The following is a 108,973-nucleotide window of genomic DNA, read 5'->3' as shown; positions in this document are numbered from 1 at the left end:
AACAGTAACTGTAAAAGTGTACACCCATGCTCTGCCCACCTCTGTGTAGACACCATGCTGTCTGAATAAGCAAGGTCACTAGGTGGCATCTTATGAATCTGACTCTAATGACCAACTTGCATGGCTACTTATGAACTATGGAGCCGCTTACAAGTAAGAATGAACAGTGATTTTTTTCTCTGTAGTACTATAAGGTGGAGCAAAAAGACATATATGGTGACAAGCTAAAACCTAATAGTTTTAAAATTGGTTCAGTTTGTGTGACCATGTATTTGTGATATTTTTCATTTCATATTTTTTTTCAGTGCTTCTAATTTTCTATTTGAATTTGTAGATGTTCAAAACCAATTTCAGGAAATTAAAGCTTTATGCAATTATTTCCCCACTCTACAGTTCATTAAGAGGTACAGTACAAATACTTTCGAATGTATTGTGGAACAATAGGTATTGAATATGTCAAACATTTTCTCTGTAAATACAGCTCAGATGGAAGTCACTAATGATGTTCTCATGGCCTCAGATAACAGACTGGTGTCTGTATTTGTACTGTTAGATCTCAGTGCTGCATTTGATGTAGTCGATCACAATATTCTCGTATAAAGAGTTGAAAAGAAGGATTAAGGGGCAAGTATTAGGCTGGTTTAAATATTTTGTTGGACAGATTCCAGTTTGTTCATGTAAATAATAAATGTTCTTCAAACTCCAGGGTTCCTTGTGGAGTACCACAGGGTTTGGTGCTTGGACCAAATGTCTTTAATATAAATCTGTCTGTCTGCCTGTCTGTCGGTCCGTCCGTCCGTCCGTCCGTCCGTCCGTCCGTCCGTCCGTCCGTCCGTCCTTCTGTCTAACGTAAGATAAAACATGGCTAGATGTGATTCTTTACCTGCAACTTTATGTTTTACATTTGGTGCAGACATGTTAGGTGTTGAACTCTGGGCTACTTAGAGACCTCTAGTATTCCAAGTTGTAATAGCAACTGCATGGGGAGACTTCAATGGACAAATTGAAAGCACCACAGCACTCATGAAGTCTAAAGTGTTTTTGTTGCATATTGAGATACCAAGGAGGCATCAAATGCCTCAACTGACTCCCTGCATAAATCCCAGTCACCCTACAGAGGAAACAAATTTTGTCAGCTTGTATCTCATTATTTTAATCAAGTCATATTTGACATGGAAATTAGCAAATATCCCAGAATTTTAACCACACATGTTAATGGAGGTCATTTTAGGAGAGTTCAAGACGCATGACAAAGGGGTTTCACTTTGAGAGAATTACACAAAATTGAAAAGCATCAGAGAGTAAAACTGACCATGGTAATAACAAATAAGATATTTTATTCATAGTGGACACCGTACTTCATCCTCTATTTGTTGTTATCAGAATTATCAGAGTTCACCACAGCTCATTGGCACAAACTAATGTTTGCTTAATTATTATATAAGACATGTCTCAGTTTTTTCCATCTGTAGTATAGACAAAGAAAAGGGGATTTAAATATATTTCCCAGCTCTACTGGTTTGTACATTATCCAATAAATATTTATCATGGCTCTCTGAATGGTATAGTTATCATTACAATTGTCTTCATTCAGAGGATTGTTATTTGAAGCTTTTATGTCTCAAGATTATTGATAGAGTTTTACTTTCAGGATTTCTTCATTCTTAATCATGAATGTGATAGATATAAATATCTTATTATAATGTTTACCCTGTACCCTAAACTTTCTTAGCAGGTTAAGCTTACGTTATCAACAAGGGCACCAAATGCCAGACCATACTGGGGATCAAGACATAGAGACATTAAAGCCTCAGAAAAGAATACTGTGAATGTAGAAAATTGGCTCCTATACTGGAAAACTGCTGCCGTTAAAACATAAGAGGATGAACTCTTTGAACCAATTTTGATCAAATGACACAGTGTCAAAAAGGAAGCGTTGCAATCCAGACAAAATGTTGCATATATTATAAGAGTATGTGGTGTATGTGATATAATGATTATAATTGAACTAATGAGCACTACAAAAACATTGAATGCTCAAAACATTTATTTATCCAGCCATTACAGATTTCAAAAATGATTGTGCAAGCACAGCCCTGCTGTTCTAAACAAAAGATGAGACATCATTACACATGATCAAATGTCATGCTTAACTAAATTTGTGGAAAATGCATTTACCCCTAAATAAAATATTCCAAAGTAAAGATTAGCATATTTGAAATATTGTGCATTCTCAGATCACTTAAAGCAAACTGGAAATCAAAGACTAAGTATTAAGCCTTTATCACCAAGGATGTATAAAAGTCATTACATTTCTCTTTGGTTGTAACAATCATTTTGCTGCTCCCTTCCCCATCATATGTTTTTTTGTATTTCTCTCTGGTTTCAGAAGCATGACATAGCATTTTGGAATGAAGATGCAAATTAACAATCCAAACGTAGAGGCAAGAATTGCAAAGATCTCTACAGCAACACTGAACTTCCCCGGAGAACTGACATATGCTGGTATAAAGGTGATCCAAACAGCGCAGAATATCAACATACTGAAAGTAATAAATTTGGCTTCATTGAAATTGTCGGGCAGTTTACGAGCCAGAAAAGCACAAATGAAACATAGCATAGCAAGAAGTCCAATATAACCAAGCACAGACCAAAAACCCACTGCTGAGCCCAAAGAACACTCCAATATGATTTTATCCTTATACTCTTTAAAGTTCGTGGATGGAAAGGGAGGAGAGATCGTTAACCAGAGAGTACATATGATCACTTGTACAAGAGTGAAGCTCAGAACACTGAGTCTTTGCTGTGTAGGCCCAAACCACTTCATCACATTTCTCCCAGGAAGTGTGGCTTTAAATGCCATCAAAACCACCATAGTTTTCCCCAGAACACAGGAGATGCAGAGGACAAAAGTGATGCCAAATGCTGTGTGACGAAGCATGCAGGACCACTCAGAGGGCCGTCCAATGAAGGTCAGAGAACAGAGGAAACACAGGGTCAAGGAAAAAAGGAGGAGGAAGCTAAGCTCAGAGTTGTTTGCCCTGACAAGAGGAGTTTTTCTGTGTCTGTAGAAGATGAACGCTACAAAAAAAGTTATGAATGTTCCAAATAAAGAGGCGGTGGAGAGCAATATTCCCATAATTTCATCATAAGATAGAAACTCAGCCTTCTTCTTTATACAAGCATCTCTTCTGTCATTTGACCAGGATTCAGGGGGGCATCTCACACAGGTGATAGCATCTGAAAATTAATAGCAAAGAGAATGTTAAACTAGTAGTTTTAATACATTTTTTGTCTGTTCTTGAACTAACAAGATGCAAACATGGTTGCTTTATACAAATTACACTCCAGTAATGTAGCTGAGGAAATATGGGTTGACCAAATATCTTTAACGCTTCTCTTTAAAAAAATCTGGACCTACCAGACTTACCATCTACAATAATGCTCCTTTGAATTTCAGTAGCCAAACATTTAGTTTCTCATCTTTAGACACATCATCATACAAAAGCATTCATACCAGTTTAACAGTTTCACATTGTCCTATTACCAATGCAAAACTGTAACTTGTTTTCTTGAAATGTTAATCGATAAACCAACAGAAAGTTTATTGCATCTGTAAGGTGAAAAAGGATGCATGGTTTTCAAACCTTATTTCACAAATAAGAGTTTTTTTCTTTTAAATCAAATCTTGTTGAGCCCCACTTGGGTGCAAGTGTATTGGTATGTCTCTACCAACTTTTCATATGTAGAGACTGAAATGTGTGCTCATTCTTCCCTGCAAACTAATTTAAGATCTGTCAGATTGCAAGGAGAGCATCTGTGAACATTGTTGTCTGAAATCTGACCTGGCTATGAATGTGCTTTGAATTAAACCATACTTTTGTAGGTTTGACTCTAGTTTCCTTCTGGCTTATGGTAATCTATAAACAGGACTTCTTTCAATAATGGTTCCGCTCTTTCTGCACTTATATAAAAGCCAGATTTGTAGACGGCACATAAAAAAGCTTTCAAGTCAACAGATTCTCCCACGTGAGAAGTGGATTTCTAAAATTCCACCAGGGTCTTCTTGGCCGATTATCTGATTAAGTTTCTCCTTGCCCAGCATGTCTTCAAATTGATATCCTAATCAATATTTAAACCTCTTAACAACTTGATCCTTGACCTTTTTATGTGTTCTTAAATCTATTTGTTTGAAAATCTAACTAACTTATCATTTTTTAGCAAATCTCCAAGGCTTTCACAGACCTCATTGCATGACTTGTATAGGCATTTGGTTGGATTAAAGAGGGTTGAATACATATCACATGACATGCTTTACCGATTTTTATTTGCTAAAACAAAAACACATATTATGTGTTGCCCACTTTATGCACTACTTTGTGTTGGTCTACCGAAAATAAATCTCAATAAAAAATGCATTTAAACGTTGCAATTTTAGTGTGGCAAAAATTAGAAAAAAAGGTAAGAATTATTTTAAAGGTACTGTAAATAAATTGTATAGCACAACAACAACTGATATGGTTCTTGAACTCCTTTGTGAAACCTGAATATTTCATTTGTCTATCTGGATGCCTTCTCCACCTGTAACCTGTATCTCATTTAATTTAATAAGGGCCAAGAGCTATGTATGTGGAGAGCTGCAAGGAATGTAAAATACACTAACAACACCATTTAATTTTTTTTTTTTTATGCTGAAAACTACAACTACAAACTACAAAACTACATAAGATGGTTATTGACATAAATCTAGTCATACTGCTGTATTTTAAAATATGCACATATGCAACACTTATAGTGTAGGATTTGTATTTGTTCCTAACTATAGTTCAGAGGCTCACATAAATACATCTAAACCTGTGCTGAATCAGATTCCTATAAACAAACAAGATCATTATAATGTCTTCTTAAAAATACTTGTAATTTTTTAAACTTTGCTTGTAAGAACACTAAACCTGTGATGTTGCTGATTTCCCCTTCTGCACAACGTATACAGTCGTAGCAGCACACAGGCTTTCCTTTCTGGAGAACCTTACGTGTTCCTGGGGGACATTTTTCACTGCAAACTGATACGGGAACCTGAAAAACAAAAGTCAATTTAAAAAAAAATCACTTTTAACTACACATTATGCAACTGTAAACTGGAACAGTGAATAGTGACATTTTTAGCTATTACAGTCTTTACCTTCAATGAATTTTGTGTCCAAATGATGGACTTGTTTTGCAGATTCATTTGTTTGTCAGTCGGTAATGTTGCATCATAAAGACCAACTGTGACAAAGTCCACAATGCCATTTTCTCCTGGCTGCCAGTTTATAATTTCATACTTTGCAGCAGGGTCTCCGTTCTCATTAAAGTAAACCTGATCGCCTTCCTTTGTTTTGAAATTACTTCTTTGTATGTTCTGTAGAATCTACAAAAACAAATCGGAACAGAATTAGTTGTTTGACAAAGAAATCTTCTGACCTTTTGGCAACAACGAGATTATTTTTTAAAACACCTAAACAAAACAAAAAATATTTTAAAATCTCCATTGTTAACCTTACCGTGAATGGATCTAGCTGTGCATGTTTATTACATGTTTTGTTGCAGCTCAGAATTCTGTGCAGAGCATTGGCTACTGCATAAACTCCTTTATAGACATTGTTAAATATGGGCATCAGTGACATATCAGTGAAACTGTTTTCCACTCTATTTATGTCTTCCTCACCAGTACATTTTCTCCGAATCTCTGTTGATTTTGGTTGTTTGAATTGGCAGTTAAATAAAGCCTCCCAGAACTCAGTAAATAACTCTGCATTTGATGAATTCAGTGGCCTCACATCCAGCATGAAATCTCTCAGGCCTGTCACATGGGCTTTGGGAATAGAAAGGCCTATTGCTCCATCTAAAATGTGATTAATATCTCTTTCTGCAGTTTGAGAATCAAATATCCAAGCCTCAGTTCCCACCCACTGGTAGCCAGTCAAGTTGTGGACAGACAACTCATGTAATAATATATCCAAATCCATGTGGGAGAGGAAGGTAACAATCACTTTTGAAGTTGAACCTTTGATAATATCAATAATCTTTTGTATATTGTCTGATGAATCTGTTCTGAAGAAAGATACAGAATACTCCACACATAGGCCCAGCTCCTGAGCAGTTTCAATGAATGTGGCCATACCGTTATTGCCATAATCTTCATTTGACCTTACAGCTCCAACCCAAGTCCAACCAAAATGCTTTACCAGCTGTGCGAGGGCTCTACTCTGGTAGTAGTCACTGGGTATTGTTCTGAGGAACGAGGGGTATTTGACTTTATCACTGAGACATGCACATGTGGCAAAGTGGCTGATCTATATAAAAAATAAATGAATAAGCTCTTTTGATTAAAAGAAAACATTCTCTCCAACATGTTTGGTCAATGCAATAAAACTAAAATAAAGATTGGAAATAAAATTATGTTTGATCACATAGTAGTTATACCTACCAGCGGAATATGAAATGGACCCATGACAGTAGCTATGGCTGTGCAAGGAGAAGAAGAAGTTTCTCCCATTATGGCTTGCACTTGTGCAGGTCTTGTACATGCCTTTGAAGGTGAAGCCACAATTTCGTTACTATTAACCAAGGCCAGCGTAACTCTCACACTTCTGGCAATGGATCCACAAGTATCATATATTTTATAGCCCAGAGAGATATCTGGTAGTAGGTCTGAACTGTTATTTATCTCCTCAATGGCAAAAAGCATTGCCTGGGCTAACTGGAATTCTCTGAAATTCAAACTTGATCCAGACAATTTTAAAGAGTTGTCATAACCACCATTATCATATTCAAATTGAACATCCTAAACATATTTGTACAGCGGGGGTCATTTTCAATGTAAAAAAACTACAAAAACTGTTGTGTATTAACATAACAAGTGTTCATTTTGCAATACTTACCTAGTGCATTGCAGTGGCACTGGCTTTTCCATATAGGTATTCTGTCTTTCTCTCCAGTTGGTGTGGAAAGAAAAGAGTCCTCCTAACAGAATATCTCCATCCTTAACTAATTGAGGATTTTCAGTGTCTCCTCTTTGTGTGCATACCTGCTCATCTGCCTGAGTAAACGAAGCCACCAAGAACAGATGCAAAAGTGCCCAACCCTGCTCTGGCCACCTCTGTGTAGACGTCATGCTGAGTGAAAAACACAAATCAATGGGTAGCATTAGATACACCTTTATGTAGATGAGAGGTTTACACCGATATTTATGCTATTTGGAGCAGCAAAAGTTATAATAATAGAACAGTGATGAATCATCTATGTAGACCTACAAGGTGGGGCTAGAAAAGGAAGAGAGTCATAAATACATTTATTATAGTTTAACTTTTTTTTTTTTAGTCATGTTAAATAAAAAAAGCACTTAAGAAGCAAACTTCATAGCAAACAGTTTTTAACTGTAGAAAAATACTGTAATTCTTGGTCTTACCTGCAGAAATTAATACATTTTCTGAAACAAAAGGGGCATAAATCATCATGTTCCAATTTTTTTTTTCAATCGTGTTCCACCTTGTTTCTCAAAACATTTACTTTAGTGTTATGCGGCCTTGGGTGCCATTCTTGGAATGGTAAACTTTAACCTGCATTCAGGCAGTCTAAATCTAATTAATCTATTTTCTTTAGGGGTGATGTTTTCTTTGACAAATTAAAATACTGACTGTCATACAGAGTATTCTTCTTTGTTTAACCATAGTTTTTGCTTTTATTCTATCATCATTAATTAAACCACAATTAGGAAACTGCATGCTTTTCTTTTTGATAAGGAAGACGTGCAAGAGTGAGGAGTCTTTTTATGTTTCGGATCTACAAGGATTTATGGGTCCCCTAAAAACTTTTTTATTTTATCTAAATATTGAGTTTTAGGGACCATATTGTGTATTTTGCACTGAACTTGGTCAGTGCATGCCACAATATCCTGAGCTATCACTGTGGCTGTTCTGCTATAGGCTTAGGCTACTGGAGGACAAAGTAACCACTTCCCCTCGCTCTGTGACATACTTCTACTATTCTCTGCTTTGTTTGATGTTACTTGAAGTTTTAAATCTATGTTCTCTCTATAGTAGCTACATCTGGCTTAGAGGGCCATCCTGGAGGGGTGCATCAGCTAAGCTACTGAGTTACTGAGCTACTGAGTTGGGCCTGTCTTTCAGTGTTTATTGGAATTGAAAAGAATAGACAACAAAGGAAATATTGTGATGGCAAAGTCTGTAGCCAAACTTAGATCCTATACAGTGATTTGTCAAACAAGGAGGAGGTCAGCCCTGTCCAGGGTGTACCCCGCCTCTCACCCATTGACAGCTGGAGATAGGCACCAGCAACCCCTCGTGACCCCAATAGGGATGAGCATGTTGGAAAATGGATGGATGGATGGATGAAGGAGGTCAGCAGAAACATTACCCCACAAAGAAGAAAAACAAGTCCAAAGGAATGTCTGAAATTGATACTCAATAAACTCACACCCTGCTCAGGGTTTTCAAAGCCCTCTTTTTTTAGCTCAGTTTACATGTAATTCACCACAATGACATGTTTTGTTTTGTAAAAATAAAAAAATAAAAATGGAAACAACCTACGATTCTGGCAGCATTCAGAATGTCAATTCTGCTCCTCTCCAGATATTTCTGGTCCAGAGCATTGTTACTCTGCTCTGCTCAGGCATGTGTTTTAGTTGGGTTTCCTACAAACATAAAAAAACATAAAAAGTACTTCTGTTGTAAAATAAAGGACTTTCTTACTTGATAGACAATATAATCCCTGTCAGCTGAGGCTGCATTCCCAGAACAGCTTTTCTCTGCTTACCTTTCAGTAGCCATGTGTTTTGTCCTTATTTCTCAGACTGATTATTCCCCTTAAGTTGAATCAAAAATTTCAGTTGTTATACAATGTGTGGTGCCCCAATTCCCATTGTATGTGAAAAAACAAGTGATAGAATGGTTGGATAGTAGGACAACTTAAAAACGTTCAAGAAGCTTTCATGATTGTTTAGGGTTTTTTTTAGGTTTCTATTACCTACACAAATCCTAAATGATCACAGTAAAACAACTCAGTGAAAAAACTGAGAAAGGTACTTTTTATTTCAAAGGAAAACTTAATTTTATGCCTGCTAGATGGGGCAAATGTATTCAGCCATATCATCATAATTGCAAAATAAAACTATACACACCAAAATCATACCATAAACATTATTTAAACTTAGATTAACAAAAATATATATATATTTCAGCATTTATAAGGCTTAGAATGTATAACATTGATAAATTGAAATACATATTTTCAATCATAATTGCATAAAATGTATTAAGCTCATTCTGGATAAAATTGAAACCATGAAACACAATCCCATTATTTAAAGGCATACTATGCAACATTTTTCAGTTAATTAATATGTTCCATACCGTTTTGGATGATTAAATGAGTCATTTCAGGTTGAACTAAGGTTTTCTCGGCCGCCCTGGTGGTCTGTGGGGGAAATACCGCACTTGCAATTGCAGGAGCAGTCGGCCCGCACTCACAGGCTCAGTAGTCTCGTGTGCATCGCGAGAGTCGGTCTTGCTTTACGGCGAGAACTGCTACACGCCCGCAGTGAAAGGTGTGCTCGTTGCTAGCGCAGTGGCGATATTTGTGCAGTTATCATGGCGGAACCAGCGAGAAAACAGCGAAAGCCCATGTTGGAGCAGGCAAGAAAGAGGAAAAGGGCTCTGGACAGAGAGAGGAGTCGTACACGGGTGAACATAGAAGTCTGCAAGGCTGACGCGGACCTCGCGTTTTTGCTGATGCAATTGTAAGTAACATTGTAGGGTTTCCCTCACGCTACCGCCTCGCCGACATTCCAAAAAAATAATAATAAAAAAATAAAACTAACTCGATATGCACGCCGCTCCGCTCCGCCGGTCAGCGGTGCAAAGTTTGTCTCCCTCCCGCCCTGCTCCGCCGCTCAGCGGTGCAAAGTTTGTCTCCCCCCCCCCCCCCCCCCCCCCCCCCGCTCCGCCGGTCGTCCCAAATTCCTAGGGGAAACACTGCATTGGAATGGTTTCTCTCTCTCTGTGTGCATGTTCATACTTTCACTGTGTTAGTCATTGTTTGTACTGCCGTTTTTTCGACTTTTGTATTCGTTGTGTTCGCCTGTCTGCTAAACTCAAAACAACCGCGCCTGGCTTGACGGACAAACCAGGAGAACAGCTGAGCATATTTACGACAGTGCACTTTTACTTTCGCCCTCTGGGGGGAGCCTCGCTGGAAAATCAACCCCGGTTGCATAGTATACCTTTAAAAGAATTGCTGATGTATAAAATTTATTTCAAACTTTAAAAGATGCATTTAGACTCAATAACACACATATTATAATTAAAGGTGATTCAGAATTCAATTACTAGACCTTATAATTGATATATATATTACATTGTAGTATATCAATCTATTGTGATTTAAAAAAATATGATTTGATATTCTTTTGCCACTGTTTTGTCTCTGTTCTTAGGATTATCTAGGAGCCCCCTTAACCATCATATTCTTTTTTGTATTTTTCTCTGGTTTTAGTAACATGATATAGCATTTTGGAATAAAGATGCAAATAAGCAATCCAAAACTAGAGGCAAGAATAGCAAAGATTTCCACAGCAACGCTAAATTTTCCCGGAGAGCTGACATACGCTGGGATAAAAGCAATCCACACAGCACAGAATATGAGCATGCTAAAAGTAATAAATTTGGCTTCATTAAAATTATCCGGCAGTTTACGAGCCAGAAAAGCAAAAGTAAAACACAACAAGGCAAGTAGTCCAATGTACCCGAGCACAGACCAGAAACCCACTGCTGAGCCCAAAGCACACTCCAGAATGATTTTGTCCTTAAATTCTTTAAAGTTCTTGGATGGAAAAGGAGGAGAGATTGTTAACCAAAGGATACATATAATCACTTGTATAAGAGTAAAACCCAGAACACTGAGTCTCTGCTGTGTGGGTCCAAACCATTTCATTGTATTTCTCCCAGGAAGTGTAGCTTTAAATGCCATTAAAACCACCATAGTTTTCCCCAGAACACAGGAGATGCAGAGGACAAAGGTGACGCCAAATGCTGTGTGACGCAGCATGCAGGACCACTCAGAGGGTTGTCCAATAAAGGTCAGAGAGCAGAGGAAACACAGGGTCAAGGAGAAAAGGAGGAGGAAGCTCAGCTCAGAGTTGTTTGCCCTGACAAGAGGAGTTTTTCTGTGTTTGTAAAAGATGAATGCTACAGCTGCAGTTAGACATGTTCCAAAGATAGCTGCAGAAGTAAGCAATATTCCCATAACTTCTTCAAATGACAGAAACTCAGCCTCCTTTCTTACGCATGCATCTCTTCTCATATTTGACCAGGATTCAGGCGGGCATCTCACGCAAGATACAGCATCTGCAAATTGATATTGGAGTTTAGAATAGTGTTCTTTTTTTCTTTGCACAGTGTATCTTCCATTTGTTTTTCTGCCAACACTTTTTGAAATTCAACTTCACACCCTTATTATCAGATAGGAGGCACTTAAGATTATGTTAACTTCTGAAACTTGTTTTAAATGTGCTTATTTAAGTCATTTTCTATGTCAGCCTTATCCTGTTGATAGTGGTCTATCCAAGCTGTAAGAAGTTCAGGAGCATTATCTCAATTAATAGATTTCCAGGCCATCAAAGGGACTAACATTTTCAAAGTCAACATTAACAAACATGCATGCTTTCATTTACTCCAACTGTCAGCTTATTGTCAACGTATACTTTAAGTGGGATGTATTTGATGGGATTGAAATTTCAAACAGACAGCCAGTGTGTGTAAGGTGCACCAGTCCTCTTGGATGGTACTGTTATCCCATCATTTTCTAATTAGACTACAAAAATGCATCCCTTCTAATCTAAATCCTGTTATTTTTCATGACATCCAAACAAGGTTGCTGTCTGTTCTGAAACATGACTCCATCTCTTTTCCGTCAGAAATTCCACAAAAGCTAAAAACAGTAATAAGTCCACTAATCTAAACCAAAAGACATGTATTCTAAACATCTTAGACTAGCTCTGTGGGCACTGATATGAAAAAGGACCTTTCAAAAATTATTACCTTCCACTCATATTTGTTACTAATGCAATTAGCTGATGTACAAACATCTGGTAGAGAGAGTACAAAATGTTTCTGTTTCTACTTTATGAAAGCTAAAAAGGTGGTGGTTATTCTTGTGCCTAAATATCAGGTGTTTTGACATATATAAGGTATCAAAGTAAAATGTTACTTTTAAAAACTCAAAACATTCTTTCAATATAAAGCAAAAGTATCAGTTTTCATAAAGAAATTTGATTATACATTTTTCTTGAAAAAGATAAAATAATATCAAAATTGTATCTAAAAGCTTGCATGTAAGAACACTAAACCTGTGCTGTTGCTCATTTCTCCTTCGGCACATCTTATACAATCATAGCAGCAAACAGGCTTTCCTTTCTGGAGAATCTTACGCGTTCCTGGGGGACATTTTTCACTGCAAAGCGACACTGGCACCTACAAAAAACAAAACAAAAAACAAAACAAGAATAAAATCAAAATCTGAAATTGTCTTTTAAGGCTTCTAATTTTCTTTTAATTTTAGTATAAATGTAAATAATAACAGAAGTCTTTACATGTCGTGAGCTGTGTGTCCAAATTAAGGAATCGCTTTGAAGGCTTAGTTGTTTCTCTGTAGGAAATGATGCATCATAAAGACCAACTGTGACAAAGCTCACAATGTTGTTTTCTCTTGGCTGCCAGTTTATAATTTCATATTTTGCAGGTGGATCACCATTCTCATTAAAGTAAACTTCATCACCTTCTTTTGTTTTGAAGTGAATTTTCTGGATGTGCTGTAAAATCTAAGACAAATGTATTCACTTAATTATTTACAAAATTATATAGGATATCACTTAAGTCTATATGGCGCTCACCGTATATGGATATAGCTGCACATTGTTGTTACAAGTTTTGTTGCAGCTGAGAATATTATGCAGAGCATGAGCCACAGCATAAACTCCTTTATAGACGTTGTTAAAAATAGGCATGAGTGACATGTCAGTGAAGCTGTTTTCCACTCCTGTTAGATCTTCATATCCTGTACACTCTTTCTGAATCTCAGCTAACTTGGGCTGCTTGAACTTGCAGCGAAATAATGCTTCCCAGAACTCTTTAAACAACTCATTATTCGATAAAATGAGTGGTTTTATATCAAGCATGAATTCTCGAAGACCAGTGACTTGTGCTTTCGGGATTGATAGGCCTATTGCTCCATCCAGGATGTGATTTTTATCCATTGCTGCAATTTGTGAATCAAAGATCCAAGACTCACTGCCGACCCACTGATATCCAGTAAGGTTGTGGTCGGACAGTTCATGTATAAGCACTTCCATGTCTCGGTGGGAGAGAAAAGCAACAATCACCTTTGCAGTAGACGCCTTGACTGTTTTAATTATCTTTTGTATTTTTTCTGAAGAATCTGTTCTAAAGAAAGAAACTGAGTATTCCAGACAAATACCCAACTGCTCAGCAATTTCTGTGAAAGTTGCCATGCCATTATTGCCATAATCATCATTGGTTCTAACAGCTCCAACCCAAGTCCAGCCAAAATGTTTGACCAAATGAGCCAGAGCTCTGCTCTGATAGTAGTCACTTGGTACGGTTCGGAGAAAAGATGAGTATTTAGTTTTATCACTGAGACAAGCACAAGTGGCAAAGTGGCTGATCTATAAAAAAATAATAAAGGCAATTGTTTATTTAAAATGTCTTGTTTGCAAAAATATATAATTAATTTTTATAATCTAAAAGTCTGTATTCATTATCTTTAAAAATTATTTTTATGCCGGTCATACTCACCAGTGGTATATGAAATGCTCCTAAGATCGTAGCTATTGCAGTGCTCGGAGAAGAGGAGGTTTCACCCATTACAGCCTGCATTTGTACAGGCCTGGAACATTGTCCCTCAGAGGTTAAAGACATATTTGCATTGCCATTGTTCAAAGCAAGAGCAACTTTTATGCTCCGGATGAGTGAACCACAAGTGTCATAGATTTTATAACCCAGAGAAATCCCAGGAAGTAGATCTGTACTGTTATTAACTTCCTCAATGGCAAAAAGCATAGCTTGAGCAAACTGGAACTCTCTAAAATTTAAACTTGATTTAGAAAAGGAAACAACATACAACAGTGTGAAACACAGATAACAACAATTGCATTCCCTGGCCTGATTGTACTGAAACAGAGATAATACATCTCTAATTTACCTGATGCATTCCAGTGGCAGTGGTTTTTGTGTATACGTATTTTCTCTGCTCTTCCAGCTGCTGTGAAAATAAAAAATTCCCCCCAGAATAATATCCCCATCTTTGGACAGCTGAGGGATCTCAGTATCCCCTAACTGTCTACACAATGGCTCTTGTGATAGAGAAAAAGACAACCACAGAAATAACTGTAAAAGCGCAAAACTCTGCTCTGGCCACCTTTGTGAGGACATCATATCTGGATAAGCAAAATCTCTTGATGCCATCCAATGTATCATTATGCAAATGAAATGCTTGAACTGGGATTTATAAACAAAGAGTCAGGTGATGGATGATGACAGTCATTTAATGTATGTGGGACTACAAGATAAGTGGGAGGAGGGACACGATGAAGGGCTGTTATCTGGTTTTAGTAATAAATTATTTGTGTCTGTAAGATGTTTGCATTAAAATAACTTTTTTTTTCCAGTACAGGTCTGCCTAAAACTAGGACTTTAGAGAATGCATTTATTTATAATTAAAGTAGAATGTTTACAAATTCAGTAAACTTTCAGCTATATTGTCCTGATGATACAATAGATGGAATTGCAGTGTTTAATTAATAAAAAAAAAAACACAAAAAAATCTACATTTAAATTTACACCATATTTAGCCAAAGCAACATACTGCTTTTCTCAATTTAAAATCACACAAGCAACTTAAAATATGTTACATGTGCATCAATATGCAGCTATGTGTATCTTAAACCAAAGAGAAAAACTCAGGACTACATGAATGTCTAAAAGCATTAAATCTACTGCAGTTATAGCATCAATTTGATTAAAAAGCAAATGTCAGCAGAGATGGTTTGAGCTACCTCTTCATTTTCTTGCACTCATTTTATTAGTTTTTTTTTTATTTTGAAATATCTAGAATCTTTTAAGCTGACATGATCAATGATAGATATTCATTGGTCAATCAAGATTCACAATGTGGACCACTCTGTCCTGTTTCACCTACACGACTATGTTGGTATCCATGGCACAGCTGTGGTTAACTTCGTAGCTTATGGACAGAACCTTTTCTGTCATGCTCAATGTTGATCTGCCTCTTCCACACCTTTTTCTCGAGGGGTGTCATAAGGTTCCTGTTTTTTTTCGTATATAATGTTGCCATTTGGATCTATCATACAATAGCATAACAAACTTTGAAAATTACTATTACTTTTAAGATTACTTCAGTTATGATGAAACATCACAGATAACCTCAGAGAACTAAGGACAAATTGTGATGTAAAATCTAAATTAACCTCCTATGTGTGGATGAACAATCCAATGCTTGGTGAATTCTGCTTCACAATGATCGGAAAGAATCAAGAATCTACATCGAAGAATCAAGAGGGTCTTTTTGAAGGCAATCCTCAGCTGGTTGCTAGCAGCCTGCTAAAAGCTCAGCGTAAAACAGCATACCAAGCTTTGATTCAAACTTACCAGTCTGGAAATGCGGTGAAAACCCACGTATCAGGATATTGCACCACAAGTGAGGTTTAGTCGTCTCATGGTCATAGCTCTTTGACTTTGATTCCAAGTTGGAAAACTGAAAAATCTCAACTCACTTTTCTTTTTTCTGAAGCTGTTGTGTACATGCGCATGACAGTTAATGACAAAGCATGCTTGCACCATATTTTAAACTTTTTAAAAAGCAACAGAGCAGAAAACAAAGAGTGTTGTGGATAAAGAGAACAGGTGCCTGTTTCCCGATGCCCAAGTATCCTACAATGCAGTATTGTTGTTATGTCACCCTTTCAAGCCCCATAACAAAACTTGTTTTTTTTTTATCAAAGCTCAAGATTGTTTGATTCAAACAACCTTTTATAACTTAAAACTCATGGCACTCTTGGTTTAATCTACCTTGTTTTATATGTGTTGTTTTATCTACCTTGTTTTCAACCTGCTTTTTATCTCCCTGTTTTTTTTTTTTTTTTTGACTTTGGTCAACATCATTGTGGATGTGGAAAGGGCTATACACTTAAATGATTGATTATGGGATGACAGTGGCGCAAGAGCTGGGAGTTCGTTCTGTAACTGGTGGGTTGCCAATTTGAACCCCTGCTCTGACCTTCTCAGTCTGTGTCCTTGGGGAAGACACTTCTCTTGCTGTCGGTGGTCAGAGGGCCTGGTGGCACCAAATGTATGGCAGCCTTGCTTCTGTGAGTCTGCCCCAGGGCAGCTGTGGCAATGTAGCTTACCACTACCATTGTGTGAATGACTTGATAAAAACCATTTACTTTTTTGATTGATTAAGAATCATCATCATGAGAATCACTTCTTTTCAAACACCATGTTCTTCTATGGTGAAGGCAGAGTCTGATGGCTTGGGGAAAGACAAGTCAATCCCCATGGATCAGAGTAAGTAGTTTTAAGTAATTTTAACTACCGTATTTTTAGGGTTTATATGACACACTTAAAATCCTTACATTTTCTCAAAAATCGATGCTGTGCCTTATAATCTGGTGCGTCTTATATATGATTACCGTTTTGGTTACTGACCAATTTAATATGGCAAAATGCGCTCAAAAATCTGTCAAAATGTGTAAGTACAACTTTGATAAGCAATGAAGCCTTTCCGCTCAATGGGTAATCGGTTCATTACAGTAAACTCACTACCTGATCAGACACCCGAGCAGTCTACAAGATTGTCTGACTGTAACGTCTAAACTATACATTTATTGAGACGCCCACATTCTTGGGCGTAGTGCACTCTGTGGACGTCCCTCCATCACAGTCCCTCTCTGTTCTCACTGACAGTTGTGTGGTGAGAGCCTGCTGGAAAAGAAACAGATTTAGGTCCTCAGCTAGCTAATCATACATTTTACCATCCGTTACGTCGCTTCGTCCCACTGGCAGAAAGTGTGGGGATTGTGGGAATTGGCCACAAGAAATGTAGGCCACAGTATGCTGGACTATGAAGGGTAAAAAACATTTCTGGAGTGTCAGAGCAGAGTCTTCGCAGCTCACAGTATGCGCAAAGCATGCCTGAGTATGTGGGAGTCTTTAGACAGCTTGTGCCTGGAGTATGCACTAGCAAATATATTTAGTGCGCCTTGTAATCTGGTGTGCCTTTTATGTGGACAGAGAGGAACAAAGACACGTTAATTCACAGTGTGCCTTATGGTCCGAAAAATACAGTACTTCTTTTCATCTCTTCACAGCCCAAGGAAACAAGAGTAAATAACATTGAAATTCCAAGAGTTGTCAATGTGGCAGTCCCAGCTGTCTTTAGTATGGTAAGGCTATGAGATCCTCCAGAATGAGTTGGAGCATGAACGTGGTGACTAGTATTTCCAATTTGGATCTGTTATTTATTTATTTATTTATTTGCTTGCCGAAATAAATAAATAAAGTTGCCTACAAAAAAAGAGCGCACATATGAATTTAAAAAGCTTTTATTTGTTAAAGTATATGTGTGAAAAAGTTATATGCCTATAGTTTATAGAAACATGGCTGATGAAGGAAGGTAAACATAAAATAAAAAAAACTCAAAACATTTATATTACTAATGCTTACTTTTCAGAATGGCTTTGGTAGGCCTTTCCCCATCATATTCTTTTTTGTATTTTTCTCTGGTTTTAGTAACATGATATAACATTTTGGAATAAAAATACAGATTAACAGACCAAAAGTGGAAGCAAGAATAGCAAAGATTTCTACAGCAACACTGAAATTTCCAGGAGAGCTTACATACGCTGGAATAAACGTGATCCATACAGCACAGAATATCAGCATGCTGAAAGTAATAAACTTGGCTTCGTTAAAATTATCAGGCAGCTTTCGAGCCAAAAAAGCAAAAACAAAACACAACACAGCAAGAAGTCCTATGTAACCAAGTACAGACCAGAAGCCAACGGCTGAGCCAAGAGCACACTCTAGGATAAATTTTTCTTTGAATTCCTTAAAATTTTTGGATGGAAAAGGAGGAGAGATTGTTAACCAAAGAATGCAGATGATTACTTGAACAAGAGTGAAACCCAGAACACTAAGTCTCTGCTGTGTAGGCCCAAACCATTTCATCATATTTCTCCCAGGAAGTGTAGCTTTAAATGCCATTAAAACCACCATTGTTTTCCCCAGGACACAAGAGAGACAGAGCACAAAGGTGATGCCAAATGCTGTGTGTCGCAGCATGCAGGACCACTTTGAAGGCTGGCCAATGAAAGTTAGAGAGCAGAGAAAACAAAGAGTCAGGGAGAACAGAAGGAGGAAGCTCAGCTCAGAATTGTTTGCCTTCACAAGAGGGGTTTTTCTGTTTTTGTAAAAAATGAATATCACAATAGCTGTTACGCATGTTCCAAATAAAGCAGCAGTAGTGAGAAGTATACCCATAATTTCATCGTATGATAAAAAAACTGCTTCCATCTGTATACATGCATCTCTTCTCTGATTTGACCAGGATTCAGGGGGGCATCTCACACAGCTGACAGCATCTGCAAAATATGAATGTTAAGGATTACATTAGTATTGTAGTGTATGGGTTTATTTATTTTTTATATAAGATGTCATTAAGTAAAGGAAGAATAGTTGAGACGTCCTTAAAATGGGTTAGGGAGATTTCCAGTCATAGTGTTTTAAATCTTGAAAATCTTGAGATCTGATGAAGAGTTTTTCAAAAAGATCTGTCATCTCTATCTTTTTTATTTTGCCAGAATTTTATGTTACTGGAGATTTAGCAACTTTACTTTTGAAATGTGGACTTTGAAAACATTCTCCACCAACAGATTTTAATGCCTGTCAGTTTTTATAAGTTAACTGCTGCGAAAATATTCAGAGAGATATTTGTGTATGGGAGTCAAAAGATTCATAGATTACATCATATTTCTGTCTTTCTCTTTTAGACTTTGCTCTAAACATTTTATTTTTATGCTATTCTAAAGAAAGCCTGCCATCTGTAAGTACTTAATTTACGGTGTTGATTATCATTTGGCATTTTTACTAGAATTGTATAGGGCTCAGCAAAACTTTCATTGTGTCAATCTAAAAATAGAAAACATGTCATATCTCTATGTTGACTATAAAATTATGTATAAGATATATAAAAATCTTATAATTTTATCTTACTATAAAATTATGTATAAGATGTATTCTACATTCTACACTCTGTAGCACCTCATCTGTGGAATGTCCTACTCAACTATCTGAAGATGCTACAAAATGTTTAGTATTTTAAGAAATACTTTTCTATTTAAAGAAATGCTAGTGTTTAAATGTTCTTTGAATCTTGCTGGTTTTAGTGCTTGTTTTTGTTTATTTTACTCACTTTCCCTCCTGTGGCATTTTGAGAATTAAATATAGAAAATGTATCATAGGGGTAACAAAGAATCATTATTATTTTAAATAAATAAAATATTTTGCACCAAGATGTTCTAAACCTGTAATGTTGCTCATTTCTCCTTCGGCACATCTTATACAATCATGACAGCAAACAGGCTTTCCTTTCTGGAGAACCTTGCGAGTCCCTGGGGGACACGTCTCACTGCAAACCGACACAGGTACCTGCAAAAGCAGAAAACAGTTAATTATTTGCCTTGACCTGATTTATTCATTCACAAAAAAATAAAAGTAATGAAGCAATAAAATATTTTTTCACGTTATTAAAGACATCAAATTCACAGTTGCAGCTGTTTGTACCTGCGGTGAGCTCTGTGCCCAAAGTAAGGACTTGTTTTGCAGTTTTAACTGTTTGTCAAATGGTAATGATGCGTCATAAAAACCAACCGTTACAAAGTCCAAAATGCCATTTTCTTTTGGTTGCCAGTTTATAACTTCATACTTTGCAGCTGGATCTCCATTCTCATTAAAGTAAACCTCCTCTCCCTCCTTTGTTTTGAAGTGAATCTTTTTAATGTGCTTTAAAATCTAAGGAAACAGGCACTTTTTATGTTAATAAAATCATAAAATTAATTACATAATTTCTTGTGTAACTATCTGACAGTTTTTCAACACTTTGTTTGATCTAAATTTATCAACAATATGTTTTTGGATTCAGATGAAAAATCATGTAATAAATAAGGTTGTTTTCATGCTTACCGTGAATGGATCTAGCTGCACATTCCTATTACATGATTTATCACATCCAAGAATATTGTGCAGAGCATGAGCCACAGCATACACTCCTTTATAGACATTGTTGAAAATGGGCATGAGTGACATATCAGTGAAGCTGTTTTCAACTCCAGTTAGATCCTCATGTCCAGTGCATTGTCTATAATTTTCAGCTGATGTCCCCATCTTAAATTTGCAGTTAAACAATGTCTCCCAGAATTCTGTATACAAGTCATTATTTAAAGATTTCAGTGGCCTCACATCAAGTATGAACTCTCTGAGACCACTCACATATGCATTAGGGATGGAAACGCCAATTGCTCCATCCAGTATGTGATTCTTATCTACTGCTGCAATTTGAGAATCAAAGATCCAGGACTCACTGCCGACCCACTGGTAGCCAGTTAAGTTATAGTTGGACAGCTCATGTATAAGCACATCCATGTCCAGGTGTGATACAAAAGCCACAATCACTTTGGAGGTGGAAGCCTGTATAGTTTCAATTACCTTTCGGATTTTTTCTGTTGAATCTGTTCTAAAGAAAGAAACTGAATATTCTAGACAAATGCCCAGCTGCTCTGCAATCTCTGTGAATGTAGCCATGCCATTATTTCCATAATCATCATTTGTTCTAACAGCTCCAACCCAAGTCCAACCAAAATGTTTGACCAGCTGTGCGAGGGCTCTGCTCTGGTAGTAGTCACTGGGTATTGTTCTGAGAAATGATGGATACTTGGTTTTATCACTGAGACAAGCACATGTGGCAAAGTGGCTGATCTGAAAGAAAACACAACAAAATATATTTTTTGAAAAAAAAAACACAACAAAATATATTTTTACAAAACAGTTTTAGTTTTACAAGTTCTACTTACCAATGGTATGTGGAATGGTCCAATTAGAGTACCTATTGCAGTGCTAGGGGAGGAAGAAGTTTCTCCCACTATAGCCTGCACTTGTACAGGTTTAATACATAATGTCTCAGGGTTTGAATATCTATTCTCATTACCATTGTTTAAGGCCAGTGCAACTTTTATGGTTCTAGGAATGGATCCACAAGTGTCATAGATGTTATAGCCAAGATACATTCCTGGCAGTAGGTCTGTACTGTTGTTTATTTCCTCAATGGCGAAAAGCATAGTCTGAGCAAATTGAAACTCCCTGAAATTCAAACTTGATTCAGATTTACAAAAAGTTAGCATGGAAACAGGAAAACAATAGCAAAGTGTATCAAGCATTTCTGTGGTATTTTTTACCTGATGCATTGCAGTGCTGGGGGCTGTTGTCTATACATATTCTCTCTGTTCTTCCAACTGCTGTGGAAATAAAAGATTCCACCTATCACGATGTCACCATCCTGGGATAGCTGAGCAATCTCAGGATCACCTATCTGCCTGCATAATGGATCTTCCGTTTGCGAGAAAGACACCAAAACCAGCAGCTGTAAAAGTGCACATTCCATCTCAGGCCATCTCTGCATGAATATCATGTTTTCTGAAGTGACCATATCACAGGGTGGTATTTCATAAACTATGACATAAACTAATATTCTAATCACTACTCACGAATGAATCATCTTATATCTAATGAAGAGTCACATTGTGTCTCTGTGGGATTGACAAAAAGGAGAAAAGGGAGTGACATGATTACCAACTCTTATCTTCCTTTAAATATGATTTGCCTATGTGTTATGATTCATCCCTTGATATTTTTCCTTATTTTTTCTTTCATTCATACTAATATTCACTTTTCTAGTTATGCATTTTTCTGAAAGTTAAGGTTTTTGACATACATTTTTCCACTTCTGTACAATAACAAGTTCAGGGCAGTACAGATCAGGCAAAATTTATTAAAGAGATGGGAAATAATAATGTATCCATACACACTCAATGAAGCCATATAGTAATTGTAAATACATAGGAAATTATTTATTGTTTTAGTCAAGTTAAAATATGTTATCCTGATTGCACAAGACATGTAATTTCAATGTTTATGCATGCAGATTCAGGAGCCAAAACACAGACCACTGCCTCTGTGTTTTGGTGCACCCTACTTTGCCTTATTTTGTGTTTTCATTTAGCTTTCTGCCACAGTTCTAGTGGCTTCTTCAAGGAAGAGCTGATGAACATCAGAGCTACTACCCTTGTAGACTCATTTGCATCTTCTCTGACATCTACTGTGTACTTACTAGCAATTTTGATAAAGGTGGTTCACAAGAAACTGAGGCCCTGCAGAAGAGTGGAGAACTCAGGTCCGTTTGTGCGTCGCCACCAGATTACTCCCTGGAATTTTCCTCTCTATGTGATGATCTCGGTACTGGAGCTGGTCTGATCCATAATTCAGCACACCTGCTCAACTCCACCCTCGCTGCAATTAGCTCTCACTGTTTCCACCTGTTTTCATCTCCATCTAATCCACGTGCAGATCAGATTCCAGTGCCAGATTGTCTCAAGCCACACGATGCAAACTTTCCAGCGTTTTCTGATCCTGCCTGCCAGTCTGTTATCTGACCTGTTCTGCTTGATCATTTCTGAGTCTGCCTGACCCTGTCTGGATTCTGTCTGCCTGCCTGGATCCCTGACCTGATCTGTCCTTGGACCTGCCAACCTGCCTGACCTGTGCCGCCTGCCCGTTTACCCTACCCTGCCTGTCTGTGAGTATCGGATTCTGCCTAACCCTTCTGAAATCTCTGATCCCGCCAGTTATCAGACCTGGACCGGACCTGGACCTTCCCCCTCGGATTTCCCTACCTGTACTGCCGCTGGATATCTGTCTCTCTGTGTGTACAGACCCAGACCCCTCTGGATAACGCCCCGGAAAAAACCCTGAACGGAGTATCTGCCTGCCATTCGGCCGCCCAACGGCTTCTGTCCAAAGCCCGGTCCGACGTCGGATTCCTGCCCCGGACCAGTTCGCCGACATCAAAGCCGGTTCCCTAGGCTCTGGAGTCCCGCAATCAGGGGATTTCCAGTAAAAGAGCGAGCAGTGTGCCCCGACTCCCCACACCTGTGTGTTCTTTAAATAAAGCTTGTTGAAAACGTCACTGACCTGTCCTGGTTGAATTATGGGTCCAGTTTCCGTACGTTACACTCTAATGTCAGACTCTTTGCAACAAAGTGAATGAGACAATCTTTCTGCTGAAGACTTGTTCTTCCTTCTGTGCGTTTTGCTTTATGGAAACGTGGTTGTGTGGACACCAGGCTGCCCTACAGCTGAATGGTTTCCAACTCTTAAGAGTGCACAGACAGAGAGCAAAGGGATAAAAAAAATTCACCCAGATCTGGAGGCCATCATCATTCACTGCAAACCCTCCTACCTGGAAGTTTGAGAGGACATAAAAAGTGGACCAGTGAGGCTGTGGGAGCACGTTGGGTCCGCGGAAAAGAGCATTTCTCCGGTGCTGCTGGCAGGCAGTGGACAAAAGAGGTTAATTCCAGGGGTTTAGGGTTTCAGGGTTTATAGACTCTCTGGAGGTGTCATGCTATGAAGGGCGGCCCTTGGAAAGCTCCTATAGTCTCCCATTTCTTGTGGCTTTCAGCCTACAGACTCATTCAATTATTCCCCAACTTCTTTACTCATGTCTAGTTTTGTGAAGACTACGAAGGCAGCGTTTATACAATCACCCCATGATACGCCACCCACTGTAACACTGCTGTCCTATTAAAAACTGATGTAAGCTCCATTGTTCACCAGAACAGCTGCAGACCCGGTGACTCTTCTCCTTGCACAAGTTTAACAAAACTGTTTGAGTGCTCTCATCCATTTGGTTGTTCTTTAGTTTGCAGATAATTCTTTTTCCATGACAGGACCTATAAAGTCTGAGGCTTCTCCTATATTTTCAAAATGGTTTCCATGGTGTCTTGCAATGTTTATTTAGCAAGAAAGAATAGATGTGGCTAAAAAAAAAAGATTTATTTTGTTTAATTACCTATATATAAAATACTTAGGAAGTATTTTTTTTTTATTAAATTGAATTGGATAAATCAGATAAAGTAATATTTGCAATAGTGGCACCACTGGAAAAAAAATTGTTTAATGCCTTACCTTCACACAGATACCAAGGGTTTGCATTCAAACTTTATAGCTGTGGCAATGTTCTTGATTTATATCAGGTATGTGATTCAGGCGGAACTTGCTCCTAAACCCATCTGGGCTTAAAGCCATAGTTGGTAGTCCTGTTCAGATACACTTTTTATTATAACTGAGTAAAATGGTCCTGCTATCCTAAAAGTAGTCAATACATCATAGAGTCAGAAAAAAGTTGACTCGTTTATACTTACGTAGTCCTCTTGCAGCCAAATTTCTGTGAGACAAAACAAATTAGTCTGATTAGCATAAATTCATTCATTAACTAACAGTCTTTGGAGGGACAGACGTTATATTCAATAAGCCACATTTAATTGTTTTATTTTTTGGTTCAAGTCATATTGGTTTTTATTACATTTTTATGATTTGCTCCTTTTAAACCATGGGAAAAACAATGTCTACTGAGGTGATTGGTGGGTAACAGTATAAAAGCTGCAGAGAGGTGTGTTAAACTATGGCTCTGCTTCCTGATCTGGACCCTGGATAGTCAGGATTTTGGAGAACTAATAAATCTGGCCAGATTCCTAGAAAGCAGAGCTGCATCAGCCAAAGTAGGATGGATGCCGTTTGTTTGGATCAGAGCAGGTTTTCCCCAGAAAGTTTGCTAGTTATCAGTGTAGCCCATGTCATTTTCAGGACACCACCTAGACAGCCAGCCGTTGAATGATGACACGCAGCTAGACATGTCATCACTGGTCAGACCAGGCAGGGGACCAGATAAAATTATGGCGTCTGACACTGTTTCAGCAAATTTACACATTGAAGCAACACTAACTTTAGGGACCTCCGATTGTAGTAACCGGATGTCATTATTATTATTTATGCTTATCCTTAACAAGCAGTTCCTAATAGCACTTCACTCTAAGAGTGTGGTCTAATGGTGGTTCCTAGAGTCTCTAAAAGTAGAATGCGAGGTCTCTTCGGTGGAATCAACTCCCACTTTTAGTCCGTGAAGCAGACGCCCTGTCTACTTTTAAGATTAGGCCTAAAACCCTCATTTTAGACAAAGCTTTTAGTTAGACTGGCTTAGGTTATCCTGAGCTATCTGTGTAGTTATGCTGCTGGAGGGCATTAAGATCAATTTATCTTTGTCTGCTGAGTTCTCCGATTATTCACCAACTTTTAATTATTTGTTATCTCGACTTTTAACTTTATGTCCTGTCTGTCTTTTTCTCTTAGTAGTTCTCTGATAGTAGGTACATCTGGCCTGGCATTCTGTTTGGCTGTGATGCCATCCTGGGGGGCAGATCGGCTGTGCTACTGCTCTCTAATATAGAACGTATTGCTGGATCAGTTCTTCCCCAGTCGGTCGTGGTACAATGCTGTTTACACTGAGCCTGGTTGGCCTGGAGGTTTCTTCCTCTTAAATGGAAGTTTTCCTTTCCACTGTCGCTATACGTGCATGCTTGGTATGAGGGATTGCTAGGTTTCCTTAGAAAACGTTTTGGCCAATCTGTCTGTATGCTTTTATTGAATTGACTTTGTAAAGTGCCTTGGGATGACATGTGTTGTGAATAAAACAAAATTGAACTGATCATTGCAACATTGAAAAATTATCTCAATTGGTCTGCTTTGTTTATAGTGTGTTCATATGTGTCCCCTATAGATCAGACTGTGTTTGATTCTTCATTACTGCATTATTGTTTATTGTATTCTTGTATAAGTAAGCACATCATGAGTACTGTACAATCCAGAGGGAAATTAATTTCATGTGTACAAATACCTGGCAAGTAAAGCTGTTTCTGATCACTATATAATCATTGCCAGCTTTTTACTCAGTCCGTCAAAAATTCTGAGATGAATAAAACAAATGGTTGAAATAGCTTTTTCTCTTTTACTTAGTGCACAGCATTCATTAAAAATATACCACAATATAAATTCAAATACAGAGATCATTTACATCTATTCTTGTTTATCGTCCAAATTTTGGAATAATTGAACATAACATGCCCATTATTTTGGGAGAAAAAAGGAACAGACAAATGAAAAATTTATTTCTAAATGTAGTATTTGTAATGAACTGAGACAGGGGACCCAGTATTCAGCCAGACAAGCAGAGTGATGTTTAAAAACTGTTTATTTCCAACAGGCAGCGGATCAGAAATCGGGACGACAGAGGCAGGCAGGAATAGAGAAGGGGAAACCAGAGTCTGTAATCCAATAAACAGTCCAGGGTAAAGCCAGGTGATCAGATGTGCACAAGTTTCCAGAGCAGAATCCAGGGGCAGAGTCAGAGCGTCTATACAGGGCCGTAACTGGCAAGCTTTCAGATCCAACAAGGACTAGGCAAACTCAGAAAAACAGGAGACCAGGCAAAGATCGAATAACAGGCAGGCAGGCTGGCAGAAACGCTAGATAAGACTCACCAGAAGGATTGTAATGATATGGCACTGATGACTGGTCTGGAGACTGGTTATATAGTGGCAGATGCAGGTGGTTCAGATGAGTGGTAACGAGGAATGGGCGAAGCAAAGCAGGTGTGTGAAATGAGTGATGAGACCAGGCATCAGTACCGAGATCATGACAGTATTTCCATCCACAAATATATTGAGGAAATGTTTGATGGTTTGATAAATTATTTGAGAAAATTATTGTTGTAATATGTGCCCTCATCATTGTGAATTTTTATTTACTTTTGTGACCATGTGCTGGGAGCTTGGCAACAGTCTCATGTGTGCACCAGAAGTGTCCCATATGAACCAAATTTGTGTACAATAAATAATTTGATTACATACAGTCTCATCCTTCCAGAGGGCAAATAATGATTGAATACCTGCCAGTACAGGTAGTAGAGGATATATAACCTGGTTTTGGAATAAATACAGCACCCAATACATGGCCAATATACATGGCCCTGACTCAAACTAAATATAGACCAATTCACGCGTGATGTCCCGCGCTACATCCGGATCCCGCTGGTAGGCAAAAACAGTACTGTTCTCGTCTACCACCGTGACAAAACGGGTGAATACGAGCGTGCTTTTAGTTAGTTTATTTTTGGAATCTAAACAATGCCTACCACTTGTTGTGCTCCCGATTGCACACAGAGGCAATCCAAATCGTCGGATGTACGTTTCTTTCGTTTACCGAAGGACGAAGAAAGACGAAAGAAATGGATAATTTCAATGAAAAGGATGCAGGCAGACAATCCCAATCGACTGTGGGAGCCATCATACCACGACAGAATTTGCAGTCTACACTTCATCTCCGGTAAATACACCTTAATTTTGCACTAGTCATTGTTCTACTTAAATAATTATATAAATAAATAAATTAGGATATATACTTAAGTCAAGACGTAAACGTTCGTTTCGTAATAATATACGTACATGTACAATGTATGCAAACCCTCTGGCATGAGTCTGTGAAAAGGATTAATAAGACAAAAACAACAAAATAATCCTTTGTGAACAATGTTTTCTTTTTTTTAACCTACCGGTGCCCGGTCTTCCTCTTTGCTGATGCGCTGTGTCTGACTCCACTTTCGTATGTTACACAAACATGTCTGAACATGTCCTGATATGAAATAGTTGTAGCCGTCAAGTGATTTCATGGCTTTCATGCTCTCTCATGTGCACTGGGCTGGCGTGTAGATAAGGTAGCTCCTTATGTCGCTGTATGGAACACTTGGCCAGCATTTCACAAACTCACTCCATCCCTTCAGGCTTTTGCTGGCTTTTACTCTTATAACGATCTTGTGATACATTATCTAAAGAACAAAAATACGTTGAAAACTCGTCTTTTTCTTTGTTTTTGTCCGCCATTGTATTTGCCTTTTGCCTACCAGTCCGGCGCGCATCCATCTGTGATTGCTCCATTGGAGATGTATTTCAGAAGGAGGGGCCTTATCAAAAATCCTTACATATGATTGGATAAACCACTTGTCGGTCATCTTTACATTTGGAAGATCAAGCTCTTGCCTAACCAGTCGGGAGAATGGTAAAAACTTTGTTTCCACTAACAAAAACCTTTAAAGCCATTCTCTGGCATTCTTTTAAATAATTAATATTCAGTAGAGCCCTGCAATAGGCTGGCGACCTTTTCAGGGCGTACCCCGCCTCTCGCCCATTGTCTGCTGGAGATAGGCACCAGCACCCCTCGCGACCCCACAAGGGATAAAGTGTGTTGGAAAATGGATGGATGGATGGATATTCGGTAGATTGGACAGCACTGATGAAATAGCGCATCAATTATACCGCTTGCTTCCTCAGTGCAAGCCACCATTGTTGTCTGAATCCAAACAATCACTTCTCTGATACGTCACATCTACAAAAATCCCGCCCGGCAATCCCGATTGGCTCAACCTTTTTATGTGATATTGAAATCTCTCCCAATGGTGGCATTTCCAGAAGAATGTGTGGAGCCGTGTGGAGCTCTGCTGAACGATATCCATCTGGAGAGAGTCAGGTGGACTTGTACCCTTTAACTTTAACATATATCTATATTCTTCATTCAAACCTCTCCAAAGAACTGTTGTTTTTGTATTATTTAGTTTCTGTCCAGTGCCATGTAAAAAAAGAAAAAAGAAAAATCAAAACCAAAAAAATTACCAGTAGCACTTTTTGTTCCTTTAATTAGGGTAAAAAGCTGACAGAAAACTTTAAGGCATATGTGATACTAATTATGTGCTAATTTGAAACGTGACTGTATTATAAAAAGGAACTGTCTCTATACGGGTGCCAACTGCTCCAACCTTGCAATTTAAATATATAATTGTAAAAATAAACTACAAATGGTTTCTTCTTACAGTTTCATATATTGACAACTTAAAGACTTTTAATTGAGTCACTTTCCAAGAGCAATAAAGTATTGCCTGTCTATAAACTCTTTTTGGTTTTTAATTTTTTTCTTTACACATACATATGAATTCAAAAATTGATTCATAATGAGATGTTCATGATGACTAAAAGCTAACTGCATGTACTGTATATCACAATAAAAAAATGTACATCTTTATCCAGCAGTTTGCAGTGCTTTTGCCATCACTTAATAGTGTTCTTTAAAATGACTTTGATGGCACTTTCCCCATTATGTGCTTTTTGGTATTTTTCTCAGGTTTGAGTAACATGATATAACATTTTGGAATAAAAATACAGATTAGCAGACCAAAAGTGGAAGCAAGAATAGCAAAGATTTCTACAGCAACACTGAAATTTCCAGGAGAGCTGACATATGCCGGGATAAAAGTTATCCATACAGCACAGAATATTAGCATGCTGAAGGTAATGAATTTAGCTTCGTTAAAATTATCAGGCAGCTTTCGAGCTAAAAAAGCAAAAACAAAACACAACACAGCAAGAAGTCCTATATAACCAAGTACAGACCAGAAACCCACAGCTGAGCCAAGAGCACACTCTAAGATAATTTTGTCTTTGAATTCCTTAAAGTTTTTGAAGGGAAAAGGAGGAGAGATTGTTAACCACAGGATGCAAATGATTACTTGAACAAGAGTGAAACCCAGGACACTGAATCTCTGCTGTGTAGCTCCAAACCATTTCATCATATTTCTCCCAGGAAGCGTAGCTTTAAATGCCATTAAAACCACCATTGTTTTCCCCAGGACACAAGAGAGACAGAGCACAAAGGTGATGCCAAATGCTGTGTGTCGGAGCATGCAGGACCACTTTGAAGGCTGGCCAATGAAAGTTAGAGAGCAGAGAAAACAAAGAGTCAGGGAGAAAAGAAGGAGGAAGCTCAGCTCAGAGTTGTTTGCTCTGACAAGAGGAGTTTTCCTGTATCTGAAAAAAATTACTATCACAATAGCTGTTATGCATGTTCCAAACAATGCCGCAGTAGTGAGGAGTATACCCATAATTTCCTCATATGATAAATAAACAGCTTCCTTCTTTACACAGACATCTCTTCTCTTGTTTGGCCACATTTCAGGGGGACATCTCACACAGGTGACAGCATCTGCAAAGTTTATAGAATTAAAGACGGCATTAGTATTGTGATTTATTTAGTTATTTTGATTCTAAAGGAAAAGCAAATTTAGCAAATTGGGAAAAACTGAGACATATGCAAAACAGTTACAGTTTTCCAGCCAAGGTGAAGTGGGCCATGAATAATCTTAAAATTTCATCAAACATCTTTATTCTTTTAACTTTGTAAGAATATGAAATCACAAACATAAGTCAGCATCCATGTTGGAATTGAAACTTGTAAACAGATTTTTTCTGTGTTGCTCTTTGCTACACACCCATTTGACAGCATGCTAAAACAAATATATAGTCATGTATTTGAACATTATTGAAAAAATGTATTTATTTCAATGATTGAATTCACAAAGTGAAACTGATAAATTACAAACAGACTAATGTTTCCAAGCCCTAATTTATGTCAAATATGACGATTTTCCACTTGAAGCTGACACAAACATTACAATATTACAGACCAAAAACAAAAATGTGTTACATGAATGTTAGCTTAATGAAAGCATGTTTAAAACATGCCACATGTCGATGTGCCTCTGAGCAAGGCACTTAACCCTAAATTACCTATCAATTTGTTTATAAATGCACTTGACTTACATGCATCATTACAATGCCATTCTAATTTATTGAGTATGACTGTATACAACTTCTATAGTGCAGGCAAATACTTTGAATTTGTATAGAAGTTTAAGTGACTCGGCAATACTTGGATTATTCTTAAAATAGACAGAAGACCACTTAACATAAATATTTGTTATGGGGTATATTGTGAGTTTGTTGATTAGAACGTATAGTAATCTACAACAGTATAACGCACAACAGGACATAATTACTCTACCCTTGCAACTTTCTAAAATCAATATTAATTCCTTTTTAAAATAAAATTAAAAATTGCAGACTCTAATGAGTCCCTCTTGTTATTATCATCCTTTGCTACATTATTATCTTTAGTTTGTACTGACATGATGTTTATTGAACAGAAATGGACTCAATTACAGTCTTGCAATGTCCAAACATAGATTTTGAAGAATGAAAGTGATGTAAATAAGTTTGATATACTTATTCTTACAGAGGAAAAAAAAAAAGTGTTATTTATTTGACTGATACATTTTGGCTATTACTGTTTTGTGCTATATACATGTATAGAAAAAAATATTTATAAATTTGCAAAAAGTCGTTCTATACCTGTAATGTTGCTAATTTCTCCTTCAGCACATTTTACACAGTCATGGCAGCAAACAGGCTTTCCTTTCTGGAGAACCTTATGTGTTCCTGGGGGACACTTCTCACTGCAAACTGAGACAGGTACCTGGAAAAGCAACCTTTACAAATTTATATGGCATTCTCACAGGTCTTTATTACAACTTTTAATATATAAAAATGTTATATATTTACTGATATTATTTACTTCAAACACCAACAAGCACCTAACTAACAATAATAATAATGTGTACCTGTGTTGATCTCTTTGCCCAAATTAAGGACTTATTTTGAAGACTTAGCTGTTTCTCAAATGGTAATGATGCATCATAAACACCAACTGTAACAAAGTCCAAAGTGCCATTTTCTCTTGGCTGCCAGTGCATTACTTCATATTTTGCTGCTGGATCTCCATTCTTATTAAAGTAAACCTCTTCTCCCTCCTTTGTTTTGAAGTAAATCTTTCGAATGTGCTGAAAAATCTAAGAGAATGTGGTTTCATTGCATAAATGAAAATATAATACTAATATTACTACTACTACTACTACTAATAATAATAATAATAATAATAATAATAATAATAATAAAAATACATGCATGTCTTCTGATGATGATGTATTTAAATGTAAAACCCTTCACAGGGTTAATTTTATTCTCACCGTGAAAGGATCTAGCTGCACATTGCTGTTGCATCTTTTATCACATTCAAGAATATTATGCAGAGCATGAGCCACAGCATACACTCCTTTATAGACATTGTTGAAAATGGGCATGAGTGACATATCGGTGAAGCTGTTTTCCATTCCAGTCAGATCCTCATTACCAGTGCATTCTTGATACTTTTCACCTGATTTCTCCTGCTTGAACCTGCAGCTAAACAATGTCTCCCAGAACTCTGTATATAAGTCATTATTTAAAGATTTCAGTGGCCTCACATCAAACATGAAATCTTTGAGACCACTCACATGTGCTTTAGGGATGGAGACACCTATTGCTCCATCCAGAATGTGATTCTTGTCCACTGTTGCAAACTGAGAATCAGAGATCCATCCTTCACTTCCCACCCACTGGTACCCAGTCAAGTTGTGGTTGGACAGCTCATGTATAAGCATGTCCATGTCCAGGTGAGCAACAAAGGCGATAATCACCTTTGATGTTGAAGCCTTTATGGTATTGATTACCTTTTGCATTTTTTCTGTTGAATCTGTTCTAAAGAAAGAAATAGAATATTCCAGACAAATGCCCAGCTGCTCTGCAGTTTCCGTGAATATAGCTATGCCATTATTGCCATAATCATCATTGCTCCTAACTGCTCCAACCCAACTCCAACCAAAATGTTTCACCAAATGTGCCAGAGCTCTGCTCTGATAATAGTCACTGGGTACCGTTCTAAGAAAGGATGAATATTTAGTTTTATCACTGAGACAAGCACATGTGGCAAAGTGGCTGATCTGAAAGAAAAGATGCAAAATAAAATTAATAATAATAATTCCATCTGAAAAGTAATTTTTGTTCCACCAGTTCTACTCACCAGTGGTATATTAAATGGTCCAATGAGAGTAGCTATTGCAGTGCTTGGAGAGGAAGACGTTTCTCCCACTATAGCCTGCACTTGTACAGGTTTGGTACATAGTGTTTCAGAGTTTGAAGATAGACTCTCATCGCCATTGTTCAAGGCAAGTGCAACTTTTATACTTCCGGGAATGGAACCACAAGTGTCATATATGCTGTATCCAAGAGAAATACCTGGCAGTAGGTCTGTTCTGTTATTTATCTCTTCAATTGCAAAAAGCATGGTCTGAGCAAATTGGATTTCTCTGAAATTCAAACTTGAATCAAACAACATTAATAGATAATTGCATTTTTTCCTGACATAGAAACAGTTGTATTGTACGCGAAGCATTCACTTACACTGTTATAACATTTAAATTTTGTATAATTTACCTGATGCATTGCAGCGGCAAGGGTTTTTGTTCATAGCTGTTCTCTGTGTTCTTCCAGCTGCTGTGAAAATAGAAGATTCCTCCCAAATTTATGTCACCATCCTTGTATAATTGAGGGATCTCAGGATCTCCTAGCTGCCTACATAATGGCTTCTCAGTCTGTGAGAAAGAGACCAATAACAACAATTGTAAAAGTGCACACCCCAACTCAGGCCACCTCTGCATGAATGTCATGTCTGCAGAAACCAATTCATCAGGTGACATTTTATAAACCTTCTTTCGAATTTAAACTTGAAAAGATATTTATAAATTCAGCTCATACATGAGGGACAGTGATATTTGTCGCTGTGGGACTATAAGGTGGAGAAAGGTGAGGAGGAATGTTGAAGTGCTTGAGTTACAAGTTGAATATGTATGTCTTTGGGCAGAACTCTTTACTTTAAAATTCAAGTTTAATCGAGCAAAGTATAATAAGTGTGTGTCTTATCCAATAACTTATTTATCCAATGACATATTTACTTCTAATTCAATAAACAGTAACAGTAAAAAAAAAGTAAATAAAGCTGTTCTTGTTTTAAAGCCATTGCTGTCAGTAAGTCATAGAAAATCATCTGTTCAAGCCTACTCTTAAAGAGGTTTTAAGCAGAGATTACAAGGTGCCTCAGATAAAGCAGCCTCATTTTGAGAACATTAATATTATTTTGAAGTACATATGCCATAAGGTATTTAAAATGTTTAGGATTGTAATACATAAGCATTTTGTTAATGGGTAATCAAATGGTCTGGGTCACCAAAACATTGGCTTTTGTATGGAGACTTTTTCATGAAGAGGAAAAAAATGGAATGTAACAAAAGAAAAATCACACTGCAAGTTTAGATAATTTTTTTTAATCAAGCTTTTATTTTTGACAAAAAGAGAAAGGTCACATGTCAATGTAAGGAACATAGTAATAGTGCTTTACATTCATTTGGAAATTTTTGCCGATCTGCATGCTATGTTCAATTTGCCTCAGAAGTCAGAGCTAGGGATGGCATCCCACCTAAGATTAAGACAGAAATTCAGTGGGATTTCCTGTTTGATGTTGATCTAACTGCTATAAGTTATACAATAGGATATCAATGTTTTTTCAATGTGTGGCTCTTGTTTAATGAGGTATAAGCTGTCAGGAGTGCCAAGAAAATAGTTTATACATACAAACTGATAAGGTTGCATTGAGATCTTCCACTTTCCTAGTTGGAGATCCAAATTCATAGGCGTACTTAATGGCAGTTCTTGTATGTATGAGTACAAACCATTATATTTACAGTGAGATCAGATTTCTACTAAAACATGAATATTTTATGCATGAAAAGACCTCTGTTGTGTATATATATATATATATATATATATATATATATATATATATATATATATATATATATATATATATATATATATATATATTGATAAGACATCTTAAAGGGCTTTCAGTGTCCCTTTATTCATTAGATGTTTCTTTGTATTGTATTGGGGTTTAAATAAAATAATGTAACACTTGGGGAAAAAAATACAAAACAGCATTCCATAACTTGATGCTAGAATGGCAAATATTTCTACAGCAACACTGAATTTTCCAGGGGAACTCACATAAGCTGGGATAAAAGTGATCCACACGGCACAGAAAATCAGCATGCTGAAAGTGATAAATCTAGCTTCATTGAAATTGTCAGGGAGCTTTCTGGCTAAGAAGGCCAATCCAAAGCATAATATCGCTAAAATCCCAATATATCCCAATACAGCCCAGAAGCCTAAAGGTGATCCAAGTGCACACTCTAGTATGATCTTCTCACTGTAATAATGTGTGTTTTTGAATGGATGGGGAGGATTGATTGCTAGCCATATTGCACAAAGCAAAACCTGTAGAAGAGTGAGAGCTAAAACACTGACTCTCTGCTGTGTAGGTCCAAACCATTTCATCATGTTGCTCCCTGGAACTGTAGCCCGAAAGGCCAACAAAACCACTGTTGTTTTCCCCAATATACAGGAGACACAGAGAACAAAGGTAATGCCGAAAGCTGTGTGACGTAGCATGCAGGACCAATCAGAGGGCCTGCCGATAAAGGTCAGAGAGCACAAGAAGCATAAACTCAAGGAGAAGAGGAGCAGGAAACTCAGTTCAGAGTTGTTGGCTCTGACAATTGCTGTGTGTCTTTGGCAGAAAAATATTAGACTTACAGCAAATGTAGAGAATGTACCAAAGAAAGATAAAGTGACCAACATTATACCCATTAATTCTGTAAAGGTAAGGAACTCAATCGATTTTAAGTAACAGTGGTTCCTCTCTTCATTGGACTTGTACTCAGGAGCGCATTTTTCACATTTCACGGCATCTGAAAGGATAAATACATTTAAACTGTACAGAGAAAACATCTTCAAATAGACCAGTAAAGTGCTGGCTGTAATTTTGCCAAGCAGAAACACAGTGAGCACCAGGGTAAAGGTTACAAATCCCACCGCCTCACTTGTACTGTTGCTGAACTCCCCCTCAGCGCAGGTAATGCAATCAAAGCAGCAGATGGGTTTGCCTTTAATGAAAGCCCGACGAGTACCGGCCAAACAACTGTCACTGCAGATGGATTGTGGTACCTGAATCGCAGAGACATTGTTCTTTTCACATTAACTGTCTTTAGCATTAAGTTAATTTAATTTTTCTGACATAAAACATTTCTAAAAATATTTGCAATATAAAAACAAAACCTATTACTTTGAAATTGATTCACCTCATGGCTTTCTCCTGCCCAGATGGCTCTAACTCCGACTTTCATCTCAAATTGCTGACCTTCAGGCCAGGAGGCATCATAATAACCAATAGTTTCAAACTTTATGTATCCCGTGTTATCCAGCTGCCAGTTTACCAGTGCATAACGTGCCACAGGGTCACCAGACTCATCAAAGAAAACATTTTCACCAGTCTTTGTTGTGAAATTTACCTGTGTTAGGTAGTGCAACACCTAGAGGAGAAAACATCTGGTGTAAACATTTACATCATTGCCGTTTTGATTCAAGCACATTGTTTTTTTATATATTTTTACCTGCCATGGCTGAACATTTTTCCTGTTAGCACAAGTATTGTTCTCAAAGGGCCCATGTCCTTCTTTGCAATTAAATAGCATGCTCAAAGCATGAGCCACAGCGTATATGGCTTTGTAAACATTATTCATCAGGCTGGCATCTGAAACATCAGTGAATCGTGTCTTTACGCCATGCAGAGTCTCTGTCCCATTGCAATCACGGTGGTAAATCCCTCTTTCTGAAGACAGGCTGCATTGAAATATTGTTTCCCACAGTTCAACAAGTCCCTGATTTCCTGGTGTTATGGATGGCCTGCTATTGGTGAGAAACTCCTGCAGTCCTGGGATGTAAGCATTCAGGGCTGCAAAGCCCACAGCTCCTTGAACCACAGCATAATTTTCCAGAGAGGCAAAATAACGATACGTAATCCATCCTTCACTCCCAACCCACTGTAGGCCTGTTACATTCTGAGCATAAAGCTCTTTCATAAGTACGTCAAGATCTGTAGCATCAACAAAGGCAACTATTACCTTGGAAGTGGATTTTCTTATAATATCCACCACTTCTAGAAATGTCTCTCTAGGATCAGTTCGGTAAATGGCAACTGAATACTCAACACAAACACCTTCCTTTGTTGCTGCTTCCAGGAACGTGGCCATGCCACCATTTCCGTAGTCATTATTAGTTCGGATTGCTCCTACCCAAGTCCAGCCAAAATGTTTCACAAGCTTTGCTAATGCTTTGCTTTGATGAATGTCACTTGGTATGGTTCTAAAGAAAGATGGATACATTTTCCTGTCACTAAGACATGCACAAGTGGCTGAATGACTGATCTGAAAAGAAAAATACCCTGATTAATATGACATTACAGTTGAAAGATCTGTTCTTATTTTGTTTCTCTTCACAGTTTGTAGTTAGAATCCATAAATGCGCATACAACTCACCACAGGTATATTGAAGGGTCCCAGTGTACGTGCTATACCTATTGTAGATGTGGAAGTGGTGTCCCCGATAACAGCATAAACATTAGAGAAGTTGTTACACAACCCTTCTTTGTTTCTATATGGATTCATTAGATTTAGTGAAGATCTGATAGACAGAGGTATGCTGGGGCAGGAGTCAAATATCCTATAACCAAGTGTCACATCTGGCAGCAGTTCAGTGCTGTTGTTGATTTCATCTATGACAAACATCATGGTATGTGCATACTGAAGCTCACCTATTTCTAGTCTGAAAAGAAAGGGAAAAAATATGAAAAACACTTCATGATAAATGATTCATTCTTTAAAATACAAATGAGCAGCAGAAAAAGACCTGTTTTTTTAACTGTCTTACCCTTCACACTGGATTACTCCTGGGTTGATTGTGAGTGCTGGACTGACTGTAACTGGGTTCTGGTGGAAGGAGAAAATGCCTCCGATGATGATATCTCCCTCCTTAGAAAACTGAGGCAGTTCTTTTGTCCCATAAATTTGACACATAGGGCTTTCCCCTATTACATCCATGAGAAAGAAAAATAGCAGGTCCACAATAAGCAGCATGATTCCTTACCTGAGTACTTAGCACACAAACCCACAGCAATAGCACAGCATGAGTCTGATCATTTTATAGCAGTTTTGCATCACAAGCCAACAGGGGATGTGTATTATAATATATTCTTTATCTCCACCAATGAGATCACTTGTATTGTGAATGACAGGGAGGCACAGACCTTAACAATAAGCTCTCCTGCAAATGCTGTTTAATTGGTTTTATATTAAAAATAAACCAACCAAGAATAGTATTATCTAATTATTCAGGAACATCTAGGTTTTTCATGTAAATTGTGTTATATTTAGAAAAAAACAAACGCTTATGAACATTTAAAAATATTAAAAATGTACCTCATGTAAAATGTTTTTTTTTTCTGAATAACGTTTGAATTCTAGTTGTGTAAAATTGCATAAGACAGTACTATAATTAACAAACAAAATGTATGGGTGTATGGAGTGTCTCACACTGTCACACCTGTTATAATTGACAAGTTATATTCTGGAACATGTGTTTCAAATTAATCAGTATTAACAGGCTTTCAGACCAACTGTCCATTTAAAATGAAAATCGGCAGTAGTCATTGTAAATATAACGTATATTGGGAAATAAAGGAAACAGTGGTATGAAGGTTAATTTAAACAAATGTTAACGGTAGGAATGTTTTAAGATGGCAGAAACATGTTTTAAACTAAGCAAGTCACTGTGACTTGATTATAACCGTAGTTTCCCCTCAAACCTCTTTCTGTTTTTCCAAAGTGGTGTACTTTGAGCAGTTTCTACCACAGGTAAGATAAAGACTTCTGGGCAAGATAGTGACACAGGTGTAGTGCATAAAACCCATGTACAGAGGCCTCAGTCCTCTACGCAACCTTTGCTGCATGCCTTCCCTCTCTCTTTCAACCCAATTTCCTGTCAGCCTACTTTCAAATAAAGGTCACCAGTGCCAATGATATAATAAATAAAAAAAGGAACTAAGACAAAATTCACTCCATATATGTTAGACTTGAAATTCAATTGAAATAAAAGTAGTATAGTGATGCCATCAGTTAGTTTTATTTGCTTTAGATCAGGTTTTATATACATGTATTGCTCTTTCCCAAGTTTTGTGACTTTACAAAGTACATATAAGAATATATCTTATTGAGACATATACCATGCTCTTGCTGCATAGAAAAATGTGCAAAGTAAATGTGTTTAGATTTGTATTGTCCATGATAGCAGTCTGAGTTACTTAAGAACAAAAATTTGCAATACTGAGGCTGATAAAACTAAATCCCATGTATAAATTTCAAAACTCAGTAGCTTCAAAGAGTACTAAAATAACTACATTCACCATGTTAATATTGAGAGTCCAATTTAACTTACTTGCTGATAATGTTCAGAAGCCATAGTCTCTTTTAACCATTTTCCCAATAACCACAAATAATTTATGAAGAGGACACAATAGTCTTTTTTGTCAAATATAGGGGTTAACAGGGTAAGGAAAGCTACAGTATTGCCCTGCCAGAAACAGGTTTAGCTTCATTATATTTATTCACAAGATATATTTGACTGGATACAAACCACTACAATCTTTTTTAATCTCATCACTTGTACGAGCTATTATTGTTGCCATGAAGTTATCTCCGGAACCAATCTAACAGTAGCATGTTTACTCATTTTTATATGTGACTTTTTTAAGTTTACAGAAAAAAAGTAAATTTCCATCTTGATAGAGTTGGAATTTTGCTTTGAATATCTTAAAATTGTATGGCCAGTGGTTCAGTTCTTCTCTCTGCAGCTGTTTCAAACAGCTGGTAATATCCAGCGAGTGCAGACTAGGTTACATGACAAAGACTGACAAGAACCTGAATTTACCAATACAGTCTCTGGAAAATTTATTGTAAAGGGTGGTAATGAAACCCAGAATTTTAAGATTGACAAATCAGCATGAACAGCTGTTGAATTGGGATTGGCAAAGGCCATCTCCACTACATGGATATTGCTTATTCCTGCCATTGGTACATGTATTGTAATAAATTCCTTGGTATTGCTAATCCAGGTGAAGTGTTTGGTCAAGTGCCAAGTGTTTGGCCATTTTAGGCTGCTCAATGAAGATACAGTACCAGTAGGTAAATCACTAATTATTAATAGAAAAGAAATGTGCAGCCAAACTTTTAAGTTAACATATGAAAATACTAACACCAAACAACTACAGAATGTGTTTTCTCTCTGATATGATTAAAGGAAAATGCTACAGAAGAGCAACTAGTGAAAAGAAACAGAAAACAGAAGGTATTCAGAAACTAATAGCACAACCAAAATGTAGACTATAGGATTTTACAACTGTATTTTTTCGTATGGCTTGTTAAACTATTTTTTTCCAATCATGTGTCTTTTAGTATTTCTTTCAGGTTTCAGTAGTAAAATATAACATTTTGGTGCAAAAATACAAATAAGCAACCCAAAGCTTGAAGCTAGAATTGCAAATATCTCTACAGCTACAGTAAACTTACCAGGAGAGCTGACATATGCTGGGATAAATGTGAGCCAGACAGCACTAAATATCAGCATGCTGAAAGTGATGAATTTAGCTTCATTAAAATTATCAGGTAACCTCCGAGCTAAAAAAGCAAGGCCAAAGCAGAGCAGAGCCAGAAGTCCGATATACCCCAATACAACCCAAAATGCTATAGGTGATCCTAAATAACATTCCAGAATAATCTTTTCTCTTGCATAAACCATGTTCTTGTGTGGAAATGGTGGATCAAAAGCTAGCCATATAACACAAATTAGCACTTGAATTAAAGTACAGCCAAGAACACTTGTTCTCTGAAGGGAAGCTGAACACTGAGGAACTGTATTTACTGGTCTTTTAGCTTTAAAGGCCATCACAACAGTTATAGTTTTAGCAAGAATACATGAAATACACAGAGCAAAAGCTATGCCAAAAGCTGTATGACGAAGCATGCATGACCACTCAGTGGGCTGGCCAATGAAAGTCAGAGAGCAAAGGAAACACAGAGTCAAGGAGAAGAGTAGCAGGAAACTCAGCTCAAAATTACTGGCTTTGACAAGAGGTGTGTGACGAAACTTGAAAAACACACACAAGACCGCAAGTGTTAAACTCGTGCCGCATAATGAGAAGGCAGTGAGGAGGGCTCCCATAGTCTCTCCATATGACAGGAACTCAATCACCTTTGGAACACATTTGCTGTGATCGACATTTGACCAGTACTCCGGTGGACACTGTGAACACTCTGCAGAATCTGATCAGAGAAACAAAAACTGAAATGGGTTTGTGCTATAGTCATACTAGAAATAAGGAGGAGAACAACATAATACTTGTTTCACTCACTGCTGGTGTTGCTGATCTCCCCTGCAGCACACGGGACACAGGAAAAGCAGCAGATGGGTTTTCCTTTAATGACTGCTTTCCGAAAACCTGGCAGACAATTCTCACTGCAGACAGACACTGGCCTCTATAAGAACAGAACAATTCAACAATCAATTTAGAAAATGTGTTGTGAACTGATACAACATAAATTAACAGAATTTAGAATAAACTTTACATTTTAAAGGTCTTGATGAACTTGCTGAAAGACACAACTATTTATCCTAGTATACAAATGACAATTATTTTCCTATTTCTTTGTTTCTGTCCTCACTAAATTTAAAATTACTATTTCATTTAGATTATTGTCCATACCTCCATGGATTCTGCAGTCCAAGTAATGTTGATTCCATTCATGGTCAACTGTTTTCCATTTGGCTGAGAAGCATCATACATCCCCACTGTTGTGAATACAATATCTCCTGAAGTATTTCTCTGCCAGTTCACAAGCTCATAAATAGCTGCAGGGTCTCCATTTCTGTCAAAATAGACTCTCTCTCCTGAGTGAACAGTAAAATTAATGTCCTGGAGATATTTCACAACCTACCAATGTTAAAAAAAGAGATTAATAGATTCATTTTAGATACATTCTAAAACAATTACTATGCATCTATTTAAAATATCAAACTGCTTTTTAACCTGTCTTGGCTCCAACTGATCCTTTAAGTTGCAGAGGTGATTTAAATTTTCACTACTTTGCTTGCATTTCATCATGCTATGCAAAGCATGAGCAACAGCATACACAGCCTTATACACGTTGTTGGATATCCTCAGCTCTGACACATCTGTAAAAGCATTATCTGCATCCTGAAGTCTCTCAGAGCCAGAACATAATTTTGTGCCAGGTATATTGGGCTGAAAACTGCATTCAAAAGTTGTTTCCCAGAATTCTCTCAGCAAGTTGCTCTGAGGATCCTGACTTGGGTTCACCTGTAAAAGAAAGTCTTGCAGGCCTGTAATTCTTGCCTTTCTTATCGCAAAGCCCAGGGACCCGCTTAGTATGCCAGAGTACCTTTTTTTAGATAAATGAGCTGATGTAATCCAGGATTCACTGCCAACCCACTGCAACTCAGTCAGGTTCTGATACAGAGCTTCCTCCAGCAAAACATCCATCTCATCATAAGCCAGAAATGCAACTAAAACACTTGCTGTACCTCTACGGATCATTCTGACAACCTTCTCAACGTGCTCTCTGGAACCAGTCCTTGAGATGGCTTCGGAGTATTCAACACAAATCCCCTCCTGACTGGCAGCTTCAATAAAAGTTGCCATCCCATTATTACCATAGTCATTATCACTTCTTACTGCTCCAACCCATGTCCATCCAAAGTGCTTTACCAGTTTAGCCAGTGCTCTACTCTGGTAGTAGTCACTGGGAATGGTTCTGAAAAAGGAGGGATACTCCTTTCTATTACTGAGACAAGCACATGTTGCAAAATGACTTATCTATAAGAAAAGGAGTGACACAAAATAATATAAAAAAAACATTTGCATGATGACAGAATCTTTCTAATTTGAGGTATTGTTGCATGTATTCTTTGAATATGTTGTTTTATTTGTGAAAGTGTATCACCACCATTTAATTTGTTTGATAAGGTAATCATTTAATCATTATTTCCAGTAAGCTGAGGCTCATTAATACTTAGGAAATATATGCATTTACCACTGGTATTTGGAAAATCCCTGAAATTTGCAACATCACAATGGTTGTAGAGGACTCAGAAGTTCCAATGATGGCATGAATGGATGATTGACCGGAGCAGTTTTTTCCAAAAGTCCTTTCCTCTCCATTCATCAAACCCATTCCTGCACGTGTTGTAGGTAATGTGGAAGCACAGCTGTCAAATATCTTATAACCAACTGAGACATTAGGCAGTAGGGAGCTTCTGTTGTTAATTTCCTCAATGGCAAATATCATTGTTTGAGCAAAACGAAATTCCCTTAAGTTAATTCTGAAAAAGACATTTTGAACATTATGCATTTCATTGGAGTTCAGCATGCTAGTTAAATTTAAAAACAAGAATCAGAATCTCAGTACCTGGAACACATGAGCGGTTCAGGTGACCCAGTCCAGGAGAGTAAAGGCTTTGAGATTTGGCTATGGAGGGAAAAAGCTCCTCCAATAATGATATCTCCTTTCTTTGACATAAGAGGAATCGCTCGGCTCCCCAGCAATTCACATAAAGCTGTTTTATCCTGTGCTAACCCTCTAATAATAACTACAAACATACAAATAGCACAGATGTTTTTCCGCATCTTAAAAAAAGGGAAAAGACACAACTCAGAATAACTTTTTCAAAGATTCACTAAAACGTCTCTCCCCTAAAAGGGTGTACTTTATACTTATAGAGCAAATGAAGGTGGCTTAGGTCTTGTAATCCAATCAGAGTGATGATGATGTAAGCACCCATCATTTAATTTGCTTTTTTCATTATTATTTAGGGTTTCTATGATACTGTAAAATATATTAAAATGCAGAAATATTGCTGTTTAGCATAGTTCTAAATGTATTTGCCAAGTTATCTTTCAAGATATTTCTTTTAAAAATTGCTGCTTTTTCCAACATGTTATTGAATTTATTGAATAAACCATTTTGAGAGAAATATTTTCTGTCTGCATGTTGGTTTGTTTAAAATCATTCTCATTACATTGTGGGGTTTTAATTTAAATTTCAAGTGGTCCTTACGAGGTTCTAGATACAGTATACAAGGCCATTCCCCACATATTCCAACGTGTTAAGATAACACCATAATTAGTGATTAGGTTCAAAAAATTATAATGAAAAAAATCTAAAAACACCCCCTAAAACCTCTGCTTATGTGGAAAATATATAACTCCAGAATTTAAATGGTTTTGCATTATTTACATCATAAATGTCTGTCTGGCCTACAAATCACTTTATTAACATCCCCAGAATAGTTCACTGTTAAAGAAGAGTTTTTAAAAAAAAAAAAAACTAAAATAAATTCATATTTTATTGCAGTGCCATAATCTCACACTGAAAAAACCACTGAGCTATATAATACACTGGAGTGCTAATCACCGTCTGTTTGAACGAGTCGCTTTGAAGCCACCAGCCGCCATATTGGTACTCCTTATTTCCCCCCAGTAACTATGGAATATGTGCGCTACAGCATCGAATAACGAGGATTTTCTCATGTTCAGGGGGGGCTTAAAACTTTTAAAATGTCAAGTGCCATATAGTTTTATGTTATGTTCTAAAAATATCAAGTACTCAGAAAGTCATGTGCTGAAATATTTTGCATTTTATTCATTTAAATATATATGTTTAACATTTATAAATATATAAATAACAATATACAAAAACATATATTTACATATGTGTATACATATATATACATATATACATATACACATACTTATATATAAATATATATATATATTTAATATGAATAACATGTAAAATATTTCAGCACCTAATTTCCTAGTAGTTGATAGTGTTAGTACATCCACTGACTGTAGAATTACCTGTGAAACGTTTTCACTCAGCCAGAAAACTGCTTGTTGTTGCAACCAAATCCTATGGGATTCTGTGAGAGTAGGGAGTAGCAAGATGGCGGCCAGTGACTTCAGTTTTTCGGCAAAATCAGCACTCCAGTGTATTATATAGCTCAGTGGAAAAAACCCAGTCTTTAAGTACATTTCAGTTGGTCTGTGCAGCTATTAAATACATCACAGCATGTGCATGGAAATGTTCCACCATTTCTGTCATTGTCTTCTTATTTTTTCCTTTCACCGATCACACATGAGCTATTCTGTACAACGCTGCCTCCATGATTACTGATCGTAATTCTCAGTTTGTTGCATTTGGGTAAACATTCACAGGCTCTCTAATGATGAAAACATGCACAGAGTGAACACAGAAGAACATCCTTAAACGTGAGTGAATGGAGGAGATTTTGATGAACATTAGGTCATGTGATGTTTTTGAAGTAGGTGTGGTGCTTTTGATGTACTCCAGCTGAACATAGTGCTTATATACAAAGAATGGGGTGGAATTTACAGTTTTCTGTTGTGACATGACTGGGTATTTAATTTTTTCGCAACATCACTGGCTCATTTTAATTTTCTTTATGAAATTAGAAAAAATATGGAAGTCATATGGGAGTGAAATTTCAAAGTGATATGAATGGTGAGATAATAATTAGCTGAATTAATTAGAGATTAAAGAATGTCTTAAGTTTCACTTTCAGTATGATGCCGCCGGCATTTTCAAGGGCACAGTCTGCATAGTGTAGCATAAGATTAGAATATTATAACTTAGAATATAACTGTGTTATTTGTTTCACGGTTCCACAGACAAAATACAAATGTTTTTTCAATCAAGCTTTTTTCTGCAGCATGTTAACTCTGGAATCCGCTTCCGCTAGATCTTTGATCCAAAACTGGACTTGGCCTTTTTAAATCAGCAGGCTTTTAATACTTAAAACTGTGGTGGCACTTCTGGGTGTAGCTACACTTTGTTTTTTCTATTTTGTTGCATCAACCTAGTTTTTAACCAGTTTGTGTATTCTTTTATCTCCCTGTGTGTTTCTGTTGTCAAATATTTATTTTGATAAGCACTCTAGATACCATTTTTGTGTATGTGGAGAAAACCTATACAAATAAATTAATGATATTTTTTAATTTGACTGTCTGTAGACATATTTATTTTAACCAGAATTCACTGTTTTGCTATAATATTACAAAAAATATGACAAAATCTGTAATATTACATTCCATCCAAATAGTCTTTAACTGAAGTTTATTATAACAGCCCATTTGTTTGCACTACTCTACATACTCTTATTGTGTTTTGATTGATTTCTTCCCATTAACATTTTTTTAGTATTCCTCTCAGGTTTCAGAAGTAAAATATAACATTTTGGCGCAAAAATACAAAAAAGTAATCCAAAACTTGAAGCTAGAATTGCAAATATTTCTACAGCTACAGTAAACTTACCGGGAGAAGTGACATATGCTGGGATAAATGTGAGCCAGACAGCACTAAATATCAGCATGCTGAAGGTGATAAATTTAGCTTCATTAAAATTATCAGGTAACCTCCGAGCTAAAAAAGCAAAGCCAAAGCAGAGCAGAGCCAGAAGTCCTATGTATGCCATCACAGCCCAAAATGCTATAGGTGACCCTAAGAAACACTCTAGAATAATCTTTTCTCTTGCATAAACCATGTTCTTGTGTGGAAATGGTGGATCAAAAGCTAGCCATATAACACAAATTAGCACTTGAATTAAAGTACAGCCAAGAACACTTGTTCTCTGAAGGGAAGCTGAACACTGAGGAACTGTATTTACTGGTCTTTTAGCTTTAAAGGCCATCACAACAGTTATAGTTTTAGCAAGAATACATGAAATACACAGAGCAAAAGCTATGCCAAAAGCTGTATGACGAAGCATGCATGACCACTCAGTGGGCTGGCCAATGAAAGTCAGAGAGCAAAGGAAACACAGAGTCAAGGAGAAGAGTAGCAGGAAACTTAGCTCAGAATTACTGGCTTTGACAAGAGGTGTGTGACGGAAATTAAAAAACACACACAAGACCGCAAGTGTTAAACTTGCTCCACATAATGAAAAGGCAGTGAGGAGGGCTCCCATAGTTTCTCCATATGACAGGAACTCAATCACCTTTGGAACACATTTGCTGTGATCGATATTTGACCAGTACTCCGGTGGACACTGTGAACACTCTGCAGAATCTAATAAGAAAATATCAGATAAAAAACAGGCTCAGATTGTAAAATTCTTCATAGATTTTATAAGGGAAGTGAGGGATTTACACAGTGACTTGGGTTTTCTGTAGAATAAAAGGCAGAAAGGGCGAAATGTGTTTTTTGCTCACTGTTGGTATCGCTGATTTCTCCACCAGCACACGGGACACATGAGAAGCAACAGATTGGTTTGCCTTTGATTGCTGCCTGTCGGAAACCTTGCAGGCAATTCTCACTGCAGACGGACAGTGGCTTCTGTGACAGAAGTAAAATTCAACCTGTAATGACTATGTTATTGGAACAAAATTTTAAATTCAGGGCTTTATCAAACCTAATAAGATGCTAGGTTTTGCACATTTAACTGCTTTACAGCAAAGTGGGGTAAAATATGAAAACATATATGGACTATCAGGTTAAATTGTTGTTTTCTGCAAACAGCCTTTAAAAATACACTGAAATTGATTCCTACCTCCCAGGATTCTGCAGCCCATGTTATATTTACGTTGTTCATGGTAAACTCATTCCCGTTTGGTTGGGAAGCATCATACTTCCCCACAGTCATGAACACAATACCTCCTGCATGGTTTCTCTGCCAGTTCACAAGTTCATAGGTTGCAACAGGGTCCCCATTTTCATCAAAGTACACTTGCTCTCCAGACTCAAGTGTAAAATTAACATTCTGGAGTTGTTTTGCAACCTGTCAAAAAGGAGAACAGTACATAAATGTATATGATTTCCACTTAGATGAAAAAAAAATACCACAAACAGTTACCAAGGTAAGCATTTACCTGTCTTGGCTCTGAATGGTCTTTTAAGATACACGAGTGAGATATTAAGTTATGACTTGATCCACATTTTGCCATGTATTGCAAGGCATGAGCAACAGCATACACAGCCTTATACACATTATTGGATATCCTCAGCTCTGATACATCTGTAAAAGCATTGTCTGCATCCTGAAGTCTCTCAGAGCCAGAACATAATTTTGTTCCAGGCACACTGGACTGAAAACTGCATCCAAAGGTTGTTTCCCAGAACTCCTTTAGCAAGTTGCTTTGAGGATCCTGACTTGGGTTCACCTTGAAGAGAAATTCTTGTAACCCTGGGATTTTTGCCTTTCCTATTGCAAAGCCCAGTGACCCAGTTAAAATCCCAGAGTACCTCTTCTTAGCCAAGTAATTTGCTGTGATCCAAGATTCACTGCCGACCCACTGCAACCCAGTTACATTTTGCTTCAGAACTTCCTCGAGCAAAACATCCATTTCACCTTGGGCCAGGAATGCAACTAAAACATTTGCTGTGCCTCTTTGTATTACTCTTACTGCCTTCTCAATGTGTTCTCTAGAACCAGTTCTTGAGATGGTCTCAGAGTATTCAACACAAATCCCCTCTTTACTGGCAGCTTCAATAAAAGTTGCCATCCCATTATTACCATAGTCATTATCACTTCTCACTGCTCCAACCCATGTCCATCCAAAGTGTTTTACCAGTTTAGCCAGTGCTCTACTCTGGTAGTAGTCACTGGGAATGGTTCTGAAGAAAAAGGGATACTCCTTTCTGTTACTGAGACAAGCACATGTTGCAAAGTGGCTAATCTGTGGAAACAAAACAGAGAAAATAATCAAAGCTTGAGAAATTAAAGTAATAGAAATCTATTCAGATTCATATGGCAAGAAAAAAGCTCCGAAAACTCCAACCTCCAACTTAACCATAATGTTTTTGACAATAAGATGAAATAAGCTTGTTTGTCAGAGCAGTTATATGATAACTGTACTTACCATAGGTATTTGGAAAACCCCTGAAATCTGTTGCATTGCAATTGTTGAAGAGGATTCAGAGGCCCCGATGATGGCATGAACAGAAGAACAGTTTTTACTCCAAGTCTTATCCTCTCCATTTATTAAACCCATTACTGCATGTGTTGAAGGTAATGTTGAACCACAACTATCAAATGCCTTATATCCAATTGAAACATTAGGCAGTAGGATGCTGCTGTTGTTAATTTCTTCAATAGCAAATATCATTGTTTGCAAAAAACGAAATTCTCTTAGATTTATCCTAAAAAAAAGGAAATAGAGTGTTTTACATTTCTCTTCTGTTGAACATAAAATAAAGTAGAGAATGAAAGTAAAATTTACCTGGAGCATTTGAAAGGCTCTGGTGTTTCGTATTTGGAGAATGAGGGCATTGAGATTTGACTATAGATAGAAAAAGCCCCACCAATAGTGATATCTCCTTCCTTAGACAAGAGAGGCATCTCTCGGCTTCCAAACATCTTACAGGTAGAGTCATTCTCTGCTTTAAAGAATCCTAGAATGCTCACTAACAGTGACATTACACAAATCCAATCACTCATCTTTCAAAAAGAATTTTGTATTCCTAGTCCTATATGCTGACTTCTATCAATATCGAGGTATCTGTTTTCTTTGAAAGGATGGGCTTTGTATTTATTCAGATGATGATGCTCATCCTCTCATCAAATCAGAGTGATGATTTCAGAATAAAATTTCCTTCAATTTGATGGTGAATCTTTATTATGTACAGTGTATATTACAACTGAAAAATCAAGTGTAAAGGAGAATAGCATTGCTTAATATGGAATTTATATTATTATTTTACATATCACAGTTTAAAATGTAACTTGTAAATAATTTTATGATTCAATCATAGAAACCATCATATCACATATAATCATTATAAAAATAATTTACACTCCTTTTATTTCATTATATTTCATCTTCATTTAAACTGTTAAATCTCAACGAGACATGAAGTTGGCCTTTTTAGATACAAAAACCATTCAATGAGACGTTAAAGCATATTTAAATTCTAGGATTTACACATACCCTTTCCATTTCTAAGGTCTCTGGGTCTGTCCAGGGTATGTATTCTGGCCAGATATTTTGTCTGCGAAAAACAAAAAAACGTTCCAAAGTTTATGAAAGATTTGTAATTTTTCCATTCACTGTTTAGCTTTTATTGCTTAAGGAGTTAATTAAGAGACCATGCTTTCTCCTTTTGGGATTAGACAGATTGTAAAACCAACTGGAAGGTGGGGAAGCACCAAGGAAAAAGTTCAATAGCACAGTCTGTGGACAACTAATATTGTGCAGGTTTCTATACTATATAAAAAACATACAGCCTTATAGAACATAGACTCCCACTAACATTTAGGTAAACGTTCTCTAATAAGGGGGACATTGACAGCAATATATTTTTCCTTATTTATTAGCTGTCCATAAATTCAATACAAACGTCTTGCAGCGTTATTGCCGATTCTTCTTTTTAGAAATGCAAACAGGCCAGTTTATTGAAACAGAGGTGGCTTTTAAATGTTCTACAGAATTGTACTCAGTGTGATTCTACAACCTTAATGTTTCATTAAACAGCTTCATTCATTCAGAAACCATTTTAGATGGGGGTTTGTGACTGGTGGTTCGAAACTCATGAACAGTCATGCTGTGAAAACAGTTTAACATCAGAATGGGCTGAGACAGTGCCAGTCAAAATAGAGGTGGCTGTTCCACAAATGCATTCAAACTCGATTGAAAATTATTATTCTTTTTGAAAGAAAGAAAAATCATGCAGCCTTATATTCTTAAGGAGGTTCTTTTTACCCTGGATTACCACATTCTGACTATTATTTTTGGTAGCTGGACCTCTGGCAGAGTGTCAGACATTTTTCAACATGCTGCGCTGAAAACCCTACTGAAAATGAGGTCTTGATGCTTTTGTTACATTTTTGGCTTGTGTCCAAGTTAGAATTTATTGCATATTTATTTACACATTTTATTGATAGCTACTCAATGAAAGTTTTATTCACATTCTTGTTTTATTGATAATTTAGTTTTGATCATGTTGTTTATTAGGAATTTTTAATATATTAATGAGTGCATATTTAATTATTTAATGATAAGTATTTTTTTCAATAAAATTGTTGTTTAAGTCAAAAGGACACAATTCAGCTCATTTTCTCTTCATTTTATTGATATTATGCTGGCAAAATTGTACATTTTGATGAAACAGGGGGTAAATCTTATGCACAAATACTTTGTCATATACATAAGGAGTCCTACAGAGGAAATCAGCATTTTTATCTGACCAGATTTCCTTTTTATGATGTGTAAAGCACATTTGGCACAGTTTTGGCCCATTTTGGCACAACTGTGCCAAAATCACAGTTCCGCACACTGCCCACTAAAACTTTTGTGGAACTAAGATGCTTCAACTGATTCAGTCTAGATTTGTTGCCGTTATAGTCAATATGTGGATCTATAACATCTTAGACTTCTCCTATAATTTCTAAGGAGGTTTCATGATGTTTTGCAGTTTGTTTTGGGAAAAATTTAGAAGAGGTTCAGAATGACTTTTTTCTTTGTTTAATCTTCTATAAATCAGACATGGTGACATTTGCAATAGTGCTTCCATCTGAAAAATGTTCTTTGATGCCTTTCTGTCACACAAATACAAACGCTTACATTTACACTTTATAACTTTCGAGCTGTCCTTGATTTATTTAAGATATGTAATTTCAGGTGGAAATTGTCCCTAAAACCCTCTGGGCTTAAGGTATTAAAATCATCCACGGACAGGTAAAGTGGTAGTGCAGTCGACATTCTGAGTGCGACAGCTTGGAAGGACCTTTCTCCCCTCGTCCTAAAATGGGTTTGAGGGGCCATTGACACCTTCTGTTCAGAAGATCTCAGACTTTTCGTTTAAAACATTTATTATTCTGATTTTAATCTACATTTCATTGATAAAGAACGGAAAATCATTATCAATGGAAATATCTTTGCCAACGATCAGCAATCCTTTATATAATTGCTGACCAGCTTTTCTCATGTTTCTACTGGTATTTTAAGGAATATTTATGCATTTATCTATTTGTGTATGTATGTGTGTGTGTGTGTGTGTGTGTGTGTGTGTGTGTGTGTGTGTGTGTGTGTGTGTGTGTGTGTGTGTGTGTGTGTGTGTGTGTGTGTGTGTGTGTGTGTGTGTGAGATGAGTTCCATATATTTGTAAAAAGAGGTTCCAAGGCCTCCTTGTTGTCACCCTAATGTAATTAGCTGCCTTTACAGCTTCTCTATCAGATTTAAGAAAGGACTCTCACTGGATCACTTCTAAACATTATTATTACTTTCAGTTACATAAAAACCCCAGGACAACTACAAATATAAAAACACTTATTTAAATCTGTTTCCCTGTGGTAAGGATTCTTTCTGGGATTTACCGTATCTCTTTCTTTTTCAGCAACACCGTGTGACAGGGAAAATGGTCTCCAAATTTTGCTAATTACAAAAAACAAACAACCAATCAACTTTTTTAATTTTTTTTTATTTGTTATGCCTTAGTCTGTATGTTGTATATCTTTACATTTTTGGTTTATTTGAAACACATTGTTCACAACTTATTGGTGTATTTTAACATGACGTCATGTTTTTCTTTTTTTAATTACAGAATACAAGTTTTTGCAATAAGACCTTCAACAACAATAAAGAGCAAAAAAAAATTTTTTTTAAAAAGAGAGAGAAAATATTGTGTACAATGTAAACTGATTAACCTTGTGTTTTCCCCAGCAGGTGTTTCTTTGTGTTCAGCTCAGGTTTCAGAATAAGAATAAAGCATTTTGGTGCAAATATACAAAATAGTATCCCGTAACTTGATGCTAGAATGGCAAATATCTCAACAGCTACAGTAAATTTCCCAGGTGAGCTGACATAAGCTGGGATGAAGGTGAGCCAGACTGCACAGAAAATCAACATACTGAAGGTGATGTGTTTAGCCTCATTGAAACTATCTGGCAACTTTCTGGCCAAGAAAGCAAGGACAAAACACAGTAAGGCAAGAAGTCCAATGTATCCCAAAACAGCCCAAAACCCAACAGGTGATCCCAGAGCACACTCAAGAATGATCTTTTCCATGTAGTATGTCATGTTTTTTAAAGGAAAGGGGGGATTTATTCTTAACCACAGGATGCAAATAATGACCTGTATAAAAGTGAAAAACAAAACAGTGAGTCTCTGCTGTGCAGGCCCAAACCATTTCATCACATTATTACCTGGAAGATTTGTTTTAAAGGCCATTAGAACCACTATTGTTTTTCCAAGAATACAAGAGATACAAAGAACGAAGGTGATGCCGAATGCTGTGTGTCGCAACATGCAGGACCACTCAGTGGGTTTGCCAATAAATGTTAAAGAACACAAGAAACAGAGTGACAAGGAGAAGAGCAACAAGAAGCTCAGCTCAGAGTTGTTTGCTTTCACTAGTGGAGTGTCCTTATTTATTAAAAACAGTGTGGCTACTTTTAAAGTTAGCAGAACACCTAGCAAAGTGAAAAATACTAGTACTTTGCCCATAACCTCAATGAAGGAGAGAAACTCAATGTTTTTCGGTAAACATGCATCTCTGTTCTGATTGGACCAGAATGCTTCAGGACACTTTTTGCAGTCAATAGAATCTGTAATAAAAAATATGTTTTTTATTATTACAATTCCTTTTGATCCACCCTTACACAGTTTACAAATGACTGTATCATTGCTAATTTGAAAATGATGCTAACACTGTGGCAGACAAAGGGTACACACATATTGCTATACTTTAGATATGTGGTACCTGTGGTGTTGCTAAATTCTCCAACTGGACATGGTATGCAATCAAAGCAGCACACAGGTTTTCCTTTCTGGAGGACTTTATGGGTTCCTGGTTGACAGCTTTCACTACAAACTGAAACAGGTAACTGTAGTAAAAAGATAAAACATGTATTGTTAAATATTTATTTATGACTTTATGATTCATTTATTTATGATTAGATTTTATTACTAGGGATGAGCTTTACCTGTTTAGTTCCCCCTGGCCACATTATAGCCTCTGTGTTAAGAACAAATTTCTTGCCAGAAGGTAGTGAAGCATCATAGTAACCAACAGGTTTAAACTGAACCGAATGATCTGCTCCACGCTGCCAGTTCACCACCTCATACCTGGCAACAGCGGCTCCAGTAGGATCGAACCACACTTTGTCCCCATTGTTAGTAGTGAAGTTCACATGTTTTAAAGCCTCTACTACCTGAAGAGCAATAAACAGGACCTTTTTCAACATTTTTAGTTATACACTTGTAGTACAGACACAAGGCCTTTTCATTTACCTCCCATGGCTTGATCTCCACAGGCTTCTTACATCCTTGATGATCTGAACACTTCAAGATGTTATGTAGAGCATGTGCTACAGCATAGATGGCTTTGTAGATATTAGTGGAGTATCTTAGCTCTGTTACATCGTTGTCATTATCTTTAAGCTCTAAGAAATCCCGGTTTGTTTTGCAAGTTTTTAAACTTGTCTCTGTATTTGTGTCATTGCACATAAATCCTGTTTCCCAGAAACCTCTAACTAGAAAATCGTCCAAGCCGCTGATGTTGGCCTTTTGCACTGCAAATCCTAATGCACCTCCCAGCACACTAAAGCTAGTAGGAGTTACAAGGCTTTCAGCAGTGATCCACGCCTCCACCCCAATGAACTGCCGGCCTGTGATGTTGTGGAAACTCAACTGCTCTAACAGGTTATTCATTTCTGCATGTGCAAGAAATCCAACAATCACCTGAGCAGTGCTCTTCTTGATCACTTCCACCACTTTTTTGAGTTTTTCTGGCTCTGCTCTGTCAAATTTCTCTGTGTATTCCACACACACTCCTTCCTCTTGTGCAGCAGAGAGAAAGATGGCCATCCCATTGTTGCCATAATCACTGTCGCTGTTCACTGCTCCGACCCAGGTCCAACCAAAGTATTTGACCAACTGAGCAAGAGCAACACTTTGATAGCGATCACTTGCAATAGTTCGAAAAAAAGAGGGAAACTCCTTTCTATTGCTCAAGCACTCACAAGTAGCTGAATGACTTATCTGTCAACAGAAAACAGAACAAAGACTTTGCATATCACAGACACATATGCTGATTACATATACTAATTCTGAGTGTCACCATCTTACCACTGGAATTTGAAATGGCCCAGTGGTGCGGGAAAGGACAATAGTAGAAGTAGATTCAGACTCTCCAATAATAGCATGAACTGCTGATTGTCCAGAGCAGCTATCTTCCAAAGTCATCTCATCCCCATTCATTAGTGCCATTACTGTATGCCTTGAGGATATTGTCGATGCACAGTTGTCATAAATGCGATATCCAATAGCAACATTAGGAAGAAGATCCTTATTTCCATTTATTTCTTCAATAGCAAATATCATTGTCTGGGCAAATCGAAACTCCCTTAAGTCAATACTGTGAAAACAAAAGCACAGTAGAAAGTTCTGTTCGCAAAGACAAAACGTTAACATAATATTGTGTATATAGTTAAAAATTACCTGGTACAATTAGATATTGCCGGCCTCTCTGTAAAGAAAAGTGAGGGTGGTGTGATTTTCCTGTGGATAGAAAAAACACCTCCAATCGTCACATCTCCTTGTTTAGACAGTACAGGAAATTCTGGATTTCCCTGTATTTGACAGAGAGAAGCAGGCTTTACAGCTGCCTTAAACGCTAACAGGAGGCCCATAAAAATGAACACTCCTAGTACTGATGACATCTTAATTCTGGTGTATCCTAATGGGAAAGAGTCACCAAAGTCAGTATTGTTTTTCATTAATGTAGCTGACAGCAATGATCTCCTTAGTTTATTAACCAATCAGAAAAAATGTGGGATGGCCTTGACTGGAGTTTGCCATTGTGTTATTGTCTAAGATTATTGTACTTTGATGGATAATATGTTAGACATTTAGTTGTTTCTATAAGACGCTATAAAATAAGATGGAGTCTAATAAGATAAATGCAACTGATGCAGTGGTTTAGATTATAGCTAATATTTTGTAACCAATAGATTACCACATAAAAGCCTTGGATACTCTGCTCAGTACAAAAAGGAAAATATATATGAGTACAACTTGCCCCAGATGTTCTTTTTTCTTAGCTACTCCACAAAAGACAATTGAACAACAAAAGAACATTCAAGGCAGGCAGAACAGTTGTGGTCTTTCTAAATCAGGAAGTTACCCCAAGAAAAAAATGGGGAAATATCTTCAGTCAGAATAATAAATTATTTTTTTTTATTTATTTGTATTAAATCTTTATTCAACCAGATGCAAGACCTATTGAGATCAAGATCTCTTTCACAAGGGGTGACTTGGCCAACAAAGAAATATACACACAGCATAGTGGACAAGACACACAACAATAACAAAACAACCTTTAAAATATGTGAAATGAGAGGACTTGACAAATAAAAGGCAGGAGTGTTACAGTAAAACTATACAATTCAAAACAAAAATTTAAAATACAAATTGTTGTTATTTTTTAAGATAATGTGGAAGGCTTTCAGTGAAACAACTTTTGACAGTTTGAATTCAAATTGAATGGTATTCAAAGCAAAGGAGGCAAAAAGCTGAAGACTTTATTTCCCATTTCGTTTTGAACAGGAAGAGCAGAGAAATACAAAATTTCATTTGATCGTAAGGCATAACGGCTTTCAGTTCTCAGAGGAAAAGTGCATAAATAAGTAGAAAACAAGCCAATAAGAGGCTTAAATCCAGAGTCAATCCAGGGGTGGAGGGTCAGGGGAGTTGGAGTGTTAGTTTGATTTTCAATTGATTCTCAGGCCTCAGCGCTTATCTCTAGTCCCAGATTTTGGTGGCACTGCTATTGGTGCTTCCCTCTCCTGGTGGGTTTTGGAGAACGGGGTAGTTATTCGAGTCAGTGGGGGAGCTGGCTCCCTGGGAGGAAATTTTGCTGCCCAATCCTTTCCTTCTCATCCCGAGATGCATCCCTCTGCCTGCTCCACCACACATTTTCACGACACACATTTATAGGGCATGGCATTAGGGACACTCACATCGTGCTCTGCAATAGGGGTGTAAGGGGGACCCTCTGTGTCTAAACTGTATTTAGACACAGAATTCTGGGTGGAACTGATATGCCAGCAGGACATGATAATCATTCCTACAAACTCTGCAACCAGAGTGAGCTACAGACATATAGATAAAAAAAAGTCAAATAACTTGGCTATGATTCTTTAAGTGTTTATTGATAACTGCATTGTTTTGTGAGTATATATGTCAACTAAAATTAAGATAAATATTCATCAATATTCATTGGTGCGTCCTTATTAATTTAACTTTGAGTGTAAAAGTGGAACCTTACAGTTTATGTCTGTTCTCGGGCCTATAGCCAGTACAATGTTTAATTGGATGGATTAATTTGGAAGTGTTTCGAAACTTCAAAGAAGTAAAGTCAATGGAAGAATAAATCCATCAAAATATGGTAATTTATTTGACAGACTGCACTGCATTCTTTTGTCAAATGTAGATAATTTCAGTGTACGGTCTTGCTCTTTTTTGCTAAGGGGAAAATGTGGTTAGCTCATTAGCTACTTGAGCACAAATTCTTGTCTACAATTTCAAAATGTAATGTAAACAATGAAAAAGCTAAATATTTTAATGTCAAAGATACATGAAACAGTTATGGTTATAAACCTAATGTTGATTCAACATGTAAGTCACCTACCACTTTATGTGTGATTTAAATATCAGGCTTCAAAATGTATTCAATATTTCTGCCTAACTATATTTTAACATTGATTTATTCACATTTTTCTTTTTGGGTAATTACATTGTTATGGTCTCAGATAACGGACTTGTGTCTGTACACGTCCTGTTAGATCTCAGTGCTGCATTTGATACACTTGATCAGAATATTCTCCAAGAACAACTTGAACATGCTGTAGAGATTAAGGGAAAAGCATTATGTATCTGACATATTCCAGTTTGTTCAGGTTAATAACAAATCTTCCACAAACTCAAGGGTCACTAGTTAAGTACCACAGGGTTTAGTCCAGGGATGTCAAAGTCAAATACACCAAGGACAAAATTGCGACAAGCCGAGGGCCAGACTGGTTCCATGTTTATTAAAACATACTGTAATGTAATGTACATGTTTTGTACATTAAAAGAATAAAGCAATATTTTTATGGCTCTGTCAGTAACCTCAAGGGAAAACAGGCAAACAGCAAAAAAATTAATTGTTTTTTAAATATATATATGTTTCTTAATATCAAGATAAATACATAAATAAAATTGCATGCATTATAAACTGAAAATGCATTATTGTGCTGCTCCATGATCCTACCAATTACTGCTCTGAAATGGTAAAATAATAATAATAATAAAAATCAAATCAGTTGTATTCTCTCATGTCTCTTATCTGCTACTTTCCATTCAACTGAGAAATAAATATGAATACATAAAATACAATAAAATAAAATTGCACATGTAGTTTAACATTAATAAGTTATAGCCAATAAAAAATATAAATTGTTGCGCTCCGGTCCAATAGGACGCATGATTCGAATTTTGCCGCTCAGTCAATCAGTGCGCAACTGGGGCATTGTGTCGGGGATGAAACATTTTTGTTGTGCTTTGAATGTTTGGATTGTTTTTGTTTTAACAATCCAAGCACACCGGGCTGAAGTTCATTGTCTAAGGAGGCGGAGTGCAATTAGTGCTCCGCAACTGCTGCGCGCAGGTGTCAGCAGAGGCTGATAGAACCCAAAATAAAAATAGCCTGGATGGAAGGAGAGCGTAGCTGATCCTGCAGGTGACAGAGACAGACACTCTGCCGAGCAAGGGGCTTGTGGGATCCGCACGCCAGACACAGAATACCGGGAGGTGACCAGACGGCCCAGTACCGAGGGCGCCTGTAAATAGCGCTCCATCTCGATCAGAGAGTATCGGCAGGAAATACTATTCTGACAGAGTCTTGGTGTGGGGATGCTGGAGTTTTCCTGCTTCTTTATTTTAGCTAGATCGATCCTAAAAGCGGCGTGGCACACAGAAGAGTGGAACAGTGCTGGAGCGCCGCAGTATCAGCTGTGGATCGGCAAGAGAGTGCGCTGTGTAGACGGATCGCCTCCACCAGAAGCAGCATAATAAATGGAGCCCAACTTCTGGCCTCTGATTGATGACTTTTAAGGACAATTATTGGAATCATTGGAATTGGAATTATTGGAATAATGTTGAACTTTTAAAAATGGGTAAAGGGAGTGTTTTATCGTGCCACTATTACGGCACCTTTTGTTGAAATAAAACATCTTGGACTTGATCACTGTTTGGGTTTTTGAGTTGCTTGCTCCCCTTTATGTCAAAGACCGAGTGTGGGGCCATATTGGTTACAAGTGCAAAACGCCAACGGGTGGCTGTGGCCTGTGGGCCTGTTCTAATAGTAATTAAATATCATCCAGGGGGGCCGTAGACAATTAATTTGCGGGCCGGGGCCGGCCCAAGGGCCTTGACTTTGACACATGTGGTTTAGTCCTTAGGCCAATTCTATTTACTATATATATGCTTCTGATTAGTAAAATTATCAGACAGCATAGGATTATTTTCCACTGTTATGCTGATGACACTCAACTATATTTATCCATAAATCCTGATGAATTCAATCAATTATTTTGACTACAGAATCAGAATCAAGTTTATTGCTAAGTAGGTTTGCACTTACAAGGAATTTGACTTGGTGTTGATGGTGCAGACCAAGTAAAATAAAATAGAATATATATATATATATACAGAAGCTATATACTCAGTAGACTGTGCGTTAATGTAACACAGAAGCTTGTAAGTCCTGAATGGGGGAGAGAGGCAGTGTCCAGTGTCACGGGCGGCTCTTGGCCTTGTTGAAAAGGCCAAAAAAATGTTTTTGTGGCGTGAGGTTTTGGTCCTGATGGTCCGCAGCCTCCTGCCAGAGGGATGTGTCTGAAATAGTCTGTGACTGGGGTGCGAGGAATCAGCAACAATCTTCCCTACACGCCTCAGAGTCCTGGAGGCGTACAGGTCCTGGAGAGATGGAAGATTGCAGCCAATCGCTTTCTCTGCAGACTGGATGATATGCTGCAGTCTGCTCTTGTCCTTGGTGGTGGCACCAGCGTACCAGATGGTGATGGAAGAGGTGAGTATGGACTACACCATTGTCCTTGGCAGGTTGAATTTCTTCAGCTGCCGCAGGACATCCTCTGCTGGGCTTTCTTGGTGAGGGAGTTGATGTTCAGCTCCCACTTTAGGTTCTGGGAGATGATAGTTCCCAGGAAGTGGAATAACTCCACAGTGTCAATTGTGGAGTCACAGAGGGTGATGGGGTTAGCTGGGGCTAAGTTCTTCCTGAAGTCCACAACCATCTCCACTGTTTTTACAACATTGAGCTCCAGGTTATTTTCCCTGCACCAGGTCACCAGATGGTCAGCCTCCCACCTGTAGGCGGACTCGTCACCATCAGAGATAAGTCCGATGAGAGTGGTGTCGTCCGCGAACTTCGCTTGACAGACTGATGACTGGAGATGCAGCTGTTGGTGTACAAGGAGAAGAGCAGAGGAGAAATAACACAGCCCTGGGGGAAACCAGTGCCAATGATCTGTGAGTCGGAGACATGTTTTCCCAGCTTCACATGCTGCTTCCTGTCAGACAGGAAGTCTGTGATCCACCTGCAGGTGGAGTCAGGCGCATTCAGCTGGGAGAGCTTCCCCTGAAGCAGAGCTGGGATAATTGTGTTGAAGGCCGAGCTGAAATCCACAAACAGGATCCTGACGTAGGTTCCTGCATAGTCCATGTACTGTTGTCTCTGTAGGCAAACTGTAGGGGGTCCAGGAGGGGAATCAGTGATTTATTTTAGGTGTGAAAGCACAAGGCACTCAAAGGACTTCATAACCACAGAGGTCAGAGCGACGGGTCTAAAGTCATTAAGTCCTGTGGTCCTTGGCTTCTTGGGAACAGGGATGATAGTGGAGGATTTGAAGCAGGTGGGCACGTGACAAGTCGCCAATGAGGTGTTAAAATGTCTGTGAATACTGGAGACAGCTGATCAGCACAGTGCTTTAAGGTGGATGGAGAGACAGAGTCTAGTCCAGCAGCTTTCCGGGGGTTCTGTCTTTTGAAGAGTTTGTTAACATCTTTCTCGTGTATGCAAAGAGTTGTCACTGAGGTGGGGGAGGAAGAGGTGGAGGTGATCTGTTGGGAGGTGTTGTGGGGGGCGGTTGCGGGACTGTCCCTTTGTCTGTCGAAACGACAGTAGAAGTTGTTCAGGTTGTTGGCTAAGTGTCGGTCATTCATGAAGTGGGGGGCTTTAGGCTTGTAATTTGTTATCTGCCTAAGCCCTTTCCAGACAGAAGCAGAGTCGTTGGCTGAAAACTGGTTTTGCAGCTTCTCAGAATACAGTGGTTTAGCCCAGTGTGCGAAATACCTGTCAATATTTGGGGGGGGTCCCCATCTCCCGATTGTTACGCAATACCGATGTAAGTTTTCTCAGTATGCAGTAGGCCTATAACATTACAATGTCAAAGTCAAAGTTGGCTTTAATGTCAATGGGGTACCGCGCGCGAGCTATTTTTAGAAACACAACGTCACGATGACGTCACATCACGTGGTACGCAGTGGGGCAAACTCCGGAAACCCGCCGCTGTTTTGCTGTAAAAGAGACGTGCGTTAGCCTAGGTTTTACTCGGTAAACGACTGCTTTTTCCAAATCTAAGACCATGGTTTTTAAACATTGTTGCTATGGAACGTGCAACAGCGACTCGAGTTACGCTGATCGGCCGCATATGAAGGATGTTTTCTTCAAGACTGCCAAGGAGAAATGTGTGCGCTGGGACCGGTGCGGTCAGCCTACACAACAGTTCAACCCGGAAAAAGTTACCAAATTCAAGTACATATGTAGCAAGCATTTTGTCGGAGGAAAGGGCACAACCGAAGAACATCCTGACCCAATTCCAGCGACATCAAGTCAAGGTAAGAGTATTTTGGTGGCCGACATGTTAATAAAGTAGTGCCTGCTACCATGACAGCATATAGGCTTTCATGGTAGCAGGCGCTAACATGATAGCCTGCTACCAGGATAGCTTACTCAAAAACATTTCAAATAAGACAAACATTAAACATATACCCATTCCTGGACGGTGATTGCAAACAACAAAAAAAAAAAACGGCCGACGCTGCCATGATCGCCGCGCAGAAAAAAAAAAACAAAGCTTACCGTTCATCAACTCGGCCCGTTTTCCGGTCTTTTCAAGCCCTCGACACTCAAGCCATCGTTTGAGCTGAAGGTTGGTGTGTTCTTCGACAGTGCGTCCAGTAATCCGTGTGCCTGGAACATCGTCTTGGGAAAGTTTAACGGCTGTAAAGTCGGTCATATCGCTGGTTCTGTTGCGCTTGTAATAGCTGGGTTATCCGTGCGTTCTCTCCTGTATGCCCTACCTAAGCGGCAAAAGGGGCGTTGCTCTTGAGACGGTGACGTCACGTGCGCGGTACCCCATTCTTCACATTCACCAGACATACAAGGACTCGAGAGGACGTTTCTCATTCACCAACAGTGAAACAGATAAAGTGCACAGGCACAACAGATAAGATCAGTTCTTAATACTAAAATATAAACATTTTTAGTATTAATTGTTGTCAGCATTACGTCTTTCTTCTGTTTGGCACGCACATGCCTAATTTGCATACGCAAACAGGATTGGCTGGCTCCACTTGGCAAAAAACTGAATATATTTCCCCCTGGGATCATTAAAGTATGTCTGATTCTGATTCTGATATTTGTGAATAAATGTTTTGAATTTTAAATACTGGACATGTTGAGCTTAAAAATTTTTTAGTGACCATTAGTGACAAAAAAGTATTTCATTTTTAATTTTTTTGACACAATTTGAGACCCCCTTTAAATTTTGCTTTTGAGGCTTTCAGGGGTTCTCATGGGTTAATTGGGGGGGTCGAGCCCCCCCCCCCGTGTTTCGCACTCTGGTTTAGCCTCTTTCACCGCCTTGCTAAACTTGTATTTTGCATCTTTGAATCTGCATTTGTCCCCACTCCTGAAGGCCTCTTCCTTATCCAACCTTAGCCTTCTGAGTTTGGCTGTGGACCGGGGTTTATCATTATTGTAACTCAGCCTGGTTCGTGATGGAACACAGCAGTACTCACAGAAACTGATATATGATGTCACAGCCTCTGTGAACTCATCCGGACTGTTGGTAGCAGCCCTGAAGATGCCCCAGTCAGTAGAATCCAAACACACCTGAAGATCCTCCACAGCCTCACTGGTCCAGTTCTTCAGAGTCCTAACTACAGGTTTGCAGAGCTTTAGTTTCTGCCTGTAAGCAGGACTCAGGTGAACCATGATGTGATCGGATTGGCCCAGTGCTGCACGAGGGATGACGTGCCAAGCGTCTCTGACTGTGGTGTAGAAGTGATCCAGAATGTTCTCCTCTTTGGTCAGGCATTTAATAAACTGTCTATATTTAGGAAGTTCATGAGTGAGGTTTCCTTTGTTAAAGTCACCAAGGACAATAACTAAGGAGTCCACACTAAGTATATGGTCTGCGAGCGCGCACTGTGCGACCTGCATGTTCGCATGCGGCACGATATAAACTGACCAGAATGAATGAAGCAACCTTGCGGGGAGAATAAAAAGGCTTACAGTTTATGATAAAGGATTCCAGGTCAGGAGAACAGTGCTGTTGGATCACTGCCACATCGTTGCACCAGCCGCTGTCGGTGTAAAAACAGATTCCTCCACCTTTCGTTTTGCCGGAAAATTGTGTGTCTCTATCTGCTCTGAAGAGTTGAGGAGAAGAAAAGTGGGAATAAATCCTTTGGAGATGTTGCCCCGATATTCATGAGCTCTTCTCTGGTGAAGAGCTCCGGGTACCATTGCAAAAACCAGAGTTAAATAGTAAAACAAAACAAAAAAGTGTGCACCAACACACCGTGGCTGCCGTCTGCGGCGCCATCCTGATAGACATCCTGGAGACAGCAAGCATGTCTTGATGACATCAAAACCTGGATGACTTTATATCTTCAGCTGATCCAAAATGCTGCAGTTAGAGTTCTGATGAAAATCAACAATAGGGATCATATTTCTCCAATTTTAGCTTCCCTTCATTGGCTTCCTGTTATATCAAGAATACAATTAAAAAATCTTCTCACGTATAAACCCCTTAATAATCAAGCTCCATCATATATCAGAGCTCTGATTGAGTTCTACTGTTCTCCAATTTGCATTGCTTGTCATTTCAGCTTTTAACTTTTTGTTCTCTCTCTTTTTTTTTCTTTATAGTAAGTACACCTGGTCTGGCGTTCTGTTAGCTGTGACACCATCCAGGGATCATCTGCCTTTACCCTTCTGACATAGAAGAGATTCCTGGATCAATGTGTGCTTTGTTGTGTCTCTGCTCTGTCTTCTCTAACTTTCAGTCAGTTGTGGCAAATGGCTGCTCACACTGAGCCTGGTTCTGCTATAGTTTTGTTCTTCTTTTTAAAGGGGGGTTTCCTCTCCACTGTTGCTTCATGCATGGTTGGTATGAGGGATTGCTGCAATGCCATCAACAATGCAGACAACTGTCCAATGTGGTCTATACGCTCTTTCAGGAGGAGTGAAAGCTGCTTGTTAAGACTTTTCTTAGATATGAAGATTTTGAACCAATCTGTCTGGATGATTTGCTTAAATTTACTTTATAAAGTGCCTTGGGAAGCCTAATTTTTGCTTAGCTGGTGGCCTCTTCCAGGCTCCATGCATGGCTCCTGCAGGGGGACCTCTCCTTTAGAATCCCAGGAAGGAGATGTGAAGACTGGATTCCATGTAGCTTGCAGGGGTGACTCGCTAGCCCCCCTCTCCTCGAGAGAGCAGATGGCAGAGTGGCTGGAGGGTGAGCTGATGGAAGGTGGAACAATCCCACGGGGCAGTTGGAGACTGAGCGGCCTGGCTGCCGACTGAAGGGATCCGGTAGGGTCATTAGCCCGACTTGGTTCAAGGGAGCCTCGGGGTGGAACTTTAGCTCAAAGGAGGGTCTGGAGCAGGATCCAGAACGATGGGAACCAGAAGACTAGATGCGGAATGTCAGAGCATGGGTGAGCACTTGGAACGGGATCCGAGGCGTGAAACAACCTGAGAACGACAGGAGACAAAGATTACGTGGAAAACGAGAAGCTGTCAGGAGACAGTAGCCTACTGAGGCTTACCGCTCGAGCTTAACACTCTGGTGTCGATCAGCTGGCCGCCCCCCGCTTAAATGCTCCATCACCGCCCCGTGAGATTCGAAACAGCTGTGTCCCCTTGTCAACTGAGGCCGTCTCAGGTGGCTCATTGTTAATCTCAGGGGGAGGGAAGGCAGAGGGTAAAAAAAAGGCTTGCAGCGGCCAGCCAGGCACTTCCAGCTGGACCCTGTCATCCGCTTGCCCGTCCTCCTGTCTCTCAGCCGCTTGCTCTGCCGGCCTGTCGTGGCATCACCACTGGCCACTCACTCTCCCTGGACCACTCTGCCACTTCCCTGACAGTTCTCTCTCCCTGAGTGGTAAGCATTGCTGCATACTTAGGATCTGTCACCATCGCTGGCTTCTGACCTCTCCCTTAACTGTCTGCAGCTCTCTGAGTCCTGCAAAGAGGTCCGACCGGCTCAGATCTCGGTCTCAGTCATCCCCTTCCCTCCCCCTTTAAATAAACGTGTAAAATCTGCTCCTTTTCTCCTGTTAGTTCTCTGCATGTGGGCGAGAGCCTTAAAAAACATGACAGAGTTATGTGACAGATAATTAAAGCTGTTTTCTCACACTTCACACATTCAACACATCTTAAACCATAAAAAACAATGTCGTTGCTGCTGAAAGTTGCAAGAGAGAATAGTTGAAAAAGTCAATGCAAGCGCGATATGAAAGTTATATGATGGAGAATTAAAGCTGTTTTCTCACACTTCACTCGTTCAAAACAAATGGGGGAGTATGTGGGGGGAGGGGGGCATCTGTTACAAAAGGCATTGAAAGGACATGATGAAGTATGAAAATACAGGTTAATCAGCTAGGGTTAAGTTGTAAGTTTTTCTTGTGTTTAATGGTACTCAAGTAAACCATTAATTGTCTGTATTCAATATATGCAATTAATGTTGGGATGGTGTGAATTATTGAAATAACTGATATGTTCATCTTTTGAAGCATTGTTCACCCATCCTTCTAAAAATGAGTTGAGACTGATTGTCTTGTAGGTGTTTCATTTGTGCCAAATGCACTTTATCCGTCCGTCCGTCCGTCCATTTTCTTCCACTTATCTGGGGTCGGGTCGTGGGGGTAGCAGCTTCAGTAGGGAGGCCCAGACGTCCCTCTCCCTGGTCACTTGGGCCAGCTCCTCTGGGGGAATCCCAAGACATTCCCAGGCCAGCCAGGAGACATACTCCCTCCAGCGTGTCCTGGGTCTTCCACTGGGCCTCCTCCCGGTGGGATGTGCCCGGAACACCTCACCAGGGAGGCTTCCAGGAGGCATCCTAACCAGATGCCCGAGCCATCTCAACTGGCTCCTCTCGACGTGGAGGAGCAGCGGCTCTACTCTGAGTCCTCCCCGGATGACTAAGCTTCTCATCCTATCTCTAAGGGAGAGCCCAGACACACTCAAAGAAAACTAATTTCAGCCGCTTGTATCCGGGATCTCGTTCTTTCGGTCACGACCCAAAGTTCGTGAGAGGGTAGATGAGGGTAGGAATGTAGATCGACCGGTAAATCGTCTCTCTTCACCACAACGGATCAGTACAGTGCCCGCTTCACAGCAGACACGGCACCAATCCGCCTGTCTATCTCCCGCTCCATCTTCCCCTCATTCGTGAACAAGACTCCAAGATACTTGAACTCCTCCACTAGGGGCAGCACATCCTCCCCAACCCGGAGGAGGCACTCTACCCTTTTCTGGGTCAAGACCATGGTCTCGGATTTTGAGGCACTGATTTTCATCCCAGCCGCTTCACACTCGGCTGCAAACCACTCTAGTGAGAGCTGTAGATCACGCCCTGATGGGAGGCAATAGGACCACGTCATCCACGAATAGCAGAGACGCAATACTAAGGCCACCAAAAAGGATCCCCTCAACACCTTGGCTGCGCCTAGAAATTCTATCCATAAAAGTTATGAACAGAATCAGTGACAAAGGGCAACCTTGGTGGAGTCAAACTCTCACCGGAAACGAGTCCGACTTACTGCCGGCAATGCAGACCAGACTCTGACACCGGTCATACAGAGACCTGACAGCCCTTATTAAAGGCCCGGTACTCCATACTCCCAGAGTACCCCCCACAGGATCCCTCGGGGGACACGGTCGAATGCCTTCTCCAGATCCACAAAGCACATGTAGACTGGTTGGGCAAACTCCCATGTTCCCTCCAGGATCCGCTGAGGGTGTAGAGCTGGTCCAGTGTTCCACGGCCAGGACAAACCACACTGCTCTTCCTGAATCCGAGATCCGACTATCCAACGGACCTTCCTTTCCAAATGCACACCTCACCAGGGAGGCGAGGTGTGCATTTTCCAAATTTATATTAATCATATAGCCTATATGTATATTTTCAACTGAAACAAAGGTGGTGTGATTTAAGTGAAGAAATCTGCCATTTTGGACAGATGTAACATAGCCTCAGTGTGCACGTGTGATGTTGCTCACAGAGATCAAGTGAACACTCAGGGAGTTTGTGTGTTTGCGCAGACACATGAGAAATTAGGGGGAACATTGACAATGTCCCGAGTCGAGGTCTGCAGCACACTACCCCCACTATAAACAATGGTAGTACTGCACTGCTTCCCCCTCCTGAGACGCCGGATAGTGGACCAGAATCGCCTCGAAGCCGTACAGAAGTCTTTCTCAATGGCCTCTTCGAACTCTTCCCGCGCCCCCACAAGTTTTTTCCTCAGCGACCAGTCAAGCCGCCTGCCGCTTTGACTGCCGGTACACATCTGCTGCTTCTGGAGTCCCACAGGCCAATAAAGCCCAATAGGACTCATTCTTCAGCTTGACAGCTTCCATCACTGCTGGTGTCTACCAGCTTGTTTGAGGGTTGCCGCCGCGACATTCATTGACAACATGGTCCACTCACACTCAATGTCCCCCACCTCCCTCGGGACGTGTTCAAAGCTCTCCCGGAGGTAGGAGTTAAAGCTCCGTCTCACGGGGGACTCTGCCAGATATTCCCAGCAAATCTTCACAATACCTTTTGGGTCTACCAGGTCTAACCGGCTTCCTCCCCCACCATCGGAGCAAGCTCACAACCAGGTAGTGGTCAGTGCAGAGCTCTGCCCCTCTTTTCACCCGAGTGTCCAAGACATGTGGCCGCAGGTCAGATGGAACAACAACAAAGTCGATCATTGAACTACGGCCTAGGGTGTCCTGTTGCCAAGAGCACATATTGACACCCTTATGCTTGAACATGGTGTTTGTTATGGACAATCCATGATGAGTACAGAAGTCCAACAACAGAACACCACTCGAGTTCAGATCAGGTGGGTCGTTCCTTGCAACTACGCCCCTCCAGGTCCCACTGTCATTGCCCATGTGAGCGTTGAAGTCCCCCAGCAAAACGAGGGAGTCCCCAGGAGGGGCACTCTTCAGTACCCCTTCCAAGGACTTTATTTATCAAAACAGTTTAACTAGAACAGTTGAAGGCAATCCTAATAAAAAGTGTTTTTAATCTTGATTTACAAGAACTCAGGCTTTCAGTTCTGGTTCTGGTTCTAGGTATGCAGAGTAGACTGGAGCCAGAAGACCTTAGTGGTCTGGAGGGTTGGTACACTGATAACAAGTCTGTGATATATTTAGGTGCTAAGCCATTCAGTGATTTATAGACTAACAGGAGGATTTTAAAGTATATTATCTGAGATACAGGGAGCCAGTGTAAGGACTTTAGAACTGGGGTGATGTGTTCTACTTTCTTAGTCTTAGTGAGGACGTGGGCAGCAGTATTCTGGATCAGCTGCAGCTGTCTGATCAACTTTTTAGGCAGACCTGTGAAAACTATGTTGCAGTAAGCAATTCGACACATGAATTAGTTTTTCCAGAGCCTGTTGAGACATCAGTCTAGTGATAAGTCCGGCAACACCGATGCGTCAAGCTCATGGAGCAAAACCCGTGTCGATGCGCATATTGCTATGGGAAAGTCACGTGATGGATACAGCAACTGTTTCGAACTGACTCTGATGTGGCAAGCTGTGTTTATAAGCAGGGTTCCCTCTACGCTGCGGGCGTGCATTCACACACATCATCTGGGTTGAGCAGGCGCAGCAAAGCTATGCTGCGCAGTAAACAAAATCCAAGCTGAACTATAAACAAAATAATAAACCAAGTTATTTTTTTTTACCATTTTGCAACTCTAGTGAGATGGTGTACCACAGCCGCGCTCTGTGAGTGCCAGCTGCTGATCGGAGCGCATCACTTATTGATGGGTTGGGTAGACGCCCTCATGGTTGGGCATGTTGCGCTGTGCATCTTTGTTTTGAGCCTTGTTTCAGAAAAAAACGCTGATTAGAAAGCAACTACTCTGAGTAGTTCTACATCACTCAGTGTTTCCGGTTTCAGAACAGATGATATCAGGCAGGTAACTAAACCCATCGTCCGATCAACCATGAGTTGAACGTGAGCACGAGCATGAAAAAAAAGCCAGATCAATGGAACGCAAATAACGTGATTCACCATGGCAACAACAGGAAATAAGCTTGGAAATGTGCATGTCCTGCAAGTAGAATTAGAAATATTTAAAGAAGGCATATGGACAATATTAAACCATAAGAAACAATGTCGTTGCTGCTGAAAGTCACAAGAGAGAATTGTTGAAAAAGTCAATGCATGCGCGATATGAAAGTTATATGATGGAGAATTAAAGCTGTTTTCTCACACTTCACTCGTTCAACACAAAAGGGGGAGTATGTAGGGGGGAGGGGCATTGATTACTAAAAGCATTGAAAGGACATGGCAGTAAATCATGATGAAGTATAAAAAATACAGTTTAACCAGGTAAGGTTCAGTTAGAAGTTTTCTTATGTTTAACGGTACTCAACATAAAAATATGCTATACAGCTCTTTAAAAAAGTTCTAGTTTTTTATGTTTTTTTCATGTAATCGGGTTAAAATCAGTTGTATCTAAACCAGGTAATGTAAAAGAAATTATTGCTGCATCTTGATTCTTTTAGTTAGCCATGTAGCTTGTTATAATCTCAAGTTTTGGACAGGTGTAATGTAGCCTCAGTGTGCACGTGCGATGTTGCACTCAGAGGTCAAGTGAACGCTCAGGGAGTTTGTGTGTTTGATTTTCTGCAGGTTAAATGTCGCATTTGTTCAACAGACCATTTCCTATTTAAACAAAAGCACCTTCTCAATTTAAATCACTCGGGTTCCACAGTTCCTCCAAGTGCATTGACGCCATCAGCAGACTGCAGTCAGAATGTGCATCTGTAATCGGAAGCACATATAAGCCCCAGTCAGGACCATCTTCACAAAAGCTGTCTGCCCCTACTTCAGGCATGTTATTGAGCAGTTTGTTGTTTGTAAATCATGTACTAAAATGCCAATTTGTTATTTTTACATAACATCTGGCAACATCTTGACATCGAAGTGGGTAGGCAGACCCAAAGTGCCACAGCTGATGCCATCCAGGAGGTGCGCAGATACTTGGCAGAGGGTCCCAGGATCTTATGATATACTGGAAAAACCAAAAGACAGTCTGTCCAAACCTCTTCTGCCTTTTATTACAATTACTCTGCACTCCAGCATGATCTGTGCCGTGTGAACGGCTGTTTTCTACAGCTGGAGAAGTGATGTCAAAAAAGCGTAACAGACTAAATATCAAAACATTGAAACAACTTTTTTTTTTATAAATTGTTTTTTTTTAAATGCCAGTCCACAAGCATCCTCATTCACAACATGTTTACTTAGAAGTTATTACGTTATGATACAGGTTCACATTATTTATTGACTGTATCTAAAAAAAAAAATCAAGGATGTCATGGTTTTCAGGTGACGAGCCCACATGCAGATACAATCGGGAGGCAATGCACAGTTTTAAGATGTTTATTTTGGAAACAGGCAGATCTACACTACCCCCCCCCCCCCTCAACGGCCGCCTCCTGGCGGCCCAGACGAAGAGGTGCTGGGTTGAGTAGCCCAAAAATCTAAAATCAAGTCCTTATTCGAAATAGTAGCTGCGGAAACCCACAAGCGCTCCTCAGAGCTACAACCCTCCCAGTCGACGAGGTATTGGTGACCCCTACCTCGCCGACGGGCATCCACAACCCTGAGAACCCGAGGGTTCTGACTGTCCTGGGAGGGTGGAGGGGGTCCGGAAGGAGGGCACAAGTTGCTGTCCAAAACGGGCTTGATCTGGGACACATGGAAGGTAGGGTGTACTCGGGAGTGAGGGGGCAAACGTAGACGGACGGTGGTCGGGTTAATAACTGTCTCTATCTCATAGGGACCAGTGAACCGGGGAGCAAGCTTCTTAGCGGATGGGTTGGACAGAACGTCTCTGGAGGATAACCAAACCTTCTGACCGGGGCGATAATGGGGAGCTGGTCGGCGGTGCTGGTCGGCAAACCTCTTGCTCCGCTCTGCGGTGCGAGTGAGGGCAGTGATAGTTGTTCTCCAGATGTCCTGGCAGCGAGCAATGTAGTCGTTCACGGGGGTGAAGGGAATCCTGAGTTCATCTGTGGGTAGAAGTGGAGGCTGATATCCTAAAGCAACTTCAAAAGGTGAACGTCCAGTAGCTGAGGTGATGTGTGAGTTAAGGGCATACTCTACCCAGGGCAAAAACTTGTTCCAGTCAGAGGGTGAAGATGACGTAAGGCAGCGGAGAGTAGTTTCTAGTTGCTGATTCATGCGTTCAGTTTGGCCATTGGTCTGAGGATGATATCCAGAGGTGAGTGTATAACGGGCACCCAGAGCAGAGCAAAAGTGCCGCCAGACCTGGGAAATAAACTGAGGACCCCGGTCAGAGAGGATGTCAACTGGGATGCCGTGAAGTCTGAACACATGTTTGATGAGGAGCTGGGCTGTCTGGAGGGCGTTGGGTAATTTACGGATGGGAATAAGATGACAAGACTTAGAAAACCTATCAACTACTGTCAAGATAGTTGACATACCTTGGGACAAGGGGAGACCGGTAACGAAATCGATAGCAATGTGGGACCATGGACGTCTGGGGATGGGAAGAGGATTTAACAAACCGGAAGGTGGCTGAGTAGAGGACTTATTCTGGGCGCAAACAGGACAAGCTAGAACATACTCTCTAACATCCTTAGTCCATGAAGGCCACCAGAAACGCCAGGAGACCTGGGACTGGGTTCTAAAAATGCCCGGATGGGCGGAAAACTTCGTGTCATGACTCCAGCGTAGAACCTCAGGACGAACAGACTGGGGAACATACTTAAGTCCAGGTGGACCTGTACCTGGGTCCGGGTCTAAAAGCTGGGCCTGTCTGATCCTGTCCTCCAGATCCCAATGCAGGGCTCCAACAGTACAAGTGGGAGGAAGAATCGGTTCCGGCTCCCTCTCTTGTTCAAAAGAGGTAAACTGACGGGAAAGTGCATCAGGCTTGACATTTCTGGAGCCGGGTCTGTAGGTGATGGTGAGGTTAAATCGAGAGAAAAACAAAGACCAACGGGCTTGTCTTGAGTTGAGTCGACGGGCTGACTGCAGATAGGAGAGGTTCTTGTGATCTGTCCATATTATGATGGGCTGCTCGGATCCCTCTAGCCAGTGCCGCCACTCCTCCAACGCTAGTTTAATAGCTAGTAGCTCACGATCACCTACGTCATAGTTCTGCTCTGCCAGGGATAAACGACGGGAGAAGAACGCACAAGGATGTAATTTACAGTCAACCTCAGACTGTTGGGACAAAACCGCTCCCACCCCGGTATTAGAGGCATCGATCTCTAGAATAAACTGTTTGGCTGGATCGGGATGAACTAGTATGGGAGCCTGGGAAAAACGAGACTTGAGTCTATTAAAAGCCTCAGGACTCCAGACGTAAGGAACCTTGGGGGAAGTGAGAGCATGTAATGGAGAAGCTACCTGACTATAGTTCCTGATAAAGCGCCGATAGAAGTTTGCGAAACCAAGAAAGCGTTGGAGCTGTTTGCGCGACTCAGGAACAGGCCATTCTACTACTGCCCTTATCTTTTCTGGATCAGACTTCACCTGTCCGCCCTCTAAAACAAGACCAAGAAAGGAAATAGAAGACTGGTGAAAATCACATTTCTCGGCTTTAACAAATAAGCGATTTTCTAATAATCGCTGGAGAACAAGATGGACGTGTTGTTTGTGTTGTTCTAGGTCACGAGAGTAAATCAGGATGTCGTCTAGATAGACGAAAACAAAAACATTCAAAAAATCCCGAAGGACATCGTTCACCAGTGCTTGAAAAACTGCCGGAGCATTGCACAAACCAACAGGCATGACTAGGTACTCAAAGTGACCTAACGGGGTCTTAAAGGCCGTCTTCCACTCATCCCCCTGTCTCACCCGAACCAAATGATAAGCGTTGCGCAGATCAAGTTTAGTAAAGATCTTGGCATTCTGGACTGGCTCGAGAGCTGAAGATAATAGAGGGAGCGGGTACTTATTCTTAACGGTTATTTGGTTAAGCCCTCGATAATCGATACAGGGTCGAAGGGTACCATCCTTTTTACCGACAAAAAAGAAGCCGGCGCCCAATGGGGAGGATGAAGGACGGATTAACCCAGTAGCCAGAGACTCCCCTATATACTTCTCGAGCGCTTGACGTTCTGACCTAGAGATGTTGTAGAGCCGACTCACCGGTAGTGGAGCCCCAGGCAATAGGTCAATAGCGCAATCGTAAGGGCGATGTGGAGGAAGTGAACAAGCTTGAGTTTTACTGAATACCCTTCGTAGATCGTGGTATTCCTCCGGAACTCGCGAGAGGTCAATAACGTCCCCAGATTCTGTCTCAGAGGAAGGGGTAACAGATACAGGGCGAGCGGACTGTAAACAACGAGAATGACAAGCTGGAGACCAAGATTCTAGTCGGGACTCAGCCCAGTTAAACTGCGGGCTGTGGACACTTAACCAGGCTAAACCCAAAACCACGGGTGAACGCTTAACAGGGAAGACAAAAAACGAAAGTTGTTCCCGGTGGTTACCAGAAACTATCACTACTAGTGGTCGGGTGCGATGGGTGATTAAAGTTAACTTCTGCCCATCTAAAGACGACACCCGGAGAGGCTCGGGTAAAGGTTCGACCGGCACACGGAGCTGATCCACTATGGCTTGGTCAATTAAGTTGAAATCCGAACCAGAATCTACTAGAGCCGAGACATCGAAAGTATCCTGGTCAAACATTAAAGTGACTGGCAAACATAAGCGAGAAAGAGAAGGCGCCTTAGTGACTACTCGGGGACTAGATCTACTATCGTCCACCGTTCTCCCCGTTACGAACGGCGGACTGGGTCTTTTGGCCGAACCGGACAGTCTCTTAGGAAATGACCTTCCCCTCCACAGTATAGGCATAAGTTGCCTGAGAAGCGCTGTTGACGCTCCTTATTAGTTAAACCGACCTGTCCCAACTGCATGGGTTCGGGAGGTGGTGGAGTGGACCGGGGTTCCCTATAGGTGAGCGTAGAGGAGGTGGATGATCGCAAGACTTGGTTCGGTCTAACTCGGCTCCGACTACGTAGCCGGGAATCCAAACGGATAGCTAACGCTACAAAATCCTCAAAATCCTCGGGTTCCTCAACCCGGGCTAATTCATCCTTAAGAGTCTCATCGAGAGCCTGAAAAAATACTGCCTTTAACGGCCTTGGTTGCCAACCCGCCGCAGCGGCAACCGTGCGAAACTCCACAGAGAAGTCTGATACGCGATACTGCTTCAAAGAGAGGAGATGACGAGACTGTTGAGCCGAATCTAACTCGGGTGAAAAAATTGTTTTAAATTCGGTAACGAAGTCCTGAAAAGTAACCCCGAATGACTGACAATCAGGGAATCGAGCCTCAGCCCATCTAAGAGCCTTACCCGTTAGTAGTCGTAAGACATAAGATATCTTAACCTCATCTGAGGCGAATGTCTGAGGGGATCGGTTAAACACCAGTTTACACTGAAAAAGGAAACCTCCGCAACTCCCATGGTCACCAGAGAACTTATCCGGACAAGGTGACGCGCCCTCAAGTGGCGGAGTCCAAATCTGATTATCAGTGCTCTGAGCGACGGGAGGCGGGGTGCTAAGGTCTTGAGTGACAGGCGACGTCATCGCGGAAGTGACTGTGTCCATGAGCTGGCTAAACTGAGCGGCTAATCTATGAAGCTGTTCCTGTGTTGAATTGACGGCTAAACCTAGCGACTGCATCTGTTCCTGCTGTGCGGCTATCTGCCGCCCGAACGTATCCGCTGGACTTTGGTGGCCAGAGCCTTCTTCTGTCATGGTTTTCAGGTGACGAGCCCACATGCAGATACGATCGGGAGGCAATGCACAGTTTTAAAATGTTTATTTTGGAAACAGGCAGATCTACGGACGGAACTACGGGCGAGTCGGCTGGGTCAGAACGTCACGGCTGGAGAGTCATTGGGCTGGGCGGACCTAACCGGGAAGAAGTAGCGTCGGGAGTACTCTATGATTCTACTCAGCTGGAGATAGGCGGCTAGTGGCTGAGGACGGCTGATGTAACTGGCGAGGGATCCTGAGCGAGCCTCGTCGGCAACGGTTGACAGATGGATTGACCAGAGTGAATGCAGAACCAGCAGAAACCGGGAGAGGGGATCTCAGGCCTCGCTGGGTAACATCCAGGAAGTATGAGGGGAGCGCCAGAGCAAAATCTGAGCAGGCGGTTCTGCTGGTCTGTTTCTTCGGAACGAGACGTCAAGACAGGTGAGTGCATCCAAGCACCAAAATCACGACTGGTTAAGGCTCTGGCGTCTTCCATCTGTCAGCGCTCTGCTTAAGAAGCCAGAGGAAGCCGCCTGCAACGAGCTGCAGGTGTGGGCCACGCCTCCTCAGCCAACTAGACACACCTGAGGAGTAGAGTTAGAGTAGAGCAGCACAGAGAATCCTGACAAAGGATATTTTAAATTTAAATGAGAATATAAACTAAAACAATGCAGCATGCAATTACTTAAATTGTATTATTATGTATACTAGGACAGACTGGCGACCTGTCAGGGTGTACCCCACCTCTCGCCCAGTGAACGCTGGAGACAGGCACCAACAACCCCGCGACCCCATGAGGGATTAAGTGGTTTGGAAAATGGATGGATGGATGGATGTATACTAGGTCATCAAATCAGTGTCAGTTAACACTGTCAACTGGGTTCCCTGTAAGGTCCATCAGGTGTAAGTATTTAGTGACACAGTATCGGCACAGTATCAATACTGTTTGGCAACGTGTCTAAACGCTTCATGACGCCTCATCTACCCATCACTACATCAGTCCTTGAATCCTGGAAATGCTCTTCAGGTGATAGAAGGCCGACCTTGTAATTGTCTTTAGATGCTTTTGGAGGTTCAGGTCTGAGTCCATCACTACCCTTGTAGACAAACTTTTCCTCCGGTCATTTTTCAAGGTTCACCTCATCTTAGCATAGCCAGATACTTTCAAACTATTATGTGATAGCTGAAGTGTTTAATGTGACCTTTTGATTCAGAAGTGAGGCTGTCATACACCGGCCCTCTGACCTCCAAAATGTCAATCCATCCTGGCTTGTATCAATGGTTCAGGCTGTGTGGGGGATATTTTCTTGGCACACTATGAGCCCCTTGATACCTACTGAGCATCATGTCAACACCACAGCCTACGTGAATATTGTTGCTGACCATGCCCATCCTTTATGACCACAGTGTACCCATCTTCTGATGACTACTCCCAGCAGGATAACGTGCCATGTCATAAAGCACAAATCATCTCAGACTGGTTTGTTGTACATAACAATGAGTTCACTGTACTCAAATGGCCACCACAGTCACCAGATCTCAATCCAATAGAGCACCATTGGGATGTGGTGGAACGGGAGATTTGCATCATGGATGTGCAGCCGACAAATCTGCAGCATCTGCATGATATTATCGTGTCAACGTTGACCAAACTCTCTGAGGAATGTTTCCAGTACCTTGTTGAATCTATGCCACTGACAATTAAGATAGTTCTGGAGGCAATAAGGGGTCCAACCCAGTACTAGCAATAAAGTGGCCAGTGAGTGTAAATTCAGAGAAAATGACTACAGTTCAACTACTCAACTGTAAAAGCTTAGAAGAAATTCTAAATCAGTTAAGCTCCTTCTCCTGCTGTGTTGATATCCTACCTACAACCTTCCTTAAAAAAGTCTGGCCTGTCATGGCATCTGACCTGATTCAAATTGCTTTCAGTTACAGAAAAAAATGTGTTGGTAAATTATTTAAACCTAAATTTGCCATCTATTTTCCTCTTTCAGTAACTCTCCATGACAGAGAAAATGTCACTATTATACAGTTAGCTACCCATACGTTTATACTCTGACTCTACTTCTAATTAAAAAAAGAGAGAGAAACGCAATCATCTTTATTTTTATGTTTGTTTATATTGTGCTTTGTGCATTAGACTGCATTTTGCATATCTTTACATTTTAGGTTTAATTGAAACTAATACATATTTAGAACTTATTGGTGCATTTTTACTCAAAAGGTTTTTTAAGTTTTACGTGACAGAACACAATAATTTTGCAATAAAAGATATAAGACCTTCAACAACAATAAAAAACAACTTTTAAAAAAAGTAAATAAATAAAATATTTTGTACCATATAAACTGGTTAACCTTGTGTTTTTCCAAGCAGGTGTTTCTTTGTGTTCAGCTCAGGTTTCAGGACAAGAATAAAGCATTTTGGTGCAAATATACAAAATAGTATCCCATAACTTGATGCTAGAATGGCAAATATCTCAACAGCTACAGTAAATTTCCCAGGTGAGCTGACATAAGCTGGGATGAAGGTGAGCCAGACTGCACAGAAAATCAACATACTGAAGGTGATGTGTTTACCTTCATTGAAGCTATCTGGTAACTTTCTGGCCAAGAAAGCAAGGACAAAACACAATAAGGCAAGAAGTCCAATATATCCTAGCACAGCCCAAAACCCGAAAGGTGATCCCAGAGCACATTCAAGGATTATCTTCTCCATATAGTATGTCATATTTTTTACAGGAAAGGGGGGACTTATTGTTAACCATAGGATGCAAATAATGACCTGTATAAAAGTTAAAAATAAAACAGTGAGTCTCTGCTGTGCAGGCCCAAACCATTTCATCACATTATTACCTGGAAGAGTTGCTCTGAAGGCCATTAGAACCACTATTGTTTTTCCAAGAATACAAGAGATACAAAGAACGAATGTGATGCCGAATGCTGTGTGTCGCAACATGCAGGACCACTCAGTGGGTTTGCCAATAAATGTTAAAGAACATAAGAAACAGAGTGACAAGGAGAAGAGCAACAGGAAGCTCAGTTCAGAGTTGTTTGCTTTCACTAGTGGAGTGTCCTTATTGATTAAAAACAGTGTGGCTGCTATTAAAGTTAGCACCACACCAAGCAAAGTAAAAAATACTAGTACTTTGCCCAAAACCTCAATGAAGGAGAGAAACTCAATGTTTTTCAGTAAACATGCATCTCTGTTCTGATTGGACCAGTATGCTTCAGGACACTTTTTGCAGTCAACAGAATCTGTAATAAAAAAATAAAAAAAATATTGTTATAATTCATTTTGTTCCATCCCTATAGAGTTTACGAATTACTATATCATTGCTAATTTGAATATGAAGCACACAATGTGGCAGGCAAGGATTGCACACATATTAATTAGATATTTAGATCTGTGGTACCTGTGGTGTTGCTAAATTCCCCAACTGGACATGGTATACAGTCAAAGCAGCACACAGGCTTTCCTTTCTGAAGGACTTTATAGGTTCCTGGATGACAGCTTTCACTGCAAACTGAAACAGGTAACTATAATACAAATAATAAAAAGGGTATTGTTACATAATTTTATATGACACAAGCGTGATCGTATTTTGTCATCAGGAAAGTTCTTTACCTGTTTAGTTCCCCCTGGCCACATTATAGCCTCTGTATTAAGAACAAATTTCTTGCCAGAAGGTAGTGAAGCATCATAGTAACCAACAGGTTTAAACTGAATCGATTGATCTGCTCCACGCTGCCAGTTCACAACTTCATACCTGGCAACAGCAGCTCCAGTGTGGTCAAACCACACTTTATCCTCATTCTTAATAGTGAAGTTCACATGCTTTAAGGCCTCAACGACCTAAAAGAGTGGTAAACATTACTTTTTCCGCATTTTTAGGTATACACTTATAGTACAATCACAGGGCCATTTTTTACCTCCCATGGCTTGACCTCCACAGGACTCTTACACCCCTGATTATCTGAACACTTCAAGATGTTATGCAGAGCATGTGCTACGGCATAGATGGCTTTGTAGATATTAGTGGAGTATCTTAGCTCTGTTAAATCATCGTCATTATGTTTAAGCTTTAAGAAATCCTGGTTTGCTTTGCAAGTTTTTAGGCTTCTCTCTGTGCTTGTCTCATTGCACAGAAAGTCTGTTTCCCAGAAACCTCTAACTAGAAAATCGTCCAAGCCGCTGATGTTGGTCTTTTGCAATGCAAATCCTAATGCACCTCCCAGCACACTAAAGCTAGTAGGAGTTACAAGGCTGTCAGCAGTGATCCACGCCTCCACCCCAATGAACTGCCGGCCTGTAATGTTGTGGAGACTCAACTGCTCTAACAGGTTATTCATTTCTGCATGTGTAAGAAATCCAACAATCACCTGAGCAGTGCTCTTCTTGATCACTTCCACCACTTTTTTGAGTTTTTCTGGCTCTGCTCTGTCAAATTTCTCTGTGTATTCCACACACACTCCTTCCTCCTGTGCAGCAGAGAGAAAGATGGCCATCCCATTGTTGCCATAATCACTGTCACTGTTCACTGCTCCGACCCAGGTCCAACCAAAGTGTTTGACCAACTGTGCAAGAGCAACACTTTGATAGCGATCACTTGCAATAGTTCGAAAAAAAGAGGGAAACTCCTTTCTATTGCTCAAGCACTCACACGTAGCCGAATGACTTATCTGTCAACATAAAAGAGAAAACTGAAAACGAGAGAAAAAAAGGATTTTCATAGATATATAAATATTGATTAGGATCCCTCTTACCACCGGAATTTGAAATGGTCCAGTGATGCGGGAAAGGACAATAGTAGAAGTAGATTCAGACTCTCCAATAATAGCATGAACTGCTGATTGTCCAGAGCAACTATTTCCCAAAGTCATCTCATCCCCATTCATCAGAGCCATTACTGCACTCCTTGAGGATAATGTTGATGCACAGTTGTCATAAATTCGATATCCAATAGCAACATTAGGAAGAAGATCCTTTTTTCTATTTATTTCTTCAATAGCAAATATCATTGTCTGGGCAAATCGAAACTGCCATAGGTCAATACTAAGAAAAAAAAAGCACAATAAAACTTTCAGTTCGCAAAGACAAAGGGTTAATACAATGTTTTGTACATAGTTCGAAATTACCTGGTACAATTAGATATTGTTGGCCTCTCTGTAAAGAAAAGTGAAGGTTGTGTGTTTTTGCTGTGGATAGAAAAAACACTTCCAATTGTCACATCCCCTTCTCTGTACAGTACAGGAAACTCCGGATCTCCCCATATCTGACAGAGAGAAGCAGGCTTCACAACTGCCTTGTACATTAACAGGAAACCCATAGAAATAAAGAGTCTTCGTACTGATGACATTTCTTTCTTCGGATGTATCTTAATACGAAAGAGTCACTAAAGCCAATGTTGTTGTTCATTAATGTAGCTGACAGCAAAGCTATTTATTTTTTTATTAACCAATCACAAAAAGTGGGACGGATTTGATTGGAGCTTGTCTAAGATTATTGGGCTTTGATGGATAATATCTAGACATTTGGTTGTTACTTTAATATGGAAGATAAGTGTATACATTTAAAGTAACAAATCACTGTTTTATGTATGTAAAAATATTTATTTGGTAATCTATACCTTCCAAAACAATATATGGTCCAGATACGCATTTGTCTTAGCATTGCCACAAAAGACAAAATAACATCAACAATAACATCAAGTGAGGCAAAACTGTTTTGACCTTCCTGAGTCCTGAGAAATGCCCTCAACAAAATTTGCTACTCAGTGGTACTTTACCATATGATCAGTCAGAACAATAAATAAATAAATGAAAACATTTTAAATCTACTTTTCATACATGTTTGCAGGGGCAGACCAAGCCTGTTTGGCACTCAGGATGATCAACCCCAACTGCTCCCCCAACACACACACACACACACACACACACACACACACACACACACACACACACACACACACACACACACACACACACACACACACACACACACACACACACACACCAAAAAAAGAGTTAACTTAACTGTATACTTCATGCCCTGGAACTCTCTGTATTTTATATTGAATATTTTCAACCCATCTATTGAATTTAGTGCACTAGTTGATATTTTCTTCATAAGAAAACAGCAAGCACTGCCGCCAAAATATTAGCCAGTCCCTAACATTTTGTTCCCTTCCATTGTGAGAGGTAGTATATGTTAGATACTTTGGGAATTCTCTGCCCTCTGAATCTGCTGGCGGTTCATTTGTCATCTCTGAGAAAGGCTTCCTTTTTGCCATTAAACGCACAACATTCATTCAATCAGAATCAGTAATTTTTGTTGGCCAGCCGTTGTCCTAATGGTCAACGGCTGGCTGTTGGGGTGGGGGGAGTTCTAAAGAAAACATATTACATATACCTAATGCAGAAATATATATATATATATATATATATATATATATATATATATATATATATATATATACTTACTGTAATATTAAATATTTTTCACACAAATATTTTCAGAAAAATTTGTTTTGTCTGTATTTTAAGCGACAGACTGGCGAACTGTCCAGGGTGTACCCCGCCTCTCGCCCGGTCAACGCTGGAGATAGGCACCAGCAACCCCCGCGACCCCATGAGGGATTAAGCGGGTCAGAAAATGGATGGATGGATGGTTGTATTTTAATGGTCAGAGTGTCAGTTTTGGGCCCCCCCTCTGTCCTGGGACAATTGACGAGTTTGCCCCCCCCCCCCCCCCCCCCCCCTGTCAGCAGGCGTGCCTGCAGGTATCATTTAGTTAACAAAATTAAGACTCTCTGGTATTAGATGCTTTACCTATACCACAAGTTTTACTTAACCTGCTTTACTAATGAACCAGCTTCTTATCCTGTTGGCAGACCCGGCTGCAGAAACAAATTACAGGGGGGGCATTCCATGTTTTCAGGGGGGCACACTTTTTCAAAAAACATTTTATATGCTTCAGGCTGAACAGTGGCTCTGTGACTACTTCTACACTGCTGAGAAATAAATTATCAATAAAATCCCAAAATCTAAAAAGTCGAACAAACAAAAATCAATAGTGTAGTCAGTGTTGCCAAATTAGGCAGGTTTCTACCCAATTAGGCTTATTTTGAACACATTGAGCTGGAACAAAAATAACTTATGGGCAAGTTGTAAAAATTTGGGAAGCTTTTCACAAATTGTGTTGGGCTTTTAAAAAGAATTACTAACAAAATATATCAAAATAGTTGTCAATATCTGAAAGAAAACTAAAAACATTTCAATAAAACACCATCTCCATCAACTCATTTTACTGAGCAATCTATTTTTAAAATAAGTCGAATCTGTCGAATATGACATCATCAATGAATAATAGTTATAATGAATAATATTGATTATTATAATAAAACAAGAAAAGAATAATGGTTAATCAAGTGTTTGGTCAATGTAAACTATCCGAGTGGGGTTGAGTTCTACTGATCAATTTAAAAATATTTCAAAGCTGTGTGAAAAAGAAATGTTTGATTGAGCTCTGAAGGAGAAATTAAGTTTATATTAAGGTAGATTTACAACTCATGTTGGGAAGCTATTGATAAAAGTTTTCTTTTTTTCCAGTTGATATATAATGATTGTTAAAGTGATCTTGTGTGTTATTTGGTTGGTTGTCTGATTGTACATTTTGTGCGGAGCCGTGACCACAAAGTTTGTTTGTTTTTTTCTTCAGCACAGTAATGTGCTAACAGCATGTTCTTATGTGTTTAATAGTTCTGTGCTTTTAACATGAGAGAGTTTGAGATTTAGACTTGTTTCTTCTTTTAAGTTGGGCAGGTTTTATGCTGGTTTGGGCTGGAAACCATCAGTGAGATACGGCGACCTGTAGCACTGTGTCTGGACTCAAAGGTCCAGCATAGTCTGAACACTGAAGTAAAAATTCATAATAGAAGAGGTTCTGTAATTACAGCAGGTATGGAGCACAAGGATCAGAACAAAGCAGAGTTCCCTTCTGCCTGTAAATAACCCAAGTTTCTTCAGTTTGGCAATTTTCCTGCTTGGTTCTGCTCCTTGTACTCCTAGCTGTTTAGCTAACCCTCCAAGCATGAATGTTTACTCCAGTGTTGACTTCAATGCTGACATTTCAAACAGAAATTAATAGCGCTGCTTCCAGCTAGCTCTCGTTTGCTTCGTTGTCACCTCTTGTAATTGTTTGGTAATCAGACTGAATATCCATCCTGCTCTACCGACACCGACAGGGAACACAGCCACGGCGTCTTTCTGAAGGCTGAATGTCTGACCCAGCGACCCGCCCCTCTCCAGGTGTGATTGGCTAGCATGTTGCCTTCAGTCGTTGATTTGATTCGTTTAATTTTATGATTGACAAATGAAAGATAGTACTAATAGAACAATGGCCAATCAGAGGTAAAAACAAAAAAACAAATCCGCTTCCAGTCCATGGCAGGCACGGCTGGTTCAGCGTGCGGACACGCCAAATCCCCCCCGCCCCCCAATTGCCGCCCCGCCAAGGCCAGGCTAGTCCTGACTTTGTCGCAGTCAATCAGTAGGTGGGGTCAAAACACTTGCGTGCGTGAGTCTCTCTCTCTCTCTCTCTCTTACTCTCTCTCTCTTTCTCTCGCTTTTTTTGTAACAAGTAACTAAACCAAACATTGAAAATGTATCGGAGTAAAAGTATGCAATTCAGTTTGGAAATATAGTGAAGTAAAAGAAAAGTTTAAAAAAAGAAATTATACTCAAAAAAAGTATAAAGTACTCCAAAATATACTTATGTACAGTAGTGAAGTATTTGTACTTTGTTACTATACAACACTGTTATTATGTAATAGGTGAAGTGTTTAATGTGACCTTTTGATTCAGAAGTGAGGCTGTCATATATCGGCGGCACCGGTACTCTGACCTCCGAAATGTCAATCCATCCTGGCTTGTATCAATGGTTCAGGCTGTGTGGGGGATATTTTCTTGGCACACTATGAGCCCCCTAAAACCAACTGAGCATCATGTCAACACCACAGCCTACGTGAATATTGTTGCTGACCATGAACATCTTTTATGACCACAGTGTACTGAGGAATGTTTCCAGTACCTTGTTGAATCTATGCCACTGATGATTAAGGCAGTTCTGAAGGCAAAAAGGGGTCCAACCCAGTACTAGCAAGGTGTTCCTAATAAAGTGGCCAGTGAGTGTAAATTCAGAGAAAATGACTACAGTTCAACTACTCAACTGTAAAAGCTTAGAAGAAATTCTAAATCAGTTAAGCTCCTTCTCCTGCTGTGTTGATATCCTACCTACAACCTTCCTTAAAAAAGTCTGGCCTGTCATGGCATCTGACCTGATTCAAATTGCTTTCAGTTACAGAAAAAAATGTGTTGGTAAATTATTTAAACCTAAATTTGCCATCTATTTTCCTCTTTCAGTAACTCTCCATGACAGAGAAAATGTCACTATTATACAGTTAGCTACCCATACGTTTATACTCTGACTCTACTTCTAATTAAAAAAAGAGAGAGAAACGCAATCATCTTTATTTTTATGTTTGTTTATATTGGGCTTTGTGCATTAGACTGAATTTTGCATATCTTTACATTTTAGGTTTAATTGAAACTAATACATTTTTTACAACTTATTGGTGCATTTTTACTCAAAAGGTTTTTAAAGTTTTACGTGACAGAACACAATAGTTTTGCAATAAAAGATATAAGACCTTCAACAACAATAAAGAGCAACTTTTGAAAAAAGTAAATAAATAAAATATTGTGTACCATATAAACTGGTTAACCTTGTGTTTTTCCAAGCAGGTGTTTCTTTGTGTTCAGCTCAGGTTTCAGGACAAGAATAAAGCATTTTGGTGCAAATATACAAAATAGTATCCCATAACTTGATGCTAGAATGGCAAATATCTCAACAGCTACAGTAAATTTCCCAGGTGAGCTGACATAAGCTGGAATGAAGGTGAGCCAGACTGCACAGAAAATCAACATACTGAAGGTGATGTGTTTACCTTCATTGAAGCTATCTGGTAACTTTCTGGCCAAGAAAGCAAGGACAAAACACAATAAGGCAAGAAGTCCAATATATCCTAACACAGCCCAAAACCCGAAAGGTGATCCCAGAGCACACTCAAGGATTATCTTCTCCATATAGTATGTCATATTTTTTAAAGGAAAAGGGGGACTTATTGTTAACCATAGGATGCAAATAATGACCTGTATAAAAGTTAAAAATAAAACAGTGAGTCTCTGCTGTGCAGGCCCAAACCATTTCATCACATTATTACCTGGAAGAGTTGCTCTGAAGGCCATTAGAACCACTATTGTTTTTCCAAGAATACAAGAGATACAAAGAACGAAGGTGATGCCGAATGCTGTGTGTCGCAACATGCAGGACCACTCAGTAGGTTTGCCAATAAATGTTAAAGAACACAAGAAACAGAGTGACAAGGAGAAGAGCAACAGGAAGCTCAGCTCAGAGTTGTTTGCTTTCACTAGTGGAGTGTCCTTATTGATTAAAAACAGTGTGGCTACTTTTAAAGTTAGCATAACACCAAACAAAGTGAAAAATACTAGTACTTTGCCCATAATCTCAATGAAAGACAGAAACTCAACGTTTTTCGGTAAACATGCATCTCTGTTCTGATTGGACCAGTATGCTTCAGGACACTTTTTGCAGTCAACAGAATCTGTAATAAAAACAATTTAAAAATAATTATTATAATTCATTTTGTTCCATCCTTATAGAGTTTACGAATTACTATATCAGGCAGGCAAGGATTGCACACATATTACTATAATTTAGATCTGTGGTACCTGTGGTGTTGCTAAATTCCCCAACTGGACATGGTATACAGTCAAAGCAGCACACAGGCTTTCCTTTCTGAAGGACTTTATAGGTTCCTGGATGACAGCTTTCACTGCAAACTGAAACAGGTAACTATGATACAAATAATAAAAAGGGTATTGTTACATAATTTTGTATGACACAAGCGTGATCGAATTTTGTTGTCAGGAACAATCTTTACCTGTTTAGTTCCCCCTGGCCACATTATAGCCTCTGTGTTAAGAACAAATTTCTTGCCAGAAGGTAGTGAAGCATCATAGTAACCAACAGGTTTAAACTGAATTGATTGATCTGCTCCACGCTGCCAGTTCACCACCTCATACCTGGCAACAGCGGCTCCAGTTTGGTCGAACCACACTTTGTCCTCATTCTTAATAGTGAAGTTCACATGCTTTAAAGCCTGAATGACCTAAAAGAGCGGTAAACATTACTTATATTAGCATTTTTAGTTATACACTTGTAGTAAAGACACAAAGCCTTTTCATTTACCTCCCATGGCTTGATCTCCACAGGCTTCTTACATCCTTGATGATCTGAACACTTCAAGATGTTATGCAGAGCATGTGCTACAGCATAGATGGCTTTGTAGATATTAGTGGAGTATCTTAGCTCTGTTACATCATCGTCATTAGCTTTAAGCTCTAAGAAATCCTGATTTGCTTTGCAAGTTTTTAGTCTTGTCTCTGTGTTTGTCTCATTGCACAGAAAGTCTGTTTCCCAGAAACCTCTAACTAGAAAATCGTCCAAGCCGCTGATGTTGGCCTTTTGCACTGCAAATCCTAATGCACCTCCCAGCACACTAAAGCTAGTAGGAGTTACAAGGCTTTCAGCAGTTATCCATGCCTCCACCCCAATGAACTGCCGGCCTGTGATGTTGTGGAGACTCAACTGCTCTAACAGGTTATTCATTTCTGCTTGAGCAAGAAATCCAACAATCACCTGAGCAGTGCTCTTCTTGATCACTTCCACCACTTTTTTGAGTTTTTCTGGCTCTGCTCTGTCAAATTTCTCTGTGTATTCCACACACACTCCTTCCTCTTGTGCAGCAGAGAGAAAGATGGCCATCCCATTGTTTCCATAATCGCTGTCACTGTTCACTGCTCCGACCCAGGTCCAACCAAAGTGTTTGACCAACTGTGCAAGAGCAACACTTTGATAGCGATCACTTGCAATAGTTCGAAAAAAAGAGGGAAACTCCTTTCTATTGCTCAAGCACTCACACGTAGCCGAATGACTTATCTGTCAACATAAAAGAGAAAACTGAAAACGAGAGAAAAAAAGGATTTTCATAGATATATAAATACTGATTAGGATCCCTCTTACCACCGGAATTTGAAATGGTCCAGTGATGCGGGAAAGGACAATAGTAGAAGTAGATTCAGACTCTCCAATAATAGCATGAACTGCTGATTGTCCAGAGCAGCTTTTTTCCAAAGTCATCTCATTCCCATTCATCAGGGCCATTACTGCACGCCTTGAAGATAATGCTGATGCACAGTTGTCATAAATTCGATATCCAATAGCAACATTAGGAAGAAGATCCTTTTTTCTATTTATTTCTTCAATAGCAAATATCATTGTCTGGGCGAATCGAAACTGCCTTCGGTCAATACTAAGAAAAATAAAGCACAATAAAACTCTCAGTTCGCAAAGACAAAGGGTTAATACAATGTTTTGTACATAGTTCGAAATTACCTGGTACAATTAGATATTGTTGGCCTCTCTGTAAAGAAAAGTGAAGGTTGTGTGTTTTTGCTGTGGATAGAAAAAACACTTCCAATTGTCACATCCCCTTCTCTGTACAGTACAGGAAACTCCGGATCTCCCCATATCTGACAGAGAGAAGCAGGCTTTACAACTGCCTTGTACATTAACAGGAAACCCGTAAAAATAAAGAGTCTTCGTACTGCTGACATTTCTTTCTTTGGATGTATCTTAATATGAAAGCGTCACTGAAGCCAATGTTGTTGTTCATTAATGTAGCTGACAGCAAAGCTATTTATTTTTTATTAACCAATCACAAAAAGTGGGACGGATTTGATTGGAGCTTGTCTAAGATTATTGGGCTTTGATGGATAATATCTGGAAATTTGGTTGTTACTTTAAGAAGCTATAAAATAATATGGAAGATAAGTGTATAAATTTTATGTAACTGAATCACTGTTTTATGTATGTAAACCGTTTTAATTGGTAATCTATTCCTTCCAAAACAATATATGACCCTGGTGCTCTTTTGTGTTAGCTTTGCCACAAAATACAAAATAACATCAACAATAACATCAAGTGAGGTAAAACTATTTTGACCTTCCTGAGTCCTGAGAAATGCTCTCATTAAAATTTGCTTCTCAGCGGTACTTTACCATATCATCAGTCAGAACAATAAATAAATAAAAACATTTTCAATGTACTTTTACATGCACGTTAGCAGGGGTGGACAGGAGCCTTTTTGGCACTCTGGATGACCAACCCCAACTGGTCCCCATCACCCAACACACACACACACCACAGGCATCACAGACAAATTAAAGACACTGAAATATTACTATAAACAAGCCCTTCAGACACAAAGATTAATATTGTGGAAGTTAGAAGTATAAAATACAAATAAAAAATGTAGAAATAAATAGAACAAAAAAATAAATACAATAAAAATAACATATTTCTATGTGTACAATAAGACTTTGATAAAGACATAAATCTCTCTGCAGAACTGGAGGAAGGTCTGAACTTTTTTCTAGAACAATTTACGGATGAATAAACATAAATTGCACAACTGTGAGGTAAAGTCCTATCTGTCATTAAATAACTACAATAACTACTACACTATGGCGTTTTAAACAACAAATACAGATTAAACTGTACAACTGTACAACAGCTTAAATGTTGATTGAAATGTATAGGCCTCAAAATGAGCAGTATTAACAGAAAGGTAAGAGAGGCTGTCCTCTACTCTCGCCCAACGGGTAAACAAGAAAAAAAACAACTCAAAATCTGCATAAAATTACAGCTTATACTATCAATACAAGCCTGTTTTACATTTTAAACACACACACACACACACACACACACACATTTCCGTCTGCAGACACACATACACAAGCTCAGTCTTGAGAGAAACAAGCCACTTGATCCATGTGTTATGCCAGAAACCAGTTTGATCATGAACATTATTATTAATTAGAATTTGTTATTATAATTTAATAATAGATCATTCAAACTCAAATGGTAGCTATAGCTAATTTAATCAAAATGGCTGTGATCCAAGGGCTATGAGCCTGTAATGATTAACAATGACAATGCGTTTATTAATTAGCAGTTATGAACTTATTTATGCTGGAAAAGTGTGATCTGACCGGTTGTTGACCGATAAGACTTATCCAGCAAACGTTGATAACTCAATTTATAATTGTAATTGGAGTTTTAACCCTAACTTCTTTATCACAAACCAATGAAAATGTCTCAGTTAATTCAGTTGTTAACTCAAAAGAAAGTACTTATTTTACTCTTAGTTACCATTCAACTTCTGGACCAAAATAACAACAAACAATTACTATTTCACACATTATTATTTATTATTATAATAATCCCTGTTACAGCAATTATTCTACTTAATAAAATGCTAGGAAACACTACTCGCTACTTAAAAGAACATGTAAAAGAAAATAAATGAAAATAAAACAAGTCAAAATGGATTAAATGAGGTAGCACTGCTTAAATCACTTCACAGTTGTTTAAGACTGATTGACATTACATTCAAGAAGTCGGCACTTTGACATAGCAGCACTGAAAGACAAATTAGCTTTGAGATAGCACAAATGGAATACCAAAAACAGACCTGAAGGCAGATGTGGAACGCCTCTGCACCGCACAACTAGTCGCTGGCAATCATGCACAGTAGGTTTCCAACTCCTCTTATTACCGTTAGCACGGCTAGTGGCAGCTAACTGATGTCACTCTACAACAAGCTAAGCTAACCGTTTAGAGCTACCCTGTCCCGCCCCAAGATGGCAACTATCATGACATACGACCTATAGACCAGTTCATTGTTATTGTTTTGATGCGGGTTGTTCGCGCATGTGCGTCGGACTGGTAGGCAAAAGGCGGACACAATGGCGGACGCAAACAGAGAAACTGAGGAGTTCTCCGCGTATTTTTCTTCTTTAGATAACGTATCACAAGATCGTTTTAAGAGTATGGTTGATGGTATCAGATTGCCAGATCCACACAGCAAAAGCCTGAAGGGACGGAGTGAGTCTGTGAAATGCTGGCCAAGTGTTCAATACCGCGACATAAACAGCTGCCTTATAAACACGCAGGCCAGTACACACGAGAGAGCATGAAAGCCATGAAACCACTGGACGGCTACAATTATTTTATATCGGGACATAGGCCCCAGCAACCCCCGCGACCCCATGAGGGATTAAGCGGGTCAGGAACGGATGGATGGATATATGTTCAGACATGTTTGTATAACAGCAGAAAGCGGAGTCGGACACAGACCGCACCTCAGGAGAGAGGAAGACCCGCCCGGTAGGTTAAAAAAAAACATTGTTCACTACGGATTATTTTGGTGTTTTTGTCTTGTTAAAATGGGTGGGGGTGTCCGCGACGTTGCAGTGTAAACACAGACGTATTATCCATTTCTTTCTTCGTCCTTCGGTAAACAACAGAAACGTACATCCGGCGATTTGGAATGCCCCTGTGTGCAACCGGGAGCACAACAAGTCGTAGGCATTGTTTAGATTCAAAAAATAAACTAACTAAAAGTATGCTCTAAATCACCCGTTTTGTCATGTAGTAGACGAGAGCAGTACTGTTTTTTGCCTACCAGCGGGACCCGGATGTAGCGCTGACGTCACGCGTGAACTGGTCTATGGCCTTGCGTGGCATGTGAGGGGGCGGCCCTAATGACGTATCTAATGCACCCTGCCTAGTTTGGGCGGACTTCTGATCAGGAGGCGGTCTCACTTCAGAACAGAGGACTTCAAAGAAAAATGCGGGAAACGATTGTAGACAGAGGGAGAAGATGGATAAAAAGGAAGAAGAAAGGAAAGTTCTGAGTCGGCTGTCGGCGTAGCCAGTTATCATCAACCCAAAAACAACACAGCAAAAATCACTTATGAAATGCATGCACGCACATTAGAACATATTCAGCACAGTTAAACAAACTCCTTTTCAGAGTAATTTAAGCATTAAAACTATTTCCTAATAGGTTCTGCCCAGGCACAAAATATATCACCTTATGGGTTAAAAAGAGAAATAAAAGGGAAAATCCTTTTTCACAAATCACGAGGCGGCATGATCGTCGGGTGTGCGTGTCCCCTTCCACCCTGTTCATTGTAGGCCTACATTATCTCTCTAAACTAGCATATTAAAGTTAGAGTTCAACAACACTTCGGCTACAAACTTGCGTGTTATTTCCGTGCATGTAAAGTTATATCTGTGTGTTGCAGGCACGTGCACGCGCATGCGTGCGCGTCCCCATGTGGGCCGCCGGTTGGTGAAAATGCCAGGGCCGTTTTTTAATCCCAGTCCGTGAGAAGTTACTACTTGAGTTTCACGATCGCCCTGTCCCTCATGTTCTGGGGGGATCATCTCATCTATTTGTTGTCCCACATGGCAATCATTATGCGCCCACATAACGGCAGGCCCGTATTAAGACAATGTGGTGCCCCTGCGCACTGTACCTCAAAGCCCCCCCCCCCCCCCCCCCCCCCCTTACCCGTGCTGTCCTCCGGTCAAAAACATCAGACATAATGAAGGGGATTTCTGTAATGTAATTTACTATTTACTAACTTACACAACTACATGTAGGCATATGAGCAGTGAGCAATATTCAAATATCTCATTTTAAAATGATGAAATCAAAAAAATCTTGATTTATTTATCATTTATTATTATTGTGACATCAGTGTTCACAAAACGAGTAATGCATGGTTTTTCAACAATTTCAAGTAAATAATATAACAATTTATGAAAAATATATTTTTAAAGCATGTGTCATGTGGTGCCCCCCCATGGTTGGTGCCCCTGGGCACTGGCCCACTGGCCCTTATGGATAATCCGGCCCTGGTAACGGCGATGTTCATGCACATTCCTTGCTAGTTTCCATATGCTTGCTGCGAATGTGGACCTCTAATTTTTATGTATCCAGTTAGCTTCGGCGTTAGCCGGTCATTGTAGCTACGCTACTCTAACTGTATACTTTGGGCTTATTTCTTTCTTCTGAGGCCTTCCTTTACTTCACATAAACTTGTGAGACAGTTTGCGTCTGGTGACTCTCAACCATTTTCAGAGTATGTTTTGGAGAGTTTTTGACACGATCCCTTTGAGGAGCAGAAGAGCAGGTAAGATGGTCTTGCGCATGTGCGCAGTTATTAAAAAAGGGACTTGGGCCTTTCTTACCTACATTTCCGGAAAAATGTTCTATCTCTAATATTTCTTGAGAGGCATCAAATTAATTTTAGAAAATACAATTTAAGTTGAGAAGTGACACAGATTTTGCCATTGCAGAAAAAGGCCTGACATTTAAGTTATTTAAATGTAATAAATGCAGTGTTTAAAATATATTATACCATGTATTTGAAGATATATGTTGTTTATATCAAAAGTTTCTGGAACAAATGGCATTCATTAAATCCCAATGTTACACATACATCTAGAATAATAAAGTTTAACATTATTTTCATTCATCCAGGAAGTTTGCATCTAAATATAATGGGATCCCTATCCATTAAAAGGCAATACAACCATGTAAGTAGTTTTCAGATTTCCCTGTTTTTATTCTATATTTAATCAATTAACTAGGTATGTCAAAAAATATTTTAACCTTTTTTTTTCCGAAGACCAATGTAAAAAATCTTATGCTAGCATTACAGCAATGATGTTTCCACTTGAATTTTAATTTTTGTTTGTCTCCGATGAGTTCCATATCTTTGTAAAAACAGGTTTCAATCCCTCCTTGTCATCACTCTATTCTAATTATCTGCCTTTACAAATTCTCTATCATATTTAAGTCAGGACTGTTGCTGGGCCACTCCAAAACCTTAATATTACGTTTAACTACAAAAAATAAAAAGTAAAATGTGTTGGTGAAAGTAAAAATAATTTTTTTGCCAGGGATCAGTATTCTTTCTGTGATTCCCTGCATCTGTTTCCCTCTTTTAGCAGCTCTCTGTGACCGAGAGAATGCCAATGTCAGACCGATAGCTACCCTTAAATTTTTACTGCAGCACCAAATTTGCTAATTCAAAATAAATAAACAAAAAAGACCAGCCATCATCTTTGTTTTACTGTTTGTTTATATTGTGCTTTGTACATTATTCAGAATTTTGTGTCTTTACATTGTTTTATCTGAAAAGATTTGTACAACTTATTGGTGTATTTTCACATGACAAGATTTAATTTTTAAAAATAAAGGAAACAATTTACTTGTGATAAAAGCTAGAAGACCTCCATCAACAATAAAGCACAACATTTAAAAAAATGTCAACATTAAAATATTGTGCTCTATATAAACTGGTTAACCTTGTGTTTTTCCAAGCAGTTGTTTCTTTGTGTTCAGCTCAGGTTTCAGGACAAGAATAAAGCATTTTGGTGCAAATATACAAAATAGTATCCCATAACTTGATGCTAGAATGGCAAATATCTCAACTGCTACAGTAAATTTCCCAGGTGAGCTAACATAAGCTGGGATGAAGGTGAGCCAGACTGCACAGAAAATCAGCATGCTGAAGGTGATGTGTTTAGCCTCATTGAAGCTATCTGGCAACTTTCTGGCTAAGAAAGCAAGGACAAAACACAGTAAGGCAAGAAGTCCAATATATCCTAACACAGCCCAAAACCCGAAAGGTGATCCCAGAGCACACTCAAGGATTATATTCTCCATATAGTATGTCATATTTTTTAAAGGAAAAGGGGGACTTATTGTTAACCATAGGATGCAAATAATGACCTGTATAAAAGTGAAAATCAAAACAGTGAGTCTCTGCTGTGCAGGCCCAAACCATTTCATCACATTGTTACCTGGAAGAGTTGCTTTAAAGGCCATCAGAACCACTATTGTTTTTCCAAGAATACAAGAAATGCAAAGAACGAAGGTGATGCCGAATGCTGTGTGTCGCAACATGCAGGACCACTCAGTGGGTTTGCCAATAAATGTTAAAGAACACAGGAAACAGAGAGACAAGGAGAAGAGCAACAGGAAGCTTAGTTCAGAGTTGTTTGCTTTCACTAGTGGAGTGTCCTTATTGATTAAAAACAGTGTCGCTGCTATTAAAGTTAGCAGAACACCAAGCAAAGTGAAAAATACTAGTATTTTGCCCATAACTTCAACGAAGGAGAGAAACTCAATGTTTTTTGGTAAACATGCATCTCTATTCTGATTGGACCAGTATGCTTCAGGACACTTTTTGCAGTCAACAGAATCTGTAATAAAAAATATTTTTTTTCAATATTGCAATTCATTTTGTTGCAACCTAATACAGTTTACAAATGACTGTATCATTGCTAATTTGAATATGATGCACACACTGTGGCAGGCAAATAATGTACACATATTACTATAATTTAGATATGTGGTACCTGTGGTGTTGCTAAATTCCCCAACAGGACATGGTATGCAATCAAAGCAGCACACAGGTTTTCCTTTCTGAAGGACTTTATGGGTTCCTGGATGACAGCTTTCACTGCAAACTGAAACAGGTAACTATAATAAAAATAATTTAAAAAGTTTATTGTTAAATATTTATTTATGACACAAGTGCAATCAGATCTTATTGTCAGGAAAGATCTTTACCTGTTTAGTTCCCCCTGGCCACATTATAGCCTCTGTATTAAGAACAAATTTCTTGCCAGAAGGTAGTGAAGCATCATAGTAACCAACAGGTTTAAACTGAACCGAATGATCTGCTCCACGCTGCCAGTTCACCACCTCATACCTGGCAACAGCGGCTCCAGTAGGATCGAACCACACTTTGTCTCCATTGTTAGTAGTGAAGTTCACATGCTTTAAAGCCTCTACTACCTGAAGAGCAATAAACAGGACCTTTTTTAGCATTTTTAGTTATACACTTGTAGTAAAGACACAAAGCCTTTTCATTTACCTCCCATGGCTTGATCTCAACAGGACTCTTACACTCTTGATGATCGGAACACTTCAAGATGTTATGCAGAGCATGTGCTACGGCATAGATGGCTTTGTAGATATTAGTGGAGTATCTTAGCTCTGTCACATCATCGTCATTATCTTTAAACTCTAAGAAATCCTGGCTTGCTTTGCAAGTTTTTAGGCTTGTCTCTGTGCTTGTCTCATTGCACAAAAAGTCTGTTTCCCAGAAACCTCTAACTAGAAAATCGTCCAAGCCGCTGATGTTGGCCTTTTGCACTGCAAATCCTAATGCACCTCCCAGCACACTAAAGCTAGTAGGAGTTATAAGGCTTTCAGCAGTGATCCATGCCTCCACCCCAATGAACTGCAGGCCTGTAATGTTGTGGAGACTCAACTCCTCTAACAGGTTATTCATTTCTACATGGGCAAGAAATCCAACAATCACCTTAGCGGTGCTCTTTTTAATCACCTCTACCACTTTTTTGAGTTTTTCTGGCTCTGCTCTGTCAAATTTCTCTGTGTATTCCACACACACCCCTTCCTCTTTTGCAGCAGAGAGAAAGATGGCCATCCCATTGTTGCCGTAATCACTGTCACTGTTTACTGTTCCGACCCAGGTCCAACCAAAGTGTCTGACCAGCTGTGCAAGTGCACGGCTTTGGTACAGATCACTTGCAATTGTTCGAAAAAAAGAGGAATACTCCATTCTATTGCTCAAACACTCACAAGTGGCTGAATGACTTATCTGTCAACAGAAAATAGAAAACTGAAAGCAAGAGAACAAAAAAGGCTTTGCATATCATATAAACATAAATACTGATTGACATCCATCTTACCACCGGAATTTGGAATGGTCCTGTGGTGCGGGAAAGGACAATAGTTGAAGAAGATTCAGACTCTCCAATAATAGCATGAACTGCTGATTGTCCAGAGCAACTATTTCCCAAAGTCAACTCATCCCCATTCATCAGAGCCATTACTGCACGCATTGAGGATAATGTCGATGCACAATTGTCATAAATTCGATATCCAATAGCAACATTAGGAAGAAGATCCTTATTTCCATTTATTTCTTCAATAGCAAATATCATTGTCTGGGCAAATCGAAACTCCCTTAGGTTAATGCTGAGAAAAGAAAGCACAATAGAAAATCATGTTTACAAAGACAAAAAGTTAGTATAATATTTTGTGCATAGATCAAAATTACCTGGTACAATTAAGTATTGTTGGCCTCTCTGTAAAGGAAAGTGAGGGTTGTGTGATTTTGCTATGGATAGAAAAAACACCTCCAATCGTCACATCTCCTTCTATAGACAGTACAGGAGACTCTGGAACTCCCCGTATCTGACAGAGAGATGTAGGCTTCACGACTGCCTTGTACTCTAGCAGGAGGCCCATAAAAATAAAGACACTTCGTGCTGATGACATTTTTATTCTGGTGTATCTTAATAGGATACACCAAAGTCAATATGGTTGTTTATTAATGTAGCTGACAGCAAAGCCATCTATTTCTTTCTTAACCAATCATAGAAATGTGGGACGGCCTTGACAGAGATTGCCATAGAGTTATTGTCTAAGATTATTGTGCTTTGTTGGATGATATGTTTGGTTGTTTCCATAAAAAGCTATAAAATAAGATGTTGTGTATTAAAATACAAACATCTAAAGCAGTGTTTTATTTCATGCATTATGGCATTAAGATATATTTTAAATTTTGTAATGATCAGAGTATCTAAGGACTTTTGGGTGGTAGTCTATTCCTTTCAAACTACTACATGACCTACATGTTAATTTCTCTTAGCTACTCCAAAAAAGATGTCAAGAAAATAACATGTAAGTGAGGCAGAAATTTTTTGACCCTCCAAAGTCAGAAAATGACCCAATTAAAAATTGGAACGTACCGAGCCTTGATCATATCTTTAGTCAGTACAATAAATGAAAATGCTTTAAATTTAAAACTTTTTAACTGCATAAAAGACCTATTGAGATCAAGACCTCTTTTACAAGGGCAACCTGGCGAACAAAGGGATCAGCAAACAGCAAGACAGACAGCAAGATGTGAACAAGACAGAAAACAATAACCAAGCAACATTTAAAACATGTAAAATATGAGCATTTGACAAATAAAAAGTAGGGGTTTTTGTTACTGTAAAAATATGAAATTTAAAACACAGACAGGTGGATTAAAATCTAGTTAGCCCTTTGCACTCTCATTGTTTTTCAAATGACTAAAAAAAACTGATTTGCAGCTTCAGTTAAGGCCAGTTGAAAGTGCAGTGCAATAATCTAAGCAAGTTGTAATTAAAGCATAGATTAAAATCTTTGGTCAGCTCTTCTTTGATTAAGCTGGACAAGCTCGCAGATATTAACTTCACATCAAAGTTAAGATTATTCTCAAGTCTTACACTCAGGTCTATAGCAGTCAGTGTTAGATACTGATTTTAAGGTTCCAGGTCAAGACTGATGTTAAAGACATCAATGGGCCCAAACAACTCAGTCTGTTTATTGTTCTGGTGTAAGAGGTTTGTTGACATCCCTGATTTCTCCAATGCATTCGAGAAGTTTATTTACAGAGCAACTATTTTCCTTTTTAGTGTCATAAAAGTCTGTCTTCTAAAAAAGAAGGCTAAACACTGGTTTCTTATGACTGACCCTAATGGGACGGAGTAAAGAAAGAAGAGGAATATGCCAAGAATAGAGCCTTGAGTCACTCTGCATGACTTTAATAAAATAAAATAAAAAGCAGTTCTCCACACACTACAGTTTGGTGTGTCCTGGATGTCTGATAGATGATGATTTTGACACGCTGCCATTGTTTATTGGAATTATCCAGAAGGTCCTCCACCATGATTGTGGCTCTAAAGTATCCTTAAAGCAGTGTATTAGCCATTTTTAATCAACTTCAGAGGGAGGGAATACCATCTCCTTGGGGAATCTACGATCAGATTGAACAATACTTCATGGCGAGCTGCATAATAGCGGGTTTTTTTTACGTGTTCTGTCTAGCAGTTTACGAGGCAGCCCCTCGCTCTTCCTGTTATATTCTTTTTTTTCCCCCAGTGTCCTGTCTAGCAATGTGGCAATAAGAATTGATATCTTAATGCCAAATGGAGCTCGACAGATTTTGCTTTCACAAGTGGAGCAAACAGCTTTTGCCATAATGCTCCGCTTGATTTGTGCATGTAAATAGCTTTATTGTGATTCCTGCAGGGAGAATTTCAAATTATATGGACACTACAATGGGAAAGTAGGAGAGTAAAAGAAAAACAAGAAGAGAAAAAAAAGAAAGAGAAGAGGTGAAACAAAGGAGAGATAAAAGGAAGAGAATGATAAAACGTCCTCTGTCTGCTCCATCACCTGGAAAGAGACACAAAAAGAACAGCACAACCAACAGACATAAAGCAACAGATACAATCGAGTAACACCTTGATACCATTGCTAAATCATATGTATTATTAGTTAAGCTGACATGTGTAATGTGATACCTAAAAAAGAAAGTAAAAGAAAATAAATAAATAAATTATAGCCTTTCTGTATATAATTGAACATTTAATACCTGGGACCCAGCACCTGTTGGAGTTTGTGAGAGTGCACTAGTTTAGGTGAAAATTATCCAGAAGGAAATAGCTCGATAGTGGTTGTGGAGAACCGAAGACCCACCTGTGATTTCCTGCAACCTGCAGGGTTGCAGGAAATCACAGGTGGGTCTTCTGAAATCACAGGTGGGGAAATCACAGGTGGGTCTCCTGCAATCTGCAACACCCCCCCCCCCCCCCCCGAGGAAAGAGGAGAGACGACCCCGAGGAAATCCCCCAGCCACCGCAATGCCGACGCCCCCAAGAGCTGCGGGGACGAGTCCGTGGGCTCCGCCGGCAGCCAGCCGCGCTGAAGTGGTTCTGGCCATGGGCCCTGGGGGCCAGAGGCCCCAGGGGCGCCCCGCCCCCGCGGCAGGGGCCTGGCCCCCAGGGGGCCAGGCCCCGCGAAGCCGCCGCCGGGAATGGGCCGGCGCCCACCCGGGAACCCTCCCCAAACCCGAGGACCGTCAATGCGCCACAGGGCCAAGGCGCCTGCCAATGCAGCGGAGGAGGGCAGGACGTGGGGGGATGGGCTCTGCACCTAGCGGAGACTTGAGATGTTCTTGGGAGACGGAGCGGACCGGGCCCGTACCTGAAAAAAAATAAAAATAAAAAAAATCTCATTCACACCATCCCTCCCTAGTGCCCCACTCGCCACACACAGACACAAAAAAAGGATGCTGTACACACATTCCCACATAGCATTCACATCCAAAAATCCCAAGTGGGGGGTCACCACAATTCAACAATACGACTGCCTGTGCCCGACCCCCGCCCCCGGACCAGACACCCCCCGGATCAGGCCCCCCAAACAGGGGGGGCCAACACGACCAGTACGGGCCACCCGACCAGAGCCCCCCCTCACCCACTATATACCTAATAAACCCCCTCCCACCCCGACCTTACCCTAGCCACCCCTGCCCCCATCCCTTCCTGGGGAGAGCAGAGGCGTCAGCCCCAGACCCGGCAAGCTGCTGGCTACCCGCAGCAGCCCCCCGCCAAGACCCCGGACACAGTGGCCAGCACCTCCTCCAGGCCCCAGACTCCGCGATCGGAGATCGGGGGTGTGCAAAAGACCCCCGATCCTCCCTACGCCCGCTCAGATGTTGTGTTGTTGCATGTTGATCTCAGGTGTGTTTAAAACTGGGAGCACCGAAGGGGGTGCACGGCACAGCCCACCCCCCCCCTCCGGAAGGAAGCTGGTGCCAGCGCCCCCCCTCCAAGCAACTACCCAGAACCCTCAATGTCTAAATGCGAGAAGGGGTGAAGGGAGCCACCCGAGGCGAGGCTCACACAACATAAGCCCCCCCCAGACGTCTTCCCCCCACCCATATCGTGGCCTACATGAATGTGCGTTGTGAAAATGTTTGAAGTGAAAGTGTCTAAAATGCATGATAAAATTGGGGAGAGGGACATCACCAGAAGGTGGCAACCTCCAGTAACGCCCCCTCCCCAAGGACTTACATGTGTGGCGGCGTGATGGAGCAGGCAGAGGGAGGAGTCCGGGGATGGGGAGCAAAGGACTGGGGAGCCAACCCAGGGAGCCAGCTCCCCTACTGACTCCAATAGGCACCCCCGCTCCCCAAAAGCCGCGCCCGGAGAAAGGGGCCCCTCCAACGGCACCACCATAGCCCGGGGGCCGGGGAGAGGCCGCAGGGCCTGCCAGCCAACCAACCACCCACCAGGACCAACACCTCCACCCCCCCAGCCCACCCACCAAGCCTACTGGCTTTAACCCCCCCCTCCCCCCAAATAAATTAATAAGATGGGGGACCCTGGCCAGCCAGCCCGCACGAGCCATCCCAAACCCCACCCCCCAGGCGAAACCCGCACCGGGAGACTACACGGACCAGGACCGGGACAGGGGGCCGGACGCAAGCCCACCAGAACGTCCACCAAACCCCCCCTCCCCACCCCACCCGTAGATTTAACCCCTCCCCAACACTAACATTCAAACATCTCACCATACATTCAACAGTAGACATCCAGGATGGGTAAGTCACTACTCCTCCTCCCTCCCCTCCCCCCACTAGCAGAGTGCCAACCCAAAGAAGGGGAAGAGCATTTGCCCTGAGATGTTAATGACCATGCCCCCCTACCAGCTCAACAGGCCCCGAGGCCCCCCAGCGCACCAGAGGCCCCGTGCAGGGGCAGACACCCGGGCGCACGCCGGCCCAGACCACAAGCGGCACACCCCCCGGAACCGGACCCCCCGAGGCCCCGCCGGGGCCCCCGCCCGAGGGTGGCACGCCCCAGGGACCCCAGGCCCCCAGACCCACCCAGGACCCACCCAGCGACAGCACAGCTACCAGGTCAGTAACCCACATCCGTCACCGCGTAGCTCCCCAAGAGCGCTGCAAGCGGCGCTGTAGGCCACCCGTAGGCCTCCCAAGCTCCTCCCAGATGGGGGCAACAGACCCTGGAGTCAGACCCACCAAGCGCCCTACTCCAAGTGCCCCCAGAGGAACCCCTCCACCCAGCCACTGCACCCTGCAGGAAGCAACCCACCGCCCCCCATTCCACTAAGTGATAGTGCTAATCAAAGGAGCCCAAAGAGATCGATCAGATGTGGATGCAGATGCTGTCTCAAGATTAATATGATCCAACAAATGATCTCTATACTGATTGAAACTGAGATTCTCCTTACTTTTCCAATTCATGAGGATAGTTTTCTTTGCGATACATAGTGCAGTGAAAACCATGTAAACTATTTTATTCCCCAGAGGGCTTTCCTCAAAATTACCAAGCAAGCAAACTGATGGGGAAGGTGTAATTTTACAGCTCAAGCACTTTGATAAGTCCTTACATATCTGTGTCCAGAACCTCTGGACTGGTGTGCATAACCATAACGCATGAATATAATTATCAGGATGATTGCCTATGCAGTGTGGACAGATATTAGATTGTGCCAGACCCATCTTGAATAATCTTTGTCCTGTGTAGTGTACTCTGTGAAGGATTTTGTATTGTATTAGTTGTAAGTTGGTGTTTCTAGTCAATTTGAAAGTTCTTAGACATATCTGAGCCCAGAAGTCTTGTTCAAAGCTGATATTCCATTCAGACAATTTTTAGACATTCATAAAAATACTAGCTTCCTTACCATACCACACGATTTCCAGAGATGTTTCTGCTTAGCAGTGTGATGAACCTCAGTGTCTGTTGTTGTTTCCTGTGTCTGTAAATCCTTATTAGACGTTCGTTTGTCTTATCCACGTCCTAAAAGCCGACTCTGTCTAACCATAACATCCTGAATGTTACGGGCGCCGCCATTTTGATTTGCTCGGTCCCGCCTTCAATCCAAGAGAGCAGCAGTACCGCAGATCGTCACTAGGAGGCAAGGAGCAACCAAGGAACCGGGATAGTGTGGCGTGTAAACGGTCGTCTCGGCTTGGTTAACTGATCCAAGCTCAGACTGGTCTCGGCTCGGCTCGGTAAAAAAGTGTAGTGTAAACGGGCCTAGAGTCTGGTCCAGCAGCTTTCTGGGGGTTGTGTCTTCTGAAGAGTTTGTTAAGATCTCTCTCGTGTATGGAAAGAGTTGTCACTGAGGTGGTGGTGGAGGTGATCTGTTGGGTGGTGTCGTGGGGGGTGATTGCAGGACTGTCCCTTTGTCGAAACGACAGTCGAAATTGTTCAGGTCGTTTGCTAACTGTCGGTCGTTCATAGAGTGGGGGGCTTTAGGCTTGTAATTTGTTATCTGCCTAAGGCCTTTCCAGTCAGAAGCAGTGTCGTTGGCTGAACAGATTACTGGATCAATGTGTGCTTCTGTGCTTTGTTTGTCTTCTCTAACCCCCAGTCGGTCGAGGCAGATGACTGTTCATACTGAGCCTGGTTCTGCTGGAGGTTTTTCCTTCCCGTTAATAGGGAGTTTTTTTTCCACCGTCGCTTCATGCTTGCTCGGTATGAGGGATTGCTGCAAAGACATGGACAATGCAGACAACTCTCCCTGTGGCTCTACACTTCTTCAGGAATGAATGCTGCTTGTCAAGACTTTGATCCAATCAACTGGGTTCCCTTATAGAGGACATTTTTTGACCAATCTGTATAATCTGACCTAATCTATATAATGTGATTGAATTTGACTTTGGAAAGTGCCTTGAGATGACATGTTTCATGAATTGCCGCTATATAAATAAAATTGAATTGAATTGAATGAATTATTTATGTATGCAAAGTTTGCTGTTAGATGAATGCCAGTACTCAAATCACCCCTTTCAACTATTGTCCTAATATTAGCTGTTTGGGGTGATATTCACTGGACAATACCTAACAGACTGAGGGTTATTAACTATACATTAAATAACTTAAAACCGTGCATAATGGCACATCAGTACTAAATCAGGAATCATGAGTCTGAGGTCTCCATTAACCTTGATCTTATGAATGTTAATACCTGCTATTGCTGCAGGTGATGCTGCATACACACAAGAAAAACTATGTTTATTTATTTTCTGTTATTATTTTATTTTTTATTTCTTTAGGTGAAGGTGATGACTTTTAATTAGTAAACTAGCTCCCTTTAGTGAATGACTCAGATTCACCTGGATCCATAAAATTAATCACATTTACAACTTCTAGAGGGCAAGGGATCAGGGACTTTTTTTCAAAACGTCAGTACATCTGCCGTATTTAACATATGTATGTACAGGACTGTCTCACAAAATTAGAATATTGTGATAAAGTTCTTTATTTTCTGTAATGCAATAAAAAACATGAAATGTCATACATTCTGGATTCATTACAAATCAACTGAAATATCGCAAGCCTTTTATTGTTTTGATATCGCTGATTATGGCTTACAGCTTAAGAAACCCAAATATCCTATCTCAAAATATTAGAATATTGTGAAAAAGTATACTAGTAGGCTATTCAACTAATCACTTGAATCGTCTAATTAACTTGAAACACTGCAGGGTTTCCTGAGCCTTGAAAAACACTCAGCTTGGTTCAGTAAACTAAATCTCAAGTACAGTATGGTAGTGGTTAAGAGACGACATACGATTCTCACAGTAACGGATCTACTGACCATGGCATTACTGTCCTTGATTGGCCTGCCAATTCCCCTGACCTGAACCCCATAGAGAATTTGTGGGCTATTGTGAAGAAGAAGCTGAAAGACACCAGACCCAACAATGCAAATGAGCTAAAGGCCGCTATTGAAGCATCCTGGGCATCCATAACACCTCAGCAATGCCACAGGCTGATTGCCTCCAAGCCACGCCGCATTGATGCAGTAATCTGTGCAAAAGGATTCCCAACCAAGTACTGAGTGCATTAATGGACATTTTCAAATGTTTGATTTTGTTTTGCTGTTATAATTTTTTTTTACTTGGTCTGAGGAAATATTCTAATATTTTGAGATAGAATTTTTGAGTTTTCTTCAGCTGTACGCCATAATCAGCGATATTAAAACAATAAAAGGCTTGCGATATTTCAGTTGATTTGTAATGAATCCAGAATGTATGACATTTCATGTTTTTAATTGCATTACAGAAAATAAATAACTTTATCACAATATTCTAATTTTCTGAGACAGTCCTGTATATGTTATGTATACGTATATGTAGTTCTATCATTACAGGAATGTGTTAATACATTATTTTGACCTTAGTATATCCTGAAGATATTATTTATTTGAAAATATTTTGTAGCAGTATATACATGATAGAACAAGTCAAAATTGCATTTTAAATGAATATACAGGTCTACAACACAGAAAAACAGCAACATTAAAGAGTAAAGAAAGAAATGTGTATCATACAAAACCGATTAGGCTTGTGTTTTTCCAAGCAGGTGTTTCTTTGTGTTCAGCTCAGGTTTCAGAACAAGAAAAAAGCATTTTGGTGCAAATATACAAAATAGTATCCCATAACTTGATGCTAGAATGGCAAATATCTCAACTGCTACAGTAAATTTCCCAGGTGAGCTAACATAAGCTGGGATGAAGGTGAGCCAGACTGCACAGAAAATCAGCATGCTGAAGGTGATGTGTTTAGCCTCATTGAAGCTATCTGGCAACTTTCTGGCTAAGAAAGCAAGGACAAAACACAATAAGGCAAGGAGTCCAATGTATCCCAAAACAGCCCAAAACCCAACAGGTGATCCCAGAGCACACTCAAGGATTATCTTCTCCATATAGTACTTCATATTTTTGTAAGGAAAGGGAGGATTTATTGTTAACCATAGGATGCAAATAATGACCTGTATAAAAGTGAAAAAACAACACAGTGAGTCTCTGCTGTGCAGGCCCAAACCATTTCATCACATTACTGCCTGGAAGAGTAGCTTTAAACGCCATTAGAACCACTATTGTTTTTCCAAGAATGCAAGAGATACAAAGAACGAACGTGATGCCAAATGCTGTGTGTCGCAACATGCAGGACCACTCAGTAGGTTTGCCAATAAATGTTAAAGAACACAAGAAACAGAGAGACAAGGAAAAGAGCAACAGGAAGCTTAGTTCAGAGTTGTTTGCTTTCACTAGTGGAGTGTCCTTATTGATTAAAAACAGTGTGTGGCTGCTATTAAAGTTAGCAGCAAACCAAACATAGTGAAAATCACCAATATTTTGCCCATAACCTCAGTAAAAGAAAGAAACTCCATGTTTTTTGGTACACATGCATCTCTGTTCTGATTGGACCAGAATGCTTCAGGGCACTTTTTGCAGTCATTAGAATCTGTAACAAAAGTCAAGATTATTCTAATTAAATCACATAAACTCCAATACATTAATAAGTGACTGTATCTCAGCCAGTTTCAATGTGATACACACACTGTAGCATGTAAAGAATGTGTACATGTTGCTGTAATTTAATTCTGTGGTACCTGTGGTGTTGCTAAATTCCCCAACTGGACATGGTATGCAGTCAAAGCAGCAAACATGTTTTCCTTTTTGGAGAACTTTATGGGTTCCTGGATGGCAGCTTTCACTGCAAACTGAAACAGGCAACTGTAAAAATAAATAAAGTTACTTATGACAGATCCCTGTTCAGATTTTTAAACCCATTTCACGTTGTCAAATCATTACCTCTTACCTCCTCCAGGCCATATAATAGCCTCTGTATTAAGAGTAAATCTCTGGTCAGAGGGTAGGGAGGCATCATAGTAACCAACAGGTTTAAACTGAACCGATCCATCTGAACCACGCTGCCAGTTTACCAATTCATATCTGTTGAGAGCAGCTCCAGTATGATCAAACCACACTCTTTCTCCATTCTTAATAGTAAAGTTCACATGCTTTAGGGCCTCCACCACCTAAAAAGCAGAAGACATCACTTTTTTGTCAGGATTTATTAGGCTTAGATATATAACAAGAAAAACATTGCAGTCTTCAGTGTATTTTACCTCCCAAGGCTTGACCTCCAGAGCCTTATTACAACCTTGACCTTCCGAACATTTCAGTATACTGTGGAGAGAATGTGCAACTGCATATATGGCTTTGTAAATGTTAGTAGGGTATCTCAGCTTTCTAGATCAATAATTATGACCTTTAAGCTGGACCAAGTCCGGATTCTCTTTGCATGTTTTCAGAACTCTTTCTGTGTTTGTCTCATTGCACAGAAATTCTGTTTCCCAAAAATCTCTAACTAGAAAATCTTCCAAGCCACTGATGTTGGCCTTTTGCACTGCAAATCCTAATGCACCTCCCAGTCACACTAAAGCTAGTAGGAGTCACAAGGCTGTCAGCAGTGATCCACGCCTCCACCCCAATGAATTGCCGTCCTGTGATGTTGTGGAGACTCAACTGCTCCTAGCAGGTTATTCATTTCTACATGTGAAAGAAAGCCAACAATAACCTGGGCAGTGCTCTTCTTGATGACCTCTATCACTTTAGGAGTTTTTCAGGTTTCTTGCCCCTATCAAATTTTTCTGTGTATTCCACACAACTCCTTCCTCCTGGGCTGCAGAAAGGAAAATGGCCATCCCCTTGTTGCCATAGTCATTGTCACTGTTCACTGTTCCCACCCAGTTCCAGCCAAAGCGTTTGACCAGCTGTGCAAGTGCCGACTTTGATAGAGATCACTAACAATGGTTCGAAAAAAGAGGGATACTCCTTTCTATTGCTCAAACAACTCACAAGTAGCTGAATGACTTATCTGTCAACACAAAAGAGGCAAACACTGAAAGCAAGAGAACAAAAATGGTTTTCATAGATATATAAATACTGATTACGATCCCTCTTACCACTGGTATTTGAAATGGTCCAGCAAGTGCGGGAAAGGACAATAGTTGAAGAAGATTCAGATTCTCCAATAATAGCATGAACTGCTGATTGTCCAGAGCAACTATTTCCCAAAGTCAACTCATCCCCATTCATCAGAGCCATAACCTGCACGCATTGAGGATAATGTGATGCACAGTTGTCATAAATCCGATATCCAATAGAAATATTGGGAAGGAGATCTTTTTTCTTATTTATTTCTTCAATAGCAAATATCATTGTCTGGGCAAATCTAAACTCCCTTAGGTTAATACTGAAAGAAGAAAATTACTGTACATATTCTGTTCACAAAGACAAGAAAATTATGTAACATATCGTTCAGAGCTCATTGTTACCTGGTACATTATAAGCTGTGGGCCTCTCTGTAAAGAAAATGAAGGTTGCGTTATTTGCTGTGGATGGAAAAGGCACCTCCGATCATCACATCTCATCTTAGACAGTACAGGAAAAATCCGGATTCCCTGTATCTGACAGAGAGAAGCAGGCTCCCCTCACCCTGTGTCATATGCTAACAGGAGGCCTACAAAAATAAGTAACTGTTTAACTGATGACATTTCCATTTGGTTAGTTCGTACTGAGGAAGAGCCACCCAACTGAAAGATTTATGAATATAAATCACAGTGGGGCACATCCTCTTCATATTGACCAATCAGACATCGCCTAACTAGGATGGCCTTGGTTAGAGCTTGCAGTAATATCATTCACTGAAGGGATTGTGATTTTGTGGGTAATATATTCCGGATTAGTTTGTTGTTAAAAATGCATTTGTAAGTGATAAAATGCATTATCATCAATGTTACCAACTGAGTGGAGTTCTAAATGGATAGACTTTCTTCATATTTACAAAAATAAAACATCTCCAAAATGATGTATTGTCACAATTTTTTTTTTACCATTTGATTGTATGGTGGTTATCTTTGAAGGTTCATCTTTATTCATATCGAGATACTAAATACAAATTGAGAGCCAGAAAAGAACATACTATAATAGTTATGTACACTGCCTGTGGACAGTTAAAATTGGAGCTCTGACAGCTCGAAATTAACCATTAACTAGACTATAGTCACAAAAGTTACCCAAAATTATGGTTTGTGGTTCTCTGATACCATGTTTTTTACAATTAGCATGTCATCATAACTATGTAAGCAGATTTTAAGAGGAAAAAAAAAACAAGGTAAAACACTGGAGCTACTACTGGCTATACAAAATCTAATAAAATACTTCCCATAGGATTAGCTAAACTACTTGTCTCTGTAGCAGGATTGAAAGGTTATAAAAGTATTATTTTAGTGTGGAGCTGTGTATCCAATAAAAAAAGCTTTTTAAATAATCCATGATTTGATAACTTTACATAGTCTGACCATACAATAGAATCACCACATGTTAGGAAATCTTGACAAAAGATGCATTGGGCAAGCGGCTCCAGCTGTCTGTCCACAAGGAGTTTTTTTCATACTGATCACTCACTGCCTTTGCAGCGCATGCTTAACAGAAACTGGGCTCATTGAAAGTCTGGAGTCATTGAATTGCTTGGACGTCCCTTTATGCATCTTCCACAGTAACATTTCTTAGCTCTGCTAACCAGAGTTTTAACATAATAGACGTTCTTCTGGCCAGAGAGGCCACTCACAGTGAATGGTTCAAGGTTCTGATTTAGTCTGTTATATATCATAGGTGGTTCCTCAGTTTGGATAATCCTGGACCCAAAAAATTTGCTTAAAGAAAATGACTGAATGATTCATGTGGGAAATTCAGATAAACATTTCGTAGAAAAATTTATTTTACTGC

General features: G+C 39.8%; 11 protein-coding genes and 1 pseudogene across 12 annotated transcripts; all 12 read right to left on the bottom strand.

The window, feature by feature from the left end:
- Window positions 1–2,085: 2,085 nt before the first annotated feature.
- On the bottom strand, window positions 2,086–8,663 carry LOC105932602 (extracellular calcium-sensing receptor-like). Of its 2 annotated transcripts, XM_036128904.1 has the most exons (7): window positions 8,592–8,663; window positions 6,924–7,157; window positions 6,470–6,764; window positions 5,544–6,335; window positions 5,183–5,410; window positions 4,953–5,076; window positions 2,086–3,240 (listed from the first exon to the last, which is right to left on the bottom strand). In XM_036128904.1, exons 1-7 carry the CDS (start codon window positions 8,603–8,605, stop codon window positions 2,333–2,335), a joined length of 2,595 nt encoding a protein of 864 aa, XP_035984797.1. In that variant the 5' UTR covers window positions 8,606–8,663; the 3' UTR covers window positions 2,086–2,332. The 2 variants fall into 2 exon arrangements, with proteins under 2 accessions (XP_035984797.1, XP_035984798.1); XM_036128905.1 differs by lacking the exon at window positions 8,592–8,663 and having other exon boundaries at window positions 6,924–7,192.
- A 1,639-nt stretch (window positions 8,664–10,302) lies between these two features.
- On the bottom strand, window positions 10,303–14,150 carry LOC105932558 (extracellular calcium-sensing receptor-like). The gene is made up of 5 exons (XM_021321134.2): window positions 13,872–14,150; window positions 12,950–13,741; window positions 12,650–12,877; window positions 12,407–12,530; window positions 10,303–11,405 (listed from the first exon to the last, which is right to left on the bottom strand). The coding sequence occupies exons 1-5, from the start codon at window positions 14,133–14,135 to the stop codon at window positions 10,498–10,500; spliced, it is 2,316 nt and encodes a 771-aa protein (XP_021176809.2). The 5' UTR covers window positions 14,136–14,150; the 3' UTR covers window positions 10,303–10,497.
- Window positions 14,151–17,822: 3,672 nt separating this feature from the next.
- LOC105932559 (extracellular calcium-sensing receptor-like) lies at window positions 17,823–21,795 on the bottom strand. The gene is made up of 6 exons (XM_036128908.1): window positions 21,605–21,795; window positions 21,224–21,521; window positions 20,337–21,128; window positions 19,938–20,165; window positions 19,679–19,802; window positions 17,823–18,736 (listed from the first exon to the last, which is right to left on the bottom strand). Exons 1-6 carry the CDS (start codon window positions 21,640–21,642, stop codon window positions 17,823–17,825), a joined length of 2,394 nt encoding a protein of 797 aa, XP_035984801.1. The 5' UTR covers window positions 21,643–21,795.
- A 7,638-nt stretch (window positions 21,796–29,433) lies between these two features.
- Window positions 29,434–33,377, bottom strand: LOC105932560 (extracellular calcium-sensing receptor-like). The gene is made up of 5 exons (XM_036128883.1): window positions 33,099–33,377; window positions 32,227–33,018; window positions 31,822–32,049; window positions 31,553–31,676; window positions 29,434–30,347 (listed from the first exon to the last, which is right to left on the bottom strand). The coding sequence occupies exons 1-5, from the start codon at window positions 33,360–33,362 to the stop codon at window positions 29,434–29,436; spliced, it is 2,322 nt and encodes a 773-aa protein (XP_035984776.1). The 5' UTR covers window positions 33,363–33,377.
- A 2,451-nt stretch (window positions 33,378–35,828) lies between these two features.
- LOC105932562 (extracellular calcium-sensing receptor-like) lies at window positions 35,829–38,248 on the bottom strand. Its single transcript, XM_036128889.1, has 6 exons — window positions 37,898–38,248; window positions 37,507–37,792; window positions 36,583–37,395; window positions 36,271–36,501; window positions 36,005–36,136; window positions 35,829–35,880 (listed from the first exon to the last, which is right to left on the bottom strand). Exons 1-6 carry the CDS (start codon window positions 38,101–38,103, stop codon window positions 35,872–35,874), a joined length of 1,677 nt encoding a protein of 558 aa, XP_035984782.1. The 5' UTR covers window positions 38,104–38,248; the 3' UTR covers window positions 35,829–35,871.
- Window positions 38,249–40,142: 1,894 nt separating this feature from the next.
- LOC105932563 (extracellular calcium-sensing receptor-like) lies at window positions 40,143–43,532 on the bottom strand. Its single transcript, XM_036128884.1, has 6 exons — window positions 43,507–43,532; window positions 43,132–43,420; window positions 42,108–42,914; window positions 41,784–42,011; window positions 41,433–41,556; window positions 40,143–41,343 (listed from the first exon to the last, which is right to left on the bottom strand). Exons 1-6 carry the CDS (start codon window positions 43,515–43,517, stop codon window positions 40,448–40,450), a joined length of 2,355 nt encoding a protein of 784 aa, XP_035984777.1. The 5' UTR covers window positions 43,518–43,532; the 3' UTR covers window positions 40,143–40,447.
- A 2,732-nt stretch (window positions 43,533–46,264) lies between these two features.
- Window positions 46,265–49,399, bottom strand: LOC118558358 (extracellular calcium-sensing receptor-like). Its single transcript, XM_036128871.1, has 7 exons — window positions 49,335–49,399; window positions 48,975–49,254; window positions 48,276–48,791; window positions 47,985–48,236; window positions 47,666–47,893; window positions 47,328–47,451; window positions 46,265–47,184 (listed from the first exon to the last, which is right to left on the bottom strand). The coding sequence occupies exons 1-7, from the start codon at window positions 49,382–49,384 to the stop codon at window positions 46,265–46,267; spliced, it is 2,370 nt and encodes a 789-aa protein (XP_035984764.1). The 5' UTR covers window positions 49,385–49,399.
- Window positions 49,400–52,579: 3,180 nt separating this feature from the next.
- On the bottom strand, window positions 52,580–63,618 carry LOC118558357 (extracellular calcium-sensing receptor-like). The gene is made up of 7 exons (XM_036128870.1): window positions 63,195–63,618; window positions 55,551–55,725; window positions 55,179–55,467; window positions 54,342–55,091; window positions 54,035–54,262; window positions 53,796–53,935; window positions 52,580–53,736 (listed from the first exon to the last, which is right to left on the bottom strand). Exons 1-7 carry the CDS (start codon window positions 63,616–63,618, stop codon window positions 52,752–52,754), a joined length of 2,991 nt encoding a protein of 996 aa, XP_035984763.1. The 3' UTR covers window positions 52,580–52,751.
- Window positions 63,619–77,793: 14,175 nt separating this feature from the next.
- On the bottom strand, window positions 77,794–80,755 carry LOC118558356 (extracellular calcium-sensing receptor-like). The gene is made up of 6 exons (XM_036128869.1): window positions 80,580–80,755; window positions 80,208–80,496; window positions 79,374–80,123; window positions 79,069–79,296; window positions 78,857–78,980; window positions 77,794–78,698 (listed from the first exon to the last, which is right to left on the bottom strand). Exons 1-6 carry the CDS (start codon window positions 80,753–80,755, stop codon window positions 77,794–77,796), a joined length of 2,472 nt encoding a protein of 823 aa, XP_035984762.1.
- A 4,219-nt stretch (window positions 80,756–84,974) lies between these two features.
- Window positions 84,975–87,876, bottom strand: LOC105932595 (extracellular calcium-sensing receptor-like). Its single transcript, XM_012871824.3, has 5 exons — window positions 87,607–87,876; window positions 86,773–87,522; window positions 86,465–86,692; window positions 86,253–86,376; window positions 84,975–86,125 (listed from the first exon to the last, which is right to left on the bottom strand). Exons 1-5 carry the CDS (start codon window positions 87,859–87,861, stop codon window positions 85,221–85,223), a joined length of 2,262 nt encoding a protein of 753 aa, XP_012727278.3. The 5' UTR covers window positions 87,862–87,876; the 3' UTR covers window positions 84,975–85,220.
- A 2,377-nt stretch (window positions 87,877–90,253) lies between these two features.
- LOC118558355 (extracellular calcium-sensing receptor-like) lies at window positions 90,254–96,820 on the bottom strand. The gene is made up of 6 exons (XM_036128868.1): window positions 96,600–96,820; window positions 96,229–96,517; window positions 95,388–96,137; window positions 95,081–95,308; window positions 94,816–94,990; window positions 90,254–90,369 (listed from the first exon to the last, which is right to left on the bottom strand). Exons 1-6 carry the CDS (start codon window positions 96,818–96,820, stop codon window positions 90,254–90,256), a joined length of 1,779 nt encoding a protein of 592 aa, XP_035984761.1.
- A 7,913-nt stretch (window positions 96,821–104,733) lies between these two features.
- On the bottom strand, window positions 104,734–105,641 carry LOC118558354 (annotated as a pseudogene).
- Between the last annotated feature and the right edge of the window lie 3,332 nt (window positions 105,642–108,973).

Source organism: Fundulus heteroclitus, unplaced genomic scaffold (genome assembly GCF_011125445.2).
Source record: "Fundulus heteroclitus isolate FHET01 unplaced genomic scaffold, MU-UCD_Fhet_4.1 scaffold_124, whole genome shotgun sequence".
NCBI classification, from domain to species: Eukaryota; Metazoa; Chordata; class Actinopteri; order Cyprinodontiformes; family Fundulidae; genus Fundulus; species Fundulus heteroclitus.
Note: the sequence above shows the minus strand (reverse complement) of the source record. Positions and strands in the feature narration are given on the sequence as shown.

What these genes read in the sequence shown, in the direction of transcription:
- LOC105932602 (XM_036128905.1), bottom strand. Translation starts at nt 7,189, where the DNA reads ATGCTACCCATTGATTTGTGTTTTTCACTCAGCATGACGTCTACACAG. An exon ending in GTGCCACTGCAATGCACTAG is followed by an intron (nt 6,765 to 6,923) that starts GTAAGTATTGCA and finishes GTCTGGATCAAG; the next exon opens with TTTGAATTTCAGAGAATTCC. An exon ending in GTCCATTTCATATTCCGCTG is followed by an intron (nt 6,336 to 6,469) that starts GTAGGTATAACT and finishes TTTTTTATATAG; the next exon opens with ATCAGCCACTTTGCCACATG.
- LOC105932558 (XM_021321134.2), bottom strand. Translation starts at nt 14,135, where the DNA reads ATGCTTTTTGCCATTGAGGAAGTTAATAACAGTACAGATCTACTTCCT. An exon ending in TGCAGCTATATCCATATACG is followed by an intron (nt 12,878 to 12,949) that starts GTGAGCGCCATA and finishes CATTTGTCTTAG; the next exon opens with ATTTTACAGCACATCCAGAA. An exon ending in GGACACACAGCTCACGACAT is followed by an intron (nt 12,531 to 12,649) that starts GTAAAGACTTCT and finishes TGTTTTTTGTAG; the next exon opens with GTGCCAGTGTCGCTTTGCAG.
- LOC105932559 (XM_036128908.1), bottom strand. Translation starts at nt 21,642, where the DNA reads ATGTATAGACAACAGCCCCCAGCACTGCAATGCATCAG. An exon ending in CCAGCACTGCAATGCATCAG is followed by an intron (nt 21,522 to 21,604) that starts GTAAAAAATACC and finishes ATCTGAATCAAG; the next exon opens with TTTGAATTTCAGGGAGTTTC. An exon ending in TGCAGCTAGATCCATTCACG is followed by an intron (nt 20,166 to 20,336) that starts GTAAGCATGAAA and finishes CTGTTTCCTTAG; the next exon opens with ATTTTAAAGCACATTAAAAA.
- LOC105932560 (XM_036128883.1), bottom strand. Translation starts at nt 33,362, where the DNA reads ATGCTTTTTGCAATTGAAGAGATAAATAACAGAACAGACCTACTGCCA. An exon ending in GACCATTTAATATACCACTG is followed by an intron (nt 33,019 to 33,098) that starts GTGAGTAGAACT and finishes CTTTTCTTTCAG; the next exon opens with ATCAGCCACTTTGCCACATG. An exon ending in AGAAATTAGCAACATTACAG is followed by an intron (nt 30,348 to 31,552) that starts GTATAGAACGAC and finishes TAAACTTTGCAG; the next exon opens with ATGCTGTCACCTGTGTGAGA.
- LOC105932562 (XM_036128889.1), bottom strand. Translation starts at nt 38,103, where the DNA reads ATGCTGCTTATTGTGGACCTGCTATTTTTCTTTCTCATGGATGTAATA. An exon ending in GGAGTAATCCAGTGTGAAGG is followed by an intron (nt 37,793 to 37,897) that starts GTAAGACAGTTA and finishes CTTTCTTTTCAG; the next exon opens with ACTAGAAATAGGTGAGCTTC. An exon ending in GACCCTTCAATATACCTGTG is followed by an intron (nt 37,396 to 37,506) that starts GTGAGTTGTATG and finishes TTTTCTTTTCAG; the next exon opens with ATCAGTCATTCAGCCACTTG.
- LOC105932563 (XM_036128884.1), bottom strand. An exon ending in ATCAGTTGGAGCCAAGACAG is followed by an intron (nt 42,012 to 42,107) that starts GTTAAAAAGCAG and finishes TAACATTGGTAG; the next exon opens with GTTGTGAAATATCTCCAGGA. An exon ending in GGACTGCAGAATCCATGGAG is followed by an intron (nt 41,557 to 41,783) that starts GTATGGACAATA and finishes CTGTTCTTATAG; the next exon opens with AGGCCAGTGTCTGTCTGCAG.
- LOC118558358 (XM_036128871.1), bottom strand. Translation starts at nt 49,384, where the DNA reads ATGCCCTCATTCTCCAAATACGAAACACCAGAGCCTTTCAAATGCTCC. An exon ending in TACAAGAATTTCTCTTCAAG is followed by an intron (nt 48,237 to 48,275) that starts GTGAACCCAAGT and finishes AACTTGCTAAAG; the next exon opens with GAGTTCTGGGAAACAACCTT. An exon ending in AGAAATCAGCGATACCAACA is followed by an intron (nt 47,185 to 47,327) that starts GTGAGCAAAAAA and finishes TTTTCTTATTAG; the next exon opens with ATTCTGCAGAGTGTTCACAG.
- LOC118558357 (XM_036128870.1), bottom strand. Translation starts at nt 63,618, where the DNA reads ATGCAGGTCGCACAGTGCGCGCTCGCAGACCATATACTTAGTGTGGAC. An exon ending in GGCCAGGGGGAACTAAACAG is followed by an intron (nt 53,936 to 54,034) that starts GTAAAGCTCATC and finishes TTTTTACTACAG; the next exon opens with TTACCTGTTTCAGTTTGTAG. An exon ending in ACAGGTACCACATATCTAAA is followed by an intron (nt 53,737 to 53,795) that starts GTATAGCAATAT and finishes TTTTCAAATTAG; the next exon opens with CAATGATACAGTCATTTGTA.
- LOC118558356 (XM_036128869.1), bottom strand. Translation starts at nt 80,755, where the DNA reads ATGTACAAGGCAGTTGTGAAGCCTGCTTCTCTCTGTCAGATATGGGGA. An exon ending in ACAATATCTAATTGTACCAG is followed by an intron (nt 80,497 to 80,579) that starts GTAATTTCGAAC and finishes TTTTTTTCTTAG; the next exon opens with TATTGACCTATGGCAGTTTC. An exon ending in GACCATTTCAAATTCCGGTG is followed by an intron (nt 80,124 to 80,207) that starts GTAAGAGGGATC and finishes TTATGTTGACAG; the next exon opens with ATAAGTCATTCGGCTACGTG.
- LOC105932595 (XM_012871824.3), bottom strand. Translation starts at nt 87,861, where the DNA reads ATGATATTTGCTATTGAAGAAATAAATAGAAAAAAGGATCTTCTTCCT. An exon ending in GGCCAGGGGGAACTAAACAG is followed by an intron (nt 86,377 to 86,464) that starts GTAAAGATTGTT and finishes TTTGTATCATAG; the next exon opens with TTACCTGTTTCAGTTTGCAG. An exon ending in GGAATTTAGCAACACCACAG is followed by an intron (nt 86,126 to 86,252) that starts GTACCACAGATC and finishes TTTTTATTACAG; the next exon opens with ATTCTGTTGACTGCAAAAAG.
- LOC118558355 (XM_036128868.1), bottom strand. Translation starts at nt 96,820, where the DNA reads ATGTCATCAGCACGAAGTGTCTTTATTTTTATGGGCCTCCTGCTAGAG. An exon ending in GACCATTCCAAATTCCGGTG is followed by an intron (nt 96,138 to 96,228) that starts GTAAGATGGATG and finishes TTCTGTTGACAG; the next exon opens with ATAAGTCATTCAGCCACTTG. An exon ending in TTGAGATCAAGCCATGGGAG is followed by an intron (nt 95,309 to 95,387) that starts GTAAATGAAAAG and finishes ATTGCTCTTCAG; the next exon opens with GTAGTAGAGGCTTTAAAGCA.